This window comes from Hippoglossus stenolepis, chromosome 14 (assembly GCF_022539355.2).
Source record: "Hippoglossus stenolepis isolate QCI-W04-F060 chromosome 14, HSTE1.2, whole genome shotgun sequence".
In the NCBI taxonomy this organism is placed as follows: Eukaryota; Metazoa; Chordata; class Actinopteri; order Pleuronectiformes; family Pleuronectidae; genus Hippoglossus; species Hippoglossus stenolepis.
In genome coordinates, this window is record NC_061496.1 from 12,012,244 (window position 1) to 12,134,859 (window position 122,616).

The 122,616-nt window shown below is 41.3% G+C and overlaps 4 protein-coding genes across 9 annotated transcripts; 2 read left to right on the plus strand and 2 right to left on the minus strand.

Moving 5' to 3' along the window:
* Nucleotides 1–14,326: 14,326 nt before the first annotated feature.
* Nucleotides 14,327–41,826, minus strand: xxylt1 (xyloside xylosyltransferase 1). The gene is made up of 5 exons (XM_035176019.2): nt 39,666–41,826; nt 38,665–39,293; nt 33,468–33,615; nt 26,277–26,409; nt 14,327–17,552 (listed from the first exon to the last, which is right to left on the minus strand). The coding sequence occupies exons 2-5, from the start codon at nt 39,187–39,189 to the stop codon at nt 17,156–17,158; spliced, it is 1,203 nt and encodes a 400-aa protein (XP_035031910.1). The 5' UTR covers nt 39,190–39,293; nt 39,666–41,826; the 3' UTR covers nt 14,327–17,155.
* A 179-nt stretch (nt 41,827–42,005) lies between these two features.
* On the plus strand, nt 42,006–49,716 carry LOC118120760 (serine/arginine-rich splicing factor 11). 5 transcript variants are annotated; one of them, XM_035176013.2, is made up of 12 exons: nt 42,006–42,351; nt 43,768–43,901; nt 46,502–46,611; nt 47,056–47,145; nt 47,229–47,275; nt 47,359–47,492; nt 47,604–47,685; nt 47,810–47,917; nt 48,187–48,276; nt 48,449–48,520; nt 48,609–48,786; nt 48,907–49,716. In XM_035176013.2, the coding sequence occupies exons 1-12, from the start codon at nt 42,230–42,232 to the stop codon at nt 49,114–49,116; spliced, it is 1,377 nt and encodes a 458-aa protein (XP_035031904.1). In that variant the 5' UTR covers nt 42,006–42,229; the 3' UTR covers nt 49,117–49,716. The 5 variants fall into 5 exon arrangements, with proteins under 5 accessions (XP_035031904.1, XP_035031903.1, XP_035031906.1 ...); XM_035176012.2 differs by having other exon boundaries at nt 42,007–42,351; nt 47,810–47,923; XM_035176015.2 differs by lacking the exon at nt 42,006–42,351 and having other exon boundaries at nt 42,358–46,248; nt 47,810–47,923.
* Nucleotides 49,717–50,525: 809 nt separating this feature from the next.
* LOC118120758 (ankyrin repeat domain-containing protein 13C) lies at nt 50,526–82,754 on the minus strand. 2 transcript variants are annotated; one of them, XM_035176010.2, is made up of 14 exons: nt 81,338–82,754; nt 78,853–78,894; nt 70,103–70,207; nt 65,077–65,162; nt 62,647–62,692; nt 60,579–60,645; nt 59,036–59,180; nt 58,646–58,777; nt 57,709–57,870; nt 56,154–56,204; nt 53,840–53,919; nt 53,341–53,439; nt 52,660–52,760; nt 50,526–52,453 (listed from the first exon to the last, which is right to left on the minus strand). In XM_035176010.2, the coding sequence occupies exons 1-14, from the start codon at nt 81,717–81,719 to the stop codon at nt 52,323–52,325; spliced, it is 1,629 nt and encodes a 542-aa protein (XP_035031901.1). In that variant the 5' UTR covers nt 81,720–82,754; the 3' UTR covers nt 50,526–52,322. The 2 variants fall into 2 exon arrangements, with proteins under 2 accessions (XP_035031901.1, XP_035031902.1); XM_035176011.2 differs by lacking the exon at nt 56,154–56,204 and having other exon boundaries at nt 81,338–82,352.
* Nucleotides 82,755–83,603: 849 nt separating this feature from the next.
* On the plus strand, nt 83,604–95,280 carry cth (cystathionase (cystathionine gamma-lyase)). Its single transcript, XM_035176018.2, has 12 exons — nt 83,604–83,948; nt 86,086–86,167; nt 86,351–86,446; nt 87,066–87,175; nt 87,979–88,113; nt 88,252–88,309; nt 88,433–88,510; nt 88,794–88,946; nt 90,125–90,246; nt 91,052–91,104; nt 91,363–91,501; nt 94,859–95,280. Exons 1-12 carry the CDS (start codon nt 83,763–83,765, stop codon nt 94,874–94,876), a joined length of 1,230 nt encoding a protein of 409 aa, XP_035031909.1. The 5' UTR covers nt 83,604–83,762; the 3' UTR covers nt 94,877–95,280.
* Nucleotides 95,281–122,616: the final 27,336 nt, after the last annotated feature.

A 122,616-nucleotide genomic window follows, 5' to 3' on the forward strand; every position in this document is an offset into this window, starting at 1 on the left:
TGTATTTTACTGCAAATCGATGGACCTGGATTGCTCAGGGATCACAGTGTGTAACCATGCAATTAACAGTCCTGCAGTAGGTCAACTGTTCAATACCGTAACATTTGAAACACAAGACAAAGGTGGACATTGATAAAACATGGAGAGAGGTGTGTTACAGAGAGAAACAAGAAGTTCAGATCAGTGTATTTCTCCTGATATTGTCCTGCCTGTGTGTTGGATTGAATACCGATCACTGCTCTTTACTGAGCTGACTGTTAAACAAACACCAGTTACATGGCGCTGTGCACAGACCTCATGCTATTGTCTACAATAGCTGCGCTGAGAGTGAGCGAGTGCATGTGTGTGCATGCAAATGGATTTGTCCCATTTCATGAGCAGCATCAATGCTGCCTCCTCAGAGTGCGGTAGCGCCCCCCAAAGGCAGCACACGGAATCTGTTCAGCCTGTTGTCTTCTCCGTGTGAATGGAACATCATGTACAGCAGAGCAAACTGTGTGTGATTGCGCCGAACAACCATCTGCAGTTTGCTTTCTGTTTCTCTCTCTCTCCAGAACGTGATGAAAAACAGTGGAATTAATCTGTTACATATCAAATCAAGCATGACTCTGCAAATGCACTGCCTGTAATGTGTGATGTAACCTCAACGTTAGGAAAATCCCCCAGAATTATGTTTTTCTACAATGTTTAAACTTAATTATAATAATAATAATAATAACAATAATACTAATAATAAGTTTAAATGTTGGCATTAAAATGCTTTCCAGTAAAAAATATGCTGTAAGCAGTGATTTAAAAAACAGGTCAAGTGCAGGCAAGTCTAATTTACTCAGGTAGGAAAGTCCAGAGGCCTGAGGTCATGATGGCAAAGGCCAAGCCACCATTAGCTACCAACCTTGACCTATTAGCAACTACTAGCAAGTGTTGGTTGGAAGATCTGAGATTACAGCTTGGAGCATGGGGAGTTCGTAGCTCTTAATATTGCACACCAGTTGTAATAGGGAACAGTGGGAGCTCAGCGACTGCCTCATATTAGCTGTAGGGAGGAAAAACACTTTGTCTCATGTTTTGTAGAACACTCAACAATCCTCAAAGAGCAGTCTACTTGAAATTAAGCATGTCCCAATCAAATGTCCTCCCAGGTTTTCCCACACCCCACTGAACAAAGAGAACATTGTGGGCGCACGTGGAGCACAAACGACAAAAACAACAACAAACATCATGTTCAAGAATTCTGCTGCACCTCTGACACGGAGGCCTGATGCCCGAACCCGCGGAGCTGGCGTGGACAGGATTGAGAGCAGCTGCAATTAAGCTGGTATTGACAAATCAAACTTCCCCTGCAGTGATAACCATAAATAATGAGCCGTGACCAAAGTTACATAACACAATTAACTGGAAGCACAGCGGCATCAATTTGCAATTCCAAGAAGAGCCACATACCATAATTAGCCACAGCTTCAGTGTGCAGGAGACGCTGTGGTGGATGAGCACGTGTGTATACTGCAAGGATACAGGTGTGTGCACGTGTGCATTTGTTGGTTTGTGGAGCAGCTGTGCATGTGACGCTTGTTGCAATCATATGTTTTTAATGCCATGTCTCCTAGAGTTCAAACAATAGGGTACATGACTATTATATTAAAAAGTTAATACATAAAACCATCTTAAAGTCAATTAATATATGCAAAATAGTGTGTGCAGTGTGTTTAATTTGAGATGATTTAAGGTTATTATATATAACTCCCTTTTATGCAATGATGTATTGTACTCTTGATTTAGCCTCGTTTCTAAATGAGGGGTAGATGAGGTTAATAGTGAATATATATTTAAAGCTGAGAGTAACTAGGGCACTATAGAGCGTATACCTCCACCAAAGCTGATTGGCCTTTTATCATATTGCATCTACATGACTGAGATCAGATGCATCTAAATTTCACCTGTTCATAGATATTAGTGCTCTACATTAGTTTGATTGTCATGAAGATCGCATGATTTCTTGAGAAATTCACAAAAGTGCTGAAAAATGTTCACAATATTAAAGAAAGTGGAAAATATTTCTCAGGCTTTCTTTTCTTCAGGATGGCCTAATACTCCATCGTAACCAACCTTCCACCAAGTAGATTTTACATAATCCTGCTACGAGACAAACAAACATATAAACAAACAGCAGTGAAAACATAACCTCCCTAGGGAAGGTATATATCACTACTCGAGGTCAATAACATTTCCTTGAATCTTTACTTAATTATTCAATATTTTCTTCTATCCTCCCTGTATGTTCTTACATGTTCACTTCCTGATTTTCTGTTTCTTCCTTAGGGGTTGTATAATACTACTGTACATATGAGTGCTTACATCCCAGTAATCCCAGTAGGAACATACACTGGCAAGATTTTATGATGATGACGTGGATGTGTGTTAGCACACATGGTACAAGTGGGACAGTATGTACAGTATGTGTAACGGTCATAGTAAATCAGAGTTGCTGTGGCCGGGGTCACTCCAGCAGAAGTTGCAGCAGAAATGAGTGGGTGGTCCAGGCTGCAGGACGGGGCGGCACGCCAGAGCTGAACTGGCAGCCCTTGTGGGGCAGACGGCGGAAGTGGCACTGCCATGGAGGTGGGACGGGCGCTTGGTGGTTCAGCTGCCCGCTATCCTCAAGAGATCCAGTATGTGTGTGAAGACTTAAGAAATAAAATCCAGATTGTAATTATCAGCAGATGTGTGTTTTCACATTAAAAACAAAACACTCTATGCCATACATCTAAAGGCGATATGCACTTAAAAGCTCATACACATCACTAATTGTAATCTGTGGTGAAGAGGTTGTGTTTATTGCTGATGCTGCAGACCTGCAAGACAGGATATTTGAGTTTTGAGATCAATTCAACACCTGATTAATTTGTCACCCTGCAAAAACACACACACACACACACGAAGCACAAATTTCGCCTCCACACGTGACGTATTTTCAACACACTCGCAGAAAAAGAAGGTGTTAGTTCAACCAGCGCTGGATGTGTATAGACGGATGAGACAGCGAAGCACAGAGCGAGCACGAGATTTAAAGACAGACAGAATGAGCAAGAATGGATTTTCAGCATCCTCCCTAACCACCCACATCTTTTAATCCACTGCCACTGACGACTGCTGCATCCTTCACTATAAAGATGTGTTTATTTACCCTGGATGCTACAAAAAGAGAAAATGTTGATAACAGACAACCATTCACACACACAATAACACCTACAGACAATTTAGAGTCTCCAATCAGACTAACCCCAATCTGCATGTCTCTGGTCTGTGGGAGGAAGCTGAAGAAAACCCACTCAGACAGATCATGCAAACTCCACACAGGATGAACCGGGAACCTTCTTGGTGTGAGACAACCACTGCTCTACCGTGCCACTTGAAATATTAACATATTATTAGATATTTTTAAAAGGAAAGTAGTTAAAATAACAAATCTGTTGACAGTCAAATACTATTAGATTGAAGTTTACAGCAGCCAAACTGTAAGAAATTCTTATGGCTGCCTCCATCACCGAATACACCTGTAAGGGCAAAGTTTGAATTAGACTTTTCTATCTCTGAGTAGAGCCAAATCAGAACATACATTATCTCAATATCTTACAATATTGGAGAGAAAATCACAAACACACTTCCAATAACGAGCAAACACTTGGCGACAGTGGAGAGAAAAAAATACATCACTTTAACAGGAAATCAGGAAAATCCCGAGCAGAACCAGACTGTGGGGGGGCGGCCATCTGCCTCGACCCATTGGAGTGAGAGGAGAGAAATGAGTGAGAGAGGAGAGAGAGAGGGGGATAGGGGAAGAAAGGGGGTGAGAGAATAAAACTGACCTCGGAGGGAAAGTAAAACAAGAGACTCCAAAATGAAGGAAACGGTCATAGTTTGTTAGCTCTGTTTAAAAAGAAAACATAGTTCAAATTATTTATTTTAGTCTGCAAATGAACTTGTGAGGAATGTGAGAGAAACCAGATTGTTTGTTGCAATCACTCAGACAAGGCCACAGTTTCCTTATAATGTGAGCAGCATGTGGTCCAAAGTCCCTGCATGCAACAAGGTCACCTGTGTGAAAGCAGGTTAAAGTAAAGCTCCTCTGCTTGCTCTCAAGTTCCAGCAGGCAGCCTTGTGTGTGTGTGTGAAGGTTGTTATTTTCTATTCACAGTAAAGCTGCCAGAGAGTGAGGCTGAATTTGGATTGAAGATGTTATTCATCACTCCACCGTCACTGCTTATTTGAATTTAATCACATCCTTTATTACAACACGGAACACAATATTCCCCCTGAATAGTACAACTGATGAAACATCAGTGAGGAAATAAGTGCACTCACAGAGCAAGAGGGGTGAGATTTGAAGAGAAGCACCTGTTTGTTACAAGGACTCAGAATGTGGGTCAAACTTGATAGAAATTAATGTATTCTGCAGCCTGTACATCTGCCCCCAGATTTTGTTTTATGTTGATATCTCCAACACAGGAATTAGCAAATGTCAAATGACGGAAGCACGGTAATGTGTTGCAACAGTCAGGTGTGTGGTTTGTATCAATGTGTGTCCACAAAAATGTGTAATTTCCTTCTGTCTGTGAGAGTCACCAACATATGCAACTCAAGTGTCGTCAGACCGGACATAAATGCTTTATGTGTGAGCTGTGTGTATCTAAAATATATAAATGCAGAACAGAGAGAAACGAGTGTGGGGTTTTATTTTCATTAGTATGCCAGTGAGTTTTCCCTTAGCTGCCCATTAGCAGCATATTATTAAGGTCACTGGTTATGACCCAAATACTTAGTCATCAGTAATATATGCAGGGTCGGTCACATTAGAGAGACAGAGAGAGAGAGAAACTGAGGAAAACAGTGGATGAAAGTTGTGTTTCAACTGTCTCGACAAACCCACAGAGAATAATCACCAAATCCATTCAACGACTTTCAGTTTATTTTTTTGTTTTTCTGCCTCCAACCTCCACTTTCAACAACTTTTTTTTAAAGCAAAGAAGTTCTGATAAAGCTTCTCTACACTAACAGCAGACAAAGTTTGTATCTTGCTGTTGGACATGAAGGAGCATTTAACAGTTAGAGAGACAGACATTTCCCTTAGGAGGAGAACAAAAAAGAGCTAAAATAGGAGTTAATATTGGATGTGACCCCGAATGAAGGATAATGGTGCTTTGTCTGTAAATCATAGACTGTGTATTAAGATGAATGGCACGACAAAAGTTAAGCCAAAACATCTTGATCGCTGGCAACTGTACAGGTCATTAATCCTGCTTCCTCCATGTTAATGGATGGGATTCGGACCAAATTAAAACTTCAAAGTACACGTCAAATACATTTGTCTCAATGATGTTTTATTTATGTCATTTTAGGTCATTCTCATTACTCTGATGTTCGTTGACATTTATGACTGACAGCGAAGACTGACTTGTGATCGGTCACGCATCAAATTCTTAATAACACATTGATTAGAGGTGTAAACCAAACCTAGACCTTGATTTTTGTGGCATGCTTCAAAATCACACCTTTGTGTTTCTCGGGGGTCTGCAATCTAAGGGTTATTGTCCTAGTGAATTGAATGGAAATAGTCTTTAAACACAAAAGGTTATATTATTCAGCCAGTATGTCCATCAACATCCGCCATGCAAGTATTCTTGACCCAGAATGTGAAAACGTTTGTTGAAATAGCTCCTCAAAGCCAAGACATCTGTGCCAATTATTCTGTTGGACAGAATCCATTGGAAATCTACGAGTGATAAAGGTTTCAGGTGACACCACCTCACTCTTTACATTACATTATACTATGGTTCTTTTCTGATTGATGTGCAGACACAAGAGCCAAAACCATCACAGGACATTCTGTCAGCCCATCGCTAACACTGTCATATCCGCTGTGTGTATAAAAGGAACTTGTGATCAAGATGCCACCTCGTCAGTGATCTCAGTCTGGGAACAACATGTGCATCCACTAAGAAGGCTTTAAATATTTGACTCTTCTGTCATAAACACCAGTGAGTCACCACCACTGCTTTGGCGGAGACATAGGGCGCGGACGCTGGCCATCTGGGCCAAGGAATGAGGACAGAGCCGTGGACACACAGACTGCCCGCGGGGCTTGCAGTCATTTGATGGGGGCTTATAATGATGCTCTCAACAATAGAGAGGGGATTTGTTGAGAAGCTACAGTGTGCCTGTTGCCATGCCAATGCTTGTCGGTGGATGGAAATAAAGATAGGAGGACAAGGGGGATACATCACTGACTTTCTTTACAGATGAAAAAAAGTGAGGCCAAAATATTGTGATCGCCCCCTGCAGGCCAGTGGCATTATAGGTCATAAACCCTGTTCCCCTCCATGTTGGTGGATGGGACATTGGTCAAACTTATAAGTCAATCAAATTTTCCCCATAGATGGTTTCTTATCGTGCTGATGTATGTTCATAAGTTAATTTTTCTGATAAGCTTGGTAATTTGATGATATAAAAAGACAGTGTCACATCCTGCATGACGACTGTGACTTATTCACAATTGGGTCGGGTGACCATAAGGGTGTGACCTAAATACCGAGCTGCTATTCTGTAATGTGGACGTAAATACGTTCTCCTAATAGATTGGAAAAGATGGATGCCATCCCAGCTGAATAGAATCACCCACAGAAGGTCTTCACACGACCTCAGAGTGCGCATCCTGTCTTAATGTGTCTCTCTACGCACCGGCAGGGCCTGAGAGGCTGTTAATCACACACTGGAGCTTCTCCGCTGCCAGCCTGTTGCATGGACTGTAGCACACTGACCTAGTTGTGAGCTCTGCTGTTTGTGTCTTACACAGTATTTCTCCTGCCACACACACAACAGAGTGGGTCGACGTATCGAGGCTTCATTATAGCAAACCTTTCCCTCTGTAGTATTTCCATTAACCAGTGGTCATGTGAAATGTATGCGTTTGCCTCTGTGTACATGTGTGTAATTGCCTTTGTGTACATGTGAATGATTGCCTTTGTGTACATGTGTGTGATTGCCTCTGTGTGTGTGTGTGTGTGTGTGTGTTTTCCTCCGTGTGTGCAGATATGGGATAGGGCCATTATACAGAGATGGGTAGTTACAGTACTTTTAAAATCAGACACACTGGAGTTGTTGTGTAAGTACCGCTGCCTTTTACCATTAAATTGACACACACACACACACACACACACACACACACACACACACACACACACACACACACACACACACACACACACACAAACTTGCATAAATGCCATTTTACGATGTTGCCAGAAGCGACATATGTGGCCTCATTGTGAAACAGACGTCATATCACCAGCATTACCACAAAATGGGGTCAGGTTGTAGGTCTTGTCAGGTACCTGACATGTCAGGAGCTGAAAACTTAAACAAGCTCAACCATGGTGACGCACATGGAGCATATAACAGACGAGCTGTTTGGTGTTGAAGACGTTTCAATGCCTACGAATTGTCATCAGACCTACAGAGCGTTTGATGTTTTAACATCTGGGTCATTCACACTTTGAAAGAATAAAAGCGATAAAGTCCAAGATTATTCAAGACTAAACAAGTTCTGCTTTTAGCTTTGAAAGAGTTGTTTTTATTTCCTCCTTCTTCCTGGGCAGACTTCTCTCTCAGCAAACACAAAGTCCCTGAAGTGTTTTACAGTCAGATATTGTCTTTGCAGGAGAGGAGATGGCCCAATTCGCTGTAGACTCATTTTGCCCTTGATTTATTCATTTAATCAATGCTCGATAACTAATATGGGAGCTTAATATTCTGCTCACTCATGTCCACCATCACCTGACAATTAACAGAGATGAGCAATGAGAGAATAAGTAGGTCAAGATAATCAATTCTCCTCTAAGCTGTTGGAAGGTGAATATTTTCATTAGTAGCTTCCCCTAAAGACGTGTTTGATCTCAATTTATTTTAAATTAAAAAGGTTTAATGTCTAGAGAAAAACATTTAAAGTGAGAATGTGTTAAGGTGGATCATGATCGTGATGATGGATCGTGATCCTGGAGGCAGCTGATCATGGATTATGATTACAACTAGATTGCTTAGATGTACAATCCTTCTACTCACTTAAACTACAATTATGGCCGATACCTCTATCATTGCGATTGTCATTTCTGCTCCCTTCATCTCTGTTGAACCACTTTTGCACTTGAAACATTGATACACCTCTCCATTCATGTTAGACACTGTCTTTCTCATCAATAATATATATTCCTTTTTTTGTTGATGTGCTCTGCTCCTCGTGGCATCTATTACAGTTCTGTCCGACCTGGGAGAGGGGTCCACCACATGTGACTCTCTCTGAGGTTTCTATGATTAAAGGGCAGAGGATATCAAACCTTGTTAAACCCTTTAAGCCAGATTTTGATTTGTGAATATGTGCTGTACAAAATATTTGGTTGGTTGGTTGATTGATTGATTGATTGAAGAGCTAAACCCAATCTGCATCTTGCGTCTCAGTCCAAAATCTAAATTAAAGCTGTTAAGCAGCACCAACACCATTGAGATTCTCCAGGACTGAATGCATTAGGGCCACGGCCGCATGTGCAAACCTTCAACCCAGCAGCCAAAAGTGGCAGCAGAGGATAAACTAGGATTTCAATCAGAGAGTCAGTGTAGAGGAATCATCCACATGCTGTATGTATACAGCAGCACGTGGGTTTTGGGTTTAGGGGTTGAGATTTAGTTGATAAATTTCGTGGAAGAGACTCTGCTTTTTGACGAAGCTGAGGATTCTTTCGAGAGAGCTAATCCCTCATTAATCTAAGGGAGAATCAGGGGAACACAGTATATGAAAAAATCAAATCACTACAGTGATCTGTGCACATGAATTGTGTATGCAGGTGTTATGACATGAGTTTGATAAGTGAGTTTACATAAGAAGTGCATTTAGTGAAATGGGTTGGAACACTAGCACGACTGAATTAATCCATCTTTATTATCCATGTTTTTGTTTTTAGTCCAAAACTGTTGAAAACACAAACTGAGTCAATGATATAAAAGATGATGAGAAAAAATAAAGCCATTAAACCCTTTTCATGCATGAAAGACTTCACATTATTTGCTTCATCAAGCCGTTTTGTGTCTTTATCACCAGAGTCCAGGGACACGTGTGATATTTGAAATCTTGCAACAGACCTTTTTTTTGACTCGCACAAATTGCACATTGACTTTTTTCAGTTTTTCAAATGTAATCTGGGCAGATCATAGTAATTTTTTGCAACCTGATTAAAATTACTTCCATCACTACCCACCCCTGTAGACTCACTTGTACTTTCCTGTCTATCAATGAATAAACTCATTTAACCTTATTCTGTGTTAAACTAGTTACACTAGTTTCTACCTCATGAGATTTTCACATTGACTTTGAATGACCTGGGGTCCAGTTTCTAAAGTATTTTAAGACCAATATGATCTTAATCTCATTGTAACTGTAAGAGTTCAGGTCATCTCATCCTTCAGATGCTTTTGGCTTAATTAGAACTGAGGCTGATACATTTAATTACCAACAGAAAAGTCACATTTCATCCATAATCCATAAAAAGTGAGTGAACTCCACTGCACTGGGGACAAGTTCAATCAGAATCCCCCAGGTTGCCACCTCCGTTTTCAAATCAGACTCTGAAGCTAAATACAAGATTAGATGTCCACATTGGACATTTCTCCCCGTGGACTTTGAAGTAGGGCGACACAGAGACCTAATTTCGGCGAGATGGAACCATATATTATGTGGGTCAGCCTCCCAGCCAGTGTTCACAGTTTGAATCCTCCCAGAAGGCATTGTGATTCCATATCTTGTGAATAAATGACTGTAATGTGTCTCGGTGTTGCTCTTGAGACCCTCTGTTCATATATATCTCACTGTCTGCTCATTGTGAGACACTGCCTTCCCTGCGGTTTGTGATGCACCTCGTACGCCTGTGCCCCCCTCATCTCACGTAGTTTACCTTGTGTCATTCACATGATTAAAAGTGAATATACAGAACATATGAGGAAATGAGCTTACGTGTCTGGGGCTGTGTGCTTCCTGTTGTTGTACTTTAACTGTGCTGTGCTCCATATACATAATCCCTTATAACACATTATTTCAATTAGTAGATTATACATAACACTATGAAATGGGTTCAGTAGGCCAAAAAGAACCCATTAAACATTTGGTGCAGATCCAGGAATTCTTCTGTTTTTGATATTTTTGTGAAAAATATATAACTATGGGAACTATGTAAACAAAGTGGCTGCTGCAAGATAAATCATGATCTTGCAATTTCCTAAAGTAATATTGTTGTATCTGGGATCTGTGATATATTCAAATCAAAAAATATTTTCCAAACCTGCAATCTCAACTGAAAACTAGAATAACACTCAGTAGAGTGCAGACCTCCGCTAAGGCCCAACAGTCCCATTAAATTCAATGAAGCTGCACCAACCTACACACACTTATAGATATCAGCTCCTTATATGAGCCTTTTTTCATCAAGATCAATGAATCATTCCCTGGGAAATCAGTTACAATTTAGAAAAAACGCCCGATCTCTTCATATTAAAGAAAGTCAAATAAATCCTGGATCCACCCCCTAATGTGTATCCACACCAAAACTCAATGGCTGACTCAAACCGCATCTGTCGACCAAGTTTGTGTAATCGTGTTTACATACAATCAAACTCACATGCAGGAATCAGGCAAAACTCCGAAAGTTCAAACCCACAGTGTCAGTGTCTGTCACTCAGACATGCAAAGGTTACAGGGGATCCACAGGCAAAAATCACTACAACTAAAATAAACAAGCAAAAAATCCCAAAACAGAAGAAGGCAGCAAGACAGCACAGAGGAAGTTACAAAGGACAACAGGCAATGGTCTCACCCGGTGGGGCGATATGAAGACAGAATGCTGGACAGATCGACATGAAGCACAACATGGCAGGGAAGTGTGTGTGTGTGTGTGTGTGTGTGAGAGAAGGTGTATTATACTGGGTGAGATGGTGATGAGGTGCAGGTGTTGTGAGTGCAGTGGTTGGGACAACTGAATAATGGGAGGAAGTGAAGCTGGAGACCATGACCAGAGTGGTACCCCTGGTACCAATCGATCGGGCGTGCCCACATTAGTGGGGGTAGAGCCTACTCCCAAGTCTCTACGACATTCACCAACCCTAACCCTAATCACAACCCTAACCCCAACCCCTACCCCAAATCTAACCCTAACTTACCAAGGTCGTACAAACTCGTAGATGGTACCAATCGATCGGGCGTACCTGGCGTTCTGTTGTCATCCAGCATTAGAGGAAAATAGTATTTATACTTCACGACTATCCTTAGAGGAGGGTGTCTTGAGATTAAAAGGCCAAAACCCCTGTTGACACTAAGGTACAGAACTGAAGATATGTCCCTAATGGAAGAAACGTACAAGGGATATTCACCATCATGTCCTACATTCTAGAATAACACATTATTTCATCTCCTGCTTGGGATTTCATTTGCTATAGTTTGTAATATTGTCAATCCACAGAGTTCAGGTTATTCCACTGTTGCAGCCATTGGATGTCAGTCTGGATATCAGCACCAGCCAAGTGTGTGTGAGCCAGATCCTTAAGTCACACACACATGAATCAGCTACTCACACTCAAACTAATGAGCCACAGAAATGATGTTGACTGGCGCTGACACAGTTTCCAGCCGTTGATGTTTCATCTGTCGGTGATTCACAAAATGTCCCTCTGCTGTCATTACCATCCCCTTCACTTGTGTGTGAGATATGGCTGCTGTGACACTGGGAGGCGCAAAACAGAGCAATCTCTGAAGGCCGCAGATGGTGCTGGTGTGTGTGAGTGCATCTTAAGTTCTCTGTGGCTCTTTATGAATATGCAAAGCCCCAGGAAGATAAGAGCATGATGATGAAATATACAGTTGAATCAATACTTTTTCAATATAATATAATAATTTTATCACCATTTAGAAAAGAGGAATTATTGAAATTATATCAGACTTGATTTGTTTTAGCTTTCTAAATAAACTGTGATCTGTGTGGATGGGGGGAGCAGGATCTTCCTTCACCGAGGAGGTTTTGTCTTTTTCACTCTTGTCCATGTGTTTTCTTATCGGTTTGTTTGTTAGTAAGCAGGATGACACAAAGACTACTAAACGGATTTCCATGGAAGAATGGGACATGGGATGAGAAAGAATGAATTACATTTTGTCATGGATCCAGACAAAGGGGAGGATCCACTTTTCCAATTTGCCTTCTTTTGACATTTCCACCATCTCCCCAGAGAACTACACTCAGGGGAGCACTTAACTCCACCGAGGCCCAACAGTCCCCTTAGATTCAATCAAGCGGCAGCAAATTACACACACTCAAAGATATTAGTTCAAAATTCGTAATTATTCTCTGTAAAATCAAGGAAAATGTTAAAAAAAAGAACAACACACATCTCACAATGTTAAAGAAAGACATGTCTCAAACCACATCCTTCCACCAAGTGTCATTATGATCCTTCCAGTATTTTTTTCCGGAATCCTCCAACAAACAAACAAACACAACCTCCTTGGTGGAGATAATAATGAAGGAATCTTGATGAAACAAATCAGGCCTGTTGGGTCTCGGGGGAGATGTGTGCTCGACTGAGTGTCATTCTCTGTAAAGCATTTCTCTGACTAACGGTACAAGTGGCAGAACAAAAAAAAATATGCCCCACCGGAGAAAGGGAGAGATTCAGATCTGGACTTTAGGCAAATCCTCTCTATAAATGTGTATTTTACAGTATTTCGTGTTTATCTCTCGATAGTGAAATCCCAGTTTGTCACTATAGTAGAGACACTGGGCTCATATCCTTCAGGTGTGTGCAGAAACAGACAAGTAAACCAGATCAATAGGTCACCTATTGTCCTCGTATGTAGGAGTGTCGTCATGGGATGTTTCCGCTGGATTTTAATGCAGCGCTGATTAAGTGAGTCATCTACGATTAGCAGTTGCAGCAGCGATAGATCCTGAGGAGGGTTTTCTATCGGCAGGAAACAGAGCTGCAGAGAAACACTCTCACTAAGCTGTGTTGGACGTCGAGGCTGCTGCTCGCCCTGGAGGTGAATGTGCTGTTTCCTGGCTGAGGGATTTTAGAAATTACAGTACACTGATGGTCTGGACGGCCCAGAGTTATTGTGCTGGAGCTATTATAATTTCATCAGTGTAGGAGCTGTAATACAAGGCCAGGCTCTGGAAACTCAAACAGCCAGGGGAGACTGGAAGTGTGAAAATTGACTTTGTTAATGGTCCGTTGGGAGGAACAGATGAACAGTGTTGCTCTCTTGTTTACCTGCACTGAAATGCCTAATGATCCATGAAGTCACGCATGTGAGAGATTTCTCAAGTAGCGCAAAGATCTTTATAAAAACATGTGTAAAGTGCTATTATCTATGAACAGGTTAATTTTTGTGCAGATCTGGATAATGATCCATTTTTTGTGAATCAAAATGCAGTACATGTACTCGCAACATGGAGATGAAAAGGCCATAAAGCCTCGGTGGGGATATGAACGGTCTGAGCGCCTAATCCCACCAAGGCACAATATCTGCTATCAGAAAAAGAAAATCTAGAAAAGCACGAACCAGCTTTGTTTTCATCTCTTGTCTACATTATTAAAAGAAGTGCAGACAAAACATCATTAAAAAGAAAGTAAAGGTCACAGACATGGAAACCAACAAAAGTCTCTTCATTGTAGAGAGAAATTATCTTTATATTCTGCTGTTTTACTGTTGAATGTAAATTGGGTTATGATAATGTTCAAAACTCCCCAGTATTCATGATCAGGTGCTGATTCTTTTGCAGGAATATGTTGAGCAAAGATGAAAACTAACCACTGAGCGACTCTGAAGACGCTGCAGGCGAAACACACGGTTCCCTCTCAATAGGAGTCACAGTGAAGTCATTCCAGTGTGCGGTGGTTAGTTCTGATTTTCACTTGGGATATAGTCATTGCATTTAGTAGCTGGCTGATGCTGCAATTCTGTCTGCGTTGGCAAGCTTGAGTGACAGAAACAGGTCGCTTCTCGCTCCTGGCAGACAAACAAGAACACAGCCACAGGTGCGTACGATGACAAACGTGCAGGCGCTCCCATCAACGCACATTGATTTCACCACCTCAGTCTAACCTTTAAGTGACTAAACACGTCATGTTCATCGTGAGTGTTGTCAGCTCTGACACACACACACACACACACACACACACACACAGAGAGAGAGAACCTGTCTCTCATGTGAACAGTTCAATAACTGGAACAAGAACACAATAGCTTTTGTTTGTCTTTAATTTTTTTTAGAAAACATGAAAATCATCATGTAACTGATTTGGGACACAGAGGAAATAAAATCAGGGAGCTCGTATATAAAAAGATCATATTAAACTACTTTGAGTTTTTAACACTGAACACAGCATCTTTCTAAACCGAGTGGATTCTGAGTGAGAGACGAGACAAACACGTTTATTACACAAATATTTATGAGCCCTTTAAAAATATCATTGCACATAACAATCGTTTTCCCCTTTGACACAACTGTGAAAACATGTGACTGATGGGTTAAAACAAGGATACTACCTTTATTACATTTATTAAGTTGCACCTGTTCATTCATGTCACCCTCCATCTTAAATCTCTACCTATTGTCACTGCCCCATGTTATACACAGGAGAGAGAGTGTGTGTGCACATAAAAGCAAGAAGGAAAAACACATAAAGCTTGAAGTAGATGGATAATTAACTATTAAATGATGACATTAGTGGTTTTTGCACATTTTAGCCCATTAGCTACAAGACAGCAATATTTCACATACTACAAACCACAGACTGTAGCTAAAGATGGACGACATCACAGCTCCCCACAAAGTGAAGCCAAATACTCCTGATCTCCCCCTGGTGGCTGACTGCAGTATACTGCATAAATCCTGCTTCTTCATGTTAGTGGATGGAACATGGACCAAACTAATATGTCATAGCACATGACTTTACATACAATGAATGTATATTTGTCCATGAGTGCACAACTATGAAGAACTGGTTTTCCTTACTTTCCTTACTGCAATGCAGCATCATTACTGTATATGCTACACTTTTCTCAAGCAAATACTATTCTGCAGTTTTCGTTGTGAAAGAAATTGAAAGTTATTGAGTAGGGTATCAATCAAAAAGGATACAGTGTAAACTTTAGAGTAACAGTCATGGGCTAAAATGTACAAAAACACCATCTGTAAAACCAAAAAAAACCACTTCACAATAAATCTGGCAATATAAATGCAACCTACGGTACTGAACTCTTCATAATAAAGCGTGTGTTTAGAAGTTGTAAAGTGCAGTCACGAATGGAGGATAAAAATTGTTTTTCAGCATTCACACTAACAATTTGTTTTCAAGCTAAAGAGAATCGTTCTGAACGAGGCAGAAACAATACTGATCAGCTTCAGAGTGAATTGAAGGGAAGCTTATTGATTTGGAGCGATGTTTATTCTCAAGTGTCACCAGTAGCCTCACTTTGACTCCACAGGATATTCAGCAGCTTCAATGTCACTCTGTGTGTGTGTGTGTGTGCGCGCTTAATTGTGCACCACCTCAGACATTCTCCAGACTGAATGTTGAGTGTATACATGCCTCAGAATCTGGGCGTTTATTCTGTTGAGTACAACAAGAAAACTCCCTCCCTCTGAAACGTATGCTCTGCTAAAGTGGGTTTGTCCTTGGCTGAACCGTAAATGCAGAGCGCTAACAACAGCCATCAGTCACATTATTGTTAGCCATTATCTACTTGACCCCCCCCCTCCACCCTCTGATGTGATTTATTTTTTTTCCTCTTCCTATCTTCCAAGCTGCAGGAAGACGTGCTTGAAAGAGCCGCGGCAGAGTGTTTGTGCCCTGCGCCCACATGGCTCCAAAAATGTGGAGTCGACTGCTGTTAAACATACCCCTCCCTCTTCTTCCACGAGCCACAGGGGCGGAAAGCAAATGGCACCAGATGAGCCGTCACCTGGTGTTGCAGGAAGATAAAGTGACACAGGCTGAACTCGTCCCACTCATGGAAGGGAAATGGAAAAAAGAGGTCTCTTGTTTTTAGGTGGCGATTAACACATTTGCTGACTATACTTTGTACTGATATTTCAACATTTGTTGGCAATTAGGGCAACAACTAGAAATGATTTCATCATCCATTAATCCTCTGATTATCTTCTTGATTTATTGGTGACTTATTTTGTCCATTTGTCTTATTTATTTGTCTATAATATGTCAGAAAACGGTGATAAAACTTTGTCACATTTCTTGTTTTATTAAGTATTCAATTCTCACAATTGAGAAGCTACAGCAAACCATCATTTGATAACGATTAAAATAAAGTGATAAAAACTACAAAATAGTGGGTGACTAATTATTTTGTTGATTTAATCTGTGCAGCCCCAATGGCAACATCAATTAATGTGAATTATCAACTCAAAAATGTGTCATCTTCCACTACTTTGTGTAAAGGAGTCGTCTTTTAGACTCTCCTCAACCGAAACACCAATTTAATGAAAGCAATTAAAACAAAAGGAAATTTGACAACGACTCCACCATCATTTGAACGAGGGCAACACTGACACAGTGCCAATGCAGCGCGGTCTGACAAAAACGTGGAATCACCCTGCAAAGTGCATCTTTGGCCCATCACAGATAATCCAGAGCACTTTCCTGGTAGATTACTTGTTATTTTCGAAACGATAGCCACTATACTAAGTTTTCAACGGCAGAAAAATCCATCCTGATTATGTTGTCAGCTATTCTTTAGTCTTTGAGAAACTGATACGTCTTCATATCAGTGGATCTGCTACTGAAACAGAAATTCACATATTTCTTCATCTTTGTACCACAGGACATGATTAGTGCAGCCCTCGTCATTGCTGTAACTCCAAGCTGTTTTCTCTAAATTGACACAGATGAATGCCATACTTGTAGTAAGTGTGGGGGTCTCTTCACCAGCCCCTTGACCAGCAGGAGGCAGAGTCTGTGGCTAGAGGCGCACGATCAGGAAAAAGTCAGGATCTTTACTCCCAACAAGCAGGAAAAAGATTTCTCTTCCAGCAGCAGCGCAGCACATAGATCAGTCATCTGGGATGGGGGAGTTACAGTTACCATGGTAGATGTAAACAGGTCCTTCACAGCGATAATACATCTGAAACACGTCTCCGTATCCGTGGTCCCTCCACCAGGTGCACAGCTGTCTGTTCCAGCCGCAGGTCAGCGAATAAAACAGTTCAGGGTGCTCCATGCCAATCATGGTGAAGAAGTCCTGGTCACCGAGGTGGCCCCTGAAGCGATACTGGTCGGCCAGTTTGGCCACATTACTGGGCTTCAACAGCTGGTTGTAGAGAGCCGAGGCCCTCATCGCTCCCAGGTCCAACAACATCACGCCGCTGTTGAAGCCCGGGAGGCCTTCAGGAGGAGGTTCGCCAACTCTGGTCTGAGGGTTCTCCTTCCGGTACTGCCAGAAGGTGTGTCTGCAGGAAGAGGGGAAGAGGTGCACGCTGGAGCTTAGTGCACAAAGCTGATTTCAAACATGAACTGAACTTCAGATAATATCAGAGGCTGTATGTGAGAACCCGAATGTCAAAGTCAGTTGCTTTGGACATTCTCTGGATTTTTTCCTGCCAGCCCCCTTGTTAAAACTCTGGATAATGTCAGAGCCGATGTGAGAAGACAATATTATGCCCGGAGACAAGAAAGGCAACACAAACATCTCAGAAATCACTCAGAAGAAGCAGAGGAAGATGTTAACTTGGCAAGATAATTAGATCCGAGAGCTTTTGTCGACAAGGGCTAAGGCCAAAAGTCAATGTGTCGAAAACAAACTGTGGGGAGTGATTCACATATTGACAATTGATAAAGAAATTATTTTATGTTCTGGTCGACAGTTGTTCTCTCAGTCACACAGTATTAAAACAGACATATTTTTGTTTAACCAAATTATTAAAATTAGTAAATTGAATAATTAGTAATTTACTAATCGACTTTCCTAACAAAGTAAATTAGTAAATTAGATTAGCCTGTGCAAAGGGAAAACACATTTGTGCAGAGCTTTCATGTTGAGTCACACTGTTAAAGACACATAAATACACATTTTCTTCACAGTGGAAGTCAAAACGGAGAAATGATCATATTGGTTGTGTCAAAGCTGGAGACTGGAGACTGGAGACTGCTGGAGAATTTACAGGAAGAGGCACATTGAGCAGTTGATTCAGAAACAGGAGTGAATGTTACCAAGCTATAATTTCACTGTGACACTTTCTTGTGCCTGTTGTATTACTTATTACTCAACCACAAGTAAAATAGGCAACACACAGAGCACCAAATCTCATGAAGAAGATACTTTCACGTTGCCAAAATATACTGGATAAATATATAAATATTGAGTAACCAGAAAAGGTAGTTGCCGAAAAGTCAGGAACCATGAGTGATGTATTAAACTCATCCCTGTCCACATTCAAGAAGCTGTGCTCCGATGGTAAAAGGACATATGGATGCCCTGTGCTCAGAAGAAGTGATCTGTGTTTGACTCGTTCGCTGAACAAACACCAAGAACAAATCAGGAAGAGAGTTGGGACTGTGGAAGGCTTGTGCCAACTCACCACCATGTTCTGCCAATACACCAACTCTGAAGTGGCTGAATGACACACAGAGCTTCATTCAGCAAACATTCAGATGCATAGATTTGATATAGGTACTCGCAAGTAAGACTTAATGAGGGATTTTGTGAGATTATCTTATTTCTTAAGGTTTTCCAGGCAAGACAGGTTTTAGTGTAGTTTAATAATAGTACTGGCTTTATATTACGTAACATACTGGAGAAAGAAAGGTCACTTTTTCAGGCCCCCTGGACTCACATTAATGTCAGCAAATCTATCAGGTGATGCTGGTGTATTTTTAGAATGTATGAAAAATCTGATTACGGTAAAATGCAGTCCTGACTTAAAATTGTTTTTAACAAATTATATATAATGTTACTCCAGAGATATGCACTTATCTCAAATATTTTCCACCTCTAAAAAACAGATGTCACTAACCGAATATACTGAAACGTGTTTTACATGTAAAACCGAAGTTTCTCAAGTGGGACAAGATGTTCAAAGAATACTGAGCTGCAGCAGAGGAGTTTAAAGCCACAGAGGGAGCCGGGGGTTTGGTTGAGGTCCAGTTCACTTGACCAAAGGCTGGAACCGTCCTGTTGCATCCAGAAAAACAAATGCTCTCATCTTCAGTCACTGAGCTGATGATCGTCTACTGAACCGCTGTTGTTTGAGCATAGATGTGTTATTTAGCTTTTTCCACTGAAGTGATAGGTCCACGTCTGATGTTCTCTTACTGCGCTTCTGTTGGTCCGGTTTTTAAAACTTCTATCAAATCCATTGTGGCAACAGGCTGCACTGTTTTAAAGAAAGGACAAAATGTTTTTTTCAACATTCTGACTAACAGCTGGTGGAGCGTTGTTTCACATGAATAAGTAAGAACACACACCCACACACCCACACAGAATTTGGATTATTCTTAGCACTGGCCCAGCTAAAAGTAACCTGTGGATTAAATATTAATGGTAAATGCTGCTCGCTAGAAACACACACAAGGGGATTGCAGAGAGGCAAAGGGCAGTTAAAAAAAACTCAAACTTAAAAATGTACAATCAGCTGAGCTCTGCCTGCTGTTTTGCTGCAGTTAAACACACGTGGGGAAATTGTGTAGAATAATTATGCTCGTTATAGCAGAGGGTACTTTCTTTCTCTCTGTGCAGTTTGAACAAATCCAGTGGGAGCTGTGGATTCTCTGAGTCACACTTTGATATTATTACTGACCTATATTCAGCAGCTGCAGCTCGTCCACACTGTTCTACACAGTGTGTGGGTTTAGTAGCTGGGGACTGGTGGCCCCTGTGGAGCATTCATCTTTAAAAGACATACATTGGGGCTACGTGCCTGCAGACACATTCAGGGTGAGCAAGGTCAGCGAGGGAACATTTACACAGGCTTTTCCATTGGGCTGTTTGGACTTCACATGCCACGGCGGTCATGTTACACAACTGACACCACACTGGTTTAGGGTTAGGAAAGATTAAATGGGACATATTATGCTTCATTCATTTTTTCCTTCTTCCAGTGTATTATTGTGTATGTAAAAGCTCTGCAAAGTTAAAAAGCTTGAAGTCAGTTGAAACAGGGGCTCCTCTCCCCCACAGAAAACACTGAAGCTCCTGAAACGCCTCATTGGTAGATCCGGACGATACTTCTGTTTCTGCATAATGCACACATGGCTACTATGGCACTCTCCCTAGAACCAGGTAATAGAGTGGAGGTCGACATTTCCTCCATGCACGCTGGAAGCCGTTGACCAATCACAACAGAGTGGGCCAGCAGGCTAATCAGAGCAGACTGGGCTTTATTGGAAATGGGGCCTTAAGGAGACCGAAGCAAAGTGTTTCAGACAGAGGCTGAAAAGAGGAGCTGCAGCCACGGACAGTTTGAGGAAACCGATGTGTTTTCTGAATATTAGAGCAGGTAAACATCTTCAAGTAATAACCCAAATTAAAATCATGAAACTGAATGAGAAGAACTTGTCTCCTTTAACAGTGATGGGGACGGCATATTCCAAAAATTATCTGAAGATAGTCCTCAGTCCTCAGCAGTCTGCTGTAGTCGATTAAATATCTTTGCCAATTCTACATTTTTTGTACAAAATGAACTCTTATCTCTCCACGACTGCTCAGCGAGAGCCCATGATAACACAAAGAGGGAATTTATTCCTAAAAAGACTTAAATTCAACATGTTTAACTGAATTAGAAGTAATGTTTACACAAAACGTGGTGTAGGAGCCATGTATGTATTACTATGGACTTGTCTGTTGTTAATCGTCATAATATTATAAGGTTTACTGTGGTTTGGTATATCATTTGTTCGTTTTGATAATTTATGATTGTGTGATCAGTGATTGATGCAGTTGATATCACATGGATCTGGATAGCGATAGTACTTGGCCTTTTATAAAGTTTCCTGAAGTCACTACACTCTGACTGATTTGTCTTATCCACTCACATGAACTAACTCATTTCACAGCAAATGTACCTAAAGTAAACTTTAAACCGCGAATAAGGATTTAACCTTAAGTTTTGTTAATTTTAACTGGGAGTCAGGTCAACCTGGACTTTTTCTAGATTGTACTTTGAATGAGGTCATGGAAATTAGCAGAAGCAAAGCAAGTAAAATAGACATGAATGAAAATGTTTCCAGTCATGTTCTCACATAAATAACATCAGGAACTATTTAGAGAGCTGCGGGCTCAAATCATTAAATGTTTACAAGCCTCTAACTTTCACATACTATATCAAATACCTCAGTGTTGTTTTCAGGCTCATTTCAAGGAATTACAAAGAAAAAAACCTGGAAAGAGTTTGGCCAACATTATCCAACCCAATAACGCAAATCAGTCACATGGGTCAACTTCAACATATGCTGCGACAGTTTCAGAGATTTGAACGTCGGGTACAGAACGCAGCTCTGTCCTTGGTCACGATCGCTGCAGGGGTTTCTGTTCCACTCAAACCACACTAAGTCAAACTACACCTATACAACCTCTTACAGTAACTGAGATCACTGCCACAAGTGCCTCTTCTGCCAATTCAGAGCTCCATCATCTCCTTCCTGCAATTTTCCCTGCCACCCTTTCAAGTGAAGCGTCTCTCACACGCAGAACACTGAGAATCATCAGCAGGTGACAGGGACATTCTGTCCGAATGTGTCCTCTGTTTTGTTCGGGATGAGAAACAGGCTGCTCCCTGAAAGCCGTGGAAAACACTCTGACAGAGGGGAGTCTGGTTCTGGGGAACCCAAAGGAAATGTCTGGTGTTGTTCATCACATAGTAGTTTGACAACATGATGAGGATATAGTAAAGACAATTCCAGTTATAGAAAAGAGGGTTATAGAAAGCATATGGTGGCTCTGCAGATATAAGATCCACATTTACAGAATCATAAAATATCTCAGAACAAAGACTTGAATTTGCTACATAACTCACAACCATCTCACTGAAAATACTAAGATTCACAACCACTGGATTAAAAATGTAATTGCATATTTCACATTGAATATTTGAGTCCAAAAATGAGGGAGTACGTGGGATGTATCACACAATGGAGACTCAACGTGATTTCTTTCTTTGCATCTGTGGCTTTAACTGCGACACTTATGTAAGAGGGTCTTGTCTCCTGGGTTTTTAAAACATTACTAACGCCGCTGCAGAGAAAAGACACGGGGCATTTGTTCCAATAATGAACTTCTCAGTGGCAGGATGTGGCTGGTGGGAGGACGCATTCTCCTGCAGAACGCTCTGTCCATTAGCACCAAAACAGAGTGGGAGCCGAGAGCCATCCACACTCTGCACAGGAATACACTCCAGAGAAGAGGATGCACACAAAGGCTTGGTAATACCAGCTTTCAAAAATTACAATTTTACATTGTCCATTGGCCACTGGCTAATGGCTAACATGCCATCTTACTGGGCTAAAGGGCTGGCAGTAGATTTGTTCCTCAATGTTCTCTCTGGCTGGATTATCCTATAAATAAAGAACTTGATGCACGGACAGTGTAACTACACTGGTTTGTTTTGGGATACAGTGCAGCTGCGTGGATAAATTTACCTAGTGAATTTCTAACAGGCTATACCACAATGTACCCATATAAGACATCCCTGGTACACATATTTTACTGTCTTATCAGTTCCCAATCATGAGATATTCTTGACCTGCATGGCAGATGATTCGATTCCTGGTTTGTTCCTGCGATAAAGATGTTGGGAGAGGCTTATGACTCATCTGAATTTCTCCCTGTGATAACCCTAAACTCAGTCAATAATCTTTTCAATCTACAGGAAATGTTTGGATTTTTATCCAGTAATTGCACCTGGCATGACAAGTCTCCATGGATCAAAGTGAAGCTGTAGACAATTATCGACTGGGTGGGTAGTAATATCCATGAGAGTCTCAGTGATGTAAACCCTGGACTGCTGTCAACACTTTTGAATTTCTTTAAAAAAAAATAAAAAAAAATCAATTACTGGTTCTGGAATGTGCTTCAAAAGTCTGAACTTGAAAACTCAAACACGCACTCGCACATGCACTTGCGCACTCTCTTGTATTTCTATCTTAGTGAGGAAGTACACTCATTGGCATAATGCATTTGCCAACCCCTTAACCTTACCCTAACCATCACACTTAAACCTACCTAATCCTAAATGCAAGTCTTGAGTCTAAAACAAGCCTTTGAATAAGTGAGGACCAGCCAAAATGTCCTCACTCCATAAGGTCTATGCTTAAAATGGTCCTCAAAAATATATAATATTTGTACAGCTATCTTAGTGAGGCATTGGCATAATGCATTCCCTAGCCCCTAGCCCTAAACCTAACCATCCAAACTAAATGCCTAACCCTAACCTAATTCTAACCCTAAGACCAAGTCTTCACCCCCGAACAGTCCATTAAAGGGGGGGGCACAAATTGAGGACCGGCCAAAATGTCCTCACTTTCCCAAAATGTCCTCACTCCGTTGGTTGTAGACTCAAACTGGTCCTCACAAATATCTCTCTCTCTCTCTCTCACTCACACACACACAAAAAAAGCTTTGTTGACGTCCTTCAAATGTTTAAACTCCGATACTGTTCATGCTAAGAGGCACAATCTCCTGGTGCTGCTGATTGTTCTATTAAATAAAGAGTGTGTGGGCATGTTACTGACGGCTTTAGTAGGGGATTCCCAAGGTCAGTAGAGCATTGAGCCAGAGCAGTGGAGGGGCAGAGATAAACATCCGTTTAGAGACGTTGGTGCCAAATCAAGTCTGCCAGGAAAACAGCTCCACTTCTAAAACTTCTTCCTCAGAAACCTGACATCACCCAGGTTTACAGTTATACAATATGACACATCGTCAGTAGAATCACAAGGCAGACACCATAATATATTTCTACATTTGAGGACGTGAGTGAAACAAGATATAGACTGACTTATTTATATTATTATTATTAGGATTTATAATTTTACTTATGAGTAAAACACCCTGAGAAAAATCGAACTTGCAATTTATGATCTTGTTTCATTTTCACAAACGTTCAGGGTAATTCAGAGTAAAAAACATCAACCTGATTGTATGTTTCTACCAGTAAGCAGCTGCTACTTGAAAACTCCCTCCTGAGTCTGTAAGGGGAAAACTAGATCATAGGGAGATTTGATGAGTTTTCCCAAAACTTCTTACTCAACAACTTTCCAGAATGATGAGCAAAGACTTACTGTTCCAGTAAAAGCAGAAGTTCTGGTCAGCAGTATCTCAACTCCACAAACCTCAGTGTTCTTCCCTATAATTGTACAGCCCCTGCACACCACCAGGCCAACTGAGATATTCACTTATTTGGAAATCAATAATAATTTGAGTTTTGTGCAGTAAAATGTAAGTCGACCTCTGTGTTGCCTGGGAAACTCTTGGCATGATGGTTCCACTGCTATCAGAGTTCCTTTTAATTACTGTGGAGCGAGAACACGAAGGGCACAGACTGTGAGCGTCTAAAGAGAGAAAAAACTCTAACATTGAGAATGAATAATCAAATACATTACGGTGTTTCCATAAAACTCTGGAACAAAGCAGAAATATAAGGGCCAGGAAGGGACTTAAGTTAGCAGATCCATAAACATTGCTGATGTTGGTTTAAGTTAAGATGAGACAATGAAAAGAAATAAAGGCAAAAATCTAAACTCTGAGATATTTCGGTTACTGCTGCATGAGTCGTGTTTATTAGTGTAAAAATGATGGACTAAGATGGCAGTTTATTCTTTTTTCATAACTGGAGAGTAAGATCGAGGATTAGAGAAGGAAGCTGTTAAATCTTGTGCTCTGCACGGCCAACAAGGGGCGCTGTGACCTGAATTGAGTTTAATTAATTGATGTTAAGTTTTCGATTAACTTGACACATTGGACAAATAATGCAACCAGTTATATGAGGTTATACTGGTGCTATGAGCGTGTTGCCAGAGTTTGTCGGCTGAGACGATGAGCAGAATGTCTATTTGCACCAGACAGGTCTGACGGAGAGACTGGAGGCACGTCTGATTCATACGATGAGAACAAAACATTTCCTGACTAGAGACGCCTCTCTGCTTAGTTCCTGCCGAATCCTCATTTATTTATCTCCCATGCAGGACTTAAAATAGCATATTCATGAAAACATCACATCAGTCTGTCAGTGTTGCACTATCAAGCAACTATCTCACAGCAAATGTCTCGATGCAGGTAAAAAGGGCACAACTGAGCAGTTTGTTTTGGGGCTGGTTGCTTTTCTAATTTAGATTTCTAATGGGAGAGGAGGATAAAGCAGGAAACGTAGACCATCAGAAAGGCTACTAATGGTTTCTGTTAAATGCTTCACTATAATTCTGATGAGAAATGATTCTTGTGAATCAGTTTGGATGAGAGACGCCTGATGTTCTTTCTCACTTTGAAACTGTCTGAGAAAATAACTGTGAATGTGTAAGCGTGGCCCTGAAAGTACAATAACAAAATCCATCTGTGGTCAGCGAGTGAGTGAGATTAGTAGTTTAACACAGAGCGATGGGGACAAACAAAAAGGATATGGCTTAGGTGGCAGATCTGACCAAAACTGTGCATAAATACGGTATAACAGCCCTGAAAAATCTATTTGAGGCCAACAAACAAACCCATAAACAGTCTGTTTGTACAGTATAACCAAGTGTTTAAAGCAAGAACAAGCTAATGGGAAAACATGGAGTGACTGAAACAACTTCCTCATCAGTTTATGTTTTCATGCTGTGGAGTCGACTGTCTTTTAAGAAAAGACAAACGTTTCATTGACTTACAATGGATGTGTAAATATAATGAATTAACTAGTATATTGCTTCATCCATCCATAAATTTCTGCCTCCTGCCTGGGTCCAGGTCATGTTCTTTGATCGTAATATTCAAATACTGACAAAATGTGCTACAAATATCCTTGTACTTAAATAACTGTACACCTTATTGTCCCTACTGTGTTTCTGTCGTTCTTTGACTGGTATCAAAGGGTGTTGAATTCATTTCGGTGTGGTATTAAAAAAGTTAAAAAAATCTTAAATTGAGTCTGAATTGAATGTGCTAAGCAGCAGATGCCCGGCAGTAGCATGTGTGTTGTGTGCAAGTCGTTTACCTGTAGACTGGCTGCATCTCTCTGGTAATGCCTATCACGGCTCCCGGAGGAAACCGGTCAAATTCTTGGAAGAGGTCTCTGATGTTGGTCCGGTACTTCAGATCCAGGTCCAGCTGCACTATGCGCGTCTGACCTGAAAGACGAGAACTTTGTTTAAATAAAACATCAAATGTACATTACACTGATGAGACTTCAAACTGATCACTGTGTGATCCCAGAAAATGTAAATATACATCCGAGTGAGCTATGTTCAAAGGCTGAATTTTTTTGACCAGTGGCACATCATCTAGTGACGGCTTGGCTAATCACCTCTAAGAGTCCTTCCAGGAAGACAGAGTTAGAGGAAATAAGGAAAGACTCAAAGAAAGGAGGAGCAGCAGCATTATATGGTTGACTATGTGGCTGTGTACTTACCTTCACCTTCCTGTAATGTTGCCATTAACCTAAAACTTTTAACTGCACAAATGTGTCTATAAATTCTGCAGCGAAATATATAGAAGGCTGAGAATACTTTAAAATCACAAAGTGCAGTTTGTGTTTCGGTAAATGATTAACATTGTGTCTTGTTTGTAGATGAAATCAGAACAACCAGGATATTCAGGCCCTCATCTGTTCATTGTTTCAGCTTCCTCTGTTTTGCTGGTTGCCGTGGTGATGAAAGGATGGGAAATACTCAGGAAAGGTGCACCGCGGGCACAACTGAACAGACGAAAACACTTGCAATGTCAGATGACGGCCTGGAGTTTTACTGCAGTAAATGTTTATCGGCGACGCAAAAGCTTGGTTTGACGGCATCTGTGCAGCTGCTATTGAAGGACTTACAAGATGGAGCTATTATAGAATTATGAGCTGCATAAGAATCACATGAATCTTGAAAATACATTGAATATAATCAGGATTGTGAGAAAGAATCCGTCTATATCGTTACCATCTAAAAAGAAAAGAAAGAGGCTAAAAGAGGAAACTAGTTCACTTAATATCTGTGTCTCAGTTCAAGTGCTGCAACCTTGAGGCTGTATTTGAAGAGTGATTGCATCACAGTGGCGTGACAAGGCTTTCCCATTTCAAAGGCTCAGACACTTCTTCATTCTTCCATTCCTGAGCAAACAAAGGTCAATGCACTTTTCTCATCGTGTCCACCTGTAGCTTTGTTTTTCGACGCAACAGAGGTGGTGACGCAAATAACAGAAATCTCCCATAGACCAGGCCGTCTCATTTAGGCTCGTCCTTCGTGGTCTATGTGGCCCATGAAGGCCACCTGCTTTGTAGGCCACATAGACTGCATCCCCTGAAATGGGACACAGCTAATGTGGGAGCAAAGAACAGAACCTTTTATTTCACTACGTAGAATTTCCCCAAAACGACTATCAACCTGTCAGCATATGAGCTGGTCCAACAGTTTGTCTAATTGAAGCTGGTAAACTGCATCTCAGTTTCCTAATGTAAATCAGTGTTCAAATCATAAAAAAAACAATGCAATGGTGTCTCAGCTCGGTAATTTGATTTAATTTTGTCCAGATAAAAAGTGGATCCTGAGATTGAACATCTTGCAGGTAGTAACTGTTTAAAAGTTGCTATTTTGGATCATAATCACCATCTTACTAAGAAGTCAAAATCCAGCAAAGCACCTGACTCAACAAGGATGGGAATCATACAAAATTCACAACCTTGGCCCCAACAAAGCAAATTGAAATTCAGATCAATCCAGAGAGAAGCTATGGGAAGACCGTGGGTGGACTAGAAGTATGCGCTAAAAAATCATGTCAAAACAAACGACAGAAAAGCAAGACTCAGCAGTACGGCAGCGATCTGTTTTCTGTGCTCTCCAAACAAGGAAGCTGTCATGACAATGCCTTCGTACGCTGTGGCAACAGAGAGCGGCACCAAGTGTGATCCCTGAGTGATGGGCGCTGTTTGTTTGCACTAACCAGGCTTAACTAGTGGGATTACAACAGGAAGAGGGTCTTAAATTATTAGAACATTGTGGTGTGGTGCCGTTGATGTTAGATCAGTTAGTCAACACAAAGTTGTGGAGGTGAAAGTCCAGTCGGATGGTGGGCGGTGAATGTACTGCTGCTGGATTTTCTCGTTATAAGAAAAGAGATCAGTTTATTACTGAAGCAACAGTTCTGAATTGTTGTTTTTTTCCCCCACTAGCTTGTGTCAAAGCTGGAGAACATTTTCAAATAGTCTTCATCCTTGTGATACGTGATAGAAACTTCTTTCATCATGAAAATGTGTTTGTTTTGGACGAAAACAGGACTTTCCATTCACATAGCGTACTCTTCATTTCATATGTAGAGCGACAAAAGAAACATTATTTTCTTGAAAAAGTGCAAGAAAGATTCTGTAATAATCATCAATTACTGTTTTAGTTTAATATGAGCCTGGACAGAAAAGGAGAAGGAGACAGAGGGTTATTTTGCTTTGCCCCAATTCCATGTCTTTCTCCATCATTTCCTCAGCTTGGTGATGAAGAAACCAAGTGGGTTTGATACTTGTGAATCAGAGTTTACAATCCAGCTGATTAGAATGCATTAGGCCTTAATTGACAGGACAGTTCAAGTGTGAAATGGTGAGAAAGGGGGTTTGCCATGAAATCTATTAAAAAGTGTCCCTTTAAAAACACGACATTAATGTTGCGTGACTTGCTAATACACTATATATGTACCAAGTGTTTGAAGTGTATTGATAAATAAAAGAAAATCACCTGGAAGAAAAGATAGATCCTTTTAGTCATTTATTGACTGAGGTTCTCTTCAACTTTTTGTGGCCGTGATGAGAATCACAAAAACAAAATTACAGAATGTTGTCTCTTCTTTCTACAGCTCCAGAGGGAAACATGATGGGAGATGTTAAAACTAGACAGAGTTGGTTTCTAATTCTTATAACAAAAATATATCTTAACGTAATAAAAAAAACTTGAGTAAAACCACACAAAGGTGTCACATAAACTCAATGACTGCTGGTGCAGCTGATCCACATCATTTTGAATTGTTGGAGGTTTTCATTGTTTGATCTTATTTCATTTTCCAGCAGCATTAAGAGAAGTGTGACGTTCTTAGGAATGATGGAGGGAAATAGAGGAGAAAAGAATAGAAAACTAAATGCACATATATAAGAAGATTCAACCCAGTAGAAGCCCAATGTTTTTTTCCCATAAGCTCTTAACTACATACAGTTTGATGTTTTCTGAATCGACAGCAGCTATTGAAGGAAACCCTTGAATAGAAAGAAGATCAGTCTCAGCCAGGTGCATGGGGGGTGTTGCGACGGCTCGGAGCTCGCCCGAGGCTCTGGATAGATCAGACATTTATAATTGACTAAACCTCAACACAGCCACAGCAACAACACAACTGAGACACTGTTATCCAACATCACTTTTTTTTCCTGAGAGAAAAGTGGGTCAACCTTGTTAAGGCCTAATATCAGTCTTGATGTGAGCACTTACAGCCTCTTTGTGAGGGTCATTGTTTTCTGCTTTTCTCAACATTCATGAAAAACACACTGCTGCTTTTCTTTTAAAAAGGCAAACACTACCCATGAGTCCAACCTCTGATGTGTGTCCTGCTGCAAGAAAAAAAACAAACAGTCTACTGCTAACCAAGGTCCTCAAGTCAGTGTTTGTAATTATCTAGATAGTAAAACATTATTTAACTCCCTTTAATTTCTCACAGTAGTGGATTTTTTTCTTATTTAATGTTAACTTTTTTCAAGACAACAGAACAATAGATGTTTCAAATACCAACACTGAGAAATACAAGTTTTTCTGGAGCGTTTACAGTCTGATCTCATTGCTTTGACACAATACTAGAATCGAAAGTGATTTGACTAATAACTGACAAATTAAATCAAATTGGTATCAATCATTTTGTTGTTTGTTTGATCTTGTTCTTGGAAGCTTGTAAGCAAAGTGGGGATTTACGTCAGTGATTCATTTTATTGGGTTTCATTGCAGATCCAAGGGGATCTCCCTGTGAAGCTGTCACATGCACTTCAACATGTGTTAGTTAGACACTGATTGTGTCTTTCAGTCGTCTGTCTCGCAGATTAGATTAGATTCTTGTTTCATATCTAGCCGTCTACACAGGCAATTACGTTAAGTCTGGTGTTTTACTGACGCTATATGTGCAACAAAAGTGATGGTGTGTTGGTCTCTGAGGGTGACCTACAGGAAAAAGGACTGACAAATGTATGTGGTTTTTACTCTAGTATAAACACTATTTATACTATAGCTGGGCTTAATACTTTGTGGTTATATGTATTGAGAGATGTGCATCAATATTGTCCAGTATGCCAGCAGATAATCATCTTAAATTCAATATTTCCATGCAGCATCAGTCCTGAGTGGTAACAAACGATTTACTGAGGTCCAATATTGTCACCCGAATCTGAAGTGTCTGAAACTTTTACACAATACTGTACGACCCAGTTACTTTACATCACCAACTACTTGAGGAAAAGTAAGACAAAGTGTGAGAGGTTTGACTATAGCAGCAATATCTACTAAAGCTTTATTTAAAGAAAAAAGAAAATGTATACATTGTTTATTAGAACTGCTAAATAATTAAAAGGTTTTATGACCAAGGTATCTGATTTCAGAGATTCATGTTGCAGAACCCATCGATTTCCTCACTGTCAAGAAAATAAAGACAGTTTGACATACTGTTTATCTGCCATGTTATTTTTGGCCTCCCTGATGACAAGCAGATCAGTACAGCCCTGCTCCATCACCTTTCTCATTTTTATAATATGAGTCACACATTCCACCTTGGGTGGAAAATAAAGGTCGGGGTTGTGGAAGAGACTCATGCCCCAACATGCTGAGACCTCTAGAGGGGACGCAAAACACGCAACACCTTTCCACTAACAATAACAGTTTCTTAGGAACCTTATCATTAATTACAACATTGTTCCATTGTGCAATTTTATTTACCCTCCTCTAAAGACAGATGGTGTGAACATAGTCTTCTCTCCACATGACTGCTTTCATTATGGTATAAGTGCCTGTCACAGCTTTAGGGGTGTCACAGAAAGCTGCTGTTAATTACTCACTAATATTTGACCAAACAATTTTATCTCAAGGTCCACTTATGTTTTTTCAGAGCTTCCAACGGTATCTCAATGTTTTAATTATAAAGCACTTCACAGTGCATTTGCTGATGAAGACCACGAGACGAGGTTAAAAGTTCAAAACCATTAAGTTAAAATTATTTTCTATGAGCTGCTTTGTCCAAGGACAACAACGATCTTTAACACTCAACTGTCAAAGGTTTATCTTCAAAGAGTTTCTCCACTGACACTATAAACACAGACAAGTTAACAAGTAAACAACCACTATATTAGCAATACACTAGCACCTAGATCGTTGCATTATATTCTGTTAACATGCAGGCAGTTTCTGCTTTTAGTGCAGATATATTTAGACTTAAATATAATAAAAAAATAAAATAGAGACATCGCAAACTTTTTTCTTTTCCATTAATGTTGAGCAAAGACTTTTGTTCAGGCTGGGTAATTGGCTTAGCACAGACGTCTTGACAATTTCCTTTCCTTCCTCCTTTTCAGACAACCAAATTTGCTGAAATCACAACATCTCCCACTTCACAAGTTAGAGAATAAGACTGATTTAGATTTGAGTTCCACATATTCCCCCCCCTCTCTGTGTCAAGACAAACTCAATATGCCCTTTATAGATGAAAGAATCTTTAAATAGAAACGGGTGACCACTTGGATGGAGAGAGAAGACAAGCTGCACTTTGGTTGATCAATAAGTTTGGTTGATCAATAAGGATTTTCAGGAAGCAACACGAGACACCAGCAGACACACAACTCCAGTTCCGCTGTCATACAAAACACACAGTGCCACTATAACATCTTTATAATCTAAGCAATTCGATACTTCACCACAAGCAGACTGACAAACGACACACTCAAACTCCACCTCCAAGCAGAATCTTTTATCATCTTTTGTGCCTTAAGACAGTCATCTTTCCCTCCACAGTTTTCCTCTCCTGCTATCTGAATTATATTCTCATCGAGCAGTTGAAATAGCAAACTCTGATGATCGATAGAAAACCTCAATGAGCACGTGGATTTGACCACAGGGGTTGTGAAGGCTGGAAGAAATCTTCCTGGAAGTGGGAAAGCATTTGAACACAAAACGACTGTTGATATCCCCCTCTGTTACTAATATTTCTAACGAGAACAAAAGTGTTATGATCCAAACTTCCGACATCACACCTCGCCATGCACGCTGAGCTACAGTTTAAAAACCTTCAATGGGATGATGCCCTGCTCTCTGCACGACACGCTTCCGGTTGTGTTGTTTTGATTGAAACCCAAAAAGCCAAATGGTGTGGCGCATCTGTGGACTGACGCCCCATGCTGCACACCCACCGACTTAAACCACAACAGTGAACACCGGAGGAGATCGCTGCCATCAGTCAGCGCCAACACAGGGGGCACTAATGTGGGTGGCAGTGATAGATCACGTCCTCCTTCCGCACTCCCCAGGGCCTCTGCAGCATGCCACGTGTCTGTGAGATACCTGCCCTCACTGGCTTTTCCAGCTGTGCACTGTGCCAGAATAGAGATGTGAGCCTCTGAGTGAATTTAAAAACACCAACTTATTTAGTAGAAATAAATGCATGAACCTTTTTAGGGCAGAACCAAACTGGGGTGGTACTGCATATCACCCAAACACAGCTTGGAAACTTCTTGATTAGTCCTTTAGTACAAGTTAACTTCTGGTATATAGTGACAAAAATGGTGAAATCTAATTTTCCAAGTGTCCTTGGGCAAGATGCTGAACCACAAATGGCCCCCCCCCCCATAGATGTTGATTGCACAAATTTTAAGTCGCTTTTGATAAAAGTGTCAGCTAAATGACATGTAATGTAATTTGTACAGCATTTGACACTATCCTTAGACCTGTAATTCAAATAAGAAAGAACCTCCAAACAAAGGAGGGATCACTCATTGAGGATGAACAGATATGTTATAGATAGTGGGTACAGAATTGAGAAACAATAAAATGATTTAATAAATATAAAGGGGGAAGCCTAAATACAAAATATTTTTAAAAAAAAGGATCAGTATCTGCTTTTGCCACCTTTAGAACTAGGAACAATACTAAAGAATCTGCACAAGTAGTTGAACCACTGCTACAAAGAAATGTGCTTTTCTTACTGTCAGGCATGATATGATGCATGGCCACGGACAGGAAGAAGATGGCATCGCTGTAGTAAGCTCCGGAGCCGGCACTGAAGTGCTTCTGCATGGCCTCCACGATAGGGAAGAGCTTCTGTGTGAGAGCCACCACGTCATGAAACAACACCTGCAGGAGAGATCAGCAGTGAGATCAGGTCAGTGCAACAATCACCAAACTGCAGAGGAGCTGGATCAGTGGCTTCATTTGTGTTTTTCTGGTTTAAAGTTTGTGTTACAATTTGGATTTGAATGAAGAAAAACTGCCTCCACATGCTGGGCTATCACATCAAGCTGAATTAAGACCTTCTTGTGTGTAATCATCTTTTTAAGCCCAAGTACTAATCAAAACTCAGCTGCACTTTTGCAGAACATGTGGTCAACAACTTAATTAATGTCTCACACTTATCCCAACGACGACTACAATACCAAGTAATGAAATCACAATTGATAAAAATGAAAAACCCACTGAAGTGGAATTTTCATCATCCAAGTTTACAAGTTGGGGCCAACTAGAATATTTTTAAATGAAATAACTGAAACTGAATAGGCCCATTTTGTCCTTTTCTATGTTCATACAACGAAAACCAGAGAAAAGCAGGAAATGGTGAGTTGTACAGACAGAAAAAGAACGTTTGGTTCTGAAGTTTGCAAAAGTAACCAAAGTGACTCAAAGCAATCTGACGCTCGCCTCCAGTTCACTGCTGACGACTGCAACTAAGCTCTGAAGAGAAGTTAGACAGCGATTAAATGTCATCTTTGTCTTTGCTAATGCAGATTTCTGTTGAAGTGAGTCACTTGGAGACGACATTAAATCTAACAATTCGATGAGAAACCTTCACAGAATTGAGTGGAGAAGTCTGCTCTCCTGACTTTTATAGCTATGAGAAAATGAGCTCAATGGTGTTGAGAACGTTGATCGATGCTATTGTCGATTTCAATGCTTAATGAGCTGGGGATTTAGTGATGTATTGACAAAATGGAAAGATAAATTGCTCATAACTGAAAGCCCCAGTACAGAAAACTTCTGACCTCACACAAAAGGACCACAGTGTATTAGTAGGAAGAATAAAACCAAAAGTACTAGTTTTTGTTGTTGTGCCACATTATCACGCCATTTTCAAGGTCTAATACTAAACTACAACCCAATTTTCAATTCCGTCGTCTTGTGTGGAAGTTTCCTGCCGCTCCTGAGAGCTTTTAATCCCTCCACAGCTGCGAGGCAGCAGTTTCTGCTCTGACCATGTACAGGAGATATCTCAACAGATTAATGAAAGAGGATCTTTTTTATAATACAGTAAGCGCTGATAATCAGTCAAGCTTTCCTGCAGGAGAAAAACTAAATATGTTGATTCGAGGCTAACAGTATTTCCGGAGGACGATCAACACTTTTCTGTGTTAAGCCTGACATCAGTAAGTGTGTATGTTAGCGGCTTCATATAAAACCTGGACAGTATGGACGTTGTAATATAAATCAGACCCAAGTGCCTCGTGGGGGAAATATCATTTAATGATCCCTCACAGATTAAGGTAAGCCCTCGGTCATATGTGGATATCAGTCATGTCCTGGACTGCAGCTGGTAATGCGATGTAAAGGCACATGAAATCCCTGCCACGGTTAGAAGAAGTTAGTTCCAAGGACCTCATAAATAACAATTAAACATGAAAAGGGTAATGATGTTTGGTGAAACATTGTAATTATGTTAGAAGAACATTATATTTCACTTATAGACTACAGTGTATGAAAGCCCTTAAATTCAATAGGCCCACTCCACTTTTCCGACCCAGATTTCTCAGATCACAGACTTTACGACATGATGACGACTGGCAAATAGCAAATCAGCATTTTTATTAAGTGATAAATTAAATACTGTTGTGTTTATAACCTATACTTCTGATACCACTGGTATCCAGTCTATGTGGAAAAGTATTGTTTTGGGCATACAGACAAAAATAGCTGCACAAAGCCGACTGAGAGACTGGACTTGTTTGGCAGTCGTTGGCACGGGGAGCTGCGTCCTGATGGGATGCCAGCAACAAGCAAAATTTCCTTTTTTGACCTTGGTGGTAGGACCTGCTCCCTATAATCTCTACTGAAGACAGCATGAGAGGGAGAAATAAAAGACCTTTAAGCCTGTATAAACTTTAATACAGAACGAGACATATTACACGTGAAAGCTGGATATGTAGTTGACTTTAAAACAACATTATTGTTTTCTTTAGACATTTCTTTCTCTGTCAGAAACAGTTACGGTCTTTTGCGGGGGCAGATTTTCAAAAATAATGTACACATCTTTTAATAGAAACAAATCTGGTAGAAAAAGAAAAAAGTTCACAAAGTGGAGATTGAATATTTGTACAAACCAGACTCCTTGATATCAGCTGATCATTTACAGAGAATCTTCATATAGGAGGTGAAGATATTGACCCTTTGCTTCTTGGCCTTTAAAATGCACCATCCCACCCATGGGGCGCTTGAGCATTGGTAGCACTTCTTGAGAAGTCTTTTGGTTTGTACCGCTTTCAGTCTTCACACGAACTTGACAAATTCCACATTGTTTGAACATTCAAAGTCTCTACAGGTTTCTACCTGTACAAAGCATTTTTAAAATGTCAATGCAACAGCTGTTGACGCAGAGTTGGTTCAGACTTGTGGCTCTGAAATGTTTTATTCATATTTTATTGGGTACATTATATTCAGGTTTGTGCACATCGTCTGATAAAATGTCAAGTATTGTGGACCCACATTCAGGAACTCTAAAAGTCTGATTTACTTTTACCAAGTTTCATGACATTCAGGTACTCCTGCTTAAAGGAACAGGATTTTCAACTGGGAATCGTGACATAACACTCTGCTTAATCTATCTCCAGTGATTAGCACCAGAGCACACAGTGCGAAAGACTCCAGTATGTAGTGAGAAAGCTGGTCAGCAGTAATGAGCACAGCCCCGGGGCAGTGACTCCACAGACCTTTTGTCGACTGTCAAGTGGGTCATTGAGTTGTCGGGAAGACATGGAGGTTAAAGTTTTTGCATAACCACTGTCTTACCACTATGCTCCTTTAAGATAAATAATTAAAGAGAATGAGACTCGAGATGTCAACATGCTCGGATACACTGCCTGCGTCAGCCTCTGGGCAGTCGGCCTCCCAGCTGTAACTCTGTCAGGAGTGAGTGTTTGAGTGCACATTATGAGAGACAAGTGTTGGTGGTGGCAGACAATTCTTTCATGAGTCATTATCTTAATCCATGTTTGAAAGCAGTGGACTGGAATGATTTGAAGAGACCAATTTAAAAAAAATACAAAGTTTACTTACTTTATGTAACAGCACTGAACGTTGTGTGTGTGTTCAATAAAGACACAAACAAGATTGTGAGTGTTTTCTATTGAAGTCTGTGAGAAAATGACCCTACTTCTCACTTGATTGACCTCAGTAAACATTTGCCTTTAAGAGTGTTTCATCAATGGCCAGCACACACCACTAATGAGTAACAGCAGTAATAGGTTGACTGAACACATGGACTTATCTCTTCTAAACTAGAATACATCATACTATTGACAACATATCTCCACTATTTCTTAGCTCCACTTCTTATTTATGCCTCTGACATATTTCTGCTGACAATTTAAATAAACATGACCAAAAATTGTGTTTCTTAAAGCCAAAATGTTTGTATATGTGTGATCCTTTAAAAAAATAACTCTTACAACTGCGTCTTGTTAGTACTGCCACTACTCTGTGCTATCGCTGTCCCACGGATGTATTGTGTATTTTGGCAAACTTCAGTAGTTATTGAGCAATCAGTGATTATTAATGTTGGCCGAGTGGTGCATTAGAGGAAGGGGTGGAGGAATCATCTCTGCGTGCCAGTCTGAGCTGCAGCTTGAAGAAAGACACCTTATCTGGTGCTGTCTCACACCCTGGTAACACAACAGACCCAGTTCTAATGAGTGTTGCAGACCTCACATCATTACACAGTCTTGTATTTTACCGTACAAGACTCTGAAAAGAGACTTTGAGGGTAGAGAGTGAAATGAATAGTGAGCAATCTAACCCAAGGGCTCCAGGCTGCCAAGAGATGTCAAGCTGAACAAATCTCGGACCCAATGCAGAGCAGGCCTGGGATCAGTGTGAGCTAATAGAGAGCTGTTACATCCACAGCAGATGCTGCTGCTGCTGCTGCTGAGGAGGGGATGTGTCATTTGTAAGCAAGTTTGTGATCATGTTCTCCGTGCAGAATACAAAGGAGGAGGCAGGATATTGCATGTAAGAGAAAGACCAACAGAGAGGGAACATAATCCTCTGCTTTGGCAGGAAGAGAACAGTTGGGGAGGGATACCCCCGCTGCTGGGGGACTTGTTTGGCAGGCCAACACTGCCCCCATGTGTTTCAACTTCAAACTGCATCTACAGCCAACGCAAACATCACCGAGGAGGCTTTTATAAATTTAAGTTTAGGGCTTTAAAGTTAGCGTCTGCCATAACCCAGAGCAAAGCTTGTTTAAATTATTGATTAATCAATTGGCAATAGCTTTTTTTGCTGCAACACTAAACTGTGAGGTCTTTGAAATGTAAGAAACTCAGGAAAATAGTCAACAACAATTTCATAAATCTTAAATATATCTTTTGTCAGGTCAATTGTCCGAGAACTCAAAACTACTGATTGACCATCACTCATAAGGAAAACTGTTATTTCTTCATATACTGTTTATTATCAGAATATATTACCTCCGCTGAGGTGGTTATGTTTTCGTCTGTGTTTGATTGTTAGTTAGTAATTTTGTGGAGGGGTGGAGCATGACCCAAGAAAGAACCCATAAAATGATCTGTGTGGATCTGGATCAGGGCGCAGATCCAAGAATTTTTTTCCTGTCTTTAACATTGCAAGCATTTTTCACAATATTTGTTTATTTCTCAGAGAATAATTCATGAATCCTGATTAAAGAAATCTGGCATATTTAGGAGACTGATATTCATAAAATATGAATTCATAAAAGGACTGTTGGACTTTGGTGGAGGTATCCAATACTGAGTGCCATTCTAGTGATTGAAAGTTTTACACTAACCCTAACCCTTAAAATAAAATACTCATAAAAAAGCTTTACGGATGTTTTATGCCTCAAAATCAGTAGGTGATTGACAAACCGCACAAATGCCAACACATCTTTAAACTGCTTACCTCGTACTTAAACGTTGCGTCCAGGAGAAACTCTTGCAGCATCCTCTCTCCCAGGTCTTTGCTGGCCTGGTCGCTCACGAAATGAAGCACCAACACCTCTCCCTCCAGAAAGTCTCCATGCTCCACCATAGACAACATGGCCACCCGGAACTTGTCCTGCAGGCTCCGGCTCTTGTCCACCTTGGTGAACATCATGAGTGCGTGGTAGCGTTGGTCAGCAGCCTCACTGGGCCCCGTCTTTGACCTGAAATCCTCACTCTCTCCTCCTGCATCTCCTTGCTCCTCAGACCCCCCCGTATGCGAGAGCCTGGTGTCCACGGTCAGGTCTGCGTCGTTTCGGTTGGTGTTGTGGCTGGCCTGGCTCTGCTTGATCCTCTTCGTGGTGCTGGAGAAGTTCTGCCTCTCAGAGCCAAAGTAGTAAAAAGCTACGACGGCGAGAGCAGCGGCCAGGAGCAGCACGAACTGATAGGACCTGAACGTACTGATCCTACCCATGATTCTGAGCACCAGTCTGAGGACGCCCATATCTTCCTGCTGGTCTCATGAGAAAGGGGGAGTAAACGGGAAAACGTTCACCATTTTGAGTCCGTCCGGGTCATGGTCACTTTTTATGACTTGTCAGCATTTTCCTGTAAGAGAATGGACACTCTTTAATTTACATTTTGAAAATGGGGTTGACACAATAATCGACTGACATGTATTATTAGTACAACAACATTGCAAAGTATTAGTAATGCTATGCCACTTCAGATAAGTCATAACTCGGCAACAACTCAAAAATCAAAGACCAAACTTTCTGGAGGCCCTGGTGACATTATAAACTAACTTTGGGTTCAAATTTGATCAATTGCACAACACATATTTTCCATGCAGTTCAACTGTGACTGTTAAGATCCCTCGTGATAATGTCGGGCTGTTTATTTCTCGCTCTCTGACTAGTGCTGCTCCACAGACAAACATCTCATCACTACCATGCAGAGTAAATAAATGATATAACTCACCTTTGCAGAGAAAGTGTCAGACTCGCCTGTCTCCTGCTGCAGATCCGTGCAGTCCCATCCTCTCAGGTAATCCCGGGATTAGACTTTCTTCATCCTGGACTTTATTAACGTCACACGTGCATTTAACGCCCCCCACTTGCATGCACAGAATCCCGCAGAAGATGAAAACCTCCGCGGGGACAGAGCTGCTGCAGCGGCGGCGACCTGTTGACACCTCTGGCTACGAGGATGCTAGCGAGCGACGACTCTGCTCCCAGATGCGGCTCCTCGACTTCCCCTCCGACGCTGAGTTTGCACCAAACCGAGCAGAGTTCGAATGTTTCAAATAAGAAACCAACACGTGCGAACCTCCGTCGACCTGAAGAAACCAGCGCGTTTGTACGCACATGAGATTTGAAGAGGGAAACCCCGCAGTGGGGAGTTGGAGGCTCAAAGCTGCAGCTAACAGCCTAGCAACATGATCCTGTGACGCTGCCGTAACCACACCCACTCTGCGTCAAACGTGGTCCGTCCCGATGCCTTCATGGACTGTCGGGAAGAGGCGGCACCTGGTGTTTTTAAAGGCCACCTCCACACCACAGACTGCATATTAAGATGGACGACATGGCTGCTCCCAAAAGTGAAGCCAACTGGAGGCTGGTTACAGTGTAGGTCATAGTGCTGCGTTCCAGACGACTCGCATATCGGGATTTTCCAACCTCCAACTTGTGTAATGGAACGCCACTTAACTCTGGTCAAATCCATCTGCCTCAACCACATGGACAAGCAGTTGTCTCATGTCACTCAACAATGGCGGCACTCATGTAGACATAGATACTGCAGCGCTGAGGCCTGTCCACCCTCTGTTGGACTCTTGTTTCCTTGTATGTGAGATTGAGTGACAGTACGTGGGCTCGAGTTGTCTCCTTCTCATGTATTGGAATGTGTTTCCAAGTATAAAAGTGCCGTAAAATAAATGTATAATGGTGTCTGTTGCCTCACGTGTCGTTTTCCCTCCCCTGCTTTGTTTATGTATGAACGGATGCTGCACCGGTCACAGTCTTTATTGTCTCACCATGTGCCAAATAAACATCAGCTTTTCACGGTCAGCCATGTTTGTTTACATTTGACATTGTGCCATCACCGTGCATTCGAATGCTTGGAAGTCTGAACTTGGAAATTTCAAGTCGGAATATCTGACATCCGAGTTGTCTGGAACACAGCATAAGTTCCACCTCCTCCATTTTAATGGGGCATTGGCCAAGCTAAAATGACAACGTACACATCAAATATTTTTTTCTCCCATTGGTGGTTTCATAATTTAAAGTATTTCTTATTATACATATGTATGTTCACTTTTCCAGTTAATTAAAAGTAGAAGGGGGAGATAGAGAAAGGGGAGAGGCATGCAGCAAAGCACTGCAGGCTGGAGTCAACCCCGGGCTGCTGCATATATGGAGCTGCCGGCTCTACCAGGTGAGCTATACGACACCCTGAGATTGTATCCTGTTGGGAGATGTTGGTTACGTATTTTATGAGCCATAAATCGAGATACAAATTCACTGGCAGCCAAGTGTTTGTGAGTAAAAGTGGACCATGCCCACATGTGCTTGGTCTTGTCCACATACGCAGACTATTTTGGAGAAAGTGAGACGTTTAAAGTAAGAGAAACTGGGCTTTCATGAGGATGTATTGTATCTTTAAGATGTGGCTCCTGAATATTTTTATAATTTTGTATGCAATAAGATTGTTACTCAGAGGAATTGATCATTTCTCTCTCTTTAACATTAAAGTGAAAATACAATAATACCATTTACATATCTCTACATTTCATTTTTGCTGCACTCATTCAATCCCTCGTGTTTCTGTCCTACACCTGTTTCCTACATTTAAAATGCCATAACAAGATTTAAAAATGTGTTCATGAGAAGATATGCACTGCATCAAAGTAAAGTAACGTGTGAGTGCAACGGTGTGAACTTTGACACTTTGTCACCTGTTATTTGTTTAGCACCTTCCAAACAAGAAATGCAGCTCAAAGTGCTTTACATACGATATAGATACAAATACAAACCTGTTAAAATGTAATTTAAAAGAAAAGGAAATAAAAAAGAAAGAGACATAGGATAAGGGGGTTTAACAGGAGATTTGAATGTAGCCATGACAGTAGATTGAGAACCTTTGGGTTGGCAGCTGTAGTTCAAAACACGTAAACTGAAGGACTGTGAGAAATAAGTGCACTTTTTATTTCTTTCAACGTTAAAACATTGTTATTACCATATTATTGCTGCCCCACTGTAATGGATCCAATTGTGTTTACTGTGGAAAAATTCATAAGTACGCACTTGACTTGAACGCACCCCTCTGCCCCTCGACGGTGTCGGTCGCGGTTTAGTCTCTGGCTGCTCGGGTCCCATTGTTTGTCCCTGACAACAACCACCGTCTACTTCCTGGAGAGATGCTGGTTCTTCTATTCGACTAATGTGGTTTTCTTCGTGAACGTTTTCGCAGCTCGTCTCTTTTGGCTTTAAACCCGGGCGCGTAGCTAGCACAGAGCTAGCCAGCTTGCTAACCAGTCGGGAAAAATGAACTCCAGCACGCACGTCATTCAGGTGACTAATGTCTCCCCGAGCACGACCTCCGAGCAGATGAGGACTCTGTTCGGCTTCCTCGGGAACATAGAGGAGCTCAAACTGTTTCCTCCCGAGTGAGTATCCTCCATTACACCCGGGTCAAGCGTCTGTCTTTGCTTCTAGGAGGTCGGGCTCCTCCTCGGGCCTGTAGCGTCGAGCAGGCCCCGCTGCACAGCTCGCTAGTGCTAATGCTAGTGCTAATGCTAATGTTTGCCCGCGCCTTCAGTGAGCGGCTCCCCGCAGAACAAACCATCTTTACGGCCTAAAAAAACCCGATTAGAGATTAATCCTCCGACCAGTTCTGGTTAATTCCCATGTGTTTAATATAACGCTAGTAAATACTCATCATAATCTACAGGGTAACGTCTTATGTCTATATGTTGATAGTAAAGTTTAATTTGAATTTGAAAAGCTGCAACCAGAAAATATTTGACATCTTATTTTACAACGATCAGTAATAATCAAGGATACGATCATGTTGTAAATAAGCAGTACAGTTTATTTCCAGTTGAGCTGATCAAGACAATCATCCAACAGAAATATTATGTTGTCGATTCATCGTATGGGGGAAAAAAAATTTGAACAGTGACTGTGAATTTTTTGTTTAATGTCCAATGTGACAAACTATAAACCTGATAAATGCACAGTTTACTATTAATAATAATAAGAGGCCGAAAATTCACCAAGAAGTGACATGTGGATTCAAAATATTCAATTATTAGATATTAAATCAATAATAGAATCATTGCAGCCAGTACAGATAAACATACACATGTCTGATAATTGAGTTTGATTGATGAGTTGACTGAAAAATACCAAGCATTAGCCTTGTTCTGCTTTTTTTCTGTTTTACATTATGACAAATATGAACATTCGTCCTATCGATATTTTACTGATTACATCGAACTGTAACTGAGATTTATCAGCTTTGGTAAAATGTTTGTTACGTCTCTATGTGGCAGTGAAGAGCTGAGGTAGGAAACTCTCAAAAACTGAAATGGATAAATAGGAGGAATTAATGCAAATCTCATGATCAGTGCCTCCCTTAGAAGACCCAGATCCCTCTAGGATGCCTGGATGAAGTATTTTTCATTTGACTAGGAAATAATTGTCCTCTGCTTTGTATTCTCTTCTATTGAATTACATCTGGCTACTGTGCAGGTAGGAAATGTCCTGCTTTTCAGGCAAGATGAAGACATCACAACCATCTAATGAGAAGAAGGTCTAAACATGAGTGATTGGCAGTATTGCTTAATTCTCAACCGTGTGGACACATTTGTGGAAATGATTTGAACACACTAAAGATATTGTTTGAACCCAGTCTTATCTCAGTATGAAATCATGTTTGTCTCTGCAGAAGAAAGTGTGTTTTGTTTCTCATAATCCATCATTAGCTCCGTTGTCCCTGGGGACACAGACTCAGTGTAAACATGGCTTGGTGGGTCTCCTTGTTTCTATTCTTTGCACAACATATCTGTATTTTTTTCCAGTGACTCTCCCTTGCCTGTGACTTCACGTGTCTGTTTTGTAAAGTTCCTTGAGTCTGAATCGGTGGGAGTTTCTCAACACCTGACGAACACCGTCTTCGTGGACCGAGCCTTGATCGTGGTCCCCTTTGCTGAAGGTGGGTCTCTGTTTTGTTCTCACGTCACTCACTTTGCTATCTCTGAACGTTACATCACAATGTGTAGGTGTGTTAAACAGCATTGCAATCTGAGCCATTGTGAGTTTTTCCTGACCAGTCAAATTAAGCTAAGCTTTTCACTGCTTAGCATTTCTAGGTATATTAAAAAGGGACTTGTGCATTTGTGTCCATGTCTTACAATCTAGCTGTAAACTTCTCTCTCTGTTATTTGTGTTGTGGTTTTCATAGTGGACAAGTCATTTGCAGAGAGCCCCTTCCCTGCTGGCTGAAAGTGGTCCACTGCTGCCATCAGGAGATTAGAAAAAAATAATGGCACCAGGCTCGCAAGCCGCCTTCTCTCTCTTGTTCTGCAGTAAAATATTAACTCTTTATTTTTCTCTCTCTGTTCAAGGCATCTTTTCTTTGAAAATAAGAATAGCCACATGACTCTTAAGTCAATTGAGGGGGTTGGGGACAGGGTGCAGGGCAATCTCAATTCCTCACGTTCAAGTATTTCAATTTTTCCTCAAATTAAATGTTGACAAGTAGGCATGCAGCGACCTAGGGATGCCCCGAGCAGATCTGACCTGAGGCCGATTAAGGCATTAAAAAAAAAAAAATAGATCTACTGTCAAGCTTGAACCATTTCTTATCCTGTTTTTATATTTTTCAACCATTTTTCCACTTTGGGTAAAACCACACTAACACTCACTTCACCGCTAGTTCAGCCACAGTTTGCCATCGCACAGCACTGACACTGATATTTTATGCCACATAATAGGAAAGCATCAAGTACTCCGTACTGACACACAGGTATTTTCAGTAACTGGCTGATTAGAGCTATTTTTTGGTTCAAGTTGGACCGGGCTCTGGGAGGAGTTTGCTGATGTCATCAAACTCCAGGTGTCCCGCTCAAATAGGTGCAAGAAAACTAAGCAGGCGAGGGAGATGTCAATCATTCTTACAGGCCCACACTGTCCTGGGGTGGGGGGGGGTGCAATCAGCCCAACAGGCTAGAAAACCTGTGAGTTTACTGTGGGAATCCTTTTTTTTTTTTCGTAATGCAGAGCTGTTCAGAACTCCCCTGACTGTTTAGACTGAGTGTACAGTACAAATACAAGACAAAAGAAAAAATATAAATACTGGATCAGGGCTTGGTATTGGCAGATTTTTATTATTAACTTGCTCAGATTGGAAATAAAGGGAAATGTTCGGGACCTCCCTACACCACAAAGCATGCAAGATAAATTAACTAATCAGCTCTGCATGCAAGACTAGATTTCCAAAGTGTGCTATCGTCTACACAGTCGATTTTGTGGAAGTAAATAAGCATATAATTTGGTTATTAATGATAAGCGCACAAGCTGCCTTTGGCTTTTACTTGCTTCATGTGCCAAAGCATCATAGTATTTTAGACTGTGCAGTTGTGTTCCCAAATTTCCACTAACATACAAGCTAAAAAGTAGTGTTATCAGCCTCTGCTTGATGTTGCAGTAAAAATGCATATTTTTTTAATTGACCCTCTCCACACATGACTCTGACAGAGTTGAGTGAATCTCACGTTTAACGGTGGTGTTTCTTTTGTTGTTGTGTTTTACAGTTCTTTTTCCTGGTTCAGCCAGCCCCCTATATACCAGGCCCTGCTGAAAATGCCACCAACAGTTTTGTCTTCTGCAGCCTTATCCTGTTCTCAAGTGTCCTTTCTGTTGTGCGTGTGTGTGTGTGCGCGTGTGTGTGAGCGTGTCTCTCTCTCCCCCCCTCTCTCTCTCCCCTCATTTTTTCAAAAACATGTAAAAATGTCAGTTTAAAAATAGCCCGTTTTCAGATTGCACAACCATGGATGATCATCTCCTTTAAGATTTTGCTGTTTGGTTTTTCTTCAGCTTTGGGCACATTTTCCATGATTTTTGCTGGCACAAGCCCATAACTGTTTAGTGCAGATTATCTTGGACATTGTGTATTTATACTGTGACATACTGTTGGCTAACACCAGTTCTGAAGCTTATTAGTATTTTATCATGTTGCAAATCAGCCTTTTTGTCTTTGTTATTCTGGTGGTATTGTACAAAGTAACCACAATCAAAAGCCCAGAAAAGGTAAAATGACTGAACCTTTTCTGTTTTTTTTTGTATTGGTAGTGGTAAGTGATGTTGAAATGTACCCTTGTGTCTACACCCAAATCATGAACTTTGTTTTCTGTATCTCAATGTTTTTGTGTGCTTTATAGCGAAGCAGCCGGCGCGAGTCGCTTGTTCATAAAACATCTAATGAAAGTTGAGAGCACATCCCACGGGACAACTGGCTGTGCTTGCTTACGTTTGGTTCATGACTTAAAAAACAAGTACAGGTGATAAAATCTTGGCAGTGTTGACCACAGTGTGTATTGTGACTTTTAGACTCATAGCTGCTAATCCTACAATCATACTTTGACACAAAAAAAAGTCAGGGATCAAGATTTACAGACGAGACAAAAAGTGGTATTATTTTTATTTTATTTTTCACAAAAGTGTAGTTAGACTAAGGAGGCTTGTCTGCAAGTCTTGAGTGTTTATTGATTCTATGCTCCGAGTATATATTGAAATGCTGTTGTTCTTCTCCAGGAGTCATTCCTGATGAATCTAAAGCTATGTCGCTGCTGGCTCCAGCCAACGCCGTGGCAGGAATGATGCCTGGTGGAGGCCTTCTCCCAACACCCAATCCTCTGGCATCAGTGAGTTCTCACACCACACTGGTGCTCCTCATATATGCTGCTAGTTGTAAGATAAATAAATATCATAACTGTTTACTATAATTTGATTTAGATTGTTGTGTACCTTCCGGGCAGCCTCTCATATCAGTGACCGGTGAAATCAGCCCACACAAATAAATTATGCATTAGAGTTGTAAATGAGCACTGACTATCTAACGAAAGTTGTATGGTGTTAAATGACACGTGTACATAATATGGTCAGCTTAGTATCTTGTAGCACTTAGCAGAGAGCAGAAGATGATTGTGAGCACTGTGCTGTTGGCCAGTGTAGCTTAACATGCTGATGAGTGTCCCTACAAACAAGACGACAGCCGCTGTAGCAACCAAACGTCTGTAAAAAGTCACTTGTGCTGTGTTGGATGCTGTTCATCGAGCTTTGCCTTCAATTGTTGTTTGATATTTCAGATGGGCGGGACGCCATTTGGAGGTCTGGGAGGTCCCAACATGGAGCAAATGGCTGCCATGGGAATGCAGGGACCAAACATGAACCCCCAGGTGAGCTCCCAATGAGCCACATTCCTAGTCACAGCATATTCAAACAAACTGTCTGATGTTTTAACATCTCGTGTCTCTCTCAGGCTCTTTCTGCAGATTTTCTGAAGCTCATGCAGTCCATGGATCCCAAGTAAGAAACTACAGTCTCATCTAGAGTATGTAATCCAAATATTTATTTGAAGAAAAATCTAAATCATTGATTGCTCTTCGCAGATTGAATTCATTAGCAGCCGGACTGAACTTGAATCCAGGGCTGAAGAGCGACGCCTCCAACAAGGAGATTGAAGAGGCTATGAAGAGAGTCCGAGAAGCTCAGTCTCTCATTTCTGCAGCCATCGAACCTGGAAGTGAGTCGTTTGTTTCTTGTATTCGCTGACAACCAACTTAACTCTTTGTTCTATTGTCAAAGCAATAAGTCTCCACTACATGGTCGATATTTAATTGTCGTTGTTTTGCAGATAAGAAAGATGACAAGCGTAAACATTCCCGCTCCCGTTCACGCTCTCGGCGCAGGCGGACCAGATCTCGCTCAAGACACAGGTATGGATGCCTACTACTAGATTATTAAGATGAGTTCTGAGCTGTGTGTCCACATACAAAACATAAACATGGATTACAGTTGTGTTATTACCCTTTAAAAATGATCTTATCTTTATTTTGGCAGACGTTCGAAGAGCAGGTCTCGGCGAAGGTCCCATTCTCGGAGTAGGAGGAGGTCCAAGAGCCCACGAAGGAGGAGGTCCCACTCCCGGGAGAGGAACCGCCGCAGCAGGTCAAGGTCCGCAACTCTGTTATTGAAAATTTCAGCTAATAACAGTCAATGATGCAAAGCATGTGGTGGTCATTTAACATTGGGCCCTGAATGTATAGAGTATTTGTTTCTCTCCTCTGGTACTTTACCTCTGTTTCGCTGTGCATTTGGCCTCAAATAGTAAAAGTGTGGCATTATTTTACTAGAGGACCACAAACAAAATGCTTTTGTGTAAAATGCCCCCATATCTGTTGTGTAATATTTTCTAACTTTGCTTGTGTCTTGAACAGGGACAGGAGAAAGGAGGAAAAGTCTAAGAAAAGGTCCAAAACGCCTCCTAAGAGCTACAGCAGCGCCAGGAGATCTCGAAGCATCAGTCGGTGAGTTGTTGTTGTTGTTGAAGCAGTTTAACTTAACTGTAGACGTGAATAGTTTGAGAGCCAATAATTTAATTAAATGTGGACATGCCAAATTCAACCCAGATAAGAATTACACGAAGCAGTATTTGTTTTTATTTTGTTCCTTGACTTATTGTCTTTGATTGGCTCTCAGGCGACATAAGCGAAGCCGCAGTGCGTCTCGATCCCCCAAGAGGAAGGTGTCCCGCTCTCCATCACCCAAACGGTGAGTCCAGTCATGTGCAATGCTTCTTTAATTTACATTCAAGTACAAAGCTAAAGATAACAATATTATGTATTGATAATGTTTGCAGTCACAAGAAAGAGAAGAAGAAGGACAAGGAGCGCGAGAAGGAGCGGGACAGAGGCAGGAGGGAGGACAGGGACCGCAGCAGAGACGAAAGAGAACGTTCCACCAGTAAAAAGAAGAAGAGCAAAGACAAGGAACGGGACCGAGAACGCAAGTCAGACAGCGAGAAAGGAGACGTCAAGGTACATACGACTACGTTCTGTTTGTTGTTGAAATGTACTTTAGGAACTTGAAGCAGCATCTGGGAATTAAGATTCCAAATTCCCTTCATTGGTTTTGAACACTCAATTGTTGCGTCACAGGTGACCCGGGATTATGACGAGGAGGAACAAGGTTACGACAGTGAAAAGGAAGTGGAGGAAGATGATGACGACGAGAGGAAGAGCGACTCCGACTCGGCCTCGTCTCCCAAAGGCCAAGAGGAGATGGAGCGTTCCGAGGGTCAGATTCCCAAAAAGTCCAAACAGAACGGAGACGATCACCATCAGGAAGACATGGAGATGAGTGATTAAAAAAAAAAACACCCCCAGAGAGTGACCACGGCAACGTTATCTTTCCACTGTCCTTTTATATTTTTAATATCGGCCACAACATGTCTGTGCCTGATCACACGGTTAAAAAAGATTTGTTGTCTTAACTGTAGACGCCTTGGGGAGGGAGGGGTGTAGAGGAAAACAGTCCATTCATTTTTGTAAAGACGTGAGAAAACGAGGACTAAAATATGAATAACACGAGACCTGTTTTTAAATTGTCTTCATGTACTTTTTTAAGATCCTGTTTATTTTTGCTTTGAGTTCAGATGTTGTCTTCCTGACGGTAGAATACGCAGCGTTTTCCTCTGATCGGCTGCATTTGTAAATATTTTACTGGTCAGGACTGAATCTTTCCCTCAGACTGTTAGTGACGCAGCACCAGCTTCCGGTTTCTTTTATTTTCCTCTTTGGTTGCGGAACCATTTTTGCTTCAACTGTTATGCACCCAGTGGTTGTTCAGCTGACCTTCCTATTTACAGCGCTTTGTAATTGTACACTGTAGACTGAATATGTTGCAATGAAATACTTTGTCTGCAATAGGTTTTCCAAAGGAAACGAATAAAATCTGATCCGACTGTCCACTTGTTTCATCATTTGAAAAATTGAGGAGAAAATGTAGACAGATTCACGGTGTAATTTTCGCTGGTTGCCTGGCAACTGCACAGAACTAAGGAACATGCAAATGTCGTTGTCTTTAGGTTTTAGACTAAATTCAACGAACATGATTTTTAAGTTTTTTTTCCAGCTGTGATTCTTCTGCTGCTGCTTCGTCTTGTTTGAACATTTTCAGCACAAGCAGAGAAAACAGTTTGCATTTGTCAAAGATATGAATAAGCAAAATATATAGTTCATTGATATGAAATGTACAAATTGCAATGACACAAACTAGAATTTCAATTAAATTCCCTTTCCTTGTTTGAAATGCAGAACTGGTGTTAAACAAATTGGTCATAAATGTGACGTCCAGAATTTTTTTCCTTATTCTCGTCAATGCATTTTGGATCAGTTAGTTATTCCACCAGCTTTTAAACTGGACCCTGTTAAAACAATAACTTTTTAAACACAAGTGACATTTCATCAACTCAGATAAACCCATGTGAATGGCGTTAGTTACAAAAATATATTGATCATTCTAATTTATTTCTAAGAAAATGTTTAAGTAACATTATTAACCGATATACATGACAGTAATGTTGGTGTTGTTCCATATAGTGTCAGCCTGCTGCAAAACTGAATTCTGCAATATAAAATGTGTTGGTAGAACTTTAACTTACATTAAACTGACATCAGTTCAATCTTCTAATTACACTTAAACACATATTTACCAAAATGTCAAACTACGTCCTCCTGAAAGAATTATGAGTGTGAGAAAAAACATGGAGTCCAAATTCAGTTAGATATGTGGAATTTTTATTTTAGTACATTTTATATGAAAATAGTGTTGTAGACCTTTACAACAGTTTTGGCTGCACTGAATATGGATATAAATAAGCATGTTCTTTTAATGTTGGTGCTGAAAAACCAGAGAACAAGAAGAACATCCTCCAGCATCTGTTTGTCTCAGTTTCATTAAGAGCTCATGAACCATAGCAGCACCGGTACAGACCTCATGGTGGTTTCCCCCAGTGAACGCCTCGCAGCCTTTCACACTCACTTCTCTAAGAAACTCGGTGCTTTGTGCTTTACACGTGGTGGAGGGGAGTTTTGGTTCCACACATCTGAAGGAGGCTCGTACAATTTATCATGGGGGAAATAAATGACAGGAGAAATGAAAGTTTCATTTTTTTCCTTTAAAACAACACAAATATGTACAAAAATAGCAACTGCCACCATGTTTACAAACCAAATAAATGGACCTGTGAGACGCTACATGAAAGAAATTCCACAACACTCCCTCTGGTCTTAGACAGCACGAGTAATGAGAAAACATAAAAAGACAAAAGCAATAAAACGTGTATTTACTTATTGTGCAGGAGGAAAAATCCTGGTTCTGGTTTAAGTGTAAAAATGTCGTGAATGTTTTTGTCATTCATTCCCTAACATCTAACGTCTGTACAATGACCGTCCGTTGTACACTTTGTTACATAGTTTACAAAAAAGGTGAAGTCAGAAACAAAACACCCGACATTCTAACTTTCGCTCGCCGCTGCTCAGACAGAGGAAAAAAAACACATCTGTGGTACCATTAACAAACAAATTCTGCAGCATTGTCTAACGTCGCCTTGACAACCAACGCAGCGTTGAGCGTCACAAAGTGAACTCACCTGAACGCACAGTCGCTGTAGTGGATCTAAATAGTGCCCAGGAGCTCAGTGGTGGTGCTTCATGCCCATGAAAATCATCGTTACACACACACACACACACACTCACTCACAACTTTATAATGTGCAGGGTTAAAGTGGAACTGTAGAAAAAGAAGATGTTTTAAAATTCTTTAACCTACAAAAGTAAAAGATCGACTTGAACAGACTTTCAATTTTGTGAATCTTAAATCTTAAATATTTTAGTGTTCATCTTTGGGAAAACTTTTGATGATGTTCAAGAAGAGAGTTAAAAAATGAAAAGAAGATAATTCCATTCCCCTCCACATCTGCCTGAAACATCTGGATTAGACTATGTACAATTTTATGTTGTTGACCTTTACATCGAATATCACAAAGTTAAAATGACTTTGCACCTTGAGAGTTTTCTTTTTTTTACTTCAGTAGGAAAAGAAGCTTAAAAAACAGGTTTTTAGTGAAACTCCTCCTCGACGTGTCACACAGTAACATCAGTGCTTCACTACAGGTCAGTTAAACACATTCGCTTTATAAACATCACTTACAGACGGAACTACGGCAAATCAGCTGAGCTGGTCGTCTTCTCTCGTCTGCTACTTACGGCCCCCGTGACCAGGAAACTCAACTGCTCTGCTCTCACTCATCTCTACTTCAATGCCCTTTCACTGATGAGACGCTCACTCTCATCAGGTGCTGACGTCTCTGTCAGCGCCGTCGTCTGCATCAAACTCTGCTCGTTGGTTTGTAATCAGAGTCAGGACGTCCGATGAGATCTATAAACTGTCAAGAAGCGATAACCGCCGTTTGTTTTTCCCTCAGTTTCTCCTTTTGTATTTTTATAAAAGCATGTCTTGTAGCAGAATGTTGCCCGGTTGCACGTTTGTTTCCTTGCCCGGCATGGAGAGGTTAAAGGTCAGGGAAGCGGCTGGGGTCTTCTTTATACTCGTTGGGAATGGTAAAGATGGTCGCCTCAAACTCGTCGTAGCGAAACTCCTGGAACGTCACCGTGGCCGTGATGGTGGGAAAGACGGGGATGTCTGCAGGGAGGCGAGAGCACAATTAGAAAACATACCAATATCTTATTCTTTGTTTTTATGAAGTCACAACATCTCCAGGGGATTTCGTTCCGTATAAGTTACCACATCCTTCAGTTTGCTGAGCCTACATCTATTTATCTTTCAGTCAAACTGTCAGATAATCCTAAAGATGGTTCATATCTCTTCTTTTATTCACATCTACTTACCGAGTTTAACAGGAAAACCAGGGGGGAGCTTCATCTGCACAAACTCCCTGAGTTTATTAAAGTGCTTGAAGGGAGCAATCACCTCCAGAACATTTAACAACCTGAGACAGAACAAGACGAACAAATGATTCAGAAGATAAATCAACAGACACTGAAATCCAGACATATATAAAGCTGCTTTTGTCAGTTATTAATCCTACATTGTTAGATTTGGGCATATTTAGCTTTAGATAGATTTTTATATGTATGGATATGTTAGTTTAGCGCATTATTACATTTTTTACAAATTTAATTAGAGGATAAAACCCTTTGAGATGCACAATTACGTTTTCAAGGGGGTCAATTACAAAATCAACATAGTATCAATAATATTTCACACACATACACATATTAACACATACATACAGGCTCCCTCCCCAAAAGGAAACCTACTTTATCTGATACTAATGTTGTCTGCACAAATAAAAACAAATGAAAATAGATAAATTAAGAAAGAAAATATCATGAACAACATGAACAGCTTCAACTGCAACTCACTGCTGACACACAAACAGTAATAAGGACATGAAATATAAAAGGACTAAATCAAAATGAAACACTCTCAGATATGTCCCTTTGTATCAGGAGACATTTGTGTCTTCCACTAACTGTCGAGGTGTTAGAGTTAAAGAGACGACTCACGATTCGATGCCCAGAGGGAAGTCTTGGCTCATGGCGATGGTTGCTTTGAAGTTTTTCTTGCTCTCTTTGCAGGTCAGCTCTCGTCCCAGATGAGGAGCTCTGACACGAGACAGAAACGGCAGCTTGTCAGAAACTCATCTCAGGATAATGTCAGATCACTGACGTATTCTTCTAATTCTGCTGCAGTGGTTGTTGGTTGAAATGTTCCATTGGTTGTTAATCTTAATTATGATCTTTCCCCTGAACACTAACCAACATGAACTTTATCAAACCAGAATATCGCAGTTACATGATCAGAGAAACTGCAGCATGGGTGTAAAATGACAAGTTACACCCCAGTGGAACTATTTCCTATTAACACATTTTATATTTCTTTTCATTAAACAGATGAAGTCATCAGGCCACGTGCATCTGTAATTTACAGTAACCTTTTGTTTTCTTATTCTTCTGGTTTTCTCAAAAAAGTACAAGTGGAGTCTTCATGTGTTCAGAAACCTACCTTCCATTGTCAGAACTGATGTATTCTTCCCAGGATATAGTGTTGGGTGATGGGGGGGTTAGAGATTGTCTCCTCACGGGCTGAGAAGCAGAGAAAAACAAAATAAAACAGGTTGAATTCAGATTTCAGACTAAACCTCTGATAAAGCTTCCCCAGACACAGACACAACAAACATCTTATTCTGACTTTATAATATCCATGATCTTGAAACAGGCTGTGAACCTGTGAGCTGTCCACTTGGGAAGGAGGATCTTGTTTAACTCTTGAATATGTTTATTCACTTTATTCTTATGTCTTTATTCATGTGTTCCCACAGAGCACAGCACAGGACACTAGAGGGCCCCAGTGGGTCAGTAAAACCACAGTTCCTCCATCAGCCTCACAGTGAAACACAAATACCACCAACACGGTCAAACGTGATGTTATTTTAAGTGAATTCTGATCCAACTTTCTGACCTTTCCCTCCTGAACACCAGAGTTTATATTTGATCTTAATCTTTTGTGCATTCAGACTGAACAAGTTGACGTTTCTACAAATACAACAGTGAGAAATAAAAGTAGTAGTAGGAGTAGTGCCTCTGTAAGAATGACTTCTTCCGTACACACTAACATCACATGTATATCTGTGGCTGGAGGACAGGACGCTGATGGTGGACAAACAGAAGAATGGACATAAAGACAGAACATGTACAATAAAGACCACAGGAAGTAACAAAATAAAAGCACTCATAATATGAGCATCTGTCTTTAACATCATGATCTATCAAGGACGTAACATCCTGTTAGATGGAGTTCACAACCAAAGATGTATAAGTACAATTCTGAAAGATACACACGTCGATATATAGATACAAATAATAATTTACAGCAGGGTTAGTTTCATCTACTCCTACAACCGATGAATTGGTCGCACTCTAATCCACAGATTCTTCCAGCAGCAAAGCAGCATTAAAGAAAACTCTCTCCAAAACAAATCCATCATTTAAACTTTCTGTGGAAAACGATCTCAACTCTGCCTCCTATGTTAGTTTATTTTCAGATCTGACAATCTCTCCTTGCTGACCCTGAACTGGAGCTGGGATGAGCTCCATCCACTTTCCCCTGAAAACAAACGTTCAGTTAAAAAAAAAAAAAAAGAGAGAATGAGGCCAGCTGACCCGTCCTCTGTGGTTAAACACGGCAACTAGGGCAGAATAATGTGGAAAAATGTGGCGAGTGACGAGACGCCAGCCTGAGCCCAGAGTCAGTCGCCTGAGGTGAGAAAAACACCGGAGACAATATCATGTCTCGCCTTCATTTCCCAACAACAGTGCAGCCATCACAGAGAGGTTTTGGTGATTTTTTCTCCTCGGGCAGCTTTGTTAGGTGCTCGCTCTCACACTGTGCGTATCAGCTCTGGCGTGTTGTTGTGACGAGGACAGAGTACACACAGGCCGCGGAGGCCCTGATACGCTGGTATGCTGCTTCCCGCTCCCCCCCTCCATCGTTCCATGGCACCAGGGGTTTTAGCCTTCATCCGTGAGATCAATAGTGTCAAGCCCCAGTTGAAAAGCCTCCCCACGCTTCCCTGTGTCGACAGGCACAGAGCTGACCCGCTGTCCCTCTCTGTGGTAAACACAGCTACGTCACGGCAGCTGCTTATTTCCCTCTCACCCCCTTCCATGTATCGTTTTCCACCAGCGTTGAGGGAGAAGTTATTTCCACACTGACAGCAGGGCACCCTAAAACACAGCTTTGTACTTTAGACATGAGTAGAGTCTGGTTCAGATCTTTACGGATAGACTGACACACATCATATTATACTGTGATGAGACAAAGCCTAGCACGGAACAAGGGAGTGTCGACAGAAACACAGGCGAGCAGTTAAAAAGCATCGGTGGAGTGTTTGGAGGCTTTGTCTTCACAAAGCTTTATGCTCCGTGTGTGTGTGGACAAGGGCTTGCTAAGCAAACTCTGGAACATACTGCAGTGAGGTGAGGGGGGAGGTGAGAGGCCGGAGGATCGTCCCTGTGAACAAGGTGCCGTTTTGTAGTTTTCACCACCAGGTGGCAGTGCTGGGGACTCGATTCCATGCAAAGTGGATGAGGAGGGGAGCAAACCTCCCTCATAACAGAAGTGACCAGAGCGGTGTCTCATGTTGGAGACATTGAAGAAACAACAGTGGGGGAATGAGACTGGAATTTTTCAATAAACCATGCAAAATGGATTGATAGAGTCGAGGGGCCATGCTGTTTCTACAGGATTGATCTTTGTGGACATACAGCAGGGAGGTGGTGGGAGGTGGATTGGATTTTTTCGGAGACTTATGTCCTACCCCAAGGTTCCAGCGGGACAGGACAGTTTCAGGACTGGACTGGTGGTTACGCTGCAGGAGGTATAAGTAAACAGGATGTTTAACCAAAGAGCAAACTGTGACCCCACTGGTTCCCAGTTGTTCTATCTCCACTCTAATCATCATTGTTCCCTGTGACAACATCCACACCTCATTTATCTTTGAAGACAGAGATTCCTGTCTGATAAGCTCTATGAGTTACAGCTTAAACACACAGTTCTCCTCACTCACTGTGTAACAAGGTTCAGTGTGTTAGATTAAGGTGAAAGGGAACTATTGGCAGACATGTAATATAAAATAATCCTGTGTTTCCTCTAAATTGTACAAATTGTTGTCTTTACCCTAGAATGTCCCCATTATATTTAAATAAATGGAACTTCACCACTAGATTTCACTAAATTATACAGACTGAACCTTTAAAGAGATGCTGTAATAAAACACCCTGAGGGGAAACATTTTTATGATGAACACTGAAATAATTAAATCAACCTGCAGAACCTGTACATCACACATCTCAAAGAGGAATATGAATCATAGCCAGTTTTATTGCAGCCATGTATATAAAGGGAACTTAGTGCAAATGGAGAAAATAAACCTATATTTCAACCAGTGGAACCAGGAACTAAACGTTTGTGTGGTAGTTTTAAGTTACAAATCCTGTAGTACTTTTTGTTGGTTTATGGGATGGAGTACACAGGACTGAATGCTGCTGATTGGTGATTTGTCATTCATAAAAACAAGGAAGTACTGGGAATCACTGGTATTAATATTAAGGCTGAAAGACAAACATGTATTCTTGTTTATGAACATTAAATACTAAGTGAAGTTTCCTTGACAGTTTCCCAACTAGAGAATAAGAGAGACAGGAGTTACTTATTTGATCATTTCAGCATCATTTCACTTTTCCTTCCTTCATTAAACCCAAACAATCAGTCACACAACAGTAAATAAACACAACAAAATAACTGTGTGTAGATTAATCTTCATCTGACACTGGTCTCATTTGTAGAAATCCGCTAATATGGGTTTTTGGGGATCAATGTATTAATATTAGGGAGTAAAAAACATCCAATATATCAGTGATCGGTATTTTTAGTTTATTCTGTAGATAAAAGTTTTCATATCAGAAAACATAAACGCAGACACTACATACAGATGTTTGTCCTAGAGGAGTCATAGAGGAGATAGAAATAGAAAGGAAAACAGAGCAAGAGAGAAGTTCAACCCTTGACTCCTCTCTGACCTCTGCACAGCTGGCAGATCGTTGGATCGTTGATTTTGGAAAGTTACAGACGTGGTCGGACAGAAACCCTCATAGCCAACTTTAAAAATATTTGTGTGTGTGTGTGTGTACACGTTTGAGGGAGTTTGCGGATTCCGTGCTCAAGGTAGCCCCATAACCCCAATTATCTTTACCCAATCATGGGTAATTATGGTTTGGCTCTGTAGCACCACACACCAGCTGTGGACAGATGCTGTAAACGCGACCCACTCTGTCGCTCTACTGAGTCGACCAGTGAAAATCATCCCGACTCACCTCAAAGTTCTGCTCTATGAGGTTCCCTCCTTTGCTCAGGCTCTCCATGATGGCTTTGTTCCTCAAGATGTCCTCCTCGCTCAGATGCTCCCGTCTCTTCCTGGACTCGAGGACCAGGCCGTTCACAGAGTAGAAATCTGCCAGGAAATTTCCCACGCGCTCCTTGAGATAGAAGAAACAGCGAGATAAGTCCCCCCCGCTGAGCCGCCAATTTCCCTTTTAAACACACGTCAAAAGGACAAAGGAGCAATTTCCACATATCTCTTTCACCGCCTCCGTGTCTCCCTAACCCCGTCTGTGTTGTTTTTAACCCTGAGCCTATCACCTGCGGTTCCTTCCTGGGGTTATCACTGCGGCTACCCCAATTCATTTACTGTCTTTTCCTGCCTGGTGTGGGTATGAAGCACAGGAAATATGATCAGGAAAGTGGAGGGAGTTCAAGGTAAAACAGTAAGAAGACCCAGAAAAACAACATTTACACATCAAGCAAAGTAAAACAAAATGGAGAACCGTAAAGAAAGAGTCAAGGGATCAATCAGGTTTCTTTGGTTTTCCATTTAAGACCTTTCATGACCTTGAATATTCTATCACTCTTTGTTTGTTTGATTTTTTTCCAGTCAGAGAAGTTACAGGTCCAGGGGTCAACTGTCTGGTTCACTTAAAGCATAACATATTGTGTACATTACACGCTAATAGAAATCTGTTTACTGAGCCCCTGTGCATCGTCTCCCGTCCATTTCCTGCATTTCCCAAAGAATTAATCAAATTTCCAACTGTGTGTCTGGGAAAAGCTACTGACGATTCCGGGAATTCCTGGAGCTGGTGAGACCCTGTGACCCGGAGCAGCGTTTGGGAAAGCGGCGGTAGTGGGAATAATAAAAATAATCTCACAATTAATCTCCATTAACGACATCGAGGACAATAACTTGACACCGACCGTCTTGTCTTCTCTGAACAGCCAGCCAGTCTGCGCCCTTGAGAAAGTGATGGACTTGGTGGAGAGCGTGGCAGAGTAAACGTCGCTGCTCATCAGGATGTCAACTTCCTCCTCCGTCTCCATCTCTGACTCCTAAAGTTACACGACATGAGCATCAACACAAGTAGAACACTATTAAAAGACAGAACACACCAAAACAAGATATATATGAATATGGCTGTAGGAAAATGTATTTGACATTTATCAGACAAAACGATGAATTGAGACAGAAATCAGCAGGTTTATCAGTAATAACACTAACTATCCATAACTGTAAATAAGTGTTGTAATGTACACTGTGTAAATGAAGCTTTATTCTTTCACACTCGTATCTGTCTGTGTCTCACACACCTCGTGGTGTATCCGCTGGTAAACCTTCTGTTCGTTGTCCAGCACGACAAAAGACTCGGAGGGGATGGCGTTTCCATTGAAGATGAAGCTAAGGTCACCGCGCTGGCACTTCATGTCTGTGAAGTCTATCAGGGTGGTGTCCAGTCTACACACACAAACATTTATGTAGTTTAGTGTGAGAGCTTCAGAAATATGAAAGGCGAAAACAGGAGAAGTAACCAGAAGATGACAGCAGAGGAGCTCGACTGAGTTTACTGTTGGTCACATCTAACTCTGCAGGAGACACTGTGAAAAAGTGTGAGCTGAAGAAGACATGTCACACCTTTGCTCTGAAAGATGAGAGCCGTTGTGTATGCTAATCGTTGCCACGGGAAACCAACATATCAAGAATCTTAAAACAAAAATCATTTGTCAGAATGGGAAGTCCTGGAGTCAAATATGGCAGAAAGAAAAACAGATCATCTTTTGAAGAGCAGAAACAAAGTGGTAGGTGCTGAGAGTCAGTGTGACAGGTTGACACACTGTAGCACGAGAAAGTAGATTAGCTCACGGTGACAGTTCTTTTACCATCTTCTTAACTCCAGGATAATCAGAGGGCATTTTGAATACCAAATCAGACAGGAGCAGATTCTGAGTAACGACGAGCTCCACATCAACGCCATCTCACACAAATTGAATTTTTTCTTCAAATAGATTCCGTTGATATGTTATGGAGCCCAAATATAGAAGCGTGTGCGTATGTGCTAGATAAGGACCTGCCCTCGTCTGTCAAGCAAACAAAAATAACTTTAAGTACACGGAACAGTGGGTTAATACCTGTGCACATGCTACAGATGTGGCCTTAAAACACAGCATTGTGGATTCCTGCTATAGTTTCATTGTTTTGTGTGTGTGTGTGTGTGTCAGCTGCATTGGAGTTTTGCTGACGCCACTTTGTTTGTAAGCTCAGCAACACTTTAACAGTTTTGTGTTAAGGGTCTGGATATTTTCCGGAGTTTGTCTTTCAATTATGAGGAACAATGCAGGAGATTGTCCGTAACAGGACCGTTTACAACAAGAGGAAAATGTCCGGCACGCTCCAGTGAGGGTCAGCTGCTGAGGCAGGACATGACGTATAAACTCTGCTGTATATTTTTTCTTTACAGCGGCATCTGCCTTTATTGTCAAAAGATCTCGCATCTGGCCTTTCCGAGTTGACATCTTCGTCTGCGTCCTCTACAGATCTATGAAGCTCTAATTGTTTTAATCTATTTCACACTCAAGTTAAACAAACTGGACTGAGGAGACGAGATGAGAGGTAGAGAGAGAAGAAAGAGATGATGTGTTGGGTGCAGCATGAGATGGCAGATACATTCTGAACCATTAAGTAACTAAGTGCCTTGATTGAAGGTTTTCTTGAGGAATTGCAGTTTATTTCAATGCCGTTTCCATTAAGCTGGTCCTTGTTTACTTTCATACAAACTCAACAACATATAATGTTCCAAAGCAAATTTAATTACCACATATTTGACATGAATGCATTCCATTTGTGGAGAGGACTTGCCTGATGTTGATGCCCTGCTTGTAGATCTTACAGGCGTCTGAAGGCAGGATTCTGGAGAGCAAAGGCACTGCAACATGAAAAGATTCAGTTAAACGTGTCATACATCATGGAGGGTCCTCGATTTAGAAACTTCACTCAATAATGAAGGCGACCACTTCAAAGCTTCAGTAGCATATAGACCATGTGCACGTGTAGTTCTGTGGCTTAATATTTAATAACTCACAGCTCCCACCGGGCTTGAAGTCACTGAAGCAAGAGGCTTCCTTTTCCTTTGCTGTTTCGGTTGCACAAAATTTAACGGGGAGTTTAAAAGTCTAGTAAAGATCTGTGAATGGCTGCATTGGAAAAAAATTACAGAAAACACTGGCTTCTTCAACCCAGCAGAGTAAAACATGTGGTCTCAACAGGCCTGAAGGGCACCAAGCCAGAAATCCCTCAAGCGATGTGAGCACGGATCCATGAGACGTGTTGGTTTAAACCTGATGCTTCTCATTCACTAAATATTCAGACCCCGTCACCTATTTTACACACTTTGTCAGGTTGCAGACTCAAATTTAAACCATTTAAATATTTTTTTTTATCAATCTGCACTCAACGCTCCTAATGACAAAGAATTTATTGAAAAGGAAAAACTGAAATATTCTTTTCTCTCAAGGATGTTTTTACATCTTGGTCAAAGTCCACCTATGATGAAGTTAATCGATCGGACGTTATTTGGAAAGAAACACATCTGTTAATATGAAGTGTTACAGCTGACAGTGCAGCCATTGGAACCATCTCCTGACCATTTAATCCCAACTGTGAAACATGCTGGTGGCTTCATGCCGTGGGGGAGTTTTCGGGGTCAGAGACTGGAGGGTTCATCAGGATTGAGGGAAAGGTGCAGAACAAAGTACAGAGATATCCTTAATGAAAACCTGGTCCCCGAGTGTTCAGGACCTCAAACTGGTCCAAAGGTTCATCCTCCAACTGAACAATGACCCTGGACACACAGTCAAACACAGGCTTTTGGACAACTCTGTCAATTTCCTCGAGTGGTCGAACCCGAGACCTGACAGGAACCAAATTAAACATCTCTAGAGAGCTTTAGAGAATCTGCAGAGAAGAACGACAGCAAATCTCCAAATCCAGTTGAGCAAAGCTTGTTGTGTCATATAAGCAGGTTCAGGACTACTCGCTGCCAAAGGTGCTTTGTCTGAATACTTGAATAAGTGTCAACGTGATATTCCTGTTTTTCCTTTTGAAGAGTCGAGTGATGAGGGGAAAAACATAACACAATGTGGACAATAGCAAATCTGTAGTTCTGTAACCTACAAAAATAATCTCAATGTCTGTCTCTACAGCAAAGCTTTTACGTTCTTACAAAAAAAAATTCTGGTACACACACACACACACACACACACACACACACACACACACACACACACACACACACACACACACACACACACACACACACACACACACACACACACACACACACACACACACACACACACACAGTTATGCAACCAGTGTACATCTAGTTACCATCATGCGTCCATTACATAATCTAGCCCACCTTGTCAATAATTCACAAAGACACAGCGGGTACACAGAATTCAACCCTGGCTCAGACCAGACTTCTGCTGACAAAGCAAATGCTCCTACACCAGCACCATTAGATGCATTTATTAAACTCTCATACAATATTCTTCATTAGCATATACGAGGCCCTGCATTGTTTAATAGTGGTGGCAGCTGGAGAACACATTCTGCTCCTGGTGCTGGCAGATATCACTGACTAAGACTAAATGGAGTTTCACATCCACATGAGAGGATGGTATGTCAGCTCGTTCCCAGAAGGAGGAGTAACTTGACTCCAGCAGTGGACCTCATAGCACAAGGTGAAAACTCTGACCTCATCATATTTTACTGAATATAGTGTGTCAGTCCTCTGAGTTCCAGACGACACCCTCACCGAGGACATGTGGTTACTTGCCAGAATAAATTATGTTTGTGAAACTAAGATTACATTTTTCTGTTAACATAAATATTATGGGGCAGCAGATTGTGGAACTTGACTCACCCCAACTTTGGAAGTCCCAGTGAAGCTCCAAGTAAAAGTCACCAAGCTGCAAATGAAGATAGAGAATCACTGGTTAAACTATACGAGTAGATAGACAAAGCTATTCACAACAAAATCGCTGCATACCTAAAAGAGAGATTCAGGTCTTATTGTCGATAAATTCAACGAAAGGACTAAACACTGTATTATTTTGGGACTATTTTCAGCTGTGTATTAATCCAACTTTTCTGCCCAAGTAAGTTTTGACAGAGCCAGGAGGGCGTATGATGAAGTGACTGAAAATAATCTGTGACCATGTTCATGGTAACGAGAACATGTCGCCCAGGGCAACAGTGTGGCTAACTGATGTGTTTTTAACACCTCTGAACAACAGTGCAGGTCTGCCAAGGTGCTCAATGGACTGGAATAACTAATGATCGTCTTTGTGTGGGAGAAACTAGTCTCAAATTTACAAAAAGAAATCTTGCAGAACCAAAATCAAAAGAGCTGGAACAAAGCGTTTCAGTTAGACCGACCTGAGTAAACAGATTCTATGTTGTCCATAACAAATCCTGCCTGACTGACACCCCTCAGTACAGTTGATATACCCTCTGCTGTATGCTGATGGGAGGTACTGATCTCTTCACTGACGTCAGGCCGACAGAGGATTGTCCCTTCCCAGACCTTTTATTATCTCAGAGCGATGATGATGCAGAAAAATGATCTGCGGCATCTCTGCCTCGTCAACATCCAGGAAGGTTCACATCATGTCACAGTAAACACTTTTCAATGTCAAGCAACTTTTAAAGACGTCAAAATCTGAGGTGGAAAAAACCATGGAAACAGGCCTTAGATACCACACAGTAGTACATAGTTTGTCCATCTGTTGACTTCCTCCCTGACTCTCCTGAGGGGGTGTTGTTGCAGCACAGATGACCTGAAAGCTACAATCACCAGATGATTACACCTACAGAGTCAATAACCTGATGTTAGGCAGCAAGACTATTGCAAAAGGGCTCCGTATGTTGAAGCTCAAAGATGTAGATACAGTACGTCAGCCTGTACATGACTAAATGTTTACTGTGTCTGTGTGAGGCCTGTGTGTCATCATGTCAGCCAGACACAACAAATCCAGAGGGATAATTGTGGCTCTGATCATCATGTCTGTGTGTGGTTACATTACAGTGTATGTGTGCATGTGATGTCACACAAAGGCACAGTGAGGCTTCATTAACCCTGAACAACCACATCTCTGACTAGTTGTAAATGGCCCCGTACAAAAACTGTGTATTTTTGCAAGTTACTTTCTTTTCTTTTTTCTTTTTGTCCCTGCTGACTAAATTCAACTTATTATTATTATTATTATTATTATTTGGTTATTATTTTCGTGAACAGAAATTACTTGAATGTTTGTTTGTATAGAGCTGGAAGGAGGCATGTGAACGCACGCACTCACAGCTGTCCACTTGTGATCGGATCACAAAAAAACACATGTTAAAACCAGGCGTGTATGGGGCCATTGTGAGTGATTCTGTGTCCCTCTTGGCTTTGCTTCATTGTGAGGACAATCATTTTTGAAAGAGAATCTTCATTGTGGTCTGGGAACAATGATTGTGAATCTGTGGGTGTGAAATTTGTATTTTTAACTCTCATTGTGTGTGTATTTGGTTTTAAAGTGACATAGAAACTATTGCAGTTCAGGCAGTGGTGTTTGTAATTTCTAGATACCCTTATCCACTGGTCAGAAAACCCAAGAACATCCACTAACACCTGGATTTGTCGCAGGGAGAATAGATACAATTGGGTTTCACCTCTGGGTCAAATGACTCTTTATCGACTCCAGCTCTGATCAGCAGTGATGGAAACATGACACCCGGTTGAACCTGATCATTTCTTCTTCTTTAATCTGGCAGTATAGACTATAGGCACTGACACTGCACTTTTTCTGGCACAATAACATGGCGCACCTTGAACTTCCAGGCATTGGCGCAGCAATAGCAATGAAGTTTTGTGAACTTTTTACATCTTGGAAAAAAATGTGCAAAAGCGATATTTTCTTCATATGGTGTAAGATGCGAGCGATCTAAAATCATTCAGTCGCCTTTGGGTTCGAAAGAGGGACTGAAGTAAAAGATATAGAAGTGTAATCATTGTAAGACTGTCACTGATCTCCATCTTGTTTGATCTGTTGTGTGCTGTGCTTCACGACACGTTGTGACATCGAACATGACCCACCAGAGAACAGAAGGGCAAACTCCTCTTCTAGCAATGGGAGTCTAGCCTTTTTTGGGAGCTTTACCTGTGTTTCAAAAAACCTGGATATATCCCACGCGAATTTTGGTGTAAAAGGGGTACAAGAGGCAGAACGGAGATGTAAAAAGACTCAAACACCAAAACATCAGGGGCCGCATCATCAGAGAGAACAGATCAGACAAATAAGAACTAACAAACCTCTTTCAAGGCTTTCAGCAGCTTGGGCCTCTTGTCCTCCACACTCTCTCTGGACTGTTGCTTCAGCTTCCTCAGCAGCGCCGTGACTGGAGGACAGAGAGACGAAAAGACAAAAAAGACAAACACAGATGAAGAAAAAAGCACAAATGTGTCCGAACCCATCAACAAACAGGAAGCTCCCTGCTGTGTGACTGAAGAGCGTCTGGAGGGAGAACTGATTCACAAGTAGAGACAAGTGTTAGTTCCCATAACAGCTGACTGTTAATAACCTTTTGTAGTTTTGAATCTGATCCCTAGAAATAACTCACTCGAAGTAGAACATTTAGTCACCATATTCAAAAAGTAATTCCTCTGCCATGTTGCTGTTATGCCAAGTGGAAATGGTCCTTCTCTACGTGGCAGGAAAGTCAGACTCTCCTCAAATCATGATTAACTGGCTGAGAAAGAAGACATTTTTTAATTTTTCTAAAACACTGAGCTTGTCTTAACTTTGAAGACAGCTGCACTCTTACATTAAGGAGCTTTTTTTGGTATGTGTTTGTGAACCTGTGACTGTATGAGGGATATCATTTATTTTAATTTTTTGTTCATTGCTTTATACGTTTTGATATACACTAAAATATATTGTTAGAGAAAAAGGGAGCTTTTTTTGTTTAAGTGTAAAGGTGATGGACGTTTTGGAGCATGCACAGTTAAAATGTGACCTAATGTAATATTAAAATAAAACAATTTTCACAGTGGCAACAATAATGCAGCATCGATGTCAGACTGACAGAAGTGGTTCACTAACACATTTCAGCAACATGCTCAGAGAGATAATAAATAATCTTGTGTGTATTAATGTATAACTCGCTGCCATAATCTTCCCAACAGCCTCTTTATACAAATCCATCTGACAGTGAATCATGCAAAAGGCAAAGAGCACGCACTTGTAAATGTGGCTTATGGTTCAGAGCTATGTCGACTTGCTGCAGCCACATGGGGCAATCCGAGCAGCGTCCGACCAATCCCTGCGCACCACCTGCAGGGATTAAACCATTCCAGGAAGTTCAAAGGGAAAGAGCCTGGCAGACATGGAGCTTCCTGCTAATGAGCTGCCCCCATAACTCCTTAATGACCTGGGAGAGACACACTCCAAGCAGGCTCTTAACCGTGATGGGCTACATTAACAAGCCATCGCATCTCTTGTGCCCAGTGGCTGCAGGAGCCCTTCTTGTTAATGCAAGCATTTATTTGAATGTTATTTGCTGTATATAAGTGGAATGGGAGCATCAGCAGCTCAACGACATAACTGTGGTGGTTTTATGGAGCCAGGAGGGGATTAAATGACCACTTGTAAAACTCATGGAAACAGTGAGGAAAAAAGAAAATATTTGGCTTGTGACACTCAGACCGCCCTCTGTTATTAGCATGAAAAGCAACAGTGGACATATGGCATCATCAGCAGCCTAACTAGCCCCTGTGCTGCTTTATGTCCACGTGGTCAGTCAACACACACAAACATGTTGTTCATATGGTGCGACCGGTGCTCCACACGAGGCGGCGTGGAGGGGGCAGGGGTAAACCAAGGCTAAATGAGAACACAATGCACACACAAACACAAACACACACACACACACACACACAAACAAACACTGATACACATGATGACACACGTGGCAGTTGACGCAGACACAAGTAGAGGAAGAGGGGTGTGTTTGTGGCCCGGCTACCTAATGAGTGTAGACAAGCCCTGAATGGAGCTCCTCCTCATCCTTGCCGCCTCTCAGCAGGATAAGGAATGGAGTACAATCTCACCATCTGCCCACAGCCAACCCGTCCAGCACAGGCCGAGAAAACCAATCCTGACTGCTTCAGCGCTAAACCAAACTGACTCTCCATGCTGGCACTAATTCACTCTGATACTGATTAGGACACTTTCCTGGCATTAATAAGGTGAGTGATCTCAGTAAATTCACCTCCTCACATTAATGAACAGAGGCAGAGTCAGGAGCGTTTCTGCATTTAGGTCACCACAAACTGCTGCTATTTAACAATTAGCTCTTGGCTGTGACTGGCTAATAATCTGAGTCAATATTGACACAGGTATGCTGTGGAGTCTCTGTGTGGAACAGACAAGCAGTTGGGCTGCTGCAAACAGGCCTGAATGAATGTAGTTCCAAACTTACTGAGGCACAGTCAATTAATTTTACAAGACATCTAAAGCATGGGGACTTTTGAACGTCTGATTAAAAACTTACGAGCTGCTTTCAAGAAGTCTGTGAATGTAGTGAAGAGGAAAAGAGGATTTAGTTCAGCTTCAGGCCTGTACAGGAACTGATGTCAGGGAAAAGTACTTTATCATGGAATACAATTTGTGTTAATATTTTATAGTATTTTGTCAGATGTGATATTGCTTTTTAAATGGGCCATTTCACTTTGCTATAAAACCTGCAGTATTTAATTGGATGTCTAATACTACGGCTGTTAAGGACAAAAGTTCAAGCGAAGAACAAAGATCCACTGTGTTTCAAATATATCAAATCTTCAAAATTTTGCCTGAAGAAGCTGAACTTATTAGATAGTTATAAGTCTATGTAATAATGTTTATTTGTATTTTTATTTTATATGTAAAATCTACATTTCTGTGTTCAATCTTTATTATTGTCTGTCAATGGAGGACTAGCAAACAAAAAATTGATTTAGGAGTGACTCCTATTTTACTGTACATATGACAATAAAGACTCTTGAATCTCTCGAGTATAAACGAGATCAGTTAGTGGTGAGAAGTTCCAACAGAATCTTGGGAAAATGTGGTGAGACTTGGCCAGAATAAAAGAAACAAAATTCAAATTTTAAAATAATACCAGCACCATATTCCCACCTGGTCAGTTCCCCCAAACATAGACGAACACTGATGGTTAAACAAAGCTTCCATCTTATATTTTATATAACCCACATATCACTCAGAAACATGTTACACATATTAACCAGTGTTTTGAATGGCTTTGAGGTCACAAGGGGATGATCACTTGATCTTGATTATTTTTAAAATAAGAGAAGAGAAAATTAGACGGCGACCTTAAACTTGGATTGAATCAGACAAACAAAAACCCCCTAACGCTCTTTTCCAGGCGTATCACTTCTGACTAGCTGCTGAAATTCATTTAATCTCACACAAACATATTTTTGGCAGCAAACTCAAATCTGGTTCTCTATTCAACAGTCAACTACAAAGACCACTGCAGTCTGCCACTCACGGAAAAAAGCTGTTCCTCATCTGAAAAACACTAACACTGACTGAAGCAGCTCTTTAAACAAGCTCCTGAAGGTGACGACGCAGCCGAGTGAGCGGAGTGAGGATGGAAATAGCTCTTTCTGAACCAAACACTGACAAAATCTATTTCTGAGTCTCATTTTAACACCTTGTTCAATTGGAAATCACCAAGTGACAAATGCGTCAAATGGCTGCAAATGTGGGTAGATATCTGCAAAAGTTTGGCACAAATATTCACCAAAAACAACACAGCAACTTTTTTTTTTAGGATTATCGCGTTTAAGAAGATGTTTGCCTGGTAATCGGACCGTTTTTATGGAAAGTTGTTGAAGTGTTGATTCAGTCTAGGACACGACCCTGTTTGTAAACAAAGCTCCTGGGTGTCATCGAATGTCTGATAAGCAGGGCTCTGTTAGGCTCATCCTCAGGAGGACTCAACATGCACTGAATACAGAAAAGGTCAAGTTTCCTTCAACATCTTTCACCTTAAATGTCATCATGGCAGCCAGGTAAAATCCTATAGAAGGCAAGTGTGAATGTGGCAATAAATTCCTCCAGGAGGCAAAGACAAGTCCTGCTCAGCAGAAGCTGTGGAGCCTCTTTCCTCTGAAACCTGACAGATGATTCAAGAGATCAGCAAACTGACCCACTCAGTCTGTACTGTCCTCCGTCTGATCCCCTCAGACACAGGCCCAGCCAACCAGACACTTAGCTTCAAACTCACAGCAAACCAAACATATTTTCTGACAGATCAATTCACAACAAGGCAAAGATAAGTGCTACGAGCCACTTCACATGCTCAGACAATGGAGACTGCTAAAAAAAACAACATAATAATGACAATTTTGAAATGACATCAAGGTATTTATATTGATACTGAACTAGAAGAGCTGTTCTCTCTTTCTAGCACCTGTGTCAGTCATAAACCAGAATCAATTAGTAACATTTCACACACAGTATGAAAGCTGTATTTTTCTTTACAGCTACAGCTACAGAACAAAACTGAATGAACCACATGGAAAGGTAACAACTGGGGTTGCTTCATGTAAATTTTCATTATAAACTTGTTTGATTCTTCCTGTACAAACAGCCAGCAAAACCAAGTGAAAGCAGTGAGACAAGATCTATTCAAAATCCTCATGATTAACATATTAGGAACTTTAAGTAGATAATGAACATAATGCATCTTTCAAACATCCCCATGTTCATATTCAATAAAACTGTAGAGCCTGCGTACAGAGAGTGTTCTGATGCTTCCCTATTACATCAATAGCGTTCAAAACCCTGCATGATAGATCTACGTGCCAGTTTCTTGTACAATGAGATAATTACATAACATAACATACATAACATTTTAATATCCCGAACCACAGTTTAATCCAGACTTTGGACTGTGGGCAGGAAATGGGCGAGAAAAGGGCTTGAGCTTAATCAGCCTATGAGGAGAAAGAGAGAGAAACATCTAATGAATTGCCTTTCATCGAAGCACAAAAGCCAGAGGGCCCTTGAGGAATGTCCCCTCTCTCTGAGGGACAAAGGAGGCAGGCCGGCGTCACGGCCTCACTGGGAAGCAGAATGTGCCGAGCTGTTTGTTAGTTTGCATCTGTCCATGGGACCTTTTCTCTCCCACTTCAATGTTTTCACACAGGAACAGAGAGTGCGTCAAAGCCACTTTGAGTGATCAAGGGATAGTGGTGGTGTGGGGAGTTTCAAACACTCTGTCTCAGTGTATGACCAAGCAGAGACAGCCAGTCAGTCACAGATACTTACTCATCTGCCGGTCTCCGTAGCTGATGGCTTCTGCAAGGGGACTCCATCCCTGAGCGTTCTTCACCTTCACTGGTGCATTGTGGGCCAGCAGCAGGTGTGCACACTCTGTAGGAGGTCCAAACAGACAGGAAGATTATTACTAAACACTCACTTACATGGATGATAGGGTTTACTCATGGCATCGCAATGAAGACAAGAAAGACACAAAAGAAAAAGCATGCAAATAAAAGACCAGCGACGCAGACAACAGCAAAGGAAACAGAAACATTTATATTAATGTGTCTTATGAACACGACTCTACAGGTGCTACCATCACAAAGGTTGGAAAACCCTGTAAAAAAAACCTGGCAGGTGCTTTCTGTTCAAACAAGAGGAACTGGAGATATGTTTAAATCGAGCAAAAGCCAGGTGACGAGACCTGAATGATAAATTTAGCCCCAATAAAAGATAAACTGGTTTTATAAAACAGAACAAAGCAGAAGTCTGCATCTAAACATCTGAACGTGTAAGAGGTCAGCTCTTAGGTATCAGAAATGAATTTCCTTTTAACCCGAGAGACAAAAAACATGGAGAAACAAGTGGAAAGAAAATGTAAAGAAATTGACTTGTATTAAAACAAATGGAGGAATAAGAGCTTATGGCTTTTCTCATTTCTCTATCTGATGCATCCACAATGCTGAACACACAATGTAAAGACAAAGATGAAGGATAAGAACACCTGCTTTAAAACACACAGAGGACAAATAACCATTTCCTCAGGAAATGAATAAGATGAGACTGGCTTCACAGCCCTGCTTCTTGTCAGCACGTTTGACGTTGCTATGGTAACTTGCACATGTAATTCATACTAAGATACTCCCACGCAGTCAAACAGGACAATAATCACCTGGATACTAATTTTTAACTCAATGTCAACACTGTCGCCAGGTCTAATTTTCTCTTCAGCTTGTCTTAACGCAAGAACCAGTCAAAATGAACTAGAAGTAGAACTAGAATGACACTCAGTAGAGCACATACCTCCACCAGGAACAGTCCTCTTAAATTCAACAAACTCAGGCATCAGTTCTCTAAATGGTCCTGACTTTTTTCAACAAGATTCATTAATAATTCACTGGGAAAATATAAAAATTTGAAGAATTGTGGAGTTTTGTGGAAATCCGTTCAGTAGCTTGATGCAACTTGTGCAATCTCCTTTACAAACTAACATACAACCCAACCAACAAATGGACAGGGCTGAAAACATAACCTCCTTGAGGGATGTAATAAAGTAAATTCTAGGACACCATCATGGCTTTCATATATTTTGTATGTATGTATATGTGCCCTATTTATCTCTGCTTATTGGCCAATCAAATGCATTGCTCGCAAACGTACCCGATCAATTTGCGGTAGATTCAGGTACAGACGACTGACTGGCCCCCTGCTGTAAACATGTATGATACCCAGCAGAGATTCTTCCTGTGGCATCGCTGATTTAAAAATAATCCTTGGTTTTATACAGGGACAGATTGTGTGTAGGATTGAGGTGGCAGCTGACCCATTAACCAAAGAGCCATATGGGGCCGACATACTGCTGTAAAACGAGGAAAAGATTATCACTTGGAAAACATCACACTGTACAGAATTACCCTCGGCGCTGTGCGGGAAAACAGCCAGAGAGACTCATCCCTTTTTTCTGTGGCACTAAATGCAGCACAAAAAAATCCCTACTCTACCTCTGGGCATCGTGTCAACAAACTACAGCGAGGCAAAAAAAAAAAAAGCCTGTTGTTCTGGCTCAGCTGTCAGTTTTTTTCATGACACAATTCATTATATTGTTGGCGTCTGTTTCGGTTCTGTCTAACCACTGGGCAGGAGCAGTCGCAGCCCTGTGAGCAGAAAATTGCCCAAATGCAAGAGCAGAGGCTAACTGCGAACAGTCGGCAGCTGAGTGAGTAAGTGGGGCTGTTTGATCGGCCCAGCGCTGATCTCTTAGTCTGACAAAAGCCGCACACAAGCCTCTCAATATACCTGGTTACTGCCCTCGTGTTCAGACTTGTTCCTCTGCTACACGCCAACATCAACACTACAGAGCCAACCTGGTGTCCGGAGGCAGAGAGAGCAAATCTTGCCCTTTGAAAAATCAAGCACAACACACAGTCTAAACTACCACATCAACTCAATGATCTACATACCAACTATGTTTTATTCATACGAGAGAGGCCAGCGTCTCATACATTCTTTATGATGGAGAGGAATGCATGTAGAACCTCCTCCTAATTAAACATTATCCTCACAACAAAGAGGAGCGTGGCTGTCCCAGGGGTGTGGTTACACAGGGATAAAACGGCAGGTTTGTGACAGCACCCAAAGTATTTCAGCTACGTTCTAGCAACAGCAACGTGCAGCTCACTCCAAGGAAGAGAAAATGAAAATGAACAAAGACAGGCCAGTGGGAAGTAATTGTGTTCGCACCAGGGGAGCGGCTGAAGTTCAAAGACTTGGATCGTGACTCGTCTAAATTCGTCTTCTCATTATATTTCTGCCCAATTCGCTGTGACGTGATCTGCATGTTAAGTGCTATAGATCGTCCAAAGTCTGACTACCTCCAAAAGATTGATTAATACGGATAATATTGCATGATTTCACAGTTTTAATCCTGTGTGCCTGTTCTAATTGTTCATTTCCTCTGCCCAGGAGGTTATTGCCGCAATCCATTAAACCTCGGAATTTCCCACTCCAGGTCGGAATTTCGACTCGGATGGTAGGAGGATATATATTAGCACTCCTGTCATTAAATGTGTTGTACACATAGTACTGTCCAATTACTGTCTGTGGACATTTTACTATGCCGCTGGTATGCGTGAAATGCCACATAATGCGTTATTATGAACTTTTTGTAATAACAATAGCTAGCTGGCTGACGTAAACATTGTTCCTGTGCAACTAGAACGCTATCAACTCGGCTTATTCGGGTGTGACATCATTCTGAGGGCCTGGAACGCGGGACAAGGTTTCACCCATGTCTATTTGGTTGATGGTTGGTTTGTTTGTTTGTTTTTAGCAGGATAACGCAAAAACCATTGGACGAATTACCACTGAACTTGGTGGAACCATGAAATATTGGTGAGGATCCAGGAATTTTTTTATACTTTCTTTAACATTTTGAGTTGGGGCATGATTTTTTGACATTTTCACAAATTTCATGGATCTTGATGAAAAAAAGTCTGACATGTTAAGGGGACTGATATTTATGAGGGTGTGCATTAAAGATCCAAATCCAGATCTAAGGAATTTAAATCTGGTTTCATAAGGGGACTGTTGGGCCTTGGCTGAGGTATGCACTCTGAGTGCCTCTCTCGATTATCTCTTGTCCCTCAGTAGCTCTACATTAAAATTCCAGTTTCAGCTGTTTGATGACTCATCCTGTACTTATGGGCATTTACAAATTTTAACATTGATAAAACTTGCTCGAATTTTTTACACCTTCCCAGTGACTTAATTCCTCCAGTTACCTACGCTGTCCGATCCATTGGTCAAATCCACAGGCGTAGAACTCCTTGACAACAGAGAGACAGAGAGCAGGCTGTTGTCACGACTTTCCACATTGAGCTGGTTGATACTGTCAACTCTGGCGAGGGGGCGTGACACACTTTCTGCCCCATTGACAACTGTACACGCCAATCTCATGACAATCTCCTCCACAGCTTTGTGTTTTTACCGCACACACACAAATGTGAGGAAATCCAAAAAATCACCCTGACAACATCATTAAATAAGGAAGCTGTGCGGGCACCAGAAAGAGTGGATATAACTGCAGAGTGCATCACAAAGACGTCTGCATCAGCAAAGAAAAAAGGTAAACCTCAGTGTGAATGCATTAGTCCGCTCCGTGCCCGGGCTCAGGGATGGAGCAGCTGATAACAGAAAACGATGCAGAGAAAACACAGACGGCCAAGTGATCGAGCGCTTGCCTTCTGACGTAAGGCTCCCATTCCCTCTGGCCTTTGACCTATTTATCACCCTGCTAAATCCAATGGTTGTGTTATATAATGGCAACATTTAGCAGATATACATTACATAACCATGAAGAGAACAGTCAAGTGTCCTGAGCTACAGACCTGCCCTAGATTCTGATGATGATTTGAGACATCATCATACATGCACAGTGTTTCTACCAGAGGTTTTCTGTGTTTAAAATGTCCCCCAGCATGAATTAAATCCAGACGCTATACGTTTAGCGTTTTCCCCCTCAGAGACAATAACAGCAACCATCTGTTATTTAACAATGCAAACAGACCATTGCTCTTACAGTTACCTGCAGCTCTGTGATAGCTGCATCATGTGGGGTGAAGATTCAGGCTTTTCTATGAACTGCGATATATGATACTCTTTTAACAACCTCAACAAACAGGACATGTAGCCTCATCCAATGGCACCAAACTGAGTGTATGATGTGTCTTGATGTCACTTTATAATCAAATACTGCATGTTATCATCTAAAGTTATAAAGTTTGAGCTCTGACATACTATTTACTGTAGCTGCAAGAGCATCCAGACATTTGGTTATACAATGTGCCAGCAGTACAAACTGGACCAAACTGGACCATGCCTCTCACCCAATGTCAGCTGGGATTGGCTCCAGCTCCCCCCACAACCCTTACAGGATAAGCAGTATAGATAATGCATGGTTGGACGTGCAAGGCACCTGGACCTGATGGCATTCCTGGCCGAGCTCTCAAGGTGTGTGCAGATCAGCTGGCAGATGTTTTCACAGACATTTTCAACCTGTCACTGCTCCAGTCTGTAGTCCCCGCATGTTTCAAGGAGACCATCATTGTCCCTGTTCCCAAAAAAACAAAAATCCTCTGCCTGAACGACTACCGCCCAGTAGCACTCACTTCCACCATCATGAAGTGTTTTGAGCGGCTAGTCAAACCATTCATCACCTCCTCCCTCCCTGACTCACTGGACCCTCTTCAGTTTGCCTACAGGCCAAATAGGTCGACTGCAGATGCCATCTCCCTCACCCTTCACACTGCCCTCTCCCACCTGGACCAGAGGGACACATATGTGAGAATGCTGTTCATTGACTACAGTTCAGCATTCAATACCATCGTGCCCCTGAAGCTTGTCACCAAGCTCAGAGACCTTGGGCTCAACATCGCCCTCCGTGACTGGATTCTGAACTTCCTGACGGGCAGACCACAGGCGGTGCGGATAGGCAGCACCACATCCTCCACCCTGACTCTAAACACCGGTGCCCCCCAGGGCTGCGTGCTCAGTCCTCTCCTGTACTCCCTGTTCACGCATGACTGCGTGGCCACCCACAGCTCCAACACCATCATTAAGTTTGCTGATGACACGACCGTCATAGGCCTGATCACCGGCGACGATGAGAAGGCCTACAGAGAGGAGGTCAGAGCCCTGACATCTTGGTGCCAGGACAACAACCTCCATCTCAACATCAGCAAAACAAAGGAGCTGATCGTGGACTACAGGAAGAGACAAGGAGTAGAACACGCCCCCCTCTCCATCAACGGGACTACGGTGGAGCGAGTCAGCAGCTTCAGGTTCCTCGGGGTCCACATCAGTGATGACCTGACCTGGACCAACCACACAGACTCCATCAGGAAGATGGCCAGACAGCGGCTCTTCTTCCTCCGCAGGCTGCGGAGGCTCAACATGGATGCCAGGATTCTCTGCAACTTCTACAGGTGCACCATAGAGAGCATCCTGACTGGCTGCATCACCGCCTGGTACGGCAGCTGCACCGCCCTCAACCGTAAGGCTTTACAGAGGGTGGTGAGGTCTGCCCAGCACATCACCAGGACGGAGCTACCATCCATGGAGGACCTCTACACCCAGCGGTGTAGGAAGAAGGCCAACCGGATCATTAAAGATCCCTTTCACCCCAGCCATAAACTGTTCTGCCTGCTGCCGTCTGGCCGACGGTACCGCAGCATCCGGGCCCGCACCACCAGACTCAGAGACAGTTTCATCCCCCAGGCCATAAGACTTTTAAACTCCTCCAATCTGTCATAACTCTGCACATTGCATATTTGCACTATTGCACACACTTGCACTATTGTTTTTCTTTAGGTGTATATATATATTTTAGATATGTATATTTTATTTTAAATTTTAAACTTTGATTGAGCATTGTTATAAGAGAGCCTGTGACCCAAGCATTTCATTGCAAGCGACTGCTTAATGTTATCGTTGTGCATATGACAATAAACTCTTGAATCTTGAATCTTGAATCTTGAACAGCTGTGTACACTGAGAGAGCCACCAGTTTATAATTTACCAGTTATCAGTTATCGATCCTGGTGAGATGTACATTTTATACAGCTAAAAGGCAATGTTATATGTATATAATACAGTTTGTATGTGTATTCGTGTAGGATTATAGCGAGAAATAAAAAAATAAAAACTCCAGCTCATTCATTACAATCAGATCGGATGGATAATGGATACAATAGCACCTATAATTCATTAGCCACGGTTTGCTGTCAGATTCGATTGGATACACAGTTGTGAAAGTATTGATATAAGGAAGTCTCTTGGTAGGTTTCTGTGTTAATTGCGTGTGCAGCAGCTGCTTGAGTCACATGCATCTCTGTGAGCGAGGCAGAGCAGGGTGGAGAAACTAAGTGCTAATCTAATGCTGCACTGCGTGCACCGGCTACACATGGGACACTCGTCAAGAAGCTCTGTGGGCTGTTAAAGCCCCAACCATCACCACTCACTCTCATCCAGGCTGAGTGCGTCTATAAAATTGCTTTTTTGCTCACTTCTTCTCCATCGATCACACACTCAGCGACTGAATCAAACGGGAGTTGGATTGTTTCCATCTCTGAGGCAGGACTGAAAACCCTTAAACATCTCTTGTTTCTGTTTTGCAGACTGAACCCCAAACCGTTGATATGTTTTCTCCACAAAAAAATGATGTTAATGTTTGTGCATAATGATTCTAATCTTCCCTCTTGACTTAATGGGCTGATTATTTAGTGATGACCTGACTTTGTTATCTAGTATCACTGAAACCAATTTAAGATAGCTCATAATTTCATTCCAGTAACCATAGGAACAGATATCAAAGCTATATGACGAAAGGAAAACTTGATCTTTCTCCGTCGTTTGATGGGACATGACAGGAAATGGGCTTCAGGAGAAAAACTGTTTAAACAATGACATCATCCAAAAAGAGTGACAGTATTTAGTGCAGTGTTTCATTTCCAGAAACAGCATTAGTGCCCTATTACAAATTGTGAGTCAGATGGTGACTTGAAGAAGATCAATGAAAAAAAAAAAACATCATCAATTCATCTTTAATATTATGTTTTCTTTTCCTACTTCAGTTACTGTTTTCCTGCTTGAACCTGCAACTATTTAGGTTATCATGTGTTTCATGCATATAGCAACACTCCTTTGTCTGGATTTTGTTTGTTTTCATCAGCAGAACTGCAAACAGGAAATGCATTTTGCTCTGTATTTAGCTCATAGTGACGTCTTCTTCTAAAGGGGATTTTTCACCTGTAGAAGTGTTAAGCTCAGAATTAAAGTGGCTAAACAAGAATCAGTGTCATCACTTGCCGGGTACACACACACAAACACAGACCCATACAAAAAGAGAGCCTTGTCCTCTCTATCCCAGCAGGGCGGCCACACCCAGTCTATGATCTCATGCTGAAGCCTTTACCATGTCTGGCCCGAGCCTCCCTGGAGGACAGAGGCAGCAGCAGGGAGGAGATAGGCAACCTCATTAGCACAATCAATTCCATAACATAGCATCTACCACTACACTGGGGCACGCCGATTGTCCGAAACCCCCGATCGGCAGTGGCATGGCCTTCGCTCTGGCGACAGGTATTGAACTTTGCGAATGTGAAATCGATGGAAGCCCGTGCGCCGATGGGTTCCAATGACGAGAACTAAACAAATGGGGGCTGCGCGGCACAAGTCACCCTGCGCTTGAACTGCTCACAACAGCCTGCTGCAAAAAGGAGGGGGAAATAAATGTTTCAATAGCATGTTCTGAGGTCTCCTCGAGAAATTAAACGCGAGCATCGGCTCACAGAAGGGGCAGTGCATTAATGTTTCATGCACATGCTTTCAGTCCAGCCGGTGCAATTCAGCAGAGAACAAAATCACAAAGAGATTTCTTTTAAAAGCCTTGATACGTTATATACTTCAAAACAAACAAAGCACTGTAGGATACAAGTCAATATCTGAATGATTTGCTGCCTCCAGTGTTCAACAACCTAATAAAAAGTAAATTAAATAACTCAACTAAATGAAAATGACTTCTTATCTCAGTTAGTTATCCTCTGCACCAGCTTCAAATCATTAGTCTTTAAGCCAGTAGTAGAGGATCAGTCTGAAGAGGCTCAGAGAGGATCTTATTTCTTGCAGTGTCATCATTGTCTAATCCTCACTGATTAAATATGTTCTCATATCCTCTGTGAATGTATTAAATAGAAGAGAAGACATTGCTCAATCCAGATTTGTTTTGTCCATGAACAAAAACTCTATCTTCTCTTCTGGGATTTGTGTGGCGATGATCTGTGACAAATGTTGGATGATTCTCAGCCAGATAAATGCACACACAGAGAAAGACGTGAAAGCGAAACACGCAAATAAACGGCAGCACAAACAAAAGACATGCAGCCTGGCAGAGAGAGATTCATTTAGAAAGCCACAGAGACAGACACCAAGAGAGAGACAATAATAGACCACGGGGAGGTGACTCTTTTAACACTTCTCACCTTTGTTGCCCATCATGACAGCGAGATGCAGCGGAGTGTTTCCTGAGGAAGAAATAAACAAGAATTTGTCGGCTGTGTTTGATAAGCTCAGAGACGTCAGCATATTCAGCTATGAGTGTCACATTTACGGTGAATCAGAAGTTAAAATTGGGAGGCACATTCTAATAAACACCAAATGATATGTTAAGTGAAACCCAATTGTGTTTTCTCTGGCCATGTCAAGCAGTATTCAAACTACTGCACCCCCCAGGCAAGGAAGTGGCCTATTATAGACACAAGGTAGGTCTGCACACACATTCAGAGAAAATAACATTTTCATTAGGTGAAGGGAGGAACAGGTTTTCTTCCCAGGATGTGAAACGTGCCTCGTAAGCACTGGAGAATCCCTCAAGAGGAAGACAAACTGCCCGCTCAGCTACTCCAGGGCTCCTCTTCCAGGGAGGCCACCAGATTGGAAAGAGGGCCCCGCCTGGTAGTGGCCCTAGTGTGGTTGAGAACAGAAGCTGGAGATCAGCTGGAGTCCAACTGGATGTTGCGATAGACTGCATAGAGGAGTGCAGAGGAACAACAGAGGCCATATCTGGGCACACAAAGGTGCTGCATGGCTGTGGTGTCAGAACCAACTCTACTGTCTCCTGACACTTTATATTTAACGGCCACACTGAAAGCATCACTTCACCCAGAGGACAAAATGTTTCCTCCCATTTTCTCCCTATGAGATTTCGACAACCGGTCCAATTCCAAGGAGAAAATTGAATTTACTCACTGCTCTGAAAAATTTGATTTCAACTGAGCAACAATGAGCTTTTCTTCTCAAAACCAGCAGCCTGGTTTCAATAGATCGCAGAACTTGCTGTCAATAGTTACTGTTTGGTTAGGGACTATTTCTTCTGTTGCATAAGGAGGCTTTGGAGGCAAGAGGCCAACTCTACAGTTGTGGTCAAGGGTTGCAATTTTTTTGATTTATGTAATTGTACAAAATTATCTCTTGAAGCTGTTCCTTTTTTAAGTCTAACAGTGTTTGTTTTTTTCTCCAGACACCAAATTTAATCCAGTTAGAGAAAGATGTATTTATTTCCATTCTGATTGGTCAATTAATGGACTGCACCAATCGTATCTATTAGTTCACTGGACCTAACACACAACTTTAATTTATCGTTGATTACTTTTGTGATTTAATATCCAATTTTACAAGCACTGATTAAAAATTTGAAATGAATCATCAATGATAATTGGTAGTTGCAGCCGTGTTATAACTCAAAACATTGGAGCATAATATCTGCATTATTTTCATGGTCTGATTCTGATACTGGAACAGAAGGTGAGAAATTATGTTTTTATGATGAGGGTGAATCAGTAACCACCCATGTTAGTGGTTTACAGCCATTCATTTTAAATTAGATTTGCCATATATGAGGCAGATGTTGTGCCAAAGTGAAGAGTGGCATGAATAATAAAGCATTACTTCTTTGTCCTTACACTGCTGGCTGTTACTCAAAGTGGAAACAACCTGATTTATTTCAGTGGCACGGTGCATCAGTTCAGCTTTAGCCTCAGTGTTTCTGCCCCAGAGGCTGAGTGTGAGTGTGAGTAAACACAAACTGCTGCCACTGAGCCACACCAGTCCACAGCGAGGCGAGCAAAGCCTGCTGGAAACTGCAGGTTCAAGTTCCACAACAACAACAACCACAACAACAGAGGCAAATGTGTCTCAGGTTATTGTCAGAGCTTTGATTTACCAGACAGACCAGATTCCAGCACTGACACAAGGGCAGGCCACCTTCTGTCTCCACACACACGTTTGAACCAGAACAAAACAATGCTGTTGTTTCAACAGTTCAGGGAGTGTCTCTGGAAATTGGGCCATTATCTGAGCAGACTTTGTCCTGTAAAAGATATGCTACCGGTCATGGGACAATGCAGCAATGTATAATTTGTGATTGGTTCCTACTCCACCAACCACAATCAGTCAATTAATCAATTGATAGACACTTTATCGGCAACTATTTTGATTCTCTTTTTATCATTCTGAGTCACTTTTTAAAGAAAATTTGGATTTTGGAGGCTTTATCTGACAAAATCAGTCACCTGAAAACATCAGAGCTTTGGGAAAGATGGATAGAACTCACAATTGTCTGAATTGAGGACATATCTGACAGATGAATCAATTGATAAAGACCATAGTTAGCTGCAGCCCCGGTTGTGAATAAGCAGGAGTTTCCCTGCTGCTGGTCAGAGGACGCACAGATGAAAACCATGGGTCACTTTCCTGTTCGCTGACCAGAAGAAACTGAATGAATAAAGTTGCACGGTGGATGAATTAAACAGGGATCCAGGCCTCGACAGGGAGCAGCCTGGTTTACCTCCGGTGCTGCTGGACACTCAACGGCCTGCAAGCTACAAACTAAGCTCCGCTGCACCTTGACACAGGAGCATCGTGATGGAGCCTTGTTCTCCAGCGTGATGGAGGAACAGGTTCACTCACCGTGCACGTCTTTCTGCGCGATGTTCTGCGTCCGGATGAGCGAGGACAGGCGGCGGACATCTCCCTTAAACACGCACTCGTGCACCGGGAAGTCGTGGCCGGTTCGGAGGATGGGGTTCTTGTTGTTGTCATCGATGACATCCGACGTGGACAGCGCGTTGGTGTTGTCGTTAACCTGCTGGTTCTGCTGCTGCTGCTGCTGCTGCGTGGACGACGACTTGACCAACTTGTGATTGCTGAAGATTTTACTCGCTCGGCTCTTGCTGCTGGTCTTGGAGGCGGCGAAGGTCCCGGTGGCAGCCTCCTCGTCCGGCTCCAGGAGGTCCTCGTCCTTGCTCGGCCTCTGGTCCTTGCGCAGGGAGCGGACCTTCTCCCCGGTCATTTTCCCCAAACCCGTCGCCGCTAACGGAGCAGAGGGCGTCTCGTCGCGGACGATGACCCTCCGGACCAACCGATGCGAAGTGTTCACGCACACGCCGAGAGCCGCACCGCATGAAAACACTTCCCGCGGACACTGGAGAGTGTGAAGAAGGAGAGGAAATGGAGACGAACGGGAGGCAGCTTCCGTTTAGCGCCGATTTTCTAATGAAAACAAACAGTCCGCTCCCCTCGTATCTTTCCAAAGCGTCGCTGCTCAACGTCAGCGGCTCCGGTGGACGAGGAGATGCAGCTTCCGCCTCGTAGTATCGCGAGAGTTCCGGAGAGGTTACTAACGGTCACATGACTGTACATGGCTCCTATGTATACAGTCTATGCTACTACCGTAGACTGTATAAACTACAAAGTTTATATATATATTGCTCCTACTCACTGAGGATCCTCTATTTTAAAGTCGCTTTAAAACCAGGATCATGATCACTAATCAAAACTCATTAATCATTAAGAGCAGCTGATGTAGGCTGCTATAATGTAAAAGAGTGAAATACGATGTACATTTGCTTATAACTATAGTTGATTGTTAATAAATTGATTAGAAAATAACAAATCAAATACATGTTTCAACGCTATTCTGATGTAATTACTTTTAAATCTACTTTTATAAATTATAGATTTTGGTAATGAACTAATCATCTCTAATTTTTAAAGCAAAATTAGACAAATGAATCCAACAGTTTTGTTTTTATCTATCGATCTACAGCACAACCAATATTGAAAATTGCCCGATAGGAGCCATATTGGTATCTGCGTTTATGTTTGCTGATGTGAGAACTTGCAGAGAAAACAATGCAGGGCAGATTTATGTTTACATTTTGCTTTTTAAAATATCTTGGTTTAAGTTGTATTCATTGAGTTTTCTTTTATATTTACAGCTATGTATTAAAAAGTTTGTGGTTAAACTGTAAATAATCAAGCCTCAATTACATTTCTTTGTCTTGAGGGTTCGGTAACAACATCTTGCAATCTTTGCAGGATTCAAACCTGTCGTGTAAGGTTATAAGTTCAGGCTAGGCAGAATGAGGCAGACTCATAACAGTGAGTGTTATAGTTTTATCACTATTAAACTATGGAGCACTTCTCCCCCTATGGCCCACGAATGGAAACAACAGCCACACTTGTGTGAGCGTGTGTGTGTGTGTGTGTGTGTGTGTGTGTGTGTCGTGTACGTATGTGTGCGTGTGTGTGTGTGTGGCACAAGCGACAGAAAAATACCCATAAATGGCATGAAGCATTTCACAACTACAGCTGTTATGGTGATGGTTCGGAAACACCATGAGTATTACAGTTGCTGCATGGTGAGAAGGACCTCATGGGGGTGGGGGCCAGGGGGGGCCAGTTGTTTCTGGCCCTGCTGGTCTCCACTGTACATGGCCTCTGGTGTTTCATGATTTACCCCCAGCCACCACAAAGCCAACCAGTAGAAATGATCAGTGATCAAATGAAACACAACACCACACCAAGGCAATTTCCTGTATATGTAAATATACTTGGCAATAAAAAGAATTCTGATTCTGATTCTGATTCATTGATTGAGAAGGATTTCTCAGAACGTGTGACAGTAAAATCCTGTGAAAATGTGAAAAACGAACCAGTAGCAGCTTTTCTAACGTGAATGTGTTCTTGCATATCAAAGCGCTCTTGTGAGAGGGGGGAGGACCGGGAGGAGTAAATCAGTAATCAAATTGGTCAGAAGGGCCCTCCCTGACTCAAACGACAGGAAGTGTTGCATCAGTATGGCACACAAACACACACACACACGCGCACACTTCCAACACGCACACAAAAGAGCAGACCCACAAAGAACGCACACAACGTGCTGAGTCACGTGGCTTTTACTCCCCTGCCCACGCACCAATCAGCACCGGGCGTCCCGTGTTGATGGCCGCTGATTGGCCGGGGCGGAGAAGCGCAGCGCACTGTTAAATGGTTTCTCCGTTAACCGGTCTGCGGTAAACTCCTCCCGGGTCCACCGCGGGTCACAGCAGCCATGGATCCCAAGCAGAAGACCGATGATCGGGGCGACGTGTTCGCCGGTTTCCGCTCGACGTTCAAGTCCTTCGCCACCGAGGCCATTCACGTGGGTCAGGAGCCGGAGCAGTGGAAGTCGATGGCCGTGGTGCCGCCGATCTCCCTCTCCACCACCTTCAAGCAGCACGGACCGGGGAACCACGCCGTAAGTAGCCGCCGCCCGCAGCTCGGGTTACCCGGCAGGCTGGAGGGTGGAGGGGGTCGTTACTAAACATGTCAGTTAAGCTGAAGGCGCCGTCATTACATCACCATAATGTCCGTTCTCTTTAGCAACAATCACAACAAATGAATGAGATCTGAAACAAAGTCCTATAATATGAAAATGTATATTTATATAATATAAATCAATGTGCTCCTGTGACTGATTTAATTATCATATACAACATTATCAGTATTGACGCTTCATTGCATTAGCAGTACATTGTACAGTAAATACAATGTGGTACGTGGGTTCAATGTTTCCCAACCCTAGGAACATCCAAAATAGAAATAAAAATCTATTCTGCTTCATACATTTGTATTTTCATTTTCGTGAAATGTTCGATTATGTGACCGATCTGAGCCTCAAACTGCTCAAATAAAACCACGTGAGAAAGTTCAGTGGCGGAAGCTGGGCGGTGAACCGCTCCTGGACATCTGAAGCATGACGAAGCATTCTCGGGTTGTTTCTATAACCTGATTTCGTTACAACAAACAATTTTAATACATTCATAGTTTAAATGTACAATTAGATCAGTTAGATTAGATCTTCTGCAAAGTAGCATGGGATACATGTGCTCAAGTACAGTACGTCAAGATTGTATAAGATATCGATTCTCTAAAATACCAGTGGGGAACTGTAATTGAAACAACATAAAGACAAATGTAGAGGTGACTTGTGTCATCTGCATACACTGAAATATTGGCGTTTATATCCCTAATTTCCAATCCCTCCGTCATTAGAGCTTATTTTTAAATGGCTAGTTTTTCCATAAAAATTACAATAATAATGTTGTTTTAATCCTTTCCTGTATGAAAATATGATGATGAAATAAAAAATGTTCCGTAATCTATTTACTATATAGAATACCTTCAACTGGAGCACGATGCTCCGTATTAGAAATGCATAAATATTGGGACGAACTATGCCGGGAAATAAAAAACATATACACAAGTATGTTAGATAATGTTGTGGAATGACTGTGTGGAACCATCCTGTGTGGAACATTTCTTCTCCACCCTATAACTTCCTCTCTAATTTTCAGTTTGCGCAATAAGTGTGTGTGTAAAGTTCTCTTGAACAAGCTCCGTCAATGATTATACACCAAAAGTCCACTATAGTGCCATGAGAATGGCTAATAACATCACATAAAATGAGTTTATGAGAGCTGGAGTCATTTAGGTTTTCACACAAAAAAAAGAAAGAAAGAAAGAAAGAAAGAAAGAAAGAAAGAAAGAAAGAAAGAAATAAAGAAATACCCCAACGCACCACTCGCGCTGATCTCCTCACCTCTTGACCTTATTTTCCAGACCCTGGTGTGTTTATCCCCATTACTCCACCAATTTTATTGTTGCTGTTTGTTAAACCCTCAACCCAGAGTTAACTTGTCTTTACAACTGCATGGCTACAGCTGGCCTTGTTGACTCAAACTACAAACTACAACAACCATGTGTTCAAGGCCATTCAGGCTCCAGTTATTGCTATAGGCAGCAGACTCCAGGCCAGTCTTCACACCATTTGTCCTGATGTATCTTGTTTTAATGGGAATCAACTCTGTTTCTGCTCCTAAAATCTAAAACACTCTCCTCAGAACTGTTTAACATCAGTCATTCTGTCCATAGTATAAATCTTCTTCTGTATTTTACTCACTTTGCCTTGTAGACACTGTGCAAAGCTGTAGACAAGACACGACCTTAAGCTGTATTTGCTATATTTATTGAAGAACTTTCTTAGTATCACTTTTACCAGTGTGCTCATGTAACAGCTCAAGCTGTTTCCAAGTAAAGAGGTTGGATGCTGTCCTTACTCACCTTACATTGTTATTTTATCACTCATCAGTTTCGGCCTCTTACATCACACTCTGGTTTGTCAGTTTTCAGTCTTGTGCCAACACTTGTTTTTCAATGGATAATCAAACAAAAGGTAAACTTTAATTGCAGCAAAGGCAAACAAGAATTTATGCTGCAATAAGGCATGGTATTATAACACACTTGGGTTGTGGCAACCTGTTGCCTATTTATACAATATATTATGTAAATGTTTGTGTTGGTTACTGAAATGTTGTATTAATGTTCTCATGCAGGGGTTTGAGTACAGCCGCAGTGGAAATCCTACAAGGAACTGTCTTGAGAAGGCCGTGGCAGCTCTGGATGGAGCAAAGTACAGTAAGTTGTTATTCATGCCATATTGTATCCCTCAGATAGGACATGCTTATCATAGGGCTGAGTGACAAAACAATAACACTAATTATCACTTGTGCGGTGTGTAAGCACAGTGAGGAGGTGTAACACTATAATTAATCTACCTCAGATTTGTAAAACGTTGCGTCTGTTTTTTTTCCCATGCAGGCCTTGCTCTCGCCTCAGGGCTTGCTGCCACAGTGACAATAACTCACATGCTCAAAACAGGTGATGGGATCGTCTGCATGGATGACGTGTACGGAGGTGAGTGACCTTTCTGAGGCCTGGGCCGAACACAAACATATGCCTACTAGATGTTTTCTTAGACCATCAGATACTCACAGTTTGCGGGATGCTACTAGTGTTTGGCATAACAGTACTTTTCGGTGTACTGAATCACCAGGATCAGTACATTTAAACCTGAAACACAGATGCTCTTAAGCTCATTAATTAGCGAATTGAAAACAGACAATTTCAGTGGATGAACTTAAAGCTGTCCCACTCCATTTTATGAAATAAAATATCAGGTATACTTCTCGTTATACATAAAGGAGAATAAAGAGGCGCACATTCACTCAAACTGCCTTTACACCATTAGCGAGTGGACGCGGGTTATTTTAAAAATGTGAAAATCGCTAAAACAGCTGTTGTCTCCATGTGTCTGTCTATGTGAGAATGCAAATGTCCAAGTGAGAGGCTTCAGGGTTTCTCCAACCAGCAATACTGGATATTCTCTGAATGAGTCCATGTGTTAGATCCACCGGGGTTTCACTATTAGTCACTTGTACAAAATGGTGGGTCTTACATGAAACGAGCCGGGTTTGAACCATAAGTGGAGCTATGTTTGAAAGTGTTGACTGAGTTTCACTTTGGTTATTTCAAGGAACAAATCGCTACTTCCAAAGAATCGCCACTGAAGTCGGCCTGGAGGTGTCGTTTGCTGATTGTACAAAACCAGAGCTGGTGAAGGCGGCACTGAAGCCCAACACAAAAGTAAGTCAAAGCACTTTTTACAGTTTATTGTTTGTGGTTCCTGTAGGTTCCTCCCAACTGATTGGTATTTAATTAACCACTTACTCTACTGAAGATATAACATGAAACTATTCTATATATACGGTTGTCTTGTCCACTTCACTCCTAAATGTTTCCAAAAATATTCAAACCCAGAGAAATCCCCAATTTTATTCAAGTTAACAGGACGTTTTATTTTGGTCGCATTTTAATTGGGTCGTATCCACTTTACCTGTGGCTTTGCCTGTCTCTGCCTCAACTTTTAGGCCAAACGATATATGAAGAAGAAGAAACAGTTCGCCAGTCTGCTGTGTTTTCCTTCCACTGTTTGAATAGGTCACTCGCAAGCGATCATTAGTATTCTCGGCTGTTTGCTGCGTAACGTGAATAAAACCTTAATACATGACCTCATCCCTGAACGTTATTTGCACCTTTCAGTGTCAGGAGGATTTTTCACCAGCAGTGTTGGTGACGACAACAACTCCCATGATCCCACGCTGCTTGACAACATCATCAAACTAGGTCTTTTATTATTGTTTGGATTCAGAGACCCCTAGAGGCCAAGTTACATATTGTACATTTAAATAAATTATTAAAAAAAATCCCTCAAAGCATATTCAGATCCAGCTTTACTGTTATGTGGTAAAACAGGGTTTGTGTCTCCTCCCTTGTGTGTGGGTGATAATCGTTGTATGTCTTTATGTCAAATGCTCTGATGGAGCTGCAGTGACCCTCCTGCTCATGCAGCTGCAGAGAAATGACTCCCTCTCCCCTCTGGCCTGTAGCTGGTGTGGATCGAGACGCCCACCAACCCCACGATGAAGGTCGTCGACATCAAGGCCTGCTCCGACTTGATCCACGAGCACAACAAAGACATTGTGGTGGTTGTGGACAACACCTTCATGTCCGCCTACTTCCAGGTGAGGGTGACAGATGTGCTCTTCGTGCCCTTTTGATTTTCAAATAGCTCTTCAATCATTTCCTGCAATCACATTCCAGCTCATGTGGAAACAAACGGCTGAATGATTAACTCAGATGTTTGTCCTGTTCACTCGTAGCGTCCTTTGGCTTTGGGAGCTGATATTTGTATGTATTCAGCCACGAAATACATGAACGGTAGGTTGTGTACATTTTCCCATTTTGACCCCTATACAAAGACAAACACACACACACACACACAAATGAAACATGTTTTGTCTCTCAGACTTCTCTCTTTTTATTCCTGTCCTGATTTCTCAGGTCACAGTGATGTGGTGATGGGTCTGGTTTCAACGAACCGGGATGATTTGAATGAGCGACTGAGGTTTCTGCAAAACGGTGTGTACTAACTAAACGAATACAACTACTCATGTTGTCTGCAAAACACAAAAAGCTAGTCATCATCATCATCGTCATGTCTTGTGAGTAATTTCTGAACTGGTTATTCCAGCTTTACGTACATTCACCAGTTAATGAACCGGACAATACCCCAGAGGCCTAACGTCTAAACCAGTGCAAAAGCTTTTCATCAGGAAGTGGATGCTTGTTTAGGTGTTTGTTGTTTGACTGATCTGGGTTTTGTTTTTTACTTTCTATGTTTTCTTCACGTGTTGTTGTTCAGCACTGGGTGGTGTACCATCTCCATTTGACTGCTTCCTGTGCAACCGCGGACTCAAGACGCTACACCTTCGGATGGAGCGGCACTTCAAGAATGCCATGGGGGCAGCCAAATTTCTCGAGGCTGATCCCAGGGTGGAGCGAGTCATCTTTCCAGGTAATTGCATGTCACTTAAAATATAAAACCCTTATAACAAGCCATAAGATATAAGATATAAGAGATAAGATAATAAAAGAGAAGCCAAAGTGTCTTGATTGCCCTCTAGTGGTTGGCTGCATAAGTCACAAACCTTGCATCCTCTATTTTAGCAGATGGGAAAAGGACCAAATTGAAATGATAAAGTCAAACAAATTTTTCTCAAAGATGGTACTTTTTAACCACACAGATCCAAGTAACCTTATCCTGGTAAGTTTGGTTTAAGTGAGTTATCTGATGCTTAAAAAACGTAGTGATACGTCATGATTGACAGCTGAGACTGACTCCCGATTGGTCGAAATTTATATCAGCAGGACTTTGCCACCGCGGGTCCATCTCCTGATCACTACTGCACAGATTCTGCAAGTTATGTCTTTGCCACAAGATGGCAGCGTTCTAATATTATAAATATTTAATTAATAATTCCGCATAGTGGTAGGAAGTGGAGTTGTGTCGTCTATCTCTGTATCGTGTTTATGGTTTATCTTCCCTGAGTCATGCCCCACCTTTCCACTAAATTTCATGGGAATCAGTTCAGTAGTTAGTGTTATCGTCAGTCTGAGACAAAAAACAGCGATGACAGCCTTGTCTGGCGAACTTTTTATTCACTGCTCATATATCACCATTAGTGTTACGTGCCTTCTTACCCCAGTGTCAAACTGTTGGTGTTGAGAAACTTTACATAAATCACAGTAAACCGAGGACACAGTTGATGCTGTGCTTTTTGTGGGTCGTTTTAGTTCATGTTGCCCAAGAGGCTTGTGAAAGATTAACTACAAGCCTTCATGTTTTATGTTTCTAAGAAAATAAAGCATCTTATTATTTGATGCAAAAGAGCCCCATCCTAAAAGGAGAGTCATGCTTGTGTTGCGTTTCGCCCACTTAGGATCTGTTCAAAAACTTTCTTTAACAAGTGGGTCCTTCTGTTCAAAGCCTCAAGTCAAAACCAGCCAGGGCTCATGAGCAAAGGCAATGTATTCCTCAGTCAAACCAACAAAACCGGACATACTTATTTAAAAAGAATGATGTAATGTGGGTTAAAGGTCCCGCCTCTGCTTGTCTCTGCTTAGGGTGTAATTAAAGGATTTGTCTTCTTGTCTTACTGTTTTTTTGTGTCTTCCCTCTGTCGAACAACGCAGGCCTGCCCTCTCACCCGCAGCACGAGGTGATGAAGAAACAATGCACCGGGTGTCCAGGCATGATCACCTTCTACATCAAGGGGACCCTCGAGCATGCCAGCACCTTCCTCAGTAACCTCAAAGTAATTTGGCTGGAAATATTGTTTTTATAAAGTGGGTGTTGTTGTGTGACTGGAAGGGTGATTATGCCAAATGGCTGGATTCAATTTCTGGTCTGACGGGAAAGCTTAAGGGAGGAACACATCAGTGTCATAACTAGAAAACCACTGAAGGTGTTTCCTGGTGGCGGTTTTAGACATTTTAGACAAGTAAAACAGCTGAAGTTCTGACGTAAATCACTAATTTCAATATTTTATTAAAAAAAAGACGCCGAGGGTAAAACTAAACTGTTTTCATTAAGATCCATGTATTATTCACTGAGAAATCAAGGAGATGCTGAAAAAACATCTTACAATGTTAAAAGAATTATCCGCCCTCTGATCCATTTCTGAAATAGTTCTTCCCGGACACCACATTGTTCCCACAAGTTTCGTGGTAATCCATCCAGTAGTTTTTGCGTAATCTTTCTTGCAAACAAACCAACAAACAAAAGGACAGGGGTGATACCATAAACCTCATGGATGCAATTAAAAAGTTTCTCAAATTTCTTCCAGAAATCTAGATATTTGTAGGATTTTGTAAGTATATTTGTCACCAGACTTTCTCCTCTAAAGACAGATATTTAACTTTATTTTCTTGTTGGTTTTGGACGTCTCCATCTAATTGAATCAGGCCTCAGTATTATTAAATGGCTCATTTTGTCTCACAAACACCTTATTGTATTTTAAAGAAAATGACACTTTGGTTGATCATCTTCTATTTGTGGCTTTTACTCATTTTCTCATTGTGTGCATTATTACTTTATGATCTCTATTTTTCTTGTTTCAGATATTTGCGATAGCCGAGAGTCTCGGTGGTTACGAGAGTTTAGCTGAACATCCGTAAGTATCACAAAATAAATTCTTTTAGTACTTTGTTAGTTATTCTCTGCACCCAGAGGCTGATTGTAACAAATAGCACCACATGGGGGCAGCAGAGATCAAGAAGAAATCCCTATCTGAATCACGTAGAGAGGCTTAAATTAGACACTTTATTTTCATTATGAAGTCTCAGCTCTAATCTCTGTTGAAGCATCAGGATGTTTTTTTTCTGTATCAGGCTCATATGTTGGTGTCTCTATCCTCTTTATCATAATTCAGGGCGATTATGACCCACGCATCAGTGCCGGAGAAGGAGAGGTGTTTGCTGGGGATCAGCGACACACTGATCAGACTCTCTGTGGGCCTGGAGGATGAGGCCGACATCATTGCAGACCTGGAGCAGGCGCTGGCTGCTGCTGTGAGTATCAGACACAATGACACATTAATGAGTGATGACAGCCCTCATCCCGTCCTTTAAGACGGAAACAGCTGGCTTGAGAAAGTTAGGTTCCTCTACTTTGTGCAAAATAACTTGGTCAGAAAAATGTGTTGAATTTTCCAACATACAGAACAACTAGTATGACTCAGAGGTGTGTTATGAGCAGTTAACATGAGATCTCAAACAATCTCTGAGAAAACAAAACCCGCCCGAGTGAGACAGGTTTGAAGAGTTAAACTGCAGGTAACCTGTAATTCAGGTTTGAGACAGAAAGCCGGTTGTCCATCCTTCCCTCCCGCCCTTGTGAACATGACTGTGTCCGGCAACCTTTTATCAAAGCCAGCCACCTGTCAGTGACTTTAACCTTGTGGCTGATAAGTGCACATGTCTGATAAATCTAGTTTTGACTCGCTGTTTATGCATCTCAGCATATTTTTTATTTTATGTCAAAGTGTAAAGAAACCTAGAAAAACAAGGTCAAATACACAAGTTAACTTAATGAATAATAAGCATTTTCCAGCAGCAGGGAAATAAACTACTACTACATAAAATAAACTACTATGTTATTGCCCCCGCAGTTGTAAATGAGAATAAAATCCCCTCAAGTCATAAAGCACAGCAATACAATACAAAACCCAGTTTGTGTTCATGTAAAGACAGTTACTGCATAAAGCCTGGGACTAAATATCATATCACTCCATACACACAGAGGTTTAATTGAGCCTTTACGTTTGTATAATGATCATTACATTCAGTCCCTTTATTTCACACAGTGCAGTGTTTTCATTGGGACCTCATGAGGACACAGGCAGGATTTGTATTCTAAATTAGCTGTAATTTAATACGACACTCTCATGGTCCATGACACTCAATCTGAAAGCTGGCCAACAGAGCAGCTGACACAAATGTAACGCTATTTAATGCAGCACAGTGTCTCCACGGCACCACAGCTTCATGGTTCGAGTGTTATGAAGAGGATCCAGATGTTACATGTGTGTGACTCACTAATGATTAATCGGAGGGTAAATGGACCCATGGCTCTATGTACTTTACAGTTGAAAGGCTATATCTGATCTCAGCGGTGCATGGGATCCATCACTCGAGTCGATACCTTTTTACTTGTGGACAGGATTTTAAGAAAAATTAAGATTGCATTACAGTTTCCGTGAATCTATTTTTTGTAAATCTTCGGCGAATCTATGAAACCCTTCCCATACGGAGTTATGGCTGCAAATTGTTTACTTTCAGAACATATACAAGCAGAAAACAAACCATATGTTTGACCTGTATAGTGTTAATTAAGGCACATTAGTCAAAACTGAAGACAAACCCCTCCTGGAGATGTGGTAATTATCTTGGGAACATTTAGGGAGAGCCAGGACAGGAAGGGTTGCAGACCAGGATTGAGTTAAGTGTGCAGCGGTTTCATTTTGTGCACTTTGTGTCGGGCTTTGTCGTATCCACCCATCCCATAAACCCACTCTCTTTCTGCTGCACAGCCAAGGATCTGTTTTCCTAAAGCACAGTTGCTAACTACATTAGCAACTTAAATATATTACATTTTCTCATTTGGCTTTTATCCAAAGTGGCTTATAACTGAGGGATGATGCGAAAGCTTCAAGAATCAAGGTCAAAGCTGTTAGTGAGCATTTGGATGCTGCATGCATTAATTGCCACATTGTTAGCAAGTAGGACAGAGGGATTCAAACCTATTAACCTTGTGCCAGCAGAGAAGGTGGGTTACCGGCTGCACCACAGGGACGACATATTCAGAAGCATGCCACTGCAGTTGTCTCTAAAGCTGTGTAGAGGATAAAGTTTGAAATAACCTGGCAACTGTCTCCATGTGCCAGCAGCAGCACCATGTAGTGGGGGTGGCACAGTGATTCAATGGTTAGCGCTGTTACCTCACTGCAAGAAAAGTTCCCAGTTTGAATCCCTGCGTCGGCGGGTTGCTCTCTTGGAGTTCGCATGTTCTCCCGTGTTAGTACAGATTTTCTCCAGATACTCCTGCTTCCTCCCATAGTCCAAAAACAGATTGGGGTTAGGTTAATTGGAGACTCTAAGTTGACCATAGATGTGGATGTGAGAGTGACTGGTTGTTGCTCTATGTTGGCCCTGTGATACACTGGCGACCTGTCCAGGGTGCATGCTGCCTCTCACCCAGTGTCAGCTGGGATTGGCTCCAGCTCGCCACGACCCCCAGAGGATAAGCCGTATAGATGATGGATGGATGCATCAGGTTTTGGTAACATTGGGAACTTGCTTACTAAGAAACATATTGTTAAGTGACACAGGTGTCATTGAGTTGTGTAGTTTGACGATGCAGAGGAAGACAGCTAGTCACCATGTTAGGTAAACCTCGCTAAGTTTCAGCTTTTCTCTACTGTGCACTGTTAGCCCCTAATATCTTTAATCATTTTCATGAATCACCTTTCTCTCTCCAATTGAACGGCAAGTGGCTCTAAGTTTTTATTACACTTCTGTCTCTCTCTCTGCTCTCGCATGAGGTTTTATCAAATAAAGAAGGTTTCAATCAAATCTTATTCTTTCCAGTGGACCTTCTATGAGTATGTGTGTATTTTATATTATACGTAGATGCATTAAAAGAAAGCAACTTAAAATGAATGGAATTGCTCGGTTGCAGCAGCTTACCTGAAGAGCAGATTTGGTTGAGATTTTATCACATTAAAACCAAATCGACTGAGCTCCTGTGTGCTGGTTTTGAATGAATCACCACAAAAGTGCGTCTATCGACCTTATCGCCATCAGGAGAGAATTTGAATTCCTCTCAAACCCTCTCTGCCGCCTCATGCAGCCATATCCTGTGTTGTGGCCTGCACCTTCTCTCCACAGGATTCAGATGTCATTTCTGAATCCCTCTGCTGCTTCTCTGGAGCGAATGGAAATTAAATGGAGACAAATGTCTCTAATGACCGTCTGTGTCTGGCCTGGGAAAAAGCAACTTGTGATGGGTTGCGCGTTTAATTGGATGGGACGTCAGGTCAGATGGAGGCAGGCGGTTAAAGTTCCGGTCAAGCCTCCTCATCCAGGGGTCGGTTTTGAGTCACAAACTTGGCTGCTGGTTAATCATTTGAAACCTCTGCGGGTGAATTCCATTAATTATATTTTGTCTGAAAAATGTTTGGTCTGTGGCGTCCGGTTTTCTCTTTGTCAATCTGCTTTGGACTCGCGGCCGTGGGAGACACTTTGGAGGAGAACGGAGGAGTGTGGATTGTGCCTCTTTTTCTATGCTCCACGAAAACATGTCATTCCTGAAAGATCCTGCTGAAATCCTCAGTGTTGATTGGACTTTTTCTTTCTCCCCTTTCTTAGCATCCAATGAAGAATTGAAATGTCTTCAAACGTCCTCACTGAGGTTGAATAGGTCACAGTGACAGAAGACTGGAGGCACCTGAAGTCGTAAAACATCGCAGATCAACTCATGGCGCCTCGTGACCAGCAGTCAAGCAGCGTCAAGCAGCGTCAAGCAGCATCAATCAGGGAAAAACCTGCTCCCCTAAAATGATACAAATCCTACTATCGCTGAGTAATTAATACAATGTTTTTAATAATTATTTTAACACAAGTTGAAATCTTATTTATCTCATGCTGGGTTTGCTTGTTTTTATGTTTCTATGTGTTTTTTGTTTTCATTTGGAACGTTTTAAAATTCTTATTCATTCAGCCTGACATGATATTCAAGTTTTTGGGTCAAAGACAAATAAAGCTTCCACAAAGGTATTTTTAAAAACTTGTCTCAGAATGGATGTCATTCCTGTTTTCAAAAGAATTTAAACAGTGTGTTTAAATAAGTCTAATTTGTTAAATCACATTTTAAAGTGTTGGAATTCACTTCCTCACTGTATTTTGAACTTCACAGCCTAGAAAATGTCAGGTGGGGGAATACGGGAGTCTGCCATCCCCCTTTAAACCAAAACAAGACCCTAGATTTTTCGAACCTGTTCATCAGTGGAGACGCCCCTTCAAGAGGTACAAGGTTTGAGGACCTCACAGACCGAGTCAGATGTTTGACACCTCTGTATCGATGGACAGAGAAGCTTCTACAATATCCTGCAGCTCTTTGACTAACCAAAGCCCCATCTGCCTCTGGGAGGATGAGAGGTGCTTGGTTTGTGTTCTTAGCATTAACATAATTCTCTACACCCTGATGCAAGTGCCGATAGAAAGACCATAATGTGCATGAACATGTTCAGGTTCCATCAGAATGAATCTTGGGCTGTTGAGAAGCCTGGTGCAGGGGTGGGCCATCGCAACATCAGCATTTAGAGTTTCTGTATGTACCTTAATGTCACAGGTGGTCTCGTCCTCAGTGCCAATCAACCCCCTTTAGAACTCCACACGTGGTGGTGGCGACCGGAGGCCAGACTTCTACTTATCCTTCCCCTGGTAATCCTTAAATTACCTCGATCTATTACCATGCACCAGATTTGTAGTCTCTCGTTCCCTCTGCCCCCTCTCCCCATCTCCCTGTTGCACTTTGCCAGTGCATCAACACCTCCTGTCACAGGAATGGTGTTATTGTTAATTCTTATTTCCCAGCAGGGCTGTGTAGGCAGAATTTTTTATCAGCTCCCAGACAGAAGGGACAGCTCCCAGACTGCTAGGAGATATTCAGTGAATTTGACAAAAGGTATATTGGATTAGATCTATTAAAACTGTTCTTCAGGCTGCTTCTTAGTATGGATGCACAGTCACTAATATTATTCCTCATGTTTTAATTTAATCAGGGTATTTGCCATTAAATGAGGGTCATGCATTATTCGGAGCAAACTTTAGCCGCATTGACAATGTTCAAGGTTTACTTTTTGTAAGTGAAGACTGTTAAAGGAGAGCTTTGTCAGAAAAACACAATTTAATGAAAAGCTTGACGTATTTGGGCCAATCACAAAAACGTAATTCCTTCCTGCTTTTTCATTCATGTAAAGAAAATGTTTTATTCAGGGATTCGTCCACATCGCATCACCGCTCACGCGAAAAACGTAATTTAGATCAGTCCGCTCATGGACAATGTCGTGTTAATAACCGACTGATCCTTGAAAATTAGTTTGCGGTACAAGTCTCTGCGTGTCTCACTTCCTCTCAACCATCCTGCTGTCCAAACACGAGTGGAGTTCAGTGTCACTAACCATTACGAGTTGACACGACACATTCAATTTAGTGGTGGGCTGCACACTGGAGTTTTAGCTGGTGGATCAAATGAGCGAGCTGCCGCCCTAATGACCAAACCATCAATAACTTTCCCATTAGGAGACTGAAGGTTCTGGCTCTGTCGAAGACTAATCGCCCTTTTAAAGGTTCTGGTTCACTGGAACTTTAATTTCTTGCTACCTACGAGCGTGTAATTGATTTTTAACATCTCTGTGGAGCTTCTGGATCAGGCATTCAAGTTGACCAGCTCTCAAGTCTCTACCAGAAGAGATTCAGTTTGCTAAAGTGTTAACTCAGCAACCTCCACTGCCTCACGGGACTCGTAGGGAACCTGGCATGTGCTGTGTTTAAGTGTAAAAAGGACTGAAGGAGGCTGAACTGAAATTGGGAGAGATGCGGGTACACACCGTGGACAGATCGGCAGTCCGTCTCAGGAACAGCATACAGAGACAAACAACCATTAATGCTCACGTTTACACCTACGGGTAATTTAGAGTCTCCAGTGAACCTAACCGGCATTTCTGTGGATGGTGGGAGGAAGCAAGAAGAGGGAGAGAACTCACACAGATACAGGAAGGACATGTAAACTCCACACAGAGTGGTCCTGGTCAGGTTCCACCCCAGATTCTTCTTAATGTCCCTAATTCAAATTAAAATACCAGACATCTTCTTGGTAATAACTGATATAAAGGCCTCCTGCCACAGGACTTTTCTAATAACAATATAATTAAAACACGTGCTCACTAAATGGAGCTGATGTTCTCTCATGGATCCATTCAGGTGCAATTTCATCAATCAAATCTGGAGAGATGCAACAACTTTACCAGATCTAATACTTACAATAGGAGTCAATCAGAAAGTGAAAATCCTTCACAGTCAAAAAGAACCTTGTTTTAACTGTGGCATACGACAAGGCCACCGGGGTCTCCCCACAACAGCCAGAGACAAACCATTCAGGCTTTATTCAGACACCAGGTGCAAACAAAAACTTAACTACAAACATCAATCCAGCAACTTCTGCTGGCCGGCAGCTTTGCAGCTTGGTAATGTCTCTTGTGTCTCTCATGTGTGTCTCAGTCCTTGTCTCTCTCTGGAGGCTCAGCTGCTGCCTTTGGAATCCAGGGAGAGTTGATTGGCCAACTAGTCTCAGTTGTGCCAATGCCCTCCCCCTGGTTCACCTGGAGGTGCTCCCTCACACACAAATGTTTTAGTTTACACTGTAGTGGTAGTGTTGCTCCATATTATATGAAACAGTAAGTAGGCCCCTAAGTATCAATGTTTAACTACTAGTAATATCTAGAACCTCTTAGCACAGTGACTACTGGCCAACAGACTATTTGATTCTTAAAGTCTGTTATACACGATGTGCTGTGCATTGCAATAACCAGTAGATGTCACAAATAGACAACATTCATCCATCACAGGCTCATTCCTGTAAAGCATGAGGCAACGTAGCCGACTTTTATTTTAATTATTTGCAAGCAATGAAGCACTGTCCCGTTGTCGTGAGGTGCTAATGGATAATGTTACACCACTGGGTTTAATATGGCTTTAAAAGTAAAATAATGATAATAAAAGGTTAACGTGAGGTCGCATCAATTCCTGTGAAGTGCGCCCTTGTGTGTTTCTTCAGATTTGTGGTTCTCTTCCCATTGATTGTGTAGCCACAGGGTTTCTCTCTGACTGGCCTTGTGCATGGAGCCAAATGTCAAACCTTTTTTGTTCTTTTATCTTCACACAATTTCCGACAGCCATAGCCTTTCAGTACATACAGAGGTAGAGTGTAGCTCTTTCTAAATTGGACACTTTATCCTGTCGTGCCTGTTATTTTCTAAAAAGCTGGAGGACGAAACCCTTTTTTGAACTCGGGCCATGTTTTCCTGCATCTCTTTTGTGTGTTTCACTGCTCTTTCCATTAGATTTTTTGCATCTTGTATTTTCCATTAAATAGCCCATCGTGAATTTGTCCACGTGTCTGAAAATGTTGAAAAGCTCTGAGAACTTATTTCAAGCGCTGTCATCCCTGTGGCCACAACCTCACACTCTCTCTGTGGCGAGGTTTTCTTTTCAGCATCGTTTCCCAAACTGTGTCCACCTTTCTCAGCCCCGCTCTGTTCATTATTCTGTTGATGTATTTCAATTTGAATGAATAGAGATAATGAATGAAATTTAACCCTGATACTCTGTTGCTAAGCTGCTGCACCGTAGTCTGTGTGAGGTTTGACTTTCCTAATGAGCATCATCATTCAGCTCCGGTTTTCACTGTTTGTCAGTCCCTGATAACATCTAAAAGGATGCATGAGCAGTCATGTCATGATGGCTACGAGGGGGATTTGTATTGTTTATCCTACAGATGACTATAAAATGACATCCTATGATAAATAATGATGTGCTATCTCCAGCTAAAACAACAGAATCTGCGGCTAAAGTCTTCAGAGTAAACACAAAGTGGCTCCTGTAACTCCCAGTGCGGCTTTTCAGTCCCTTGTATTAAAGTGAAAAGAAACCCTGGCTGGAGGCTGCCTGCACTCCATCACATCTCAAGTCAAAGATTACAGTCATGAACACACATTTGTAGATAAGGGGTTTGAATATGAGAGGACAAAATGTTGTGTCAAGGACTCTGACCCCGAACATGGCCGCAAGACGCAGCAGTTTGAAATATTTACTTTGGTTTCCCAGAAAGTGACATCAGCTGTAAACAGCACGTATGGACACTGTGAGAATTATATTACCAACAAATAATGAATGTGGATAAAGTGTAAGTTACTGCTGCTTCGTTAATATTCTTGCTTCAAGTTAATTCTTCATGTCAAACCAGTGATTGGTATATATCTAAATTAAATTAGGAGAATTAAACGATTGATAAGTGGTAACATAAGTCACAGTTCTTATACAAACAAAAAGCCCTAACATGTTGATTAATGAGCTTTAGAAGTGGTCTAGGTTCACATTCTTCTCATTGACCTCACAGTAAAATCATCCTTCCCATAATCATTTCATTATTTCAAAAAATAAGCCAAAAAGGTAATTGTACTTCACAACCCAGTCAGCACCAAGTGATCAGTTATCAGATATAGAAATTCAAGGTAAAGCAGGTTGTAATTGCTCATTAAAACACTGAAATGACGTATCCAATCAACACTTCCCTGAAAAGATTGTATCCAATCAACACTTCCCTGAAAAGATTGTATCCAATCAACACTTCCATGAGAACTGAACTGATGAGGATCAATCACAGGCTACATGGTGAGATTCTTTTCTCTCATTTAGCACAGTTACATCTTTGATGTTTATTTGCTCTTGAGAGACCAAATGTTCCTCTTTGCTGTTTTAAATTACAATTTACACAGTAAATTAGCCCATAGTGGGACTAATAAAGGACTTTATCGATCTAACCTTATCTTATCTTAAATAATTCCTCTTTTGGTGGATTCAACAGGCAGCCAGGTCTGGTCCTGCAAAAACATTTCTGTGGCATCTTGCACCATATGCTTAACCTGAACAGTAAAGCCCTGTAAGCCAGGATTTCTGGGAGCTGGTGGTTTGATGACATAAATCTGAATGTGACTGAACAGACCGTTTTACCTGATGAGGAACTGAATGAACCCTGAACCCATTAACTCTCTCCCATATTAACCAGTTTGTTTGCAGAGAGGGGAGACCTGAGATTTTAACAGGAACATGGTATGTACTGTGTTTTATTGTCCGTGTAAATCACTGCGGGTAAACGAGAGGGTAAATAAACCTGTTTCGTGGTTGATTAAATCTCCATCTGTGTCCAGTCAGTGTTCAGTAAAGTGACCGAATTCTGCAGGTGTTTATGAGTTTGGAGCTGCAGGATCCAGATCTACCACTTCCACTCCACTATTATTATTATCATTGTTATTTGAAGCAAACAACCAAAGTACAGCACAACATAGCACACAGCAACACAAACCACAAACCCTCTACTACCACCACAATTATTACTGCTACTACGAATAATAATAATAATTTGATATAGCACCTTTCAAAACAGAGTCAAAATGTGCTTTGCTTTACGCACGCTCACAACTTGGTATAATTCCTCAGAAAGAAAGAGGATCTGAGAGGCCTGATCCAGTTATAATCAGTGAGCAATTTAAAAATGTACTCAGGAGCAAAACCATTAAGTGCTTATGGACTATTAGAAGGATCTTAGTCTGGCTGCTGCATTTTAAATGAGGTTGGAGATGTCCGACTGCACACAGAGCAGGGTCATTCCACAACAATGTCAAATGTAAACACATTTTCTGTCTCTCATTTTTAGGACCAAATATGAAACCAGTCTTGTCTCTGTTCAAGAGTAAAACATGTGGGGGATAACCGGTAATTCATTAGGGGGCGATATCCATTAATGTAATCACTACAGTTTACATCTTTGTTTCCAAAACTGTGACTATCAGAAGAAAACTAAAGTGTGTTTCGTCATTGGCATATGACGAGCAATGGCTCAAGGACGGACTGTTGTGAAACCTCAGATAATATTTATATTTCTGCAGATTTAAAACTTCCTATTGAAACGTAGACGCTCATATTGTCCGACGGATGGTGAAAACCAGTTACTCCCGGAGTGCATTTTTATAGATCTTAAAATGAACTTGTAATTTACTTTTCAGTCCATTTCTGTTGAGCTTAGCTGCAGATTTCCACCAACAAACCTTCACAGTTCTGGCGGGAGCATCATAATCAGTGATCTGAGACATGACATCAGAAAAATCCTCCACCACGGCATCGCACAATGTAGTGGACAGAGTATCCTTTCAAAATTCACTGCTAAATATATCAACTGTATTAGTATTAATTTAAAATGTGCATAGAACTGTATATTCTTCCATTAAAAGCAGCACATTACATGAAAACACAAACCAGAAGAGCTGTTATTGGGATATATCAAAACAGGGTCAAGTCTATGACTCTTGGTTACGGGCGGACCTATTGACATATTGTTAGGACAGATACTCTAATCACCCAGAAATGATAATGCTGTAAAAATTATTTATGATTTTAGATAAAAGTTCATTGAACTCCTCTGTCTGGGGGACAGTCGACATTAAGAAGTACAACAGGGGATTGGATTGAATAACTCTAACCCTACAGACCTAAATAGTCTAGACTCAGTAAATAGGAGGCGATCATGAAAGAAGCTGTGCTGCGGCAGATGATGCTGAACTTGTCCATGTGTAAAGGATGTTTCTGGTTCAGCTGTGGCCTTTAAGGCAGAATGCTTCAGTCGGCTTAGTAATACCTCGCTGAAATTCAAAACTGTTTGTCAGTGTTCAAAACATTGTCCACAAGGCTGAGAAAAATTCTCTTTTAGTTTCCCTGAGTGTTACAACTTAGGTTGTGTGATGCCACAGCCGAGTAAATGTCCCCAAAGAGGGCAGATGAATGGCAGGAGATGAAGCACCTGCTGATCTGATCCTGACAGACCACGGATGAACCAATCTCAGATCCCGCAGCCAATCTTCTGACCATGAATTCGCCTCTGGGGGGCAACGACTCCCTCTGTTCACTGTTTACAGTCCGACTAGTTTCTTTTATCACACGAGTCGAACGTTTCTCCACACAAAACACAAACAGCCATACTTTTTGGAGCTGTTTTAGGTCCAGACGACATTCACTGATCTCTATAAACAGCTATCTGCATATAAATGCAGACACATTTTTAAAATGATAGCCGATGCATGTGAGTCAATGTGTTTCACCTCTTTTGCTCTGCTCCAACCTGCCTCCTAGAAACGGAAACCAGAAGACTTCCGGCCCCAGAATCTTGACCCTCACTTACAGAATCTGTAGATTAACATGCAGAATCTGTTTATAGAGATAATGGATGAACAACAACAAGCATGTTGGAACATTAGTAGGATTGTCCTGAGCGGCTGCTTTCAAACAAGCTTTCTAGTTTCCTAAATGGCTGTATACTTCTCAAATTACTTGATATTTAAAATGAAAGCCTTGGGTTGGGTTCAATAACAGCTTTGTCTAGTCAGCACTGTGTTGGACAGCTCTGTCCAGAGTGAGCCAACAAGACAGAAGTTGAAACGGTGCAAGAGTCTATAATGTGAAGCAGTCAGCACCCCCCTCCCAGAAAACAGCTCCAACTTCTCTGGCACAAAAAGTCCACATTAGACGTTATTTTGATGTTATCAAGAGATCTCTAAGAGATTCTTTGGTTCATTATGAAGCTGTGGTGGAACAAATTGAACTGTAGCGGGCTGTCACAGTCTAATCTGAGAAACAAGAAACACTGATCGCCATTCTTCTCCTAACAGCTCTGTGCTGAAAAGGGAAAGAACATAATTAGTCCTGTATTGATTCTGTGTCATGTCAATTTCGCTGCTATTCAAGGAAACCCAGAAAGCAGTTGTTTTTTATAAACCCATCTACACCACGAACTGAACTGAACCGAGGTCAGACATAAAGGCATGCTGTAAATTTTAGCTGATTGATGTGAATCATAATGGGTGAATTATGTCCGTTGAAAAACTGGTGCCATTAAATATAATGATGTTCAGGCCGCAAAAGGATAAACATTAAAGCACCAGCAGAACACGAAGCATCATGAAATGTTCTCATCAAAAGGATGAAATAAATAGAAATAAATGTTTTTACCAAATCAAAGCACATACTGACTTTAAATGCCAGTTTTTTTTTTGTAAATTCATCTTAAAGATCAAATTCAACGAAGACGATCACTGAAACATTTACTACAATGTAAGGATTGGCATAGTCAGTCGTGCACCTCCCTGGAAATACAGGTTGAGGTGACGCAGACTCTAACAACACTGCTCGGTCCACTTGGTAGCATGAAGCTGGACGAGCTCACAAATCTCCCCCAGCCTCAATGAGTCGTACACATCACGTCCTCTACTCACAGTATCTGCTGCAGCCTTATTAAATGTTTCAAAAGGTCACGAGAGACAGATCTGCATCCAATAAAACTATGCTTCCAGTATTTGACTTCCATCTGTGTCGAGTTCATATATTTTTGGCATGAATGAATTTGGTCACGCTGCAGCAGTCAACTCCCGGGAAGTTCCCTAGTTCCATTTCAAAAATGCCATTTTAACTTTTTCTCTTTTTTTAAATTTTGCATTTAAAAAAAATCAAGGTCACTGGTCAAGTTTGTTGAATCAAAAGGAATTTGTATCTGGTTCTCGACCTGTTTACACAGAACCAATTTTCAGAAGGATTAAAAAAATACATACAGCTGAACAATGATAACCTTTTCTGATTTGAGCTAATAACCAAAAAATAGAACAAGTCTGTTACTTACGGGCAAGAGATGGACAACACACTACACAAGTTATTTTTTAATGAGCACTTTACATACAGGGCTGTGGTACACAGAGTGCTTGAGTGTGTGTACTACAAACAAGGCTGGAATAAATATTGTATGAATAACACACATAACACTCTATATGTAGAGTTGCTGTTATGTGCATGTACTGAGAGAATAGGTAGAGGCTCGAGTCTGCCTTGATTAACACAGAATAATGAAAGGATATTATATGGACGCTACTAGGGTTGATCACTTTAACCCAATTTTACCATCAGTAAGCTCTTCTGAAGAAGCATGCTGGCAGCTGCACACTATAATTTACATTATAAATATACATTATAGCGTAAATTAGGTGAGTGACCACAAAAGCAAATAAACAATATTAAAGTACCTCAAGTGGACTCCTGCATTTAAAAAAACATCAGTGTATATCGTGAATAAAACATGAAGTTCGAGAAAATCACTTTGAAGTCATAAGCAGGTCGTTCAGATGGATTCACTGCATGAAGACAGAAAACAGCCTCAAGGCATCGCACTGTTCTGGACAGACTGTATGAAATGTGCAGCCGAAATATGGAGATGTTGCAAATTTCCACTTAAAAAGGAGAATACAATTGTTTGTGAACTGCTCGACATGAGGCCACACAAGATTGAATTTAATTTAGAAAATCTAATCTTACACGAGAGAGGCATTTTAATGTGAGTGTCAATGCACAGTAGATGCTTATGTTTCTATACTAATTTGTAGCCTGCAGGGTGTTTTCACCCGTGTGTGTGTGTGTGTGTTTGTATGTTTGTGTAACTCAACGATGCATAGACGGATTTTCAGCGGGCCAATCCAGGAATTTGTTTCACTTTCTTTAACCTGCCCAGATGGGCTGTTTTTTTCTTATTTATTTGTTTATTATTTAACATTTTCACAGATTTCTCAGAGAATAATTCATGCGGAAAAATCAGGTATATTTAGGGGACTGATATATACAAGAGTGTACAATTGGACTGCTGGGCCTTAGTGGAGGTAAACACGCTACATTCTAGTTAAAAACTGCAGGTATCTCTGCATCCTGTAGGACTAGTCATATGACCTAAGGTTTGTATAGATTGAAAATTAACTAATGATCCTATAGTAGGAATCACATCATCATGATGTAGCTATGAAGTCAGAAAATGATGTTATATATAATGTACCAATGTATTAACCTTTGCAACCAATAAGATACAGAGAGACACAATCTACATCTTATTTAACCAATCATACGGTTAACCTAACCCTAACCCATATGGTTAACCCTAGCCCCAAACCCCAAACCCTATGATGATACAGCATTATAACAGCACAAAGAATTACCATAGTGTGATGGGGTATATACAGCATGCACAGTGTAGGCATTGTGCCTCTGATGTTTTTCATTTGTGTTGTCGTACTGTATATTTTGACACTTGAGTAAAGCTGCTCCGTAGCCGTATCTGTTGTGGACGCCTTTGTAACACTTATCATGTCAAGATAATATCACTACATGTTTTTTTACTTGGGGCTAAAATCCATATCAGCACAGCATGTCCCACTGTCTGCTGTGTACATACATGGTGATAGTTGAAGCATGAAATTACCTCTTGGAAACAAAGTCAACAGCAGTCTATCAGATTAGAAAGTGGAACAAAGTAACTCCTGAAGAAGGAAATAACTTGTCAGTGTTAACATGGAGGAGATGGATGCGTCAGCACATCGAGCTGGAAGGAATGTTGTCCCTGCTCCTGGCCTTGTCTAGGTCAGGTATCGAATCAATTATTCACTCTCTGAGGTGTCTTGTGTTGTGGCCAGAACAGATAAAACGTCTTCTTTTCTCTCTCTGTCTGAGTCGTCCTCCATCTGATGGTTCATCTGTTTCCCGGAGTCCATGTCTCTGCTGTTAGAAATTCATAATCCTGTAATTAAAAACATCCTGCTCGGGTCGCACAGCACCTCCTTCCCGTCCTTACAGATAAGCCTGACCCTCGGCCACTCAAACTGTTGTGACTCACAGCCAGTGAAGCTGCATAACACCAAATACAGAGACCACTAACACAAACATTAGGATTAATGTTAAGCACGATGACGGCTGAAAGTGTCTTTGAAGAGCGACTGTTTATAGACTGTTACAATTTGTAGATAATTCTTAAAGCTCAAGAAAAATGTATTAAGTCTTGCTTTTCCATAACAAAAGACGTCGGATATGAACTATGTCACGGAATTACAGATATTCGGGTCAGTGTTGTGTTAATCAATAAAATGTGATGGCTGTACTCATTGAAGGATCCATATTTAGAATACCTTTGTTTCTGTGGTTACTGCATTTCAAACAAGGTGACTTAAAAAGTAAAAATCTTTCTTCTCTAAACCTCCCACCACTGGGTCAGAGATTAACAACAACAACTCTCTTATGTGTGACGACAAACCAATGTATGATTCAGAAAAAGGCCTCTTGAATAATTAACCTTCTAAAATGTCGAAATGAAGCAAGTTATACCAGTAAATAGTATCTTGAAAAGGGTTGGGAGTGAATAAGTGACTATTTTTTTGTGTGTTACAGTTGTCGCATCTAAGATGTTACGCAGTGTCCACCACTAGGTGGGGCAGCAGCCCTCAACTCCGAGTTAACGCCCAGATATTTTTAACCAGTAGACGGAATATGGTACAACTAACATGGTTTAGCATTATTTTTACCTACAAATCAAAGGTTGTATTAAGGCTGCATCAGAATAAACTGGGATATGACCACTCAGCCCAAGTGCACGTTGACCTGGAATAAAAGAAGTACTCAAGTGCTAGCCTGTTTACCCCATAGTCTGTAAATGAAGATTGACAACATCACAGCTCCACAAAAGTGAAGCCAAAGAATCACAAAGGCCCCCTGCTGGCTGGCTGTAGTATAAGTCATAAACCCTGACTCATCCATGTTAACAGATGGGACATGTGCCAAACTAAAAAGTCAAAGCAGGCTACAAATTAAATTTGACATAGTTTTCACACTAGTGAATGTTCATGTTAATTTTACAGATATGTTTGGCTTAAATTAGTTTATTTGAGTTTTCATGCTATAAAAATGGGGTCAAACCTAATGATTGACAACTGAGACTGACTTATGAGCCTGTTTATCAGTGGGACCTCGCTAATGCAGCTCCACACCATGACCACTACGGTGCAGACTCTGGCAGAATCCGTATCCCAGATAATTTGTCTTCACTTTTGCACAGTGGGAGGATTTGTCCATCTTTGTACATCTATATTTAGAGTCTATGATTTACACAGATGCTATGAATCTGACATTATGCTGAGTTGTAACTGTTGTTGTTAGGTCTGTTTTTCGTCTAAATTTAAATGTCAGATTAGTCGACCAGGAAACGAGTCATTATCTTTGACGTCAGGTCAAACATTCTCTTCCTCTGATGTCAACTTTTTTGTCTTTGTTTCGACTTCACTGCCAAATGCCAAACTGTTTCTATGACAAAAGTAATATTTTAGGGAGTTAAGATTTCCACCACCTCATTTTTTTCCGGTTTTCTTAGATTTATAGATAACTTAAAAACAAGTGTGTGAATAAAAGAAAAATAATCGGTTAAAGCAAATGCCACCAATAGATTTTGGATGTTTCACTTAACTTTGTATAAAATTTGAATTATGCTCAGCTCTTTCTTGCTTTGCAAAGCTTAAAGGAGAAGACAGAGAGAGAGCTTGATATTGGACAAGGTGGCTTTGTGTACTGGACCATCAAAGAAGTGCTTGTTCTGTTTTTAAAAAATCCTCTGATGCACACAATTACTGTAGAGACACATCCACTCTTTTGGTGATGGTGTTATATAAAGAGAAAAATGATCCGGATGTTGAGCTGCAATGCACAACATCTCTGCCAAGGCCAGGCGAACCCAATCATGTGAGTCCATGTGACTCTTAAAACAATTTTAAAAAGTATGTGATTTGTACCATTTCTAAACTGTAACAAAGACCCAGAGGCCTGGATTTTTTAGATGGACGGATGCATGTGGGACAAAAACATTCTCTGCACCAGAAGCACATTGATGGACGTCCTCCAAAAGGGAGCCAGGCGCAGCAGCTGGATCTGCATATGAAAAGGTAGTAGGGGATCGTATCTGTGTGTTGTTCTACCTGCTGCTCTCTGACATTTTCCTGCTGAAAAGGTTTCTAGGATGTGTGTTAAGACGACTGGAGAAAATAAAAAGGTAAACTCAGGCCGGGATGAGTCATAGTGTGAACAACACTAGATCACAAATGTTACCCAACAGAGTACAAGTGTCCGGGGGGGTTTATCCTTTAATAATTCAGGCACATTGGTGAATTGAGAGGAAAAAAAACTGTGCCATTGACTGAGTGGAACAGAATTCTGATTGAAAGGTTTTATTTGTCCCATGCTCACACAATCCGTGCAGTGAAATGCGGGGGATCCTTCTCCGGTTGTGCTACAATGCCGATGTGCAAATAAGATTTAAGATTAGACAAAGAGTCAAAATAGAATAAAAATATTATGGATCCGAATTTAAAGATAAAATGTGACAATGTATGTAAAATAAGTATAAAAGCCTTGCGTGTATATTGGTGTGGTGTGTAGAAATTATGTTAAATGTTATAAATATTATTAAGTAGAAAATAAAAGCAAAGTTACAGTTAAAAAAAGATTGTTGTTAGTTTCCTACTGTAAAATTACACAGTGTATTTGCAAATGGACATATACTATAAAGCTGTAAAGTCAGTGGAGGCTGAGAACAGATCCTTGGAGTATTCAAGGTAATTCAGTAAGTAAATATAAGTGCAGTGCAGGGTGATTAAATCTTCATCGATCAGATATAGATTTAATGCGATTAAGTCTGTACATAAAATCAACAAAAACCTGTTAAATACCACTAAGTTCTGCACGATTTCCCCTTCCTGTTTCCTGGTCAATGCACCACTGCACTCCTGCTCCCTGATTAGTTTCCTGTAGCTGCACTTCCCACCCGGTGAATCGCTTCATTTCAGCTCATTCCTTTGTTCTTTGTCAGTCTTGTACTTTGCTGTCAATCATAACATTATGATTGACAGCTGACACAGACTTACAGTTGGTTGAGTGTGTGCTTTCAATTCCCCGTTTGCTAGTGCACAGACTCTGGCTCCAAATGGCGTGATCGACACGAGATGGCAGCGCTCATATTGGGGACATTTTGGCTTCATTTCTCGATAGTGGGAGGACGTAGAGACACGGCATCCATTTTTATATACAATATATGATTACAGCTTAGTACAAGTATATTAATAGCATAAGTTATATTCAGTTGTTTGAAATGAATACACTTTGAAATAGGAATGGTGGAATAAAGCTGAAACAAAGTTTTGGACAAACAACGAGCACAAGACGTCGCTAAATAATTTGATGTGTATTGAAAAATGATGTGGACATCACACTGTGATGTTCACTATTAAAACATCTCAGTCCATAGAGTAGCTCAGCCATGTATCTGTGTGCCTCCCTCAGTCGGCCTCTTAGACTGTATAGGCCCTGACAGTTTACTGAGCCAGATCCTCAGCACACTAGACAGTGTGATCGATCTCTGTCTCTGATGACTTTGAAAAGTTGTTTAAAAAACTTTCAAGCTGCACGGAATTCTACATTGGTATTCAAGACTTCATTGTGAAAAGACCGGGTCTAATAGCATCCTTGTTTTTTGACATCTCAGTGGTTTTACTTTCTCTTAAGACAACTGCTTTTTCCAGGGCATTTTTTATATTTTACGACATTGTAGAAAGACTGATTGGATTGAAATGTTCCTGAATTATAACCTTGATGGTTAAAATTGTACATTTTGGAAGAACAAACTCTTTGGAAAATAAAACCATTAAGTGGAAGAACAATCTTTATAGCTCCTGTGCCCTCTGGCTCAGACTTCACCTGTTTGGGTCGAACGAGCTTCCGCACATTTCACTTTTAAATGTAACTGCAGACGATTGGGGCTACTGTTGTTTTATGCCACTGTGTTGGGGCCAGTGATTACAGCAGTCTGTACAAATTAATGTGAACCCATAACTGTTTCCTGCTGCAGATCCGGCAATGAAAATGAAAATAAAAGACTGATATAAAAGTGTCACCAAATGATTGAAAACTATGACACAGCTTTTTCAGTCTTGAACTGATATAATCATAATTTAACATCTTTCATTTCGCTCACTGGAAGTAATGAAACTGACTCAAAGCCGATTTAATTGCCGGTTTTGCTTTAGCGCTTCGCTGGCTCCAAAATTTATCTTCTCTTTTTATTAGATATTTAAAATCTGTTGCCATTTAAAATTGGATTTATGTTTACATAGAAAGACACAGTATGGTCCCGATTAGATGAAACATCTGTGCACGGACATGAGCGGTGTACTCAATAACATCAGACACCAACCTGCTCCCACACTCTCAGGCCTGTCCCCTTTCCGTCAGCCAGTGAGTGATGCTGCAGATTTATTGTGGCCTCTTTGATGGGTCAGTACAGTAAAAACATTCACAGACACACATCCGGGGGATTTAAGTCCATGCAAATCAAAATGGTGAATGTTTTGTGTGAGGAATTGGTCGGGCATGAAAAAACAACTCAAAGTGAATCCATAAAAAATAACTTGATCCTCAGTACAACGTGGAGACCCATTTAATTCACATGTGTGCAGAGAATAGGCAGAGCTCGGACATCCCAACAAACACAACAACACATGCGGCAAGTCATGAAACACTTGGACACTGACTGGCTGCATCTGCTGCTCCTAATAAATATATTAACAACAGAGGACATTTTGGATTTGATAAAAAGCTAATCCAAACCAACAGTTAAAAAATGTCAACATCCCCCGTCTCTGAAACCAAGACCTAGCACCAAACATTTGGTGTGCACTTATAGGAACATTTCTTTTTTATTATGTTGCAAATATTAAGCTTAAACTACAAACTGTGCGATGTGGTTTTCACTGAGTTTGCAGCTGCAATCTGATCTGATCCTGGGACATAGTGCGAGTGAGGTGGTCGGATTTCTAACCAAGAGAAATGGAGCTGCTGGCCCGAAGGTGGGAATCGTGTTGATGTGAATGTTAAAGCAACACATTGTAAGAATTGCTCTCGGGTGCACTCACCTAAATCATCAATGTTGTTCATACAAGTCTTGGTTTGAGGCTTGGTCTTGGTTGTCGGCTCCCCATGGACGGGGGGAACATACATGCATTTGTTTACGAGCTCATGGAAAAGGAACAGGCACTAAGAAGTCAAAGAAGCCAGATGATGAACCAGGTCGCCATTTGTCCTGCATCTTTTTGCCTCTTTTAGCTAAAAAACTGTCCAATAGTCAATCTTGTCTTTTTTCTTATTGTCACTTTCTCTTTTACTCTTTCCCTCTTTTTTTGTATTGAATTCCTGGCCTAATGTCCATACTGAGAATACCGCGTTAGTGTCCTCTTATAAATAGCTGCTAACTCTAGCTCTGGATGTTGGTGTGTGATGTTTACTGTAAAGTGTGTCGCAAATTTGAGGCATTCTGGGAGAGCTGTGGCAATTTACGGAATGCATTTTCGTGATTATAAGTAACTATCAAATTTTATTTTAAGGTTAAAGGCTAGTTTTAGTTATGTTAGGGAGAATTTTAGACAAGCTGTATGTTCCATGATTGTACTGGACGATGCAGTAAGCTAAGACCGACCAGACCAACGCATAGTTCTTTTATGAAAAGTCCTACATGTGCTGTTTACACCTGCTCTTTAGGGTCAGAGATTTTCTCTGCAAAACTAATTATATGTTCCAGAGGAATTGACCTATTATTTGCATAATCCAAGATGATGCATAATGCATGAAATCATATAAAGTAAGGTGAGAGGCAGATGTTTCAAAAACTTGACGCACAAACTGCAACTGTTTGTTTGAAGAATAAATCACATGTGTTTGCTGCAGGATGCACGACATCTGAGCCTGTGCTTCAGTAAATCTGTTTAGCGGAAGCAAGACTTGTTAACGTTTGATCGTTTTCCCAAAAAGTCCCTTTGGTGTAAAACATCACAGATCGACCAGGTGGAACATGGGTCCTCTGTGTTCAATTTACTGATTTCACATTATATTCCCATGGTTTCTCAGAAATGAGGCTTAAAAGTGTTAATTCGATTTTTTTCTTTCTTCCACTCTCCCTCAGTGTAACTCAGAAATTATGTTCATATTGGACTGAAATTATATTAATTTTTCCATGAACAGATATAGTAGAGAGAGAGCCATTTAAAAACAATCCCCAGATCAAAGATGTTTTTCATAAAATGTAATTAAAGTTTTATCCAACATTATTGTCTGGGAATCGTGTTGTTCTGTTGATCAGCGTTGGATTGAAACCTTAATATATAATTTAAAGTTGGGTAAACCATAGACTCTGTATGAAGATGGATGACATGCCCTTTTGAAGTCATTTGGAGCCAGCATCAGAATCCTACCCTTTTACATGCTCGACCAACCAGCACTCAATCATGACAGCTGATCAGCTGTCAATCATGACATTTCATCCCATTTTTTTTATAGCCCCTATGTAAAATGTAATTAAAAGAAATTTGTAAAAAATAAATTAACAGCTGAACATACAGCAGTTTGATAAGCACTATCTAAGATGACAGAAACCATTTGAACATGTAATTTGACTATTTAGTTTGGCCCAGGTCCCATCCACTAACGTGGAGAGGGCAGGGTTAATGAGCTTTACTGCAGCAAGCCACTGGGAGCAATCAGGTTGATGATCATTCATCTTTATATACAGTCTATGGGGTAGAGCCTGACAGAGCTGTGAAGGTCCCAGGCTCTGGCTTGGGTTCATAAGAATTGAGTCAGCAACATAAACCTGAATATCTGGACCCGGAGGGCAAATCTGAGTTATGAGGTCTTTCACTGGGGCTGAATTTGCTGTTTGAGAGGGTGGGGCTCCATGAAAAAATTCTCTAAAACCAAACTCAAGCATTTTTCAGTTTTCCTTTTCATCGACAACAAATCATTTTAATTCAGTCTCATATATTGTACCTCAGTAGTTCAGTGAAATGTGCGCTGAAATGGATTAATTCTGACAGAAGGTAAGAGGTAAGATTTCCCAGCAGACTCTCTGATCTGAGACTGTGGTGAACTTCTATCACAGGGTTCATCAACCCGAGTTCAAACAAAACCAACTCCACAGGTCATTATTTGACGGTGTCACATTTTCTCAAAGTTATAGCGAGGCAGCAGAGCCAAGCTAAGATAATGTATGAACCTGCCAAAATTGATTATGTTAATTCGATTACATTTTGGAGCTCCCTCCTCAAATCAATTGACATAATATCGTTCGGCGATTTAAACGATTGGCTGGTTTTCATCATTTCAAACTGCAAACACACACATTAAACACAGAACATTTGAAAACCGTCTGTCATTTTAATTCAATGATTGGATCGATGTACTTTTGGTTTATTGTTCAATACAAACAAAACACTGTGGTCAATATGTTTGATGTCTGAAATGATAAGATGTTCATCGACACAAAATAATGTAACTCAATATTTTTTGCAGTTCAATTGGCGATGCCATAAGAAAACTATGTGAGTTGATACTGATAGTACCATGACTACTCATTGATCTTATCCCACCGCAATAATAAACATTTCACGTGATGCATTCTCCACATTAACCTGGTGACTCTTTAAGATCTTGATCGATTCCTGCTACACAAAGAGCTATTTACTGTGTGGGCATAACGATGAAAAAGAGCCACTTTACAAAGATGGAAGACACACCCCATTAATGCTGAATTTGCATTCTTGACAACATTTGACAACACCGATTTACAATGCCATTAAGAGTGCTGCTTATTCTCCAGGTCGAGTGGAGCAGAGGTTTGTTACGGACCGGAGGAAGCATATTCCCAGATCATTTGTTCCACAAATTCTTCAGAGTGAGAGTGTAATAAATTGGGGGCTGAACCTGCTTTTCCCTTTCCTTTCTGTTGTAGGTTAAAATAGGGTTCTAAGTTGTAATAGATCATCAAACAAAGGGTGCATTGAGTAAAAACATGCAGTAAATTCTCATAAAGGACAGTGGTGTATTTGTGAGGGTTATGGGCAATTCGTCTTTTACTTTGCTCTTTTGTTCCCTGTCTGCCCCCTATTGGCTGTTATTCCCTCAGTTTACAGTGAGTGTATATCTGCTGGGAATGGTCTGCTCTTGCTGCTTGTTCCCCTGCAAACCTTTCTTATCTTCAGTCAACGTATAGACTCAAACCTGCTGAAGGATCAATAGATAGATACCTTCCACTATCCAGAAATGAAGCCAAATTATCCCAGATAGTCATTTAGAGGCAGAGTCTGTGCCATAGTGATTTAGCATGGAGCCCCAGTGTCAAGGTTCCCCCCCATACACATGCTTGACCAATCACGGGGCTAAGTTGTCAATCATGAGCCCATCAAATAACTAATTAAAAGCAAACTTGAACATACATTTGTTTGATAGGAACTACCCCAAAAATTATTTGACATGTACTCTACTTATGACCTGTACTGAAGCCACTTTTGGAGAGCCATCATTTTGTCCATCTTCATTAGGAGTCAATGGATAAAAGCCTGGTTCTTCCTTCCAGTCTTCCTCAGATGGTTCAGTTGACCCAACCTCTGGGACTCATGTTGGAATTGAACCAATTGTCGTACGTTGTTCAGCAATGTCCTCCTCACTGGCCGGCCAACACACGTTTCCTCCTCCTATGACGACCAACTGATCTAGGTAGCATGCTTCTCACTTGTGAAAGCCAAGAAACTTTGACGTCTTCTCTGACAGTATGAAATATGCAGTGCTTTGTTAGTCGGTAACTCTCGTCTAGTATGTCTCAGGTTCACCTGCCTCTTGCCACGTCCTCCTGCCTTGTCTTCGCTAGTTTTGGAACCAAATTCAAATAGATCTTCTCTTTCTAATGAAGAAATTCTTGAACTCGGTCTGCATTTTCAGACTCACCTGGCTTCTTCCACAGTTTTTGGTTCGGATCCTTTGTTACTCAATCTGCACATTCCTATCATTCAAGTTTGTAACAGTAAATCTTGTCTGTCTTTTGAGGTCCAGCCGAAACAATTTACTGAGAGAAATCGTAAAAGTGTATCTCATTTTACCACAATCTTAAACTTAAGTGCAACTGTACAATAAATCTGTTTTTTTATGTGGCCCCCAAGCCTTCTCCCTTTAGTTTTCACTATGTGACCTTTTAAACTCATTGCTATTTAGCCAAGACTGGATCCGATATGTAGGCTATAAATAAGCACGTCACTATTCTTAGAAATCTGTCTTCATGTACATGCTTTGAGGTAGATCAATTCAACTACTAAATCAGCTGTTAGGTCTTGTTTCCAGACAGGTGGCATGAGGACAGATGGGAGTTTGAACAGCCCCCCCCCACCCCAAAAAAACCCCAAACCATACACCCACTGTATCTCAGATCAACAGATTGTGTGGCCTGTTGTGGCTTTACTGCAGGACGCTGATGTTTTGTTCCCGTAGGGGATGTAATGCAAATAAAGCCTGCCATAATACTGCATAAAAAGTTTGTTAAAAATACGACTGTAGAGGTTTGTGTGTTGACTGAATTCTGTGGTAACTTGTAACTTCAAGTTTAAAAATGAGTAAGAATGAAATAACTTTTAACATTACATGTCTATGCTCTTTGCCCATAGCATTTATATTCAAGTAATTTGAGGGGAAATAATTAAAAAAATGATTCCTATCCTTTTATTTCTGATAATGATATTCTGACACCGAAGGCATCGTAATCTGAGAACAAAGGCAATTGGACTTGCTTAAGGTCCCTGAAGATGTTCCACCTCTAATCCAAAAGGCTTCTTCAGTTTTAACTCTACTCATCAGTCCCTTACAATGCACTACTTATCACACACTTACAATGCACCACTTATCAGCCACTTACAATGCACCACTTATCAGACACTTACAATGAAGTCTTGAGATCCTTCCCCAGGCAACTTAACACGGCTCATGTGACCCTAACCACTCACATGATGGTTGGGCGGGTCAACAGAGTCGTCATGACCTCAGCGAATCTAAAGGTGTTAACGACCCAACAAGAGGTCAAACGTCTGGGACTTCCCAAGTAGTCAATTGGATAAAACAAAGTTGGCAGATTTCATGAGGTTGTGACCTCGCCAACACCCCCCCACACACAAACTGTGCTCTGAGGTTTATACATAGACTGTTTATAAATGTGGATGTGACTGCTTGTTCTTATCACACTGTTTTTACAGTAAGTTTGATGCTATAAAAAAAGGGGTGAAAGGTCTTGATTGACAGCTGAGACTGACTCACCATCCCCTGATCACTACTGCTCAGACGCTGGCTCCAAATTACGTCATCAGCACAAGATGGCAGCGTTTGTATATGGGATTTGTTGGCTTCGTTTCCGGATAGTGGGTGGAAATGAAGACGCATCATCCATCTTTATATATTGTCTATGGGTTCAATGCACGACCACCAAATAACATGACATCTTTTTACTTTTTTTGTTGTTTTTTCTGCTTGACAATGGCACCTTTAACAATCAAGCTACACCTGGTGAGGTAGGCTCAAAGTCCACACTGATCTGTTTTCAAAACGAAAACAATCTCCATCCAGGTGATCATTTTAGTTTTACAAATAATCCCATTCATACATTTAAAAATGCACAGGACATGGTCATTAACATACGCTGGTCATGCATGTGATTGTGTAAACAGGAAGCAGATCAGTCTCTCTGCAGTTATTTCCTTAGTTGCAGAAAATGCTATGAACAAGGAACAGCAATGGTGAACACAACGTGTTCCTGACAGCAACGATTAGCATCACTTGCTAATCACCAGTTGCGTTCGAGTCCAAATGGCCAGTTTTCTAACTAAGAGGAAGCCAGTAGCATTGCCAGAAGTGTGTTTTCTGGGCCGTGACAACTCTAGAGTTATCGATTGAGTAATTTTGATCCACTCTCTCTGCAGATCAGTTCAAGTTCAGAGATATTTCAGGCTGTCTTGCACAAACATCATGTTTCATCAAGGTCTATTTTCAGGGATGTTAAAGTCACGGGGCCAAATCGGGGTCGTTCCATTCAGAGTGTTTCTTGGACTTGCTCATGGTGGATTTTGAGCTCTGCTTTGAATCATTGTCCCGTTGTTGATGACAGCCTCTTCAGTTTCACTTTCTTGACTGATACTTAATGAAATCCATTCGTACAACCCTATAGCCTAAAAGGGACCATCATTCTGAGGGGAAATATCTGCTAGGTGTCCGTGAAACGAGGCATTGCACTTGTGTGTTGTGGCAGAAAATCCATTATCTCTGGCTCTTTCCACCACCACGTCTGGAGTTTAGATGAAACCGGAGAATTATTTCACATCACGCCTTCTTCATGGCTTGAGAGGGCCTGTGGTCACTCAGACTGTGTGAGACATTCATCAGAGGCTTGTGGCTGCAGCAGACATCTGCGCTGCACCGAATAGCCTTCTCTACCTCTCCATTATTCTTGTTTGATCTGAACTCGCTCAGTAATAACAGTTTCCTCAAGCAGCTCTCTCACTTCGTACAGATGGGAGCGAGCACGTCTGACCCTGCTCTGGTGTTTCACCGGTGAATGTTACTGCTGCCGGGTTCCTTCATCAGCATTTGATGTGCAGGAAATATAACAACGCTTCACAGGAGCTCCCTAACCTCGGCTGTTGATTAAGAGGTGGGATGATTTATTTGGAGTTCCCATTTAAATCATCCATCCATCACCCATTCTCTCAGTAAAAAGACTCGTGGAAATCTTCTGCTGTGATGTGCAAGATATAAAAGGGAAATCAAAAGACTGAACAGCCCCTTTGGGTTTCTGGCCGCCCTTTGAAGGAACCCCTATCATGTCCAATTATTCGCAATTTGGTCAAGCTACACGGCAGAATTTCCCCAGGAGCAAACACAGACGCTTGTGTTGGATGAAAACCAATTATCTTGGTACATGTTGATGCTGCTGCTGCTGCTGCTGCTGCTATATGCGAACTGACTGTTTTACATACTGCTGCTTCGAACATGCTTCACGTATTATCCATTTGCTGCACCTGCCATCAGCTAAGTCAATACCAATCTGCTGAGAGAACCTACACTTATTACGTATCCAAAGCTGCTACAATCAATACTTTAATCTAAACAATGGATGTCATGTGTGAAGATGTTGCTTGTTGTGATAAACCCACAGAAAGTTTCCCCAGCTGCTAATCCCCTCAACTCTGCAGTGCTTTATGGCATCATTCAGTTCACTGATTTGGTTTGAGGATCCACAACTTTACTAATCGTTTCAGTATTCTTTAACAACACTGGTGGCATAGCTCAGGGACCCTGATTTTCATTTATTCTTCATTGTGTCCACAGCTCTTCGATGGACTCTCCTGGTTCTGGGTTGTCAGGCTTTGCAACAGCTTGCTGAGACCGTGAAGTGAAGGGGAGCTGTGGCTGAACAGAGGTCGGAGGTGAGACTGAAGCATTTGGTCCGGTCGAAGATGTTGGTGCTAATCTGACATCTAGTGGAAGTGACTATCATATACCTGTCCTTGTAATAGTTCATTTTCTCATTGACTTTATGTTGACTTGTTATCATTCACATTAGGTTGATTGGGACAATGTGGAAAACCAGCATGAGGAGGAGGAAAATAATGCCTCTCAGCATGGACAGCACCACACAGCCAAGGTAAGGTGTAGAAGACATCAGACTCCTCCCTTCTTCTGGGGCAGCAGGAGGCTTGAGAGCCACAAAGAGCCACCATGCCTCGTGCACTGGCTCCAACTCTGCATCCTGCCAGTCCCCAAGCACCCTTCATCTGAGCCTAAACCACCAGATCCGGAGCCTCAGGAGGATGACTTCCGTCCTTAAGATGCTCTCACCAACAGGAATGTTAGGAACGTCTCATCAGGTCCGTCTTCCGTTCATGAGCGGAGCTTTCTGAACAAATTACACAGGAAACAGTGACTAAAAGCTTGTGGTTAGATGTGACAGATTAGAAATGATAAAGCCTCCAGCTTTCAGATTGAAAAAAATGCTTGTTGGAACCTCATCCTCTCGTCCTTCATTCATAGCTTCCTCTCTTCCTCTCCACACCACTACATTTTAGTTTCAAAATACATCATTGGCTACGCTCATGCCTGGCATCCACACTACACTGGGAGATTTCGAGCAGCTTAAAGGGAGAAGTTTCGAAATGCTAATGGTCCGATTTAGTTTAAAACTCCGGGGCTGTGCCATAGTATGGACTGGGTGTCAAAGTCAGCTACATTGGCTTCCTGATTGTTTCCTATCACTCACAACTCGCCAACTTTTTCAGGGGTGTTATGGACAGGGATTATTACTGATACAGATTATACATTATTTCTGATACAGAGATGTAGACTGAGATCATTTTAGTATTAAAAAGCCAATTATCTCTTAAACATATAAGGATATATATGGATGAAACCTCACATTCAGGTCCTCCTTCATATTTTAACACTTCCCTAAGTAAATAACTTGAAGAGAAGAAAGTTCAACACCTTTACATTTAATTAGCCCTGAAGTGGGTCTCATCAGTCTTAGTCCTCCAGGAGCCAATCACTGATCACCATGCTTCTACAGCTCTATTAACTTGCACCTTCAACACAGTCCCTCCTTTTCTTGGTCACCAGCATCCGGACCCTGTGTGTGATGCTCAGATGTGGGGGTTATCGTTCCTGACTGGGTTAACAAGTTAAACCAGTTCCAATTAAAGCCACGAATGAGGGTGGGTATTTGCCCCATTTAGCAAGTTTTTGTAGACTGTGGAAAACTGCAGCTGTTTGTCTCTGTTTATTTTTTGCTTTATCTCTGAGAAGGCATCTAGGAAACAGCTCTGCCTCTGAGAAATCAAAATCCTAATCTAATTGTAAAGCAACATCTCATACAAAAACGGTTCAAAGTGCTTTATATGAAAACTGACTAAAACGGCAGAATGTCCTCATGAAAAGACAAATGTCGTCTCTTATCCTCCAGAGACAAACCCTCACCCCAAACCACACATCGGCTTAACATTTACCCACTTAGACAGAACTTCATACTCACACTTCACTCTGAGTGACAGTGATTGTCAGTTGAAGAGATTTGCTCTGAGATAATTAACAATGTCCTTATGCTCTGTGCCAACCACTGCACATGTCAGTGGGCTGGAGTGGGGATTTTATAAAACACTCCTCTCTTGTGTTCATGACATTGATCTTTCACTAGTTTTTTCGACTTCACAAAGTCTTCAGTCAGACTACAAACATCAATAGTTCTCATTGAGGGGGGCGACACTGATTTTTAGCTGTGGTCCCTTTTTCAAATTGAGCACTTTTATTAATAACACCTGCAGCGATTGTATCGACTCGCAGGGAGGCGGGTGGGAGAACGATGCAGAATGGTCGCCGCATTTATTTTGTCATTATGATGATGCAGCGTCTCATTTGGAAAAAGTGTCAGTCAGCAAACGTTACACAAAAGTGGGACATTACCTTCAGGATTTATAAATTATTAACTTCTGCATCCTGCATTTTGACGATGGAGGAGTCAATGCTTAGTCTGGGGGGAAATGAAATAGGTTCTGAAATGGTGACACTGCAGGTTTGATCTTTATTTGCTAAGTATTTATAGACTAAGAGGAGTTTAATTTCCTCTGCGTTTGTGATTAAAATCAAACTTTTGTGGCTGAACTGGTCAAAACCGCAGGTAATTTATGGGATTTTGACTCAGATATTACACACACAGCTGTAAATTTTAATACAATATTTCAATGAAAAATGAAATATTGACATTTTTCACATAAGGGCTGATATAAACATGACAGCACATGACATTTAATTATCTGTGACAGTACTCTGGCAGTATTTAATTAACCGTAATTCCCTTCTGTCGGCCACGTCCGATCTCTGTCTGTCTTGCCTTTGCAGGCCACACTGACATTGACAGTCATGACCTCTGAAACATAGAGTTAATGACTCAGACGCCACAGGAAGCCATTGTAGACACCATCACCATCAGTCACTGTACTGATACATGCAATACTGTCAGCAATATATTATGTGTCATGTCACAAACGAACCATTTTTCAGTGGAGGTGAAATTCAAGGCCAGTAAGATGCATTAAGAAAAACTAGGATGACACTCAGTAGAGCGCAGACATCTGCCATGGCTGAGCAATCCTTCACGGCTGAGCAATCCTTCACGATTGTCTAGTTTTTATGATCGAGCAATAGCAGAAAAATTAAATGCTCTGATAATCTCAATGATTTTCGTCATAAATCATAGTAACATTTTTCATAGCATAGAAAAATTCTGGATCTGCCGCTTAATCTGCACCAAAATTGAATGGGTTCAGGCTCAAATTTGTTGGCAATGTGTGTTTTGGTTTGATTCTGCGAATAAATAAACCAACGAATGAAGTGCAGGCATGGTGAAAACCCTTAAAACCTCCTTGGCTGAGATACTGTATGTTATCTACAGCTCCTTAATGGTACCAGTGAACTTTACAAGAAAACAGCATTACTTGACCCTGAATGTAAATAAAACAGCTTCATCATTACAAGTCTTTTAAACATGAACAGCTATATTAAAGATTTCATAGTTCTTTGAAACTGATTTGGAAGCATATTTTTTTAAACACAAGAAGAAACTAGAATGAAACTCCGTCGAGCACATACTTCAACAAGGCCCATTCAGCCCCTTGAATTCAATAAAGCTGCAGCAAATTGCACCCACTCAGAGATATTAGTCCCGTGGCCTGATTTTCTTCATCAAGATTCATGCATCATTCCATGGGAAATCAGTGAAAATAAATACAATGCCTACAATCTTAGAGAAAGTAATAAAAGATTCCTGGATCCACGGCAAAATTTAAGAGTCCTCCTTGCCCCCTCCTTCCACCAGTTTCTATAAAATCTGTTACCAGTAATACACTATCAGTACGTAATCAGGTCAGCAGTTTTTGCGTAATCCTGCTGAGATCATAAAACACTATATACAGTCATTATAAGCTACTCAACATCGATTTCTACCATTAATACAGAGCTTTCTTGAAACTCTCGGGTTGCAGCCCCATCTTACAGATGTTCCCACCTTCTATTTTCAACATCTGTGCTCTACTCCCAGTTCAAATGATCTTTGAAAAACTGAAAGTTGTGCAGGGCTGAAGCTGACATTTTAACAGCACATGACACATCTCCAGCCAAATGACAAACCAGTGTAAAAGCTACTCACTTTGTGCAAACAGCTGTTATACAAGCTGTTTAGATCAATGAGTGATAACATATAAAAACCTGTTTGCTCTCTGACTTTATACACATCTTTCTTCTGTAAATAATTGTAATGTTAGCAGGAACCTTTTACTGAGGAAAAGTGCTCATTATAACCCCCCCTGTTAAACCAACACAACTCTGGCCGCATTCATCTGGTCCTGCTTTGACCGAGCGCAGCCATCTGGTAGAACCAGCAGAGCAGCTCGGGCTCAGGAACATTGATATGGATGATTTTATGAACACGTCCGAGCAGTCAAGCGTAAAATATTCAAGGTTTCGCCGTCGGCTAATTTGTTTAAACAGGA

Excerpts from the sequence above, each read along its gene's own strand:
- LOC118120758 (XM_035176010.2), bottom strand. The coding sequence starts at position 81,719 with ATGACCGGGGAGAAGGTCCGCTCCCTGCGCAAGGACCAGAGGCCGAGC. Across the intron at positions 60,646-62,646 it reads CTGGGACTTCCAAAGTTGGG|TGCCTTTGCTCTCCAGAATC; the intron begins GTGAGTCAAGTT and ends TTCATGTTGCAG. Across the intron at positions 57,871-58,645 it reads TGTTCAGAGAAGACAAGACG|GAGCGCGTGGGAAATTTCCT; the intron begins GTCGGTGTCAAG and ends TTCTATCTCAAG.
- cth (XM_035176018.2), top strand. The coding sequence starts at position 83,763 with ATGGATCCCAAGCAGAAGACCGATGATCGGGGCGACGTGTTCGCCGGT. Across the intron at positions 88,511-88,793 it reads ACTGAGGTTTCTGCAAAACG|CACTGGGTGGTGTACCATCT; the intron begins GTGTGTACTAAC and ends GTTGTTGTTCAG. Across the intron at positions 91,105-91,362 it reads GAGAGTTTAGCTGAACATCC|GGCGATTATGACCCACGCAT; the intron begins GTAAGTATCACA and ends ATCATAATTCAG.
- LOC118120760 (XM_035176012.2), top strand. The coding sequence starts at position 42,230 with ATGAACTCCAGCACGCACGTCATTCAGGTGACTAATGTCTCCCCGAGC. Across the intron at positions 42,352-43,767 it reads CTCAAACTGTTTCCTCCCGA|TGACTCTCCCTTGCCTGTGA; the intron begins GTGAGTATCCTC and ends ATTTTTTTCCAG. Across the intron at positions 46,612-47,055 it reads CACCCAATCCTCTGGCATCA|ATGGGCGGGACGCCATTTGG; the intron begins GTGAGTTCTCAC and ends TTGATATTTCAG.
- xxylt1 (XM_035176019.2), bottom strand. The coding sequence starts at position 39,189 with ATGGGCGTCCTCAGACTGGTGCTCAGAATCATGGGTAGGATCAGTACG. Across the intron at positions 33,616-38,664 it reads ACGCAACGTTTAAGTACGAG|GTGTTGTTTCATGACGTGGT; the intron begins GTAAGCAGTTTA and ends TCTCTCCTGCAG. Across the intron at positions 17,553-26,276 it reads GAGATGCAGCCAGTCTACAG|ACACACCTTCTGGCAGTACC; the intron begins GTAAACGACTTG and ends CTCTTCCTGCAG.